The sequence below is a fragment of the Lonchura striata genome, chromosome 11, assembly GCF_046129695.1.
Source record: "Lonchura striata isolate bLonStr1 chromosome 11, bLonStr1.mat, whole genome shotgun sequence".
Lineage (NCBI taxonomy): Eukaryota > Metazoa > Chordata > Aves > Passeriformes > Estrildidae > Lonchura > Lonchura striata.
Genome location: NC_134613.1, coordinates 4,429,062 through 4,550,957, shown reverse-complemented (window position 1 = coordinate 4,550,957; position 121,896 = coordinate 4,429,062). Strand labels below are relative to the sequence as shown.

General features: G+C 40.8%; 6 protein-coding genes across 15 annotated transcripts; 2 read left to right on the top strand and 4 right to left on the bottom strand.

The window, feature by feature from the left end:
* The first annotated feature begins 521 nt into the window (after positions 1-521).
* CHRNB4 (cholinergic receptor nicotinic beta 4 subunit) lies at positions 522-13,184 on the top strand. Its single transcript, XM_021546798.3, has 6 exons — positions 522-824; positions 5,380-5,525; positions 7,292-7,336; positions 7,442-7,551; positions 10,038-11,010; positions 13,044-13,184. Exons 1-6 carry the CDS (start codon positions 701-703, stop codon positions 13,182-13,184), a joined length of 1,539 nt encoding a protein of 512 aa, XP_021402473.1. The 5' UTR covers positions 522-700.
* Positions 13,185-18,245: 5,061 nt separating this feature from the next.
* On the top strand, positions 18,246-26,794 carry CHRNA3 (cholinergic receptor nicotinic alpha 3 subunit). Of its 2 annotated transcripts, XM_021546794.3 has the most exons (6): positions 18,246-18,583; positions 20,485-20,624; positions 20,692-20,736; positions 22,014-22,123; positions 23,213-24,224; positions 25,638-26,794. In XM_021546794.3, exons 1-6 carry the CDS (start codon positions 18,529-18,531, stop codon positions 25,764-25,766), a joined length of 1,491 nt encoding a protein of 496 aa, XP_021402469.1. In that variant the 5' UTR covers positions 18,246-18,528; the 3' UTR covers positions 25,767-26,794. The 2 variants fall into 2 exon arrangements, with proteins under 2 accessions (XP_021402469.1, XP_021402468.1); XM_021546793.3 differs by lacking the exon at positions 18,246-18,583 and having other exon boundaries at positions 20,189-20,624.
* A 458-nt stretch (positions 26,795-27,252) lies between these two features.
* On the bottom strand, positions 27,253-43,461 carry CHRNA5 (cholinergic receptor nicotinic alpha 5 subunit). The gene is made up of 6 exons (XM_021546795.3): positions 43,301-43,461; positions 35,209-35,360; positions 34,876-34,920; positions 33,009-33,118; positions 31,231-32,062; positions 27,253-29,270 (listed from the first exon to the last, which is right to left on the bottom strand). The coding sequence occupies exons 1-6, from the start codon at positions 43,404-43,406 to the stop codon at positions 29,109-29,111; spliced, it is 1,407 nt and encodes a 468-aa protein (XP_021402470.1). The 5' UTR covers positions 43,407-43,461; the 3' UTR covers positions 27,253-29,108.
* Positions 43,462-46,201: 2,740 nt separating this feature from the next.
* Positions 46,202-60,104, bottom strand: PSMA4 (proteasome 20S subunit alpha 4). Of its 9 annotated transcripts, none has more exons than XM_021546787.3 (9): positions 55,473-55,498; positions 54,279-54,318; positions 54,078-54,120; positions 53,155-53,317; positions 51,756-51,833; positions 51,444-51,532; positions 50,453-50,583; positions 50,107-50,230; positions 46,202-49,676 (listed from the first exon to the last, which is right to left on the bottom strand). In XM_021546787.3, the coding sequence occupies exons 1-9, from the start codon at positions 55,481-55,483 to the stop codon at positions 49,522-49,524; spliced, it is 834 nt and encodes a 277-aa protein (XP_021402462.2). In that variant the 5' UTR covers positions 55,484-55,498; the 3' UTR covers positions 46,202-49,521. The 9 variants fall into 9 exon arrangements, with proteins under 9 accessions (XP_021402462.2, XP_077641956.1, XP_021402467.1 ...); XM_077785830.1 differs by lacking the exon at positions 55,473-55,498 and adding an exon at positions 54,933-54,990; XM_021546792.2 differs by lacking the exon at positions 55,473-55,498 and adding an exon at positions 54,700-54,737.
* A 1,703-nt stretch (positions 60,105-61,807) lies between these two features.
* On the bottom strand, positions 61,808-85,346 carry IREB2 (iron responsive element binding protein 2). Its single transcript, XM_021546785.2, has 22 exons — positions 85,119-85,346; positions 84,431-84,520; positions 81,308-81,473; positions 80,020-80,157; positions 77,790-78,011; positions 76,143-76,212; positions 74,944-75,127; positions 74,247-74,386; positions 73,700-73,871; positions 72,557-72,657; positions 72,004-72,120; positions 70,749-70,908; positions 69,783-69,918; positions 69,096-69,180; positions 68,330-68,486; positions 67,924-68,048; positions 67,529-67,633; positions 67,115-67,257; positions 66,527-66,674; positions 66,315-66,437; positions 65,613-65,798; positions 61,808-64,970 (listed from the first exon to the last, which is right to left on the bottom strand). The coding sequence occupies exons 1-22, from the start codon at positions 85,135-85,137 to the stop codon at positions 64,857-64,859; spliced, it is 2,901 nt and encodes a 966-aa protein (XP_021402460.1). The 5' UTR covers positions 85,138-85,346; the 3' UTR covers positions 61,808-64,856.
* A 19,608-nt stretch (positions 85,347-104,954) lies between these two features.
* CRABP1 (cellular retinoic acid binding protein 1) lies at positions 104,955-118,189 on the bottom strand. Its single transcript, XM_021546799.3, has 4 exons — positions 118,023-118,189; positions 117,423-117,601; positions 114,658-114,771; positions 104,955-105,283 (listed from the first exon to the last, which is right to left on the bottom strand). Exons 1-4 carry the CDS (start codon positions 118,090-118,092, stop codon positions 105,233-105,235), a joined length of 414 nt encoding a protein of 137 aa, XP_021402474.2. The 5' UTR covers positions 118,093-118,189; the 3' UTR covers positions 104,955-105,232.
* Positions 118,190-121,896: the final 3,707 nt, after the last annotated feature.

The following is a 121,896-nucleotide window of genomic DNA, read 5'->3' as shown; positions in this document are numbered from 1 at the left end:
AGTCCCAAAACACATGACACTCTATAGTCTGCTAAACCCTTTAGCTCTAAAAGATGCACTCCACAGAATTTCTTTCATGGTCCTCTGGAGTGTCTTTACCCCTACTGCTAGTTCACCACAGATTGCTCTGGCTTTCTTTTAAAAATCCTGTCAGATGCTAATGACAACAAATTTTCTGTTCCTCTCTTGGTCCTCCCAAAAAGTTTTTGGAGCTGTAGTTTAAAGAGATCACATGTGTGGGCCTTGGAGTGGAAAAGGGTTGGCAGTAGGTAATAAACTTTCTCTCTTGACACAGAAAACAACCCTCTGCTGGGGCTATAATTTATCGACACTAGGAGGTTTTATGGCACAAAGTTTAACCAGTTATTCTCACACAGCTATTCTTACCCACTGCACTCATTAATCAGAAAGCCTTTTAAATGTCATCTAGTAGCAAGAATTAAGCTATTGTGTTTTGCACATCATCTCCCTTAGCTCGCTCTTTCATTTCCTCTTTTTCAACATTATCACATTATGTTCACTCTTCTTATTTGCTTTTCCTCTTCACAAAGCTCTTTAAACAGCTGCAAAGGGGGAGGGACCACTATGCTCACGAAAATTGCACTTTGCAGACCGCTTCTGTCAGGTCCTACTGTCTGTTTCTTTCCAGGCATTTCATACCTCCAAGATTCAGGTTTGCTTTTACATCTCTTCCCTGTGCATGCCTGCCAACAGAGCCTATTGCCAGCTGTCTAAGCTGAAGAACAGTAATCCACATCTTCTTACTGCCATGAGGAAAATGTACACCCTCGTTCTCTTTGTGGTGGGCTCCTTCTGTCTGAACGGTAAGTGACCTTTTCTTTCTCCTACAGCTTCAGAACAGTGGGAGCTTTTGGGGGTAAGAGGTAGGACAGTGACATGAGCTCACAGACAATTTGTAACCATCACCTTGGGAGATTGCTGACTTTAAGAGGATGTATAAAATTATTTTAGTGCTGTTTTGGGCTTGTTTGGTATCAGCACATGCACTACGACGAATATGGACAGACAGGGTATGGATATAAAATTACATAACTGTATGACATGACAATGATAATGACTAAATAACATCCCTTTAGATGCTCCCAGGATCATCTGTGATAGGAAAAGCACATTGTGCTGAAGGAGAAAAAAATGAACCATGATATGATCCATAAATATGACAGATCTCATCCTTCTACCATTATTTTCTCAAGTTCCTATATTTTGCAAAGTTCATACTTTCTAGTTTTTAAAATTAGAATGGAAGCAGTTTAAATTAAGTTATCATATGTAAATATAGGCTACAAAACCCATATATGCCTTTTACACAAGAATGTTTCCCTCAGTCTGTCAGGATTTCTTGAATATGTTTTAGCCAGCACAACAGCCTGCTAGCAGCATGAAATAGGGCATTTAGCATGGGAGCATCTTCCCATGGAGAGGCTCCTCGGAAGTGCTCTGGGAGAAACTGCCTGAAATGAAACCAAGATCATCAGATCACACACTTCCCATTTTTGTATATTCATTCCACACTTGTTTTATTTCTTCCATCTCTGAAAGGCAACTTCAGAAAACATCTACTTTGTAACAAAAGGAGAGTGAGGGCCCACTTTAGATTTTTAAGTTATACACTTCTAAACAACTGAGTATTTCCTTTTTCTTTGGAATTAACTGCAGTGTAAAAATTAAAAATCTTTCAAATGCAGTAAATTCACTGCTACTTCCATTGGAACAAAAACATTCCAAATCAGCATGTGTTCTTCTAAGAAGTTATGAAAATCTTTTTGCTTGAGAGTATGTTGGGAAGTAACAACATCATGAAGTAATTTGAGAGAAGATAATGGGACTGCTTCATTGCTGCTTCTTACTTGCTCTCTACTAATTACAGAGGGGAATTTGGTATGTCACTTATTGTGAGAGAGTAAAGGATTAAAATGGTAACACATGCTACAGTGCTACTTCTAAACAAATATCATTTCAATATTTATTATGAGAGCTGAGTTCAGAGAAACACTAGAAATACATCTTATGTTACATTTTGAAATGTAGACAGTAACAACAGTGAATGTGCCTGTATCTCTCAGCATTGGTCCTTATTCTTTTCTGTGGAAATCACTCCAACGAATTTGTTATTACACTGAAATCAAACAGCATAGCACAGGATGTCTAGTTATTTCATTTTATGTATTTAAATTAGACTATGCATAAAGGAAACTCTCCACAGCAGAGTGAATGAAGTCTGTAGTTTAGTTTCTTCTGCTGTGAAATTGGAAGCTGCTTGGTGCAATTTTTTTTAATGCTCATAGTCCCACAGAGAAAACAAACTTGCTGAGGAATGTGGTGATTGCTCTCCTTGTCACAGAGCAGATGTGTAGCATGTTCAGTGAAGCTAAAATAATTTCCCCAGCTCAGGATCCACCCCAGTGGGCTTTATTTATTACTGCTTTCAGTACACAAAGATATTCCACTCTCAAATTAGGACTGCTTGATCATTGTTGTTAAAATAATTTGTCTAAAAGCATCAATCTACCATCTGCAACATCTCTAGTGATTACTGCTATTTGGAAAAAAAAAAAAACAGTTTGTGGGGGAAACCGCACTTCCATTTCTTCCAACCCTGAGAGCAAAAAGAGACATTTCAAAGGCCTGGCTATTGTCACACAATGCACATAAAGATGAAACTCGATGCCTGGTAATTTTGTTCTCATTAATTGCCATCTGGTTTATATATAGATTGTTAATGGAAAGTAGACTGTAAAAATTAAACAAGAAACACTCATTTTTCACCAGTATTTACAGAGATTGGTTTTAACAAGCTTTAAGGCAGTGCTGGGCTGACATCTAGTGGTGTATGATACAGGTCAGAGCAGCCCCTTTATTTCTGATTACAAAGTTACGAAGGCTGGAATTTTATAAAGGATTATCCCTAGTGAAGGAATGCCTTCACTAAGAACAGGTAATAATTTCTCAAAGGGATTAATTGTTGAATAAATATTTTTTATTATTGAAGTCATGGTTTGTCATTAATCCACAAAGTTTATTAACACTCAGTATTTGGAAATCTGAGCTGTTCTCATCAGACATGCAGACCCCACACCATGTTTGGATTTGCAGACCAGGTGACTGTGATTGCTAAAAGCAGGTTTCAGAGTAAAAACTAATTACATATCCAGAATTAGCTTTCTGCAAATATTCTACAGTTCCTGCTCCTTACTCCCTGTTCAGCAAATACTCTCTGTGCAGGAATATTCACAGACAAAGGCAGCATTGCAGTCAAAACAGAGTTAACAATTCAACCAAGAACTCACATCTTTGCTAACAGAATTCAGTGACCACTGAATGAAACAAATCAACTGAGGATTTATTTATATTTTAATTATAGCCATATGTTTACATCACTTACATATGCAACAGTGGGAATGTCTACCAAAAAAAATCTACTATAAACAAACCCAACATAAAACTCCACCAAAGAACACAATAAAAAAAACCTTCTCTTTTAAACTACCACAGGACTTCTATCCTTATAACCACAAGAATATTAACTCCTAGAACACGGCCCTCTTTTCTTCACAGTATCAAATTTAGCTTTTCCTTGATTGCTATACACAAGAAAACCACACCAGAATCTGAAGCTTAGCAAAACTCATCATAGCTCTAACTCTTGATAAGCTTTTGATTTGGCACCTTGCATTGAGAACAAATGTCATATTAAAAGATCACGTGGTATAGGGCTTTTATAATGACTTGCAGGGAGGTACAAAGCAAGTGCAAATCAAAAAACAAACTGACCCAAACACAGATACATTCATCCAAATTTGTTTTCCCAAATGCCCTGGAAAGTATTTAAAAACCTATTCTGAAGAACCATGTTTTAGTTAAGTATAGGTGAAAAATTTGGGCTACCAGGCCACAGCCCATGCTGGTCTTAAAAGAATTAAATCAAGCCTGGTGCTTACCTCAACCTTTCCACAGAGCTTGAGTAAAAGTTGTTCTTAGATGTGAAATCTCTGATAATCTTTCTTTTTACCTCACTCCACTTTCTTGCTGGATCAGAAACAAGAAGGCGTCTTAGGGTATTTTTTTAACCTCAGTTGGATTCAGAAGAATTTCAAGTTTAAAGAAAGACTTGTTCAGCCTATCAACTTGCAGCCCAGTTCACAAGGAAATGTGGTGCCTTCTAGACATGCAGACAAACTTTGGCTGCTTATTTGATACTGGTTTTTGATGTCTGCTTTTCCCCAGATTTCATGGATATGCTACAACATAAAAAAACCCCATAGCAAATTAATGTTCCACAGATTTAAAATACTGCATGGTCAGTGTTTTTACTGTGTGAAATTGCTCTGGGAAATAGCAAAGCATGTATGCTGTAAGGATACTACCCTAATTTTTGCAATGTCTAGAGGTGAATTAGGTGAGCTGAATTAGGTGACCTTTTCTATGGAATAGGTATTCTACCCATTGTATTGGAACTTGCCTTCACTAACACAGTCATTTCATCAGCATCACAACACAGACCTGCCCAACATGGAGCACAATGTCTCTGGCTCAGTTTTGTTGGCAGGATGTTACCAGGACTTAGCTCATCAGTATGGTCAGGTGGTCAACAGTGGTTTGAAAATGCACTGGCGTGACTTTAAAAAGCACACAAAGAACATGAGAACAGAATAAACGACCCTGGGGTTGTGCCAGAAGCTGCTCTGCTCCACAGGGAATGTTCAGGCTTGTTTGATAGTAATCTGTAGATACTGTATTTTGTAGTCACAGGACTCCAGCTTCAGCAAAGGTTTACCATATTTGTGCTAGTCCACAAATCAGGTTTTACTTCCACATAAAGTAAGTCTAACATATTGCCTTGGGTTTTCAAATTTTGAAACAGAAACATCACTAACTACCAGAGAGTCCCCAGTCATGAAAAAACCCTTTATGGCTCCTAAAGCTTATCCCCTGGTTTTCTTTACATAAAGCAGTCTTTACATTTGTATGTGTACCTGCAATTCTGTTTGTTACTGCACTAAAGAGAGAAGTCACAGATGGACCCCTCCCTTTGCATCATAGAATAATTCTTCCTCTGCTATTAAGAGGATGGTTTGCTCCCAGTTTCTATTTCTGAGTGTAATCCCAAAAGTATCTGCCAATTTGAGTTTCACATTTTATTGCAAAAAAACCTGAAAGATCTCCTTTGATCTGTGCTCTGTGAAAGACAGTAAACTTCAGCAGAACAGATACCAGTGCAAGCACCGTATCCTCCTGTCTTTAGAAAATCAAAAGGTGTCATTATTTCCTAAAGATGATCTGATGCACAGATATTCTGTGAGCCCTACATCATGTCACTTTAGTCTCCCTTCCATAATCCTGTTTTGTGATGCTTTACAGGAAGCATGGCAGCGGATGCTGAAGAAAAACTAATGAACCACCTTCTGAGTCCTGACAGATACAATAAGTTAATTCGGCCAGCTGTCAACTCCTCCCAGTTGGTATCCATAGAACTGCAGGTTTCCCTGGCACAGCTCATCAGTGTGGTAAGTTCAAATTAGGCTATGCCTTTGCATTCAATACTACCTGCACAGCACTAATTAATAGTTATGCTGGTATTGCTACATCTCTGCTCTCTTCTAATTTGTGTAACACTATTAATAGGCAGAGCCCATGCACACAATTTACTGGTTTTATACCTCACAATGGAGCTACAATGGAGAAATCAGTCTATGCCTAGGCACTGAAGGATGAGGCCCAGATCTTCATTCAATACAATTCCATCTATCTAAAATTCAAAATCATTCCACTGATTTCAGTACAGCTACTGTAAGTTACCCCAGGTCAGGACCTATCCTGGACAGTGCACAGCAGCAATGTGCACACCATCCACTATCAGTGGAACGGTAATCCATCTTCTACTGAAGTGCTTCAATGGCCTGAAAAAAAGCTACAAAGCCACATCCAAATCACAAGACATATCAGGCATATTAATAAAGAACACTGGAATGTTGTAAAGAAAAACACACATTAGTTCTGGCTGGAATAGCTTAACATGGGTAAAACAATCCTCATGAAAGCAACTTCGGTGGGTCTAAAAGACACTCTCACCCACAAGGTTAGTATGTGGTTGACAGTTATTCCAAGGTATAAACACATCTTTACTAAGAGAGGTTAACAGTAACTGCAGTGGGAATGAGAACCAGTATATAAGTGGGAATAATTTCCTGAACTGGGGCTTTCAATTCTGCTGCTCTCCCTGGATGACAGAGAAGATATAGATGACTGCCTCCCTGTCAGAATTTGTGTAAGGGCTAGTGCCTGTACTGCTGTAAACTTTTAGAGACATAAAAAATTTATATTCTGAAATTCAAGATGAAATGAGAAAGACTGTTGGAACATAAGGGAAACGACAAACATCTGAGACTTCATACACCCATGCAACTGGATATAATATATCTAGATACACAGAGATGTATATACATATACACACAGGATTCAATGACATGTATACCAGATAATTCTAGTTAAGTGCTCTCTCTCCTGGGGAACTCCATCAGGACACAGACATGCATCCTTACATCCTGCACTACCACCACGAGCACAGTGTCCCCTCAGACTGCAGATACTGAGCATAAAACGGGAGGTGTCTTTCTCCAGAGGTTGTGATGATCAACAGCCTAAGCAAGGTGGATGAATAGGCAAAGACCAAGACCAGCACAGCTCAGTCCCTATCCCTCTATAGCCTTACACTTCGAGCAGAACAAAATTAGGCATCTTGTAGGCTCCAACAATCTTCAGGATCAGAGAATTAACTCATTCTCCTGCAGAAATCCTCCTGACAGATGTTCTACAGAGAGGTTTCTCTTCTGGACTGCTGTCCAGAGACAGCAGTTCATAAAACAGAGCCTGCCAGCTGAGAGATTACATGGCAAACCTTACACCAACCTCACACAACCTCATGTAGGCCTCCCTGATGGTCAGCTGTTCCTCCTGTTTCAAATCAAAGGTGGAGAAGTGGGGTGGGGTCGGGGAGGAAACCAGCTTAGTGAGGTGGTGGTCATTCTTTCCAAATAACTACACTCACTCCTGCCATAACCGTTCTTGTTAAAGGGCATTTGGAATTCTACATTTATAGGGTTATTATTTATCATCAGTATGTGTACAAGACTGGCTATCATACCTCAGAGAAATATCTGTCTTGAAATACACTAGACAAAACTATGCTCAAAAACCAACTGAATAAATCTTATTACTGCAATAAAGTGAAACATTTTAGAGGCCAGTTTTTGTCTCTGTTTTTTCTCTGCAGAATGAACGGGAGCAGATCATGACTACAAACGTCTGGCTAAACCAGGTAACAAACCTACAGAGAAATGAAACTGCTTTCACTCCATCACACAATTGTTCTGTTAGTGCTGGTCTGGACACTCCCATCACTACTGTACAATTCTTCTCTTAGGAGTGGATTGATTATCGGCTGGCTTGGAAGCCCTCTGACTATGAAGGAATAAATAAGCTGAGAATACCTGCAAAACACATCTGGTTGCCAGACATTGTGCTTTACAATAAGTAAGTAAAACTCGTGTAGTTTACACAGACAATGAACAAAATTTTAACCAAGGAACAAACATCAGAAACAATGAAGTAGGTCTGGTAAAATTTTAAAACTGAATTTTGTCACTTTTAGAGAGTAGCAAGTGTATCTGACTGGCCTGCTGGGCTCAAAGATAATTTTAGGAACATCAGTTCTCTGGTTAAAGAAATTCCAGCAGAGCTGGAAGATGTCTGTAGCATGAGCAATTACAACAGAGGATCCATGACAAGGCTCACAACTGAGACAGATTTATATGCAAATAGACTGTATGGAAAGAATAAATTGTAGGTATAATTGGAGTTGCAAGAAAACATCTGGAGTCCTATCAGACATCTTAGGGGCTGAGATACAGTTTTGTCTCCTTCTTCCCCCACTCCTTCTTCTAGCACAGATCCCAGGACACAAATCTATTACAATGTTCACACATTCCATAACTCCAGTTAATTCATGTAGAAAGCCAAATTATATTCAATTTTCATAAAGCATTAAAAAAATTTCTATTAATACATAGTAAATCTGTCAACATTTGACCCTGTTGCTTTATAGTACTGAGTAAAATATACTTCAGTTCCTCTTTCAAACAAACGCCTAATAGACAATTTTGTTTTGCTTTGGTTTAAGTCTCAAGCAAAACCTTGAAGTGGATGATAAACTTTTTTTTATAATAATCAAAATTATACTTTTATGATACTTTGAAAACCAATGAATTCATGAACACATGATTTATGAACATATACAGATGGAAACCCCAGGAAGTTTATATTTAACTGAGTTAAGTCTTTGGAATCCTACTACTGGAAACCAGATTTGATGAACACTTAAATCTAATGTATTAGTCACAAAATAATTCAGCCAGTGGATTAGGATGTACTTTGCCTGCTCAAAGCTTGTTCTGGTAAATTGTGCCTCTGCCCTCTGCTTCTTTTTGCTACTGGCCAAGCAATACCATTTAATAGTTTGCAAAAATAGAAAGGAATCATTGCAAAAGGTTTCTTAAATGCACAGGAACAAGCCTCACTCTATTGGATTTCTACATTAGTACAAAGCTTTAATTAAATTTTAGCTGAAGGACAGCTCCATGTAACCTCCTGCTGCTGGAGCAGAGTTTCACAGGCATCAGTCAGTTTGAGGTGCTCAGGAAAACACAAAGCATGTCCCCATGCCCACAGCTCTGTCTGTGGCCTGTGCAGAGGGCTCTGAGAGTGCAGCCCAGCCTCTTCTCACCACTGAGACAGCACAGTCAGCACCAGAACTCACATACTCCTGCCCCAGGATTCTGCCCAGCATATGGCATGGCACGATGGCAAAGCTAACTCGGGGAGTACAGATATGTCAGAACTAATATACTATTCATTTTTCAAAAGAGAGCTGTTTTATTGGCAATGAACTAGCAACCCCTATTAGTGGCTGTAGCCACTCACTCCCACATCTGGTTGTTTCACTGTCTGCATGAATTAGCTGCAAACGTCTCAGCTCAGTGCCAGGCACTCATTGCCTCCCCCAGGTCAAATATAACTGATTCAGATACATGTGCCAAGCCTTAGATACTTGTAGCGCTTCCCTGCTTAGGAAAAAAAAAAAAAAAATATCACCCTTAGCACTGAAGTAACTATTTTCCATGATGCCTTGTCAACAAACACTACTTTGGGATACTTAATGGCTTAAACAGCCCTACCTTGTTGGCCCAGACTATTGAGCCAGAGAAGACACTACGGACTGATAATCATCGTTTCCCTAAGGTAAAGGGACCATCAGAACATACAGAACATAGAAGAGTCCCCTGGTGGAAGTTCAGCAGTTGGAAGAGATACAAAGCCAAGATTGTTTGTGGGCACTAAGAACACCGTGGCTTGTCTGCTCTGGTTTTGTAATAAGTAAACATTAACTGGAGTGATGCAATAAATTATAAGCCATATAATTATATTTCCTCTGCCCACACTTTCCCTGCATTTCTAACTAATGCCGCTTATCCTTATTTCCCTGTCCAAGTTATTTAGGAGTGTGTTACTCTGTAGGAGTATTTTACTCTGTGTTCTTAGCAGTGGCTATGTTCCAGATCAAAGGTACCTCAGTTTTCACATAGGATGGTCTCATTTTTGCTTAGCCTTCAGAGATATAGGAAGCTTTAATTACTTGAGCAAACATTTACAAAATACATTTATTTCTTTGAATGAAACAGAGGTGTGTATTTGGTATTGAATAATAATTTTAAAACTTTTTTTCCTGTAAGTATTGGACCAAAAATCAGCTCTTTGACTGGGAGAAATGCATACATTGATCTCCCTATCAAATTTTTTTATAGCTCCCTACAGCACAGATTTCAGAATAATAGTAGTACTAAACTTTCAGTCTCAGAACAACTTGGGCCCACAAGATCAAGAATGTCAGACCTTTTCTGTTTTGATCTTTATTTTTCCTTCTAATATTTTATCATTTCCTCCCCTTTCTCTTCTCTCATTAGTGCGGACGGCACGTATGAGGTCTCGCTGTACACAAATGCTATTGTAAAGAACAATGGAAGCATCCTCTGGTTGCCACCAGCCATTTACAAAAGTGCCTGCAAGATTGAGGTGAAGCATTTCCCATTTGACCAGCAAAACTGCACCCTCAAGTTCCGGTCCTGGACATACGACCACACAGAAATTGATATGGTGCTTAAGACTTCCATGGCGAGCATGGATGACTTCACACCAAGTGGAGAGTGGGACATTGTAGCACTCCCAGGAAGAAGGACTGTAAACCCTCTGGACCCCAATTATGTTGATGTGACTTATGACTTCATTATTAAAAGGAAACCACTTTTTTACACCATCAATCTTATAATTCCCTGTGTGCTAATTACATCCTTAGCCATCCTAGTATTCTACTTGCCTTCAGACTGTGGTGAAAAAATGACTTTATGCATATCTGTGTTGCTTGCCTTGACTGTGTTCTTGCTGCTGATCTCCAAAATTGTCCCTCCAACATCTCTAGATGTTCCACTGATTGGGAAGTATCTCATGTTTACAATGGTTCTGGTGACCTTCTCAATAGTTACCAGTGTCTGTGTGCTCAATGTCCACCACAGATCTCCAAGTACTCACACTATGCCCCCCTGGGTAAAGCTGGTTTTCCTTGAAAGACTCCCAGCCTATCTGTTCATGAAGCGCCCAGAAAATAATTCTCCACGGCAAAAGCCATGCAAATGCAAAAAGACAAAAGCAGAGAATCCTTGTATGGAGCCATCTGACTTCTACAAGAACTCTACTTATTTTTTGAATACAGCTTCTGCCAAAAGATATGATATGAAAGTCTCTGAGACACCTGACAATGTCAGCAGTCATCGAGATTTTAGGTTAAGAACAGGTGCGAAATTTTCTCCTGAAGTGCAAGAAGCAATTGATGGAGTCAGTTTTATAGCAGAGCACATGAAAAGCGATGACAACGACCAGAGTGTAAGTAAAAATGAGACATCCCTGTCCTTCCAAACTTCATCTTCTGTCCTCCTTGGTAACATGCTATTCCTCAGAAAGCATATTTGAACTCTAGCTATTGTCAAGATTTGAGAGAGATTCTAGATATAGCACGTAAAAGGAAATAATTTATGCCATTAATGAACAGCAATTTGATAACTGCAAATACTCTCCTGATAAATAACATGGCTACTTCTACAAAAGGAGTTTGCTGATTGCCCAGTAAGTTATGAAACACACTTAAAAAACTTTGTTGTCACATTCAAATGGTGATTGGCAGGGGAAGAAAACAATATTCAGTTCTAGGTTAGAAATAGAATATTTTTCAGCACAATGAATCAGTAAGACTGTGATTCAATCCATGGCCAGGCCAAGTTCATCAGAAACAACGTACCTGCAGCTCATGCTCATTTACCTGACCAAGCACAGCAGGAGGATTTAGCAAAATTGGTAGAAGCCCTTTGCAAACACCCTCTCTAGACTAAGACAGCTGTCTGTATATTGCAACCATCGTGGGTAGGATTAAAAACCTCAGCAGAGGTGACACTTCTTTCATTATTTATATATATACCAGACTCATCACTGCTTAGGAGAAATACTTTATTTAAGCTGTGCTGCTGCTCTATTCCCATAGCCCTACTCACAGGCCACCAACTAGCACAACAGAGCTGATAGAAGCACTGTGAATAATTCTCGGGAAATTCAGGTGGGTCACAGGGTTTTTTTTTAGACAAGTTTTTTAGACCTACCATTGTCTTCTCTCTAATCCAGACCACAGTGAGACTCCAGGTTCTCTATTCCTGTTGTGCTTCTCCTCCCTCAGCCAAGCAGATTAAATAAAGTCTGGTTTCTGATCTTGCAGCAGTCCCTAGAGAAGCATGCTGCTGAGTAGTTCATGTTTTCTATTAACTGAAATTACTGTCAATGTAAATAAAGAAGTTCAGCTATTAACATTAGACATGAGCTTGTAAACATTGAAACTGACTTAACAGAAGCTGACTTCATAGTGCAGGAAAAGGTTTTCTAATTGCTCAGAAATTCTTGCAAGGATGTGTTGCACACTAAAGGATCTACAAAGCTTTCACTTGATAGTAAGAACAATTTTCAAGAGCATTTTATATATTGAAAATCCACTTACTGCTTTTCACATAGTGGAAATATCACTCTGATATTACATGTAATTTTTCTAGATTCATAACTTTATTCCTTGCTTCCTTTCCTCATCACAACGGTCTGATAACAACTGTTCATGTACATTTACATGGTCTGACTGCAGAAGCATTCAATTCCCATTAGCAACAGTGGGAGTTGAAAGTGTGCACCGAAGGAAAAATATGCAATGGTCTAACATCAGACATGATTCAACTGACAAGGATGATAAAGTCACTGATGTGAAGACATCCCCTGTGTAACGAGAATCAATGAGAGAGGAAAAATTATTCCTCAGATGCAAATGAAGATTGATATATTTCCCCTTTAAAATAATAGCCCAGTTGGTCATTTCAAGCTGAGACAGAATCTAAGGCCATGACATTCACAGAAAACACATGCAGGGCAAAAAGGGGTTTTAATAAAAGCAACAATATTAACATGCATTAAACCCCATGAATAAGATGACTGCTAATAAGAAAAGAATTCTGAAGCTAACCTTGTTTAACAACAATAAATACCATCTATTTTTGCCCACTGAGATTAATAGAATTTACAAACTAAAATTGAAGAAAAAAATTCCTTAATTGGATTATAGTGTGGGTCCTTCAGGGCTGCACCACACCAGGCAGCCACACTTAGTATCTGATGTATCTAAGAAAGCTAAGAAATATTTACTGTATTTTTCTTCACTGCTCAGACAGGTTGTAGGAGAAAAATCCCTTACCAAGTCTAAAGCCAGTTTATTCCTTGAACTTTGAGATCAGTTCCCTTTTATTTTGATTAGAAAAACCTCAGCATTAGCAAGAGGAAGACCAAAATAATATGACAAATTACTAATATCTTTAATTGGCTTTTTCTTCCAGGTCATTGAAGATTGGAAGTATGTTGCCATGGTAGTGGACAGGCTGTTTCTCTGGATATTTGTCCTTGTTTGTGTCCTAGGGACTGTTGGATTATTTCTGCAACCACTTTTTCAAAACCACACTGCTGCCATAAACCCTTAGTTATTATTTAAAATTGTCAATACTTACGCAGACATTTGGTCTCATTCTGCTCTCAGTTCCCCTTTGTTAACTCCACGGAGGTGCCAAGTGAGTTGCACTTACATCCCTTAGAGTAGAGAAAAGGAAAGTAGAACTTGACTTACTGGGATAGGAAAAAAAGCAAAACAAAGAGAAAACTGGTTTGTTTGGGTTTTTTTTAGTGAGTCCAGTACTTCTGGTGATATCTTGCTGAACATTACAGTGAAAGATTTTTACTGTACAAGATGTCATCCTGGCATCATCATCATAATCGTATTCTTATTCATTTTAAATATATTGTCTTAGGAAGGATATTTTCTTTCCTTAGAATACTGCAATATCCCTATTACAAAGAAGCAAAGAAGGTACTGCTGTGAAATTTACTTCCTTCAAATGCATCTAAATTATTTGTGTCTGATTTATAAAGAGCTTTGCAAGTAGGTTTGATATATCTGAATTGAAAACCAGAAACACTTTCGAGGTAACCACTGAAAGGTTTCTCACCTTGCCTTCTCTGGTAGCCAGTGGATCAGCAAAGGCCAAATTAATGTATGATAAACATGTATATAATACTCTGTTTGATGATGAAATATAAATAAAACATAAAATTTTCCTTTATATAAATTTAATCCTCAAATTTCCTACAAGTTTAACAGCTCATGTATCTGGGGCACAAACACACTTTAATGAGTCTAAGGCCACAAGCACAGGAAAGCAATGGTGAAAAGCAGCAAGAATGAGAGGACATGTGAGCACACATAGGCCTGCATGTTTTCTAGAGAGATTTTAATCTGGATTTAAGTATAACTAAACCAGCTAGGGAAGCACATAGAGTCTTAAAGTTTTTGGCAAAGGACTAGACCTAGACCCCCATCACAGGACAATCCCACCACAGTTTGTTCCAGGTAACCTGCAAAAAGAGAAGTGGGCTCCTGTCACTTTTCAAGTTAAACCAATCTCAGGGTTTTTTTTGGGGTGCTGTGAGGACACACAACAATTGTATCACCATTGGTAAGTACAGCTAATGCCTGGTGAACAAACATGAAATCCACTATTACTTGTGAAGGGGATTTGAGGCTCACCTGTCCCAAGGGGATTAGTTGACACCTAAACCTGTGTTCTTCAACAAGCCACAGCTGAAGACAGTTCTAGCCCTACTTGCCTTCATTAAGACCAAGCTACATTTTTGCCTAGATTGCCATTCCCAGGCAGCCTCAGATAAGGACATAGATTTAGCTGTGCCAAACAATTGCTCTGAGCAGCTGCAGGGCTGCATTCACTCCCTCCCAACCCCCCTGCACCAGGGGCAGCCCCCACCCCTGAGGCCTGGGAGGGCTCCCAGGGCTGAGCACTTCAGCAGGGCTGGGTGCCCGGCAGCCTGAGAAGATGGGGAAAAATATCACAAGTGGGGTGGGTGAGGCTGTCTTCAACGCCACCTTAGAAGAAGGAAGGGTTCACACTGTCACCCTCCCTTCCGTTCCCCTTCCTCTAAGCACTGTGGACCTGACACAGACAGGGCAGGGAGGTGAGGGATAACTGTAGGGCTGCCTGCCCTAGTGATGCAGGTATGCCCTGAGGTCACCATATCCTCCCCTCACAGAGGGGGCAGACCCCTGGCCATCTCTCATGGTGACCTGTGGGTGGTGTAAAGTTTAAATGGGTCAAACAGGCTCAAAATTCCCCACCTCAAATGTTTCCTTCTCCTTTTCAGACCTAGAGAATAGAGATTCTTCTCTGCAGGCACCTGTAACAATAACAACAGCTGTGAGGTGAGATGGGGCATGAACAGCCTGAGAGAAGAGGGCTGCCTTCCCCAAGCAAGGAGATGCTGCTGTATGCTAGATTACATCCCAACCACAGGTGCACACACTGCCCCAGCTGCTGAACAGCGTTTTCTGCTTACAGAGAAGGCACAGAGAAGCCAGGGAAGCTGCCAGCACTGTGCAGGCAGTGTAAAGGTGAAGGCCCTTAAAATATCAAAATAATGCTGAACAGGGAATCTGAAAGAAGCCGTGCAGACTTAAATGCTAAAGAGCTGCTGCACACTCCTTCAGGGCAGGAGGGAGAGAGACTCACCCAGCCAAGCAGCTATGGATGCAGCAAAGCAGCTGCAGCCCCATGTACAGAGCACAGACCCCTTTCTATTGTTTTCACCCAGCATCAACAGCACTTTGGGCTCTGTCCCACTCTTAGCCTCATTACTTTCCTACTCGTCTCCCTCTTATCCTCCCCCTCACTGCCTCACTGCATCTGAAATGAGGCCCCAGGTGCTCCCATCTCAGAACTGGCCTAATCTCTATGAGCAGTGAAGACTGATAATGCTTGGCTCTGTAACTGCAGCCTTCCAGCTGCATTATCCTCATCATGGACAAAAGTTTTAGAAAGGATTTGGCAGCTCAGTTAGCAGCTATTGCAGAGTCCAGGCAGATGAAGTCCTCAGACTTGACAAACCCAGAAAAAGCTTTCAAGAGGCACACTGCTGGCCCCAGGGAGATCCCTGCAGAACCAGAGCTCCTCATCCAGGAAATGTTGGGCACTGGTGCTTTTCATACACTGTGGCCACTTTACTCCTTTTTAATCATGAGTGAAAAATATACTCTTTTCTTGGGAACCACCTCTGTATCTTTAGCATTTCCAGACATAATTTAATCCACATCAAACTTCAGAATGAAAAATTTTACCCAAAGTCCTAAAATTCTAAAAAATCTGACCTCCTAAAACTGCATTTTCCAATTGGCAAATCCCATTTTTGCCTAACCCTCGGCAGCATCACCTATGTAATACAAAGAACTGCTCCCAGTTTAACTTGCCAAAGAATTACAGGGTTTTCTGCTTTTATTTTTTGGTAAGATTTTAAAACTAAGATACTGGAGAAAAGGAAATATTAAAAATGTCTTCTTGCAGGCAAATATGAATATGATAATGTCCCAGTTCACTGAACAAAATAAACTTCAACATTTCTACTTTTCAGGGATTTTACCATAATGCTTTCCATTAAAAAAAAAAAAAAAAAAAAAAAAAAAAAGTGGACACTCAAAATGTATTTTACACTAAAATTGTTTTTTCAATGATAGTGTGCTTCCCTACCAGAGGAAAAACCTCTGTTTGGTTTCTCTCCATTCCCTACCATTACAAAACTCTTTAATCCTATACCAATCATGCCTTCCATCAGAACATGCAGAAATTCCAACACCACCACTCACCACCTGCACTCAATGAGTTTACTGGGGACTCTTTCTGCAGCCCTGTAGACACAGCAAACTGGGAACAACTGGGAGCATCAATACCCCAGACCAAAGGTGGGAAAATGGTCTTTTCTTCATCACCTGAGTTAAGATTTGATCTTAACAAATCTTAACAAAGCAAAACCCTTCTAATAGCAGCATGTTTATTAAAGAACAAAGGCTGAATAGTTTCTTACTGCAGATCTTCCTGGGTAGAGCAGTTTCCCCCTACCCATACAAATTCTTCTTCTGTGTAGTTCTGCAATGCAGTCATGGTGACGTGTTCTCATCACATCACCCTCCCCAGCCATAAAAATAATTCTACCACAATTCTGAGCTGATTTCACCAGGAGATACAGCACAGGATGTTAGAAACAAGGTATCTGTGCCATACAAACACCACTGACAATTTCAGTAACTGGGCAAATTAAGCTAAAATATCTATATCTCTTGATGCCTCTGTGAAGAGGAATCAGATCAGATCAGTGACCAGTGATCAGTGTTTCCAAATCAGATCAGTGTTTCCAAATTATTGAGGTTAAACATTGACTTTTGAGGAACACCAATTATGGTTTGATCTTTGAAGCTTTAGCTCACTTCTAGTTGGGATTTAAAAGAACAAACAAAATTCTCAGTTATAATGCTGCTTATAGCAAGGAGACAGAAAGGGAAAACATTTAGTCTTAATGTCCTGGAAATGCAAAACCAAAAGTATACACAAAGGGTTAAGCTAAAAGACCAAGCAGCTGCTGAGTTCTCTGGAAAAAAAAAAATCAAATGGACAGTAAAACCTATTTCCTCCACGCTAATAGAATTACAGAAATTATCATCAGACCATGTGTCTGGGGACAAAGTGAATGATGCTCTGAGAGATAGGACTAACAAGATAAACAAGCTCAGTGCCAAGAACTGAACCCAGTCTGGTGCTCTTTGTCCCACTGCTAGCTCTTAACACAGCACCAAACAGGGTCATTGCTTGTCCTTCCCTAAGGGCAGACAGTGAAGCACCTATTGGTGCAGCCCCTGTCCCACAGGTCTCATTGGTTCTAAAAATGGGGGTAGAATCCCATATTGTTCTCTCCCCCCTTCCTCCTTTTAACAGATGTGTGCAACAACCACTGCACAAGCCTTGCATTACCCAGTCATTCCAGATGGGGAGGGCAGTACAAAAGGTGACATGTAAGTTAACAAGGAAGCTGATGGGCACCTGGGAAATCATGATTTTATGACTGAACTTCAAACAGCTCCTTTCTAGTGTCCTTTCCCATGAACAATAAGGTTTTGTGGGTTCAAGTTGGGATCCTGTGCTTGTATTCCCATTCTCAATTTTCACCTTTCTCATCTACAAAAAAAATGGTCCAAAACCAGTTATTCTCAAGGGTTTGTTCAAGTCTGATTTCCATTCAAAGCCCTCAGATTCTTCCTAGATCCCAGCTGCTATGTTTACCGCTCTAGGCTCAGATCCCACCAGTTGTACATACCTTTAATTACACCTTGGGAATAGCACATCCTTTTACATGGTCAAGCACCCAGCAGATGCTCTTGCAAGATAGACACAAGCAGGAAAAAACCCTCAACAGCATAATTGGAAATGAGGTCCTGTGATCTCAGTTCACTGCTAAATCAGGCATCCCTAATGTCGATATTAATTTCAGAACAACTCAATTACAAGATTTGTATTAATTAAACTTCCCCTAGCAGATTGGCATGAGCCTCTGATAGATAAGGATCCTGTATAGCAGCTGACTGGAAAAATCTTCAGTGTTGTCAGATTACCAAGCTCATTTATGCACCATTTTAAGGACTCCTGCCCACTATCTGTGCCAGAAGACTGCTTTTTGCCTACAATAACATCTAGTTTTCCTGCACTTTATTTGCCGTTCCCAAAGCTCTGACAGCCTGGGTAGCTTGAAAGGGGGCAGCACAGCAAAGCTAATGGGAGCTCAGTGCGCAGAGCTGCACTCAGGGTCCTGCCGGCTGCTGCTCGCAGGCATCTCACGCATCGGGGGAGCCGAGCCCTCCCTGCTCCCTGTGCTCCTACAGTCCTGGCAGTGAGGCTCATCCTCAACGGCCTCTGTCCACAGGCAGTCATTCATAACACCATGGAGAGCCCGAACACTCTCCTTCTAACTGCTGCTGTTTGCTTTCTCTGTCAAGGTGAGTGATCCTTAATTTGTTATTCTTTGATGGCGAAGGGAGGGTTGAAAAGGGGAGCAGGCGATGGTTTTGATGCAAATTATTTTTAAGAAGTGCAGACGCGCTCTCCAACCTAAGGGGCAAATGTGCAGAATTGTGGTAAGCTCTTTCTGTTACATAGCTTGTTGTTCAGTGGAGGAGGAGGGGTGTGTGTGGGGGGGTGTATGTTAAGTTTATCCTTACAATGTAGTTAAGTATCCAGATTAAAGACGCCAAACAGGACACATAAAGCCATTTTAACATGAAGGAAAAGCACCTCACACATTAGGGTGTGGTTTCACACATTGCAGAGAAGACAAGAAAGTGACAACATTAAAGAGCTTTAAGTATATGCTGCAAACAGCACATCTCTCTGCAGATATGGAAAGCGCAAAATAGTTAAACAAAAAAGCCCCACATTAATGCACTTCTCTAGAAACAGTGGATGCTAGATTTAGAGTGCTGGTACCGTGTAAAAAAGCTGGCAGTTTGGAATTGACTATAATAGTTGTTAAGATCTAGATTTAAAATTATTTACCTAAAAGATTGGGGGGTATTTATTCCAGGAAATCTCAATCTAATAGATAGAAGATATCAAGAAATAATATGGGCAAGACTGGCACTTGAAAAGTATTCATTTCTTAGTTAACAAGTTGGCTTGAATGATTTCACTAATCTGAAAACAAAATTGCACTCCAAGTGAACAAGGGAAAGCGCAAGGGGTTAAAATCAAGCAAACAAAAGCAAAGGCAAACAAAAGACCTTTTACTGAATAGTTTCACATGAAGGGAACCCTTGTCTTAGGGAGAGGTGAGGTCTCCCTAAGACAAGGGTTCAAAAGTAACATCTTCTTTGTGTAGTCTGTCACCTGCAGATAATTCTACCTCCCCTCCTTCTCTACTAAAAAACAAGTGGCAGAAAATAAACATGTCCTTGCAAATATGAATATTTCATATATATCCATATTTCTGTTTCAAAGTAACTGTAGAATATGTTCAACAGACTTCAGTTTGTGCCTTTGCCAAATTTGCATAGTGCTATACATTAATGACAAAACACTTTTTCTGGTGTTTCAGTTGGAATTCATGAGCATGTGTTGTCCAGAAGAGAGTTTAAGAGCTAGCCCTCTAAAAATAAAAGGTCACTGGCTTCTAATAGTGTCAGGATGGTTATTGCCTAGAGAGTTTGATAGTAAAATGGCAGAGTAAAATATAAGCTCTCACACTTCATCCTGGAACAGGTCAAGTACCTTGTTGTTTAAGAATTTCAGTTTGAGGCTTTTTTGTTGGCTACAGGGTACAATGAACTGCATTTATGAGTGGCAAAAGAACAATAGGACGCTATGATAAATAAAAACTATTTAGAATAATAAAGGCGTAATTAGCATATTTGAGTGTGCTCTGTCTTTGAATGTAACAGTTAATAAAATTTTAATCGTTATTTTAAAATATATTTTAAGAAGTAGGCTGTTATCTTCACTGTAATCACGCAGTCATGACTCAGGCTAGAAAGCAAACTTCTCGTTTCCTGGGACTCCTCCTACTGAGAGGCTTTCTTACCCCTTACCAGAGGCCTGGTCTGTTGGCTACACTTTCCCTTTCCTCTGCTCCTTTGCCAGGTCTGGAGGATTGGGACGGTGAAGGGAAAGGGCTTTTGCACCCCTAGTTCCTCAGTAATTCCCCGAAACTATTTCTTTAACTCATTTGCAGACGTTTGTTAGAAAACCTGGGTCGTAGCGTTACCTTTCACCGCTGTGCTTCTCGCAGCCCAAGCGAATGGCCGCACGGCACACTCCTGCCCAGGGATGCTGAGCAGCCCGGGCGGTACCGGGACAGCCCTGCCCCGCACGGGGCTGGCCCGGAGCTCACCCCTGCCCTCCACAGGCTGCGGCGGCTCCGAGGCCGAGCACCGGCTCTACGCGGCCCTCTTCAAGAGCTACAACCAGTTCGTACGGCCCGTCAAGAACGTCTCGGACCCCGTCATCATCCAGTTCGAGGTGTCCATGTCGCAGCTGGTGAAGGTGGTGAGTACCGGCCCGCCGGGCAATGTGGCAGGGCCGACGCTTCTCCCGACACGCCTCTCTTTTCCAGGACGAAGTCAACCAGATCATGGAAACCAACTTGTGGCTGAAGCACGTAAGTAGCGCTCAGTGACAGCCCAGAGGGCACCGGCTCACTGCCACCCCGGCCCGGGATTGTTCCCCGCTCCGCCGGGGCGACCCGGGGCCACAAGAGTCGCACCGCCCAGCGAGGCGTCTGCGGGCTGCGGGAGCACCGCGCTTGCGGCGGCGGCGCCAGGCTCGGATCCCGCGGAGCACAGACGTAGCCCAGGAGAGTAGCCCTGGACAGGATGCCGGGAGAGCATCCTTAGGCAGCATCCCGGGACAGCAGCCCTGGACAGGATGCCGGGAGAGCATCCTTGGCCAGCATCCCGGGGCAGCAGCCCTGGACAGGATGCCGGGAGAGCATCCTTGGCCAGCATCCCGGGGCAGGATGCCGGGAGAGCAGACCCGGCTCCCGCTCTGCGCCGGCGGTGCCGCCTGAGCCCTTCCCCGGGGCGCTGCTGCCCCCCAGCGGCCGCCGCGCCGCCCGGCAGGCGGGGACAGAACGGGAGCGGAGCGGCGGGGACGAGGGAAGGGACGGGACGGGAGGAGAGCAAGGCTGCTGCACTTGCTGCAGTCGCTAAATACAAGATTTTTGCTCTGGAGACTTCCAAATCGTTGCCTTTGGCAGCCATCAACGCAAAGGAAGCCCCTCGGCCCGGAGGTCCCACGCAGCACAACTTGGAGCTGGTTAGCTCCCATAAAGTGACAACAAATGAAAAATGCGTACTTCGTGTTAAAAACTATTTTTAAAAATGCAGTTACTCACTGTTGCAGTCAGCTTAGTAAAAAACTTAGTTTCCACCTTCAGCTTGATATTCAAGTTCGTTAAAATGGGGTTTAACAAGCACTAGTGACAAAGGCCTGAGCCATTACATGCTGGAGCTCTCACTGACCCAAGGTGCCTCAGTTGATGCTCACAGCTTGCACCACCAGCCTCCAGGAAGTTGTTTTAATTGTCCTATAGATACCTGCTTTTTTAAAATCAAAGTTATTACAATCCTACACTCTCTGAAAAGAGAGTGTTTTATTCCTTCTTTCAGCTTGTTCCAGCTACTATGTAGGCATTCCTGGGACAGCCACATATATTTAAGTCATATATGTACATAATGTCTAGATATCTAGGCCCTCCTACAATCTGCATATGAACAAACACCACATATATGTGTTTGTTAAAAGAAACATGTAAACACGGCAGTATCCAAAATAAATCAACCCAGGAAGTGATATGACAGCACTTGGTTTAGATCTAGTCCACTGAATTTCAGTTTCTTCACAAACCTAACATAGATCTATTCCTACCATAATTAGATCTGGAATGATTACAAGCTTCGGTGGAATCCAGCAGACTATGGAGGTGCTGAATTCATCCGAGTTCCATCTGGCCAGATCTGGAAGCCAGATATTGTTTTATATAACAAGTAAGGCACTTGCATATTTAACTTCTTAATTCAGGGAGAGAGGGGTGATGTTACCAGCTCTAAAAAAATCAGCAGCAAATTCACAGAATGCACTGAAAAGCTGCTTTTCAGTGCATCTGTGTCCTGCATCCCCCATTGCTGTTCTCACCTTCATGCCAGCCATGTCAGCATCACTGGGCAGCAGCCAGCTCTAACCTGGAGCTGCAAGTGAGCAGGCCAAAGTGAACTTGGCTTTTCCCCTTCAAGAGCCCCTGTGAGTCACAACTTTAAAAGGATTGCAAATTTTAGCTTTTTAGCAGTCAAATTCAAACCTTTGACAAAAAAAAGACACAGATAAAGTTTACTTCAGATGTCAATTTCTGCAACTGTAAAGAGCCAAATCATAACTAAATGGAACTGTAAGAACTCAATTCTCATAGAAATGGACTCAGCTACGCAGATCCAAAACTCAGGTTTATGGATAAACAGTGATGACACAGCTTTTCTAACTGGGGCTTTAAAATTTCAATTACCCTTTAATTTTACTTTTTCATATATTCAGCTGGATCATATAAGTTAGAAAAGTGGGACTTAAAATAACCTCTTACCAAATACACTCCTTATGCAAAGATACAGCTAACCTTAATCCCTCCTTCCATAGTTACTACCTGTACTGTCCATGGAAGAGGTGGAAATACCAGCAATATTCTTATCATCCCATGAGTTCTGATGTGCTTGATCAATCTAGAATAGAATAGAAAGAAATAATTCAGTTGGAAGGGCCCTACAAGACTCATCTAGTCAGACTGCCATTTGCAATCTGTTATTTGCCATTCTGAATACTGATTGCATCAAGCCATGCTATTTAATCAGGAAGAATATTTGCTTTCAACTCCTCCCTGGTGAGTTTATAGAGCTGTTTGTTTCAGTTTAACCGTGCAAATTTATAATGGTCACCAAGTCAGTCTTGCATGAGCAATTCAACTCCAAGTAAACAAGTAATGGCTGACTTCCCCAAAACAGATTAAAGAGTTCATGTATATGATCTGAATGTATTAAACTACCTGGAGTAGATAATTCTAATTTTTGCTATTTTTACTTGCTTTACAGTGCAGTTGGGGATTTCCAGGTTGATGACAAGACGAAGGCCCTTTTAAAATACACGGGTGATGTGACCTGGATACCTCCAGCTATATTTAAAAGTTCATGTAAAATAGATGTAACCTACTTCCCATTTGATTATCAGAACTGCACCATGAAGTTTGGTTCCTGGTCTTACGACAAAGCCAAAATTGACTTAGTTCTAATTGGCTCTACAATGAACCTGAAAGATTACTGGGAGAGTGGAGAATGGGCTATAATTAAAGCTCCTGGGTATAAACATGACATCAAATACAACTGTTGTGAAGAGATATATCCAGACATCACATATTCTCTTTACATCAGGCGTTTACCTTTATTTTACACTATCAATATGATTATTCCCTGTCTGCTGATTTCTTTTCTGACTGTATTAGTTTTCTACTTGCCCTCAGATTGTGGTGAGAAGGTGACACTCTGCATATCAGTGCTTCTCTCTTTGACAGTGTTCCTTCTTGTTATCACAGAAACCATACCTTCTACTTCCCTGGTAATTCCCCTTATTGGGGAATACCTCCTTTTCACCATGATATTTGTAACTCTATCCATTGTCATTACAGTATTTGTTCTAAATGTGCACTACAGAACACCCAAGACACACACAATGCCCGTGTGGGTGAGAACCATTTTCTTGAACTTACTTCCCCGGATCATGTTCATGACAAGGCCTGCCAGTGATGAAGAGAATAATCAGAAGCCAAAACCATTATTCACTTCTGAGTTTTCAAACTTAAATTGCACCAATGGTTCTGAAACCAAATGCTGCAAAGATGGCTTTGCTTGTCAAGACATGGCATGCAGCTGCTGTCAGTATCAGCGCACGAAGTTCTCAGATTTCAGTGGCAATCTCACTAGAAGTTCAAGCTCTGAGTCTGTAGATCCTATGCTTTCATTTTCAGTTCTGTCACCAGAAATGAGAGATGCTATTGAAAGTGTGAAATACATTGCAGAAAATATGAAAATGCAGAATGAAGCAAAAGAGGTAAGAACATATTTTACTGTTACTCAAACTGCAGATATCTTTTGCCATTAGTGTTCGGTAAGAAAAAGATCTCAAACAAACAGAAAAAAAGATAAAAGAGGCCATTATTTTATACCAGTAAATTACACAAGCTGTATTACAAATATATGCAATTTCGAACTTACATAATTGAGAAGCAGCTTTGCTGCCCAATGATCTCTTTATTGACAATATATATATTGAGTGAGGTACTTTAAGGGGAACATACTAAAGCACCTATCCTGTGAGCATTGAAGTTAAGGATCTTCCAAGTTACAGTCTTAATAGTGGAATTTGTTAACCCTATGGCCTTTAGAAAGTTACATTCTCCCTCCCACAGCTTAACAACAACAACAGAAATGCTAGAGTGAATGTCCCTCACAGTGATGATGGTGCTCATTCTGTTGCTGCTGCAGAGTAAAGTGCTGTAGCTAAATGACGCAACTTCTATAAGACAGAGACCAGAATCCTTCATAAAGCTGTATCTTAATACAATAAGAAAAAAGAAGGAAAAAAAATGAAATTTTTTTTCTACTATATTCCTCAAACATACTATGAGCAGTAGCTCACAGTTTTTAAATTGCCAAACTACAGCACTTCATTCTAACTTCATGTTGTTTATATTTAAATCAGAACTCGATTTAGATTTAGTTGATACAGAAGATACAGGGTTGCTTTGAGTTTTTAAGTTTCCCTTAATAAACAAGTTCTAAGCTAAAAAGAACTAATTTCAAAACCAACAAGTTCCTTTCTTATAATTCTGGAAGAAAACCTAAAAAATTTAATTGTAATCTCAAAAGTAACTAAAAATGATCACTGAGTTACTATTAATTTATAACAAAGAAGACTTCATTGTCATTCTTGCTATAAAATTAACTGTAAAAAAAAGAAAATTAGAAAAACCAGGTGATTTTTGAAACTTGGTTCCCTCTTTACATAAAATTCATCTCTTTACAAAGATGAATTTTACTTCATGCATGAAAACAGTCAAATTTCAATGCTACATAATCAAGTACCAAATCATTATATACCAGTTAATCTTTGCTTTTTCCATACTACCTAAAGGCCAGTAGGAGCAGTCTGTTTCAGTAACATTTTCCCGACAAACCTGTTCATCTAAGAATGTAAAGTTTTACACTTTCATTTTTGGAATAGAGAAGTTGTGTCGCCTCAAGTCCAGTTTCTTGGTGAACAACCTTTTGGATTTGAAGCATACTCAAATAAAGCTTCTTCAAGATGAATTCATTTGTCAGTGAAAACAGATGTCTAAGTTGTGTATTTATAAGGATGTCTACATAGAGAAAAAACTGTGCTTCTTGTATGAAATAGTATTATTGCTAATGCAACTTACCTAATAAACATGACAACTTGGTATTCTTTTTTTTTCCTTTTCAGATTCAGGATGATTGGAAATATGTTGCCATGGTAATTGATCGTATTTTTCTATGGGTTTTCATCCTGGTATGTATTCTAGGAACAGCAGGATTGTTTTTACAACCTCTGATGGCTGGAGATGAAATGTAAAAATGAAATAAAATGTTGTGAAATCAAATAAAACTGCCAATCAACTCTGCATCCCTCTTCCAGCATCTCATGTCTCTTCCATGTAGTAGAACAAGGATCTCTCTTGGCTTCAACTTCAATTGACCAAGGCAGCTTTCTTCAAAATGCAGAAAAAGGAATTATTTGGAACCTTTATGACAACTAATCTCAAAGTAATACAAGCTATGCTTTACAGCTACTTCCTGCAATAACTGAAGAAGACAGAGACAGTATGTTAAACTTCATAGGAATGATTTAGGAAAAGTCAGGATAAGTTGAATGCTTTGGGCTACTAGGTTTGTTTTGTAGTCCAGTCCCAAGGTTCTTCAGGGCATGCCAGGATCTTCTGGAAGGAGAGTTCATAGTGAGTTCCATTAACACCATCACAAGGACAGAAGGTGGGAAGTACAAGTACCAAACGGCTGGAGTGCAGACATTGCCACCTGCTGTACAAACTAACCCACACAATGGCAAGAAAGGACTGAGGAGGGGTTTATTAAAAAAGGAAAACAAATAGGTAAATAATAGATTATGCTAATAAAGCAGCCATTAAGTAAGTTCTGTGTATCCCTAGACTGTAATGTATATGAAGGCTGTCGGGAAAAAAAAACTACTCAAACCTAATGATGTTTAGAATTGTGTACAAGTAAAACACACAATAAGACAGACTGCAAGTGATGCAAAGGATCAAAATACTCGGACAGGATAATTTGGATACAGAGGCATCCTGCTGTAGTGAAGTGTTTTATGCCAAAGTAAGGCAGGTAGACAAAAATAGTCTTGTAAAGAGTGCTAAAATTGTTGCTTAGGCATATATATCTTCTCTTTTTTCTTTTTAATCTGTATCAGTAGATTATTTAAGAGCATGAATAAAGAATGCAACAAAACAATGTAATCAGATAATATTTTTAAAAATACAAACTGTTCTCTCTGTACCAAACCAAAAACTTTGTGGAAAAACAGTGTATCAAGTGATATAACATTTATGAAAATAAAGGAATCAAACTGAACTGTGCCTTTTTTTTTTTTTCATTTATTTTGAGTGAGTAATAGAGATCTATATGAGGTAGTATTACCTACAGCTCAATACATTCAGCAGTAAGTTACAGAAGTAAAAGTCCATGCTTCTGAGTATATTAACATAGTTTTGTTTCAGACACACTTGATAAGCAGAAGACCCCAAGGATTACAGTGTCAGCTGTGTTATCTGAATCTTTCATGATCAGACTAGAAGTCACTAAAAGAAATTAATGCATTTGCAAAAACTGAGTTACTATAATACAGAGGGTGACTCCACTGGACAATGTGCTGCCCATCATGATGTAACTGGGCAGCCTGGAGACATAATTTAACAAGGGAAAAGAGATGAAATGGAGAGTTAAAAAAATAAGATATATATCTACAGTTGTGCTCACTTTGCTTTCTCTATAAAAGTAAGAGTAAATTTCAGCAATTCAAACCTATGGAATACTTTAAAAATAAATGTTTTATTTGAAGAAGAAACAAGCTATCTGAAGTTTTTCTACAACTTGCACACAGAAAAAGTCATTGATGCATTGTTTAACCTCAGTAATACTGGGAAGTTAAAGCTCTTATATTAATTAATTAAAACAAATAATCTTTACAAATTCACCTTGGAAATGATGATGGGAATAGAGGAAACATGGATATCCAAATGTCAGATGTAGTTGTGTAACTGAAGAAGAGTAATTCCTTAATTATTATTATTAAAAAAAAAAGGTCTGCCTGATATACTTTCCCTACCTGTGAGCTTTATAAGTTACACAAAACCAAGAATATCCTGCAGATTAAAACATTTTTAAATAAATATTTAATTATATATAAATTATGACATAAGTAATCACTATTATAATCAGTTCAGGGCATTTCTAAAGGAGATCTGGGAGGGAGTGTGGGAGAAATATTTCTCTTTTGTTCAAATTTATAATCACTATAAAAACTTAAAATTATTGAAGATACCACAGTTTACAGTAAAACTTCTCACCTAAACATATTATTATTCATGTAGTAATTTAAGCAAATAAACTTCCTAAGATTTGCTCTAGCCTGCTCTACTCCCATATTAGGACTACAGGATGCAATTATATTATGACCAACACTGAAAAAACTTTAGTATAGGAAAACACACATTTTAGAGTCTTTACCAGAAATAAAGCTATTGAGAAAGGAAGAAAGGTGGCATTGGAATCAGTGTAAAGAATGCATTTTAATGGAATAATTTAAAAATTGCAAGTTCGTTTTCAATGATCTTAGGAAAAAGGAAATACGGAAAACTCCAAGTCCTTGCTGCTTAGAGTTACATATGGATTTAAAGTGAAAGAACTAATCCAAGGCAGCTCTCTTAAGTTCAATTAAACAAATGTGAAAATCATTAATCATCTCCATTTGGTTCCACAGCAGATTAATTTATAAACCATTTCCTTCAGAAAGACACTCCACAAATTCCTTATGCCTGTGCTTAAAATCTTAATTCTAACAAACACCCAGATACAGGAAATAATGAACATGTCTGCAAACTAACACACTGTATCAAATTCTTCATCAAGAGTAAAGAATTTTCCAGCCCCTTAGAATACTTAGGCACCTTGGGAATTCAGTTAACTGCCTTTGACTTCCTTTCCAAAGCTGATGGAGACATCAATACACACACATCCTTTAGGCATTTTAAGGTTTATTAAATGCTCATGTTGGTATCACAGAATTAACAAGTTTTAAAATTTAGCAGCAAATTCCACTGAAAATTTATAAAGGCCAAACATGGCCAAATTGCTGTTCTTAGTTGTATATTATATATACAGGAAGTTTAACTTATACTTTTATTATTTTAAATTATTCTGGCAAAATTTCAGACTTCTACAACACACTGAAGAGAACTGATGAAAATTCACCTTTGTATACTAAATTGAAATAAGCAGCTCTACTGTGTAACTGCAAATATTTAATATTCAGTATAATGACTTATATAGTCATTTAATAATTGGACTACAGTGATCATCATTAAAAAAAATTAAATCCTTCTGTATTACAGTAGGTGTCAGTTTCTGCTTTTTTGATAAATCACACATGCCATAGCTTGGAAAGGTTCTTTTAATTCTGACCTGTCTTGGCAGTAACTCAGTACACTGGCAATAAGCAAACTGACTTCTGTGTGTCCTGGGAATGTCATGCTTTAACATAAATCTAATTTTCTAGTTCTGGATTTTTTTTCACTCTACCAGAAACATGCCTACATAGAACATGCATGGAAATAGGGCTACTGCAAAACTTAGAGCCAGATCAGTAGGACATAGCTCCAAAAATACTCTATGCATTTGTACTGCCTATATGGGTAGGGACTATTATACTTGCCCATTTATGAATAACAGGAATAAATAACACAAGTGATCCAATTATTGAAACCAGAAGAAAAGCCCATAAGAACATTCGATCAAGCACCTGAGCAATGTATTTCCAGTCTTCAACAACCTAAAACACAAAGAGCACATGAGCTGGTCAGCGTGTGCAAGAACAAGTGGAAATACAGTATCAAATCCTGCAATTCTTAGTTATTTCAAGGTAGGTACACCTTTTCCAACCCTGTCCCTGTGATAACCCTCGGGAACAATATTTTATAATTATACTGTGAGTTAAAAACAAAGCAAGCTTCCCTTTGTGAAGATTGAAAAACTATGTAGATTTTGATGCAGAAATTTACCCTGAGAAGCACCAAACATCCTCATCTATAGAGATGAGACTGGCCTGCCATTTTCTAACATACTGCAGGATACATGGCCATGACATTGTAACGTGGAATTCCCAAGCAGGAGTTGGAAGCAAAAGTTGTAATAAAACTCCAAACAACCAAAAACACCAAGCCACAACAAAAAACTAACCAGAAAACCAAAACCAAACCTCCCAAGCAATAAAAAAAAAAAAAAAATTAAAATTGTTAGTACAGAGCAGCTGTTGTGTTACAAACAATTGCTGAAAGCTGCAAAGAATTATAGACTGGGGAGAATACTCACAGTAGTTTCAAGACTACTTTCCTTTTTGATAAAATTATTCATATCTATACATAGTTGTGCAAGTATTGAAGATAGAATTGTGTAAGCAAATTAAAACCCTGCCAAACAATTGTCTTGGATTTGAACTAGAGCTATCCATGTTTCCCAAGCTTAATGCTTCCTAATATGTAAGGCTACAATAGCACTAGCTGTCTAGTGTTTATTAACAACTTTTGCAATTAAAGCTTGCATTCTCTGGAGCCCAGTAGTAATAAAACAACTGAATCCCCAGTCAGCTGTAAATTAACTTCCAAGGTTTATAGTATTTGGAAAACAAAATACTTACTACTTGTCCCTAAAAATCAACCCTGAAATTACATATTTAATAGCAAACTATTCTATTTCTGTTGTTCATACAATGCAGATGCTGCTTTAACAGTACAGCAGATAAATTTATTAAAAATCTAGGCCACATCCCTTGTGACAATGTCAGAATCAAGTCTTGAGAAGGCACATCAGAGAAGGCACATTACTCCTAGTCTCTTATGGGAGAACACACTCTTAGCAAACAGAGCCTTCCGAAGACAGCAATTCCTATATAGACTGAAAGAACCTCAGGTTCTGCCATCAGGAACAGATAGTACATCACAAACTTCTCTATTTCTACAAACTTCTACATTAGACTGCAAATAGCATTTAAGTCTCTGATGTACCAATGGTGCTAGCTTAGAGAGCATGTAAAGAAAACAGATTTCTAATGCTCTTACACAAATGTTGTAAACACTCATTAAGGATAATTCAGAGTGCAAATGCATTCTGACACTGAAAAAAAGCCTCTGACATTTTTTAATAAAACTTAGGGACAAATAATAGTAAGGTGGAAGAGAACACTTAGGAAGTTCTTGAGTCCATGTTTCACCTGAGCACAAAATGGCCAACATATGGCTATAGCCTGCATTTAAACTAATATAAGTTAGAGCACCTCAAACTGTTTTTATTCAGAATTGAAAGCTGCAAGGTAAGTCTTGGCAGTATTTATTCAGAAAATATAAGGTAAACACATTTTTCAAGATAGCCTTCAGGTACAATATTAAAGTGAAAAAGAGCTCCTTCTCCTGTCATCTCAGAAGTGCTGTAGGGAGCAGTTACAGTACATGCTCTTGTCACAGACAAGTGTCTCACAATGTGTAACTAATGACAAGAACTTCTAGAAAACAGCAAAAGACTTTTGAAGACTGCAAATACTGTACTGTATCAGCCAAATATTCTCAGTATTGTTCCATATTTGCACTTTTTTCCAGTGGAAACAACTACACAACTTTCAGCGAAGTACAACAGCTGGGAATCTGCAGCACATCTTTAATATGCAACTGCACAGTAAAGCCCTTGATTTTCTAATTTGCACTTGTACAACATCAGAACAGCAGGACTAACACACCCACCTCACGAACTTCATTCTCCTTCATCACGTGTCTCGTAATATAGCGGATGGAATCCAGAGCTGCTTCCAAGGTGTTCCTGGATGATTCTGATCCATTCATATTTGCTGTTTCCTCCTTCTGAGCAAAGTACCTATCAACGTGACTTCTCATACAGAGCAGCTTGGGCAGCTTGTGCAGAAATATCTTGCGAACCCAGGGTGCCATGGCATTGTGTGTGGATGAGGAGCGGTGGTGGATGTTGATAGCAAAGACAGTGATCACAATGGACAAGGTCACAAATATCATAGTAAACACCAAGTACTCTCCTATGAGCGGGATAACTTTAGAAGATGATGGAATAATTTCTTCAATAACAAGAAGAAAAACAGTCAAAGATACCAGTACTGAAGTGCAGAGTGAAATTTTTTCACCCTCATTTGAAGGAAGATAGAAGACAAGGACAGTTAGAAATGAAAGCCCAATACAAGGAATAATGAGAAACAAAGTGTAAAAAAGCGGCAAACGTCTAATTATAAATGAGTATGTAACAAAAGGATACCAGCAGCATCCATCAGTCCTGTTTCCTTTGCTCCCTTTTGCAGTCACTATTTCCCATTCTCCATTATCAAAAAAATCTCTTTTGTCAACATCATAATCTTCAAGAATTAGATCAACCTGTGAGCCATCATAAGTCCAGGAACCAAATTTCATTGAGCAATTTTGAAGGTCAAAAGGGAAGAATGTTACATCAATAGTACAAGAACTTTTGTAGTTTGCTGGTGGAGTCCAAGCAATGGTGCCATCATATTTTACCACAGTTTTTGTAGATGTTCCCTCAAAACGTCCATCTGCACTGAAAGAAGAGAGATAAATGCAGGCAATTACAATGGGGTGTGGGGATGTATTTAAAGAAGAAATTATACTTTGTTATTGTCATTTCAGCTGTCTATCCCTTGATAGCCAAAATTTTGTATTGTCTTCATAGTCAACTTTTTCCCCTCAAATCTGAAGCTAACATAGGTAAACAGCTTTGGAAGATTGAAGAATATTTTCAAGTCCTGAAAAGATCCATGCAATTTTCTATGGTCTCAGTGATTTATGAAAGGATTGTAAAATCCTGATCTTTAACAGCATGACCCAGCTCTGGTGTTTCTGTTAGTAAGACAGAATAAGTACTTTTAAATTCAGCTACATCATAATTATTGAAGAAAAAGAGTCATGAAACAGGTAAAATAATACTTGTGACCAAACTTGAATTTATTATCACTGCAACAGCCTTTCATCCTGACTTGACAAGTCAGGAAATCTAAAAGCACTGTATGTGCACCTGAGTTGTGCAGAAAGGTTAATTCAAAAGTTCTTGTTTCTGAGATCTGTTAATTTTCAAAAGAAAAACATCAAAACCACCCCAACCCCCCCTTAAAGTTAAAGGTAGCTGACTTTAATTCCTTGCTGAATATGACCTACAACAGCATAAATTATTTGTTTCCCTCCCATCACACTACACTATTTATACCCAGCACTGTGCAAGACATTTTTCTCCAATAAAGAAAAAAGTTCACACAACAAAATGAAAATAACTTTTTCAAAGGGACTAGAAATTCCATTCAGAAGTAAAGCAAAACATTTGAGCATTTAACATGGCAACGAAGTCTATTTGCATTCAGAGGCAAGTTCTTCCACAGGTTCTTAGCCCACTAAATGTACACATTATGTCTATCCAATGAGCATTATAGAAGCAGTTTGGTCAGCAAAGTTATAAAGTAAATGCATTTTGTATGAAAAGATTCAAACCTTACTTGTCATACAGCACAATATCTGGAATCCAAATAGAATCTGATGGGACACGGATAGATGTTATTCCAGCATAGTCTTCAGGATTCCACCTTAATTTTACATCTATCCATTCCTGTGGATATGTGAGATGTAGAAATCATTATTATTGGGAAGTGGATTTCAGCAAGGTGATACCAGATGAAAATAGATAACAGGGCAATTAAACACAATCAAACTGAACTAAAATTTGCATAAAACAATTAAGTTGCTGAACAGACATGCAGTTATGTAATTTAGTATTTGCTTTCTTTTATAAGAGCTACTTGACAATGTTTCTGTACAGAACTTATGATGTTCCTTTTTCAGAGCATGTATTTATAACTAAGAGCTATTATAATGTAATTTAACTGTATAAATTAAATTTGAAAAAAAGCTTGTTCTGGATGAATGCCAATGACTAGAAGATAATCAGAAGCAATTTAAATATTTTCATTATCAAAAAAAATCCATCATGCTCCAACCCTTAAAACTGGTCCAACTTCAAGAAAATCTGCAGAAACTATTAAAGAGGGCACAAAGAATCATCAGTCCACATGGCCATCTCATATTTGCTGACTAATCTCAAAGTTTTCCTAAAAATAAAAGCTTGGCCTAAAATTACAGTTACTGAAAAGAAAGAAATGGGAAGCAAAAGGAAAAAAATCAAATAAACAAACAGAAAGTAATTAGCCCAAACAAAAATAATTCCATAAGCTAGTAAGTATAGCCAGCATCTACAAAGATTCTTCTCAGTTAAATCAAGAATGATTTGTGAGCAGCATTACCTAAGTAAATAGTGGCAATTAAGTTTAGCACTGGACTTTTTCCTGCGCAAACCCAAATATTCTCAAGAGGAAAAAGTATTTCCTTCTAACAAGCATATTTAACTTTGAAACTGGAATTCTACAATAATGTATATCCAATAATATCAAATATCCCACAGGAAAAAGACCTCAAAAAATATTATACAGAAGAATACGCTAAGCATACTTTTGCTTAATAAAGCTTTTGTGTGAAAACTTTTGTACTGAAGCAGCAATTTATGGCTGGATGTAGCAGCCACAGAGCCTGCAAGGCCTCCCTGGCAGTCAGCTGTCCAAGATAAGAAATGCCAAGTCATGATGACTGGGCCAAGAGACCCCTGTTCCGCATTCGGACCCTGGTGATCTCTCTGGAGGAACATAGGTCACATTCGCCTCGACCCTAACTATTGGGCCATTTCCCAACACCCCTACACCCTATATAAACCCCCATTTCTGCCCAGCTTGGCAGAAGAGCGGTCACTGAAACCCTTCACAGGAGCTGCCAGTAAAGACACCTCTGTGGAACCTCACACAGCCTCCTCTCTCTCCCTGTGTGTCTGCCTGTGGTACTTAGCAAGCAAAGAGCTGAAATCACGGAAGGGCTGAATTCACCAAAGAGCTGATCTCACTTAAGAGCTGAGCTGCTTGCTAAGGCTGCTGTGGCTGGGAGCTTGCCTGGGACACCTGGACAAGCTGTGCTTAGCAGGACATCACAATCTGGGACGCCTAGGGCAGCCGGGGTCAGAACCCAGACCATAATGGCTGGATACCTACACCTCGGTATATTAAATGGCCATGCAATGCCATACCATATTACCTTTAATTTGGTGAATTGTTATTTACCTTGTTGTTATGTTTTTTTAAGAGGTTTGTCACAATTAATTCTTTAAAGCATTTCCAGGGACATTCTATAAAAATTACTATGAAAAATAAAATTTCATGCAGGAACTTTTTTTTTTTTAATATGCAATTAAATAGAAGAGTTTCTCCTAAATTTTGATTTGCAGTTATGAAGTTTCAGAAATTTTCATCAATATTTGACACATACCTGTTTCAACCATACATTTGTTGTCATCAATTGATTTTTCTCATCCTGTAAAATAAAGCATATATCACAAAAAATAATCTATCAATAGGAAATAGCTGCTTTAGTTCACAGAGGTCTGTAACTTAAAATACAGAACACACTGCTGAAAGCATTCTAATCACTAAGTACGTTTATATGAGAACATTATATATTCATCTATAGGGCATTTTTATTACACAGATAATAATTCAAGATACTTAATCTATTGTGTTTAACAGGTACAATTATTTCACATGAAATTATACTCCTCTTAAAACTAGTGGAAAAAAAATACAACTTATTTACTATACATACCACATCTACTAGCTGAGAGATGGCAAGGCCAAACTTGATTTTTATTGTGTCATTCAAGTGTTCCACTGGACGAACCCATCTTTGATAGTCTTCAAATAAATGCTTAAACAAACGATCTTCACTTTTAGCAATAAAAGAAGGTTCGGATACAGCTATATGAAAACAAAAAGAAATTATTAACATTGATTCAAATGAGCAGCGTACATCTGCATTCTTGTGTCCAAACAGAAGAAAAACAGTTCAATATGCAGAGTTCAATTTCTCATCTCACTCTCTAGAAGCATGCCCAAGGTCATGGAAGTAGAATTTTATGAAGTTACCTGGTTTTACTAGCATCCTCATGCCATTATCACGCTTCTAAAATTGATGACTCAAGAACATTAAGATAATCTCAACAGACAAAAAGCTCTTATATAATTTACCCAATGTCATTTAACTATTGAATTCCTCTAAAAACAAAAGCTGATCTGTGAGGGACTGAAGTTCTGTCAACCTACATCCACATTACACACCTGTAGTATATTGTATAACTTGCAATTCAGTTTGAAACTTCAGTCTCTTCATGTTTAATGTATTTCTTCTAATGTTTGGGCACATTTACCATGCATAAATCTTGCTGCACTTGCAGAGCACTTTCCCTCACACTGTTTTGTATCTTAGATGCATATGCCAAACTATTTACCAGCCGACTTGCTACCCATTCTAATGTTACACTGACTGGAGTGCACCTTTCTAGCTCTTTTTCACAGCTCTCAAGGGGTCATTTTGGGACAGATGGAGAGAGAGGGGAGGAAAAAAGAGGAGACCAGAGTCTAGGTAAATAACTTGAGTAAGAACAGCTTTCAAAGGTGTTGTGAAAGACCTGAAGATGACTGCTGCCTCAAGAAGCACAAACTACACACATCACCTTGCATGGATGGGTCTCCAATCTCCAGACATAAGTTAGAATGACCACCAGAAAACACTGACATGTTCTAATTAAATATTTTTACTACTTACTAATGAAATTAAAAAGGGAACTACTACCAAAAAAAGACCAAGCAACTATTATCATCAGTTTAAGGGACAGCATAAACAAAAGAAAGGAGCTGACCACCATCTCTTTTACATGCAGATTTAAAATATTATGCTATTACATAAATCTATGGCACAACCTCTCTAGAAATCATGTGTTCACTAACAGCATCCATCTAAAAAAAGATATATCGGAAGCAGAAAATCACCAGAGAATGTCATAAACAGATTAAAACCAGAGACAGTCATCCATACAAGGAGAGATTTAAAATATTAACATTACTTTGTTTGGAGAGGAGGTAAATTTAGTCAACACAACAGTAGATCAACTAGGAACGACACAAGCAGAAAAAACATTGGTAGCATCTAATCTTTCTCATAAAAGAAGCTACAGGAAACAAAGTATCAATTTAAGACAGCATAAATAATGTCTACTTAAAGTTCATTACCCTCAACATTCAGTAAATCAGTGATTAATAGATACTGAAGAGGATTAGGATTATAGAATTGCCTGGGATGACTACACTGTATGTCAGGTAGTGTCACAGCTGCACAGGGTATCAGTTCTCATTCCCACAAACCTCAGAGTTTGACCAACACTTCCATGACTTGGCATTTGTGGCAGAGGCTGGGCTAACACCACTTAAGGCATTAATTTGAACTGACCTAACCCAGTCTCACATGACTGCAGCCACTGCAGTCTAGACAAACTAAGATGGGCAGCCTAAGTTTTAAGTTCCCTTGCATTCATCAAAGTGTGACAGCAGTGGATTCCTGCTGTGCTGCAAAAGGCTCCATGTACAAGTACTTTGGTGGAAACACCCAAAGCACTGCAGAGCTCAGCAAAGCAGTTCCCTGCCTTTGGCACTGCAGGTATGCAGCAGTCCAGTGGAAACATTATTTTACACACTAACCAGATTCCTCTGAAGTGTCATAGTAGCAGCAAAAGCAGAATGTAGCTTAATGTAGGATCAGCGCAGTGGGAGCAGCAGGACCCCTTTTTCCTACAAGTCTTACCCTACACTAATGTGCTGCTGAATAGTTCTCGCTTGTGGGCCAAATCAACATTTGGGTTTTAAGACAGATCACCCTTCTGTTTCAAAATATAAATCTTTCTGACTTGTGGGATGTGCAAAGAACTGATGGGCAACTTACACCATACTGCTGAGATAGCTCAGGTGGATACAGAAAAACTCACAGGACATAAGAACTGCTGCCAAAAAGGATCCAGCAACAGAATGTTGCACATGTACAAACTATCTTGTAAATGTACAAGTGCCAAAAATGTATTTAACTGGTTCAGTATATTCTCTTTAGCCAAAGATTTCTTCTTATTTGTAACTATAGACAGATTTGCCATGCCCTGCGTTTTACAGACATCCAAAATGAGAGAAACCTAATTTCTCTATTTCTATATCCCTATTTCCTGAATTATGAATGGTTTTGTGTACAAAAATACTTGATTTTTATATTAGCATTAATTACATTTCCCTCCTCCAGCTACAACTCTCAACTGAATTTAAGACTGACTATGCAGCTGGATATTATCTCTCAATTAATTGACCTTGAAGCAATGCAGAGCCAAAGTTGCACTTTCACCATTTCTGTGTTCCTGTAAGATGACCTCCTGTGCATCAATACAGCATCTTCAGGGTACGTGTTGTTTCCAGATGAAGCTTCTCTTAAAACACAGCGTCTCCTCTGCTATGCTAAAAGGGGGCATGTTCTTTTACTGCTTTTATATACTTAGATTATTTTTCAAACATTTTATACTCAGACCTATAGTATACTCAGTGATTTATTACAATGACCATTATTTACTAAAAATATAGTTCAATTATTTCTTTCTTTTTTTCTGATCACAGATATATCCACACTTTTCAATATTTCTAGTTTATTCTCTTTATTAATATGTGGGGGCAAACTGGTCTAGAAAAGACATCTTGAACAAAGGAAAGCTCTATGAGAAGGCTGGGGATGGTAAGAGTATATTAAGACTTGGCAATAACAAAATAAGGAATCACCCCTACCTTGTACATTTTATTTAATATGGCATTCAAATAATTTGTTACACAGACTGCATATGTTTTGTATCTTTTCCATGTATCTATGATTTTAAGATTACAACAAGGGGCAGTGCTTCTTAGTCCTTGTATTAACATCAATTAAAAAAATTGTGAAGAGCTGATGACAAGTAGAAAAAATGTAAAGAGAGGAAGACAGGTAAAACAGTTTTAGTGGCATAAGACAGCAGAGTAGCTATGCTGGTTGGAGAAAAACAGAAAGAGGTTAAAACCTATGACTAGCAAGATTAGCAAACAAACAACTCAGAGTACAATCTCATACTAAATCAGATGGCAAGAGATTATGGCAACACTCAACCCAACCACCAGCTCAGAGTACTAAAAAATACTTAAAAGACCTGTAGCCTTTGAAGGCCAGTTCTAAGCTTGCCTGTATTTGTGTGTCTTCATTTTTATTGAGGCCAGGGAACCTCTGCAGTTTAAAGCAAAGGTAGCTCTCTGCACTGTTCAGTGGTCCCAATGACATTTTCTCTATTATTTGCACCTTAAACTCTTCTTACTGCCCCACAGTGTAAGTCCATATTTAACCCAAAAAAAGACACACCTAAATCACATATGAGGTTGGATGGCCTGAATTTTAATTCTGCACAAAGGAGACAAATGTTTATGCACAAAGCAGACTAGTGATTCAATTTTTAAAAACTCTGAAGTAGCTGGAGAACACTTTTGACAAAGGCTAAGTAAAAATTCTAATGAATCGCTTGACCTTGAAAACATAGTATTTAAAAATTTGGTTCTACCATTTCCCCCATAGATATTTAACAAACTTTCTTATTACTTTGCAAGAACTATTTATAAATTGGGATGAAACATTACATGGGCCTCAGGTGCATGAATAGCATGATGAAACATGTACATGTCTATTTATCTTGTTAGCATTCTCAAGTCAAAATTTCAAATGGGCTGCTAATGGCCGACTTTTTAAATGTTGTAGCTAAGAAACAAAAAGACAGGTTTTACAAAAGAATAACACTCTTTAAATTTACTGTATCATTATGGGATAAATTTCCTAGCATCTTAATATGATTTAGCAACATTATTCCTTTTATAAGAATTACCAGTTAAATACTTAGTGTTACAGGATTGATCCCAGACATATTTTCATAAATCTTTGTTTTTAAATAGGGGAATACCACAGTCCATGTTTCTCCAAATAATAAGCTTTTTTTGGACTCTGTATTCTCTGCACGTCCTTAGATAAAGAGTCTAACAGCCAGATTGGCATTGCCAATCCTTGGTCCTTCTACATTAAACAATGCAGTTCAAAGCATTTTCTAATTTAAACAGTGTAACTTAAAGCATTTTCTGATTGACAGAATTGAGTGTTAACGATCTCAGGTTTTCTTTGCATCGCTAGTAGGTGCAGTTTCAAAGGAGGCCCATGGGAAAATGGAAAGGGTCACTTTTTAGAAGTGTAATGTTAACATGCATATCCAGAAGTAATATATATTACTAACGTATGTTTATAATCATATACCATTACAACAAAAAAAGCCACTACTAAGGACAATAAACATTGCAAAATATCCATACTTTGAAGTTAACATTACATTCTTTAACTCTGGGGTATTATAACACAAACTATTATCCACAAATCTAACTGCTACATACTACAACTAATAATTTGCTTAGAAATCTGGAAGACGAAGTAATATATACAGTACACCTGCCTTCAATACTCTAGTATATTTATTAGGATGATCTCCTATCATTTCATTAGGTAGAAAATACAGGTAATGTATTAAATTGAAGTTTTATTTTTATACTGATTCCTCTGACCCTTTGAAAAGGATCATGAATCATATTTTCTGCATGGTCTTTAATTTTTTGGGCCACTTTTCCTTTTATGCATTAGCAATTGCCCAGAATACAATCACAGTCAAGCGTTAATTAACAGCAAGCATTTGGAAAGATCACAATCACCTTAACTAGGATGTCTGTAAATCAAAGCAGCAATACTAACTCTATTCTATTTACTGAATAGAAGTCAGAAAAGCCAACTATTACATTCTGAATTTCCCAGAACTATCTTTTCCTCTCCTATTTAAAAAAATAAATGCAAACGCTATCACCACACCTACAAGCATGGAAATGTGGCTTTCAAGTTATTGGGAAGATTTGTGCCTTCTCTCTTACCTAGCACATCAACTTCGGCCAACCAGTAGCACAATAAAATGACATATACTGGACACGAAACTGTGAGGAATTTTGAACTGCAATACTGCTTAGTACTTACCAATATGCACAGAGGTACAAGAGCTGCTCCCAGAAAGCAGGAAGGTTTTTCACATTCAACTCATATTTAAAATGTTAAAGTTACAACTTGATAGTTGTAAAGGAGAATGAAACTACCCCTAACAACTTAGCAACAAGGTATAATTATGGCACCTATTTCTGAATACATGTACAAGTTTGGTTAGTAGACATAAAAGACTGCCATGTAGTTTGTAAACTAACCAAGAAATAGATGTGAACTGATAGTCTTTAGATTAAGAGCTAACTGGACTGCAAAGAATTGTATCATCTCTCTTTGTACCACTTTTAATCATTCCATGATTTTCACTGATTGCTGACCTGTCAGTAAAGATTGAAGGTGGACTGTGAAGTCAACACCAAGGAATGCTGAAAGCAAGCAGCACAAAGGGTGTATGGAAGTGCAGACAGCACAAGGAGCACAAGGAAGAACAAGTATGTAGAACCATTTATAAATTTAGAGGCTATGTGTCATGGAATTAAACACAAATCCAAAATGTATGTTAAAAAGACCTTATGGAAATAAGAAACAGGCCCAGGCTTCTCAGAAGCTGCCAGTGCAGCGCTGGGTTCTGCAGATATTGGGCACCAGCCTTACCTTCTGCCTCAGGAGTGTTTTGCCCATTCAGCTCCATTCCAGTATTGGATACACTGGACCACACAATCCTACAGCTCAGAGAAATCAGCTCTTGAATCAGAAACATTGCTCAAAAACAGATAAGGAGATTTCAAAACCTATAATACCACACAAACCCCAGGTTTTACCATTCTAAAAAGTGGGAAACTATGCAAGTACTTCCTTCCACAGTTCCTTCTACAAATCAACACAGGTATTTCTCCACTAATCAATGCTCACAATTATCCCCCTAAGAATATCTAAAGAAAGAACAAAATATTTTAAAAGAAAAATCACAAGAAACCCGTAAAAACAGGAAGTTTGCAGCTTCCTGTTGGGTAGGGAGAAGGATTTGATCTGTTAAACTGAGTGGAAAATGCGTGGGTGTGCCAGGGAAACACCATCACAGGTCTGCAGCACAGCACAGTAGGGCTAGGCTAGAGGTTGTTGTTAACCTCAGATCCATTTGGGCATTCAAGTCTTATCTGTTTGCTGAAAATTCAGAGAGTGAGAACAAAATATACTTTAACTGTATTTTAAATCAACAAGTATTTTCTCCTGACATTTGGAGTTAGCCAAGATAAAATACTGGTTCACTATTAACCAAAGGAAATATCAAATTAATTTACAAGCGCTCTTATTGCAAGTTTCATTTTATTTTAGTAAAAACAAGATATGAAAAGAAACTTTAGCCTCACTGTATACAATCAGTTCTCAGTGAAGTCAAAACTGCTGGCTTGTGCCAAAAGGCAAAACCTGGCTTACCCTGACCGAAGATAATTTCATGCAGTCATATAAATCATATAATGAAACACAATGATTTTGCATCTTCTGTCATGAAGAATCTGAAAAGCACTACTTTTCCAAATGTTGGGACAAAGAATAGTCATTTAAACCACATTGAACAATAACAGACTGAGTATTTGTAGGCTGAATTAAAACCTGGATGTTGATACAATCAACTTTCCATAAACCATATTTATAACCACTTTTTCAATTTTCAGTTAATATAAAAAAAAAACCACTCAAATTTATCTTTAATTAATTTTCTATCTGCCTTTAATTGTTGTAGTAATGGTTTCAAGACATTCTGCAAAACTCTTGGGAATGTACTTATAAATTATGTAAGCGCAACATTTTGAAACAACTGTTTCTAAATAAATCTGTGGAAGAGCAGTGATTTTTGCTCCTTTAATCTTTGTGTAATTCTATAAACACTCCAGCTTCACATGCGATTTTACATCCTTCAACTCAGAAAGTTAAATCCTGATTGAATTATGAGACTGCCTCTTTTGAAGTCAAAGAAATGATGCACGACCAAACTAAAGAGAGTTGTGTTATATATTCTCAAGAGCATTGTTTTCATGTGCAGTCACGTCCATATGCAAAAGTACAGTTATTAATATATATTCTGCAAGTTTACCTCTGTACCAGAGCAGAGCATGCATCACAAACCTACAACTGCATCTCCTCTCAAAAAGTGAGATTAAAAACTGAAAGCTATGGCAGCTGAGATCTTTAAAGTGATCTTTTAATATATACACATTTAGGAAAGTGTATGTAATGTAATCAAATGTGAGGCATTCAAGACTGATAATGCTCCTGAAAAGTTGTAGCTTAGCAAAGCCATTTTCCCCCTCTTCTGCGAGGGGCAGCCCTGTGAGGCCGTCTGACAGCGCTCTCCGCAAGTCCCGCACGTTTCCTAAACCAGCGCAGCCCTGCGATCCTCCCTCGACAGCCAGCACCGCACCCGGCACCGCCTTACCTTAACCTCCTCCGGGAAAAAGCTGATGGCGCGGAAAACGAAGCTGGCGCGCAGAGACCCCATCTCCGATAGCTTTCTGCCGCCGCAGAATCCCGCCTCATTTCCCTCACGAGCCGGTCGCGCTGCCCGCGCTCCCAGCCGGGCACGGCCGGGCGGCGGCGCCGGGGCCCCGGGCCGCGGTACCGCCCGCTCCATCCCCGGCGGCTCCGCACAGCACCGGCTGGGCTCGGAGCTCCCGGCCGGCCGAGCCCTCCCCTCCGACACCCTCCTGGCTCCTCACCGGAGCGCCTTCCATCCTTCCCTTTTCTTCCCAGTGGCCCCGCCGACCCTCGCCCCCCGGGGCCGCCCCGAGCCGCTTACCCTCGTGTGAGGCTCCGGGCTGGCCGAGCAGGGGCGCGCAGAGCCAGGTGAGGAGGAGCAGGGGCGGAGGGACGCCGCAGCTCGGCGGCGCTCCGCGCTCGGCCATAGCTGGGGCACGGCCCCGCTCCTCGCAGCCCGCGGCGGGCGCCGGGAGCCGCCGGGGCCGGGCGCTGCCGGGGCCGGGCGCTGCGGGCCCCGCCCCGCGGGGCCGTGAGGAGGCGCGAGGGGCGGGCGGCTCGGGCAGCGCGGGCCCGCCGCCGGGAGCCGCTCTGGGCCCCGGCGGGTCCCGCGGGGAGGGGCGGCAGCGCTGCGCCCGTGGGCTCGGTCCCCGTGCCGGTCCCGCCGCCCGGAGCGGCCCCTGCCGAGGCCGGGCAGGTGCGCGCCCAGCGGGGCCGGGGCCGCTGTCCCGGCGGCGGCTGCTGCGGCTGCAGCGCCCGAGAGCCCCGGCACAGCCACCGGGCAGCGCCTGCTGCATCCACACCCTGCTTTTGGGAGGTGCAAGTGTAAGTGCCTTCTGGCGAAAAAAACCCTTTTAATTTCTGTTGCATTTTAAATCCTCCGTAGGGGTTTTTTGGTAAATTTCTAAATCAATTTTTTAAAGTTTCTAACTTAGAATGTTTTGGAACTTCTAATATAAAATATATAAACTAATGCAAGCTAAAAAGAGGATATTTCCACATCGTTAGGTATATTATAGATATACAACAAATATAATAAATACTCTGTACAAAACACCACTTTTTTGTGTATTAGATAAATAAAATCTCTTACAAAAGACAACTTGCAGCATACACGCTGTACAATTTAATCAGTGTTTTTTCTAAATCATCCTAATGGAAATGTATAATGTATACATTGCAAAAAAAAAAATAGAAGCAGCTGCCATTAATGCATTTTCTACATCTAAGACAGTGTTTAATATTTCATAGAGAGAAGAGACTTGGAAAGAAGGGCTAAATGACTTTGCCGTGTTAATCAGCTTCTATATGAAAAGTGCTAGATACTGCATTCCTCAGGGAAATAGTCCTTACTTAAATAATTTCTAAAATGAGCACTACCCAAACAGCAATTTCATTTAGCATGTTGTTAATTGTCAGAATTCTTTTATACCAGTTGTTTATTTTACAGAAAAACTGAATCTCTGTGTAAACAGTGACTCTTTTCAATTACCAAAACACAATACCGGAGCGTTTCAATCCCTTACTTAATTTTTAAACTCATGTTTCTCTGTATTATCTTTTCCTGCAAGCCATATTTCGGTTGTGCATGTCTGTGCAAGACATAATGCAATCTGTACAAGCACACAAAAAAGGCTGCTTACACAGGAGTTTCTTCCAGCACACTTCTAGTGACAGGCTGTATTGATTTGAATGCTCTGCAGTAAATATGGTCATTTTATATATTGAGAATCCATTTGTATATGACATATCTTCTACAATCAAAATATTTGTGTAAAGGTTGCAGCATGCTCTTATTTTGAGATGCTCAATGTATCTGCAGTTGTCAACTCAAGATTTTATAGTAAATGAAAAATATAAATAGGGCACAAACCTCCACTTTTTTTTCTTTGTGACACTCTAGTTCTGATATTTTCTGAGAGCTTCAAGAATTACTGGGCATATTTGTACTAAAATTGCAACTCTGTAGTTTTTGATGGAAGCTGGTTCACCATTGCACCTGGTGTTCCTAACATGAGGTTATCAGTTAAAAATCTGTATTTCTGTGCACTGCAGCAGATGCATTTTAGAGCCATAATGTGTCGCTACCAATGTTGAACATAGCTGCCACTCGAACGTGCAGAACATAGGAAACTGGTTTTATTACATAACTGTGGATTTGTGTGCAGCTGGATCCTAACTAGGCAAAACAGATGCTGTAGGATATAAAAGGATTAAACAGTCTGGGTTACATGCCTAACATTTTGCTAAATATTTTATGTAGCATCATATGGCACATGTTAATTATGTTGTATTATTAATGTTTTAGAAAACAGTTATGAATAAGTAGGTGTTTTTTTCCTGCTGCTTTGAACTTGGAGCAGAATGTTAATAGTATCAGCAGCATGTTTAGTCTAATATTTACCACTGAGTGAAAGCCTAAACAATTACAGGAGTAATGCTGTCTTTCAAAAGACCCTTGTCAGCAGGAGGTGACATCTAAAGGTCCCTGCTAAAGTACACTCTGAGAATCTGCAATTAATTGGCTGATGGCAGCTTTTACTGTGCACTGAAGAGTAGTTTAACTGGAAAGCCAAATGCCAAATTAAACCCAGATAAAAATAGCCAGCTGCTCAGTTCTATTTGTAAAATGCGTAATGTTCTAAAAACTTTGTGAAGCTGAATTTTCTCCAGATTAAAGCCAGTGAAGCGTACTCTTAGATCCAGTAACTTCAGTGGGTTTTCATATTGTAGTAGAAATAACTGCAATTAAAACTTGAAAATTAGGCTAATTTTTAAAGCAGAAAAATGTAGCAGAAAACATTCTTTAAAGAAAATGAAAGACTTTTGAATAAGTCTTAGAATCTCCACCAGTCTGAAACAACACAATTTCTCTCATGTATGAAATATCTGAGTGCACCAGCTTCTTGGACTTGTATGTGTTGTATATTGAGCTGTGTTATCTATGTATCACAGTCCTGAGGCCTCTGAAACCATTGAACACCTTTCAGTCATTATATTCATTTTCACAACACAGTGGAGAAGTATTTCTTCCTAATTTTAATGTTATGAAGAGAAGGACTAAATAATTGTCTTGGAAATACATAAGAAACCAGAAGCAGCTGTCAAATTTAACCTCAGAAGTTTTTTGTTGTCTCTTAATTTGGGTACTTTTGTAACTGACAAGTAAAATATTTGGATGAAGAGGGAAGCATACCTAAAGAAGGTCATATAAAGAGCAATCTTGGAAGTTAATTTGACTTTATTTGAACAGAATACAGTCACCTAGAAAACAAGCTATTTTTAAACACTGACAGATGCAAGAGACAGCACAGTAATTATTGGAGAAGCAGTAGTTTCGTTATCTCTTAAACTACTTAGAATAACAAACCACATTACAATTTCTTAGAACAATCTATTTGTGAATATTTGCATATTTGCCCTAACAAGTTCTATCATGCACTCAAGTAAGATATAAGCTATCCAGTTTTTTAAGTTTACAAACATCGTATTATGCAAACAATTTTCAATAAATACTTTTACCTAATTTGAAAAATCTGTCACCTTCCACAGCACCACATGAAGTTCTTGTTTTAAAATAACATTAAATCCACAGCAATAGCTAAATATTTTAAATACTTACGGTATTACACTGTAAACTCTATGTAAACACTACATACACCAAAAAAAAAAAAACATACAAAGAACAGGAAGATCATTTTGATTAGCAAAGATACCTCAAATGTATCGCCAGAATAATTTTTCTGTTCTTACGACTTATCCCCAAACCACTCCCAGAAAAGGCACAGTTGGTGGTGATTTTTTTTTTTTAACACACAAAGCCAGAGTCAATACAATAGGCCAATGCAGTCAAACGCTGCTCTTATTTCTAGGAAGAACAGGAAAGAAACTTGCATTAGTGTCCAGATGGCTCAGGAAGATTCTAATAATGAAAGATCTCCAGCATCTGCTTACTGCCCTATGCTCAAATGCAGGAATGAACCACAAATAAAATTTTGGTTAGGAGAACTTGGCTGTACATCTTGGACATGACTGCCAGCTATAGTTACTCGCCTATTCCAAGGCAGTACTGAGGCTCAGCTCACAATCAGATATCCATGGCACTCAGGAGAGATGATGTTTTTTTAAATTAAATTGGTAATTAATGTTCAAACATTATACTCATGAAGTATTAGGCAATACTTCTTCCACTTTGTGCAAACAAAACCTTTAAATAAATAGATCTTTTAAAACTTACTACAACTCTTCAATATATTTATCTAAGTCATTCCAAGTTTATATTATTACAATATCTAAAAAGTTCTCCTTTACCAGCAACTGATGCCATGTTTGGCAAAAAAATGGTATTGGTAATTTTTTAAACCAAAATATGCATATATGAGTTATCCCCATTTTTTTTAGAAAAAGATGCTTCTAAGAAAAATATTTTACTAAGTCTATATTCTAAGCTATCTGATAATACTTACACTATTACACTAAACAAACTGCCTTTTATGAACTATATACATTGATGAACACAAGCTCAGATGCACTATCAGTTTCCCAGAAGATAGAAAGCATTGCTGGAATCTATCACATATTGTTACAAGTAATCTTTGAGAAGTGAGAAAAAACTCCATTTTGGCATTGCTGCTTTTAGAGCATATTCCAAGTACTTATATAACCATATCAGCGATCCAGAAATCTGCAAAAGATGCTGATACATTGCATTCATGGTATCAAAAAATAAAGATTGAGCACTGAATTTTTACATAAAATGGAGCTTGAGGTATTTATACAATCCTTTATAATAGAGATTAAATATTACCCATTGCATGTTGTCTGCAACTATTCAGGACTTGTTACATGGAACACCATTCCTATGTTGTTATTTGGAAGACCTACTGTTGCACAAGGTGTAAATACATCAGTTGAATTTTCATTAGCTATAAAATTTGGTTATTAACAAAGTGCTATCTAAGTTCAGTGCTAAAGACTAAAGCAATCGGGCTGCACCAAGGCGTAGAGAATGGCCAAGCAGGTCCTGCAGAGAACCCACAGCCTCCCCCTTCTCTGCACAGAGGCTGCCAGAGTCAGTGCAGGACAACTACACAAGCTGCAGCACAGACATCTTCAGTTAGATTCCTTCCGTCTGTTCTCCACGGTGACTCTTACAGCAGTGAGCTCAAAAATGGGTTTAGTTGGGAGGGTCATTTCTAGCCATGTTGACAAAGTACATTTTAGTCAAAAATGTCCGAGAGGCATCAAACCAACAAAACACTGTGTGGATTCACTCAGTTTCTTTAAATGGTCATATTAAATCCTGTATACATCAAATATCCTTTGGGGTAAGAAAACCAAACCAACCTCCAAGATCAATACAATCCGGGGCGAGGGGCACAAATGGGCTGGATCATTGCTGTCATGGTTTGAAATTCAGCAAGGCCTCACTTTTTAAGCCCTCAAGCTTTTCAGTTTGCGCTTGATACATTAATGAGTGCACAGTAATTTTCAGTATCTTTTCATCTCTTTTGTTCAGATTTTTTTTTCAGAAGTAGAAGAAATTTTTGCTAATCTGACAATCATACTTTGTGCATTCAGTATGAATGTGTATTCAGTACAGGGGCAAGCTGGACAAAAATGACTATGATTCCTAATTAATACACAAATATGATTTCTTGGTGGTTAACTGGTTAGTTTTCTTGACTGGTGTGTCAGAGAAAGGAATCAAATTCACCGGGGAACTATCAGCAACACTAAACTAAACATGTAAACATCTTAATTTCCTTTCAGGATAAAATGTGAAGTAGTCAACATGGCCTAAAAATCATGCACTATTTTACTTACCTATTTGTACTTCGACAAGATAAAGCATTTTCACATGGCCTTTGTAAAATGTCCTTCTAGTTTGTGTGAATATAACTAGTGTTGTCTGATTAATTCTTTATAAAACACATGCACTTGTGAAAGCTATGATAAACTGAGCACATTTGCTACAGGGTATTTTTAAAACACTACTGCTTGCAAGACCATCAGTTTGACAGAGCCTGCTACAGAACAAAATAGGCCAAAACTAAAACTTGGCATGCCAGCACACTTTAATTCTGTATTTGTGAAATGACTTTTCAAACTTAGGAGCTCTTTTCACTACCTTTTAAAGAAAACCCACACATACACACAAAATTCTAACAATTCTAACACCATATTTGTTCTTTACCAACTAGCATATACCTTGTTTTAATGGTTTAAAGCAATTAAATGCCTCAAGATTGTGCATATCCAGGCATTACTGAGGAAATAAAGACACCCATCACTATTCTTCTTAGATTTTATTCCATAATAAAAAATAGAAGATGAAAGAAAGAGTGTTAAAGAATTAAAGCAATTATTGGTCGATGTAAAGAGCAGTAAACTAATTATCTAAATGATGACTAAGGACCTGGTTCATCAAAAGTCCTTCTGAGTCCTCCATGACGTAGCTGTAGGCTTCTACAGTGCAGAAATCCAGATTTTCTTTTGCTGAAGCAGGTCCTTTATTATCTAGAGAACGCTTGATTTCATATTCTATTTATCCTTCTCTTTTTGTTCTTTCTCCTTCTTTTCACGTTCAGCTTTTGCTTCCTCCTCCTCATGTTGTTTTATCAATTGTTCCACCTCCTTTTGCTTCAGAACCCTTATTACTGTCTTTCCGTTCTCTCTTGTCAGTGTTGCAATTTCAACTGAAACACATGGAACAGACAGCAGCGTTTAGGCAGAGCAATATCAGCAGGGCAAGGTTTGAGATTACAAGGGACAGTGGGGCAGAAGGCTCCAATACTCCCTGTGCCACACAGCCTGGCTGCAGGCAGCCACCGTCAGCTCCCTCCTGCAGCAGAGCACAGCAGGGGAGCTCCTCTCAGGGTTCTGCTCCCAGACACGCAGGCATTCCAACCCCAGGCTGCAGTCTCACCTCTGGAGCTGGCCAACAGGGCCCATCAGCCTGGACTAAGCTATCTGAATGCCTCTTAGGCTAAAGCTGCGAACTGCTGCATCTTCTGAAAACATTTTTTTGGTGACAACTAACACTCCAGTGAGCCACATCTGGAATATGTGCACTCGCTGCTCCCTTTGTTTAAGCAGAGGGTGCTGTCCCATGTTGAGAACCCTCACCTTTCTCAGCAGAGAGCTTACTGACATCCATGGTCTTATTTAGAACTTTAATGGCCAATGCCAGGGCAGTCTTTAAGGTCATTTCCCCTTCTTTGTAGTCTTGCTTCAGCATTGACACAGCTGCCTGTAAAATTCACAGAAATTAAAATGGTGTCTTTGGGCAATCAACCACACAGCTGGGGTGTGGGGTTTTGCCAGATAATGCCAACACATGAGTTAACAGCAGCATTCCTCCAATTACCTGTAAATCTCTCCCGCACTAATAATCAACAACTCAGCTTAATTAATACAGTACAGTTTACACTTTTAAAGTTATCTTTTTGAGAAGAAAAAACCCAGAACTCACAGCACTATTATTCCCAATGCATGTGGCTTTCCACCCTCCATAATTTCCACTAGGATCACTTTGGTACAGCTGAAATCCATAATGCTTATCCCAGCCAATATAGAGCAATGAAACACCAAAAGGACGTTTTCCTGTTGAAAAGAAGGCTATTAGCAACCTAAATTTAGTAACAAGATTGGTCACAAGTTACAATTATTTTCTTTGATTTAGTTTTTCAATCTATTCCTGTGAACTAGGATTTAACAGACAGTTCTGCACTTCTGTTGCTTGAGATAAGCACATCAGCATTTCCTTCTAAGTCATGGCATGGGAGGCAGCAGAGATTTATTCCATTTAACCTTAAGAGCAGTTCATTTGTGTCTTCAGAAATTGTAATTTACTATCTCAGGACTTTAAATCAAAATTTAGTATTTCAGGTATGTAGCTTAGCTGTTAAAGCATTTAACTTAGCAATGTCAAAAGCCAGGTAGTTTAAAAGGTAATTCTCTCCCACTACATCTATGTAAAACAACAGAATCATCAGTTCACATACTAAGGAACACTACTTACAATATAGTTTTCTAACATGTTGCTTGAGCCACATAAACATGACTTTTTTTCAAGTGTTAGCATATTGATATCCTACATACAGCCTTGTTTTTTGATACATTGTGCCATTATGGTGGATGGGCCCGAAATGTTGAAAGGTTGCCTAAATAATTCTCTCCTGGTTTCTGAAGGTATTCTTTAAATGCAAGAGCACTCAAAGCATTCTATGCAATGAGCCAGCATCTCAGCTATCAATTTCCCAAGCCATAAAAAGTAGAAGCCTCAGCAGCAAAAAACAGTAACCATGACTACCCATTCCCCTCTTAAATTAGGCTATTTTTTCCTAAGTATAACTTTTAAAGAGAATTCAGTAGAACTGTCCACTGACTTAGATCCTACACATTATGTAAGAGAATTGTTCTTGAGACATTTAGTAACACAATGATTCATCACACTTCATTACCTCCAAATTGTGTATAAGCCTGCTTGATATCACACAGTGCTGTTACTAGTTGTTCACAAGGAATGGGCTCTTGATACTGTAACAAATACCTAATATCAAAGAGGAAAAAAAACAGTTTTGATTTGCTGACCATATCCTGCACAACATTTAAGAGGAAACAAGTTCCCAAGTTAGAGTATCTGTGATCTAGCTGTTCTATTTCAACCTACTTCTGATCTACTAAAATGCATGTTCATTCTGATCTAATGCATAAAGAGAGCTGATTATGACAGCACAGGTGAGTAAAACCATGTTAGCTGTCAGCAGACCTACCTCTGTGCAATCAGTCTCAGCTCATTTGTTAGAACATTGGCATCTGAAGTTATTCCTGCAACGCTGCATGCCATATCCCTGCAAGAAAGGCATACAAGTTAACTGAATTCCTGTCAATCTCCAACCAACATCTTCATCCAAGGACTCAAGCAGAGCACCTGCTACCGGGCTTTTCTCATCAAAGCTACACAGCTGCCATACAAAATGGGTTCATCAGCTCCTGCCTTTAGGGTGCACCGAAAATATCAGTAACAATTTGCTACGAGCAGGTGGACAGCCAAAGTCAGCAAGTCAGTATGTTAATTACACATACAGTTCTGAGAAGAGGGTCGTGCCAAGGATGATTAAGTTCTGAGTAGTTTTACGAGAGCCATTAGGTACATACATAGAGGTGCCTCTCAGGAGGCACATCTCAACACTGAAGGAGCCACACAGATGTGGCAGGCCTTCAGTGGGAGCTGCTGGCTGACACATGGCATCTGTGTAACTGAAACTTCATGGTCTTGATAGGCCCCTAAGAAAAATAAGCACTTCAATCCTTGATTATTTTGTTGGATCTTAATTTAGTATCTCTTTAGCTCAATCTGATATGCTACAAACCTTTTGCTACACAAAAAAATTGTGAAATTGGGAATTTTCCAAAAGATGGAAGGGCTATTCTAGGTGATTACTCCAGTGTGCTGTTCCACTGCCTCCTTGAAAATCCAGTACGTCCTTTCAAGATCAACTTCCATGTTGATCTTAAAAGCACTTCCAGGTGCTTTCTAGATCAACATGGAATGGGAGGCAGACAGGATGGAAAACTGTGTTCGTTTGCAGCTTTTGTCAAGGATGAAGCTCTACCTCCCTTAAAACAAAAAGGCATAATCCATAAAACTCTTTGCTCTGACATCCCAAATTTAACTTCCAGGAGTTAGAATGAAAATGGTAATAGACAGATGTTTCATCTCTGCTACAACTGTGGCAAAGAAGCCTAAGGCACATTTTACCCAGTTACCTCAGACTTTTTGAGCCAGCAAAGAAAAACAGAGATGCGGAAAGGGAACTGAAATAGCATGGTAATTTTTTTGTGCACTCTTTATTCTGCCCCCCAAAGGTATTTCATAAAACTGAGACTTCCCAGTTTTCTTAATTGCTACAATACCATTACCTTGTATAGCATAGTACCAACAAACAGGTTATTCCACCTAGAAAATTCTCCTGACGATAAAAAAACCAAACCAGCAATACTTCTACTTTAGAAGGGGAACTACTAAAGTGAACAATGACAGAACAGTCGTGCTTGTCTAAAACACCAAACAAAAAGATTATTAACACTTCAAATAAAATAACCAGGTTATGTGCTAATCAGTACTTTGCTGTTAATATCACAGGACACTTAATCACAATTTTAACTTACTCATTAAGTTTGTATATTTTCTCTGAGAAAAACACTTCATCGAGAAGCTTGTGAATGTTGCGCCGCTCTGCTGCCAGCAGCACTCCATCGTTTGCTAAAATTCCCAGGCAAGTGCCTGCGTGCCCAATGGCCTCCATCGCATACTCAACTTGGTACAGGCGACCTGGGAAAGGATTGGAATGCCTGTCATCAAAAAATGACACGGAGCAAGACCAACTGCACAAGGTGACTGAAAGTTACAAGATCTGACAGCTACTCATTGGCCCATCTAATTCTTCAGTCTCTTACCAGTCAATTGTACATTAATTGGCTGAAAAGCAGGAAGGAGTCAGAGAAGGAAAAAAATACTGGACATGGCTACTGCGGGAAAAAACCTCTTTCTATTAAAAAAAAACAACAAAACTTTTCTATTTAAAAAAAGAAAAAATTTAAAAGAACTCCCTGCTGCAGCAGAATAACCCAAGACAAATTTTCATTAACAAGGAAAATATCTTCTTTCTTGGGTTCCTCCCATCTAAGAAGTAAGAAAACGTGGTTTGTATGCACTTGTTTCAACATGTGCAAGAACAACAAGACAAGGAGAGGCGTGATTGCACCAGGAGGATATTATCCATTCTCAGGGGATAGTGACAAAACCTAACCATGCTCAAACAAGAGATAAATGGTTATTTCAAAAACATGGCAGGTGATATTATTCACTAATGGGACTCAGTCTCATTATTGCTTGAATTAGAATGAATTTCAAAGTGTCTACTTTGGACCCTTGCAGTCCCTACAGAATTAAGTATGGGAAATAAGATATCTGTAATTCATATTCAGACAGAAACATGCTACTAACAACCACCCTTTTTGCAAGTGTTTTTGACAGTTTTGAGAAGACAGAACGGTCAGAGTTGACTTGAAAATGTCGGGTTAAAAAATACCTTCCGGAGAAAAGATGGTAGTTCTGGAGTCATATCTTCGAGACTGTAAAAAGAATAGCTCAGTAAGTATCACCAGTCTCATGTCACCCACGCCCTAAAGCCCCTATATAACAGACCCAGCCATTCGGTGACCTCGGGCTGGTCACCGGTGACCGCCGCCCCCGCGGCTCAGCAAAGCTCCGGGGAAGGCGGGTCACTCACCATGGTGCCGGGGACGCGCCGCGGGCAGAGGGCACCGGGCCTGCAAGAGAGAACAGGGCACGTGAACCGGGAACCGGCACCGGGCCTGCAAGAGAGCACAGGGCACGGGAACCCCGGGAACCGGCACCGGGCCTGCAAGAGAGCCCAGGGCACGGGAACCGGGAACCCCGGGAACCGGCACCGAACGCACCCCGGCACGGCCCCAGGGGGCGCTGCCGCCCGCTCCCGCACTGCACAGTCATCCTCAGCGCGGCAGACCGCGAGGGCCGCGCCGCGCAGAGACGCGTCCCGCGCCCCACCGCCCACTCGCCGCCCGTCCTCACTCACGGCGGGCCGGACGCAGCCGCTAGGCCGGGCGGGGGGCGGCGAGGCCCAGGCGGCGGGCAAGAACCGGGCGCTGCGGCCGCGCCTGAACCCTCACCGCCGCGTCGGAAATGGCCGCCGCGCCTGCGCGGTGCCGCCTGCCGGCCTGGGGCGGGGCCTGCGCCCTTTCCTGTCCGCGGGGGCGGGGTTGGCGCGTGCTCGGGCTCCGCCGAAGGGGGCGGGAAACGGCCCCGCCCGCCGTGCGAGGCAGGTCGCGGTCACAGCGCGGCCCTGCCGTGAGGGCGGGGAGGAGCCCGGCTGCTGCCGTGAGGGTGCATCGTGGTCACACACCGGCTCCGCGCTGTGAGGGCGGCAATGGCCACGCGCGGGTGCCTGCTGTGGGGGCGGTAATGGTTTCCTCTTCCGGGGAGATGCGCTGGGTCCCGCCCTGCCCGCGGACGCGCCCATCCAGCTCAGACAGGGCCGCCTTTTTTGATTGCTTTATTCAGTCCGATGTCACCGCCGGTACCTCAGCAGCCGCGGACCTATGGGGCAGGTGCGTGGTGTGTGTACGCTTGGGCAGTCTCAAACCACTTCTTCTCCACGGCTTCCTGGCCCACCTCGAACATTGTCATTAAGTGTTTCCAGCCAGTTTTCGCCGTGATTGTGAGATACTCCTTGTTCTCTGGGTACAGAAGAGCCGTGTGGGCAGCGATGACTAGAGACTGTGCAAACCTCCCACTCACCAGGAGAAAGAGGGCACCTCTCTCCTCAGCGGTGAGCGGCAGGATGCTCTCAAACCCTGCGAGAAGATGGCCCCCAACACTCAGAGGGTCTGGGCTCTCAATCATCATGTACATAATGGCTATCGCAACCTCAAACACATAATACCCGTAACTCATGTCGCTGAAGTCCAGGATGCCAGACACTCTGTACTGGGGATTCTCCAGGGAAGCAGAACTGGAGTCTACTAGAATGTTGTGGTCATTAAGGTCTCCATGATTGATACCTAAACACAGAAGAAATAGAAACAGTATTTAATAACTATTAAACAGCTGAAACAGCTTTGGGAAGATGCACATCAAACTAACACTCCACTACAAAACTGCACTAGTCCCCTGCAGCATCAAGTGCTACCTTTCACACCTTTACTGTTTCCTGGGAAGCTCCACTGCACTGCCAGATGACCAACAGCAGAGGAGAAGAGGGAGAGTTACGGGATCACGCTCCAGGCTGCTGTGACCTGCGATACACTGCGTGTTTGCAAACACACAACAGTAGTTTCTAACTATAGAATTGGCACATCATCATCAATATCAATGTCATTTGTATTCCAAAATTTTGATTAAGTACTTATTTGGGCTTTTATGAAAGGTAGAACTTTACTCCATATATATTTAGTAAGCTGATATAACAGCATGAAAATCATAAATTTAACTGGGAGGAAACTCATCAGAAAAATAAAGATCTGACCCTGACTGGACAGAACATTCCTCTTGGCTTACTCAGTGCTGTGTCCATGTCTAGGCTAGGGAAAAGAGATTTACTTTTTTTGCCATTTTTGTTTTCCTCCTCTACAGAGCCAAACTCCTGTATGAAATTTCTGTGTCTCAGTTCAACATAATTACAATGAGAATAAAATACTCACAGGCTCGGAAACTGCTTAGCTTGGGTATTACTTTGTCTTTAAACTGCTCAATAACTTGCTCCACCACTGCACAGTATTTGTTCTGGCCCAAGGCATAAATGTACTGATCTAGAAGAGGAACATTTGCCAGATTCCAGATGAACTGACCTCGATGCAGACTTTTTACTGATGGATGCTGGAATTTCTTTGGAAAAAAACACACAATAATACAGGCATAAGAAAAATTGCATACTTTATAATTAAAGGGCCTGAGTCAAAAACTCTATTAATTTTAACAGGTTTCTAATAAGACTCACTGAAAAGCACCATGAATTGGACTGTTGTTTTAATCAGTAAAAGAATAACCTGAAAAATGAGTAAAGCAAGCATCTTAGTATCTACATACAGCCTGAATGGTTTTACCCCATGTTTTAGGTACAGAGATTACCTTAAGTCATTTGTCACTTCAATAGCGTAAAATTGCTGTTGACTGTCTATAGGATGATGTTAGAGTAGTGACTTTGAGCCTCTGCCAAGGCCAGAGTCCTGCTCTGGAAGAGCTCGGTTTGCACAGCTAGTGCTGCAGAAAGCTGCAGGAACACCAGAGACACAAAACCTGCCAGCATGCTGGGAGCAGGCACAATCTGTGCTTTTAAAGGTGAGACCTTTGGGGGACAAACCTTAGGAACAGATGATGTGTGAAAATCCTGAGCACAGTAGTTTATGGAGATACTGACCATGGCTTTTTGCTTACGAAAATTTGTGTTTGTACATCCAGGCCTCACCGCTTTAAACATACAAGGTCCTTAACCCCTCTCTCACTAGGAAATGGAAGAGATGGTTTGGAGAGTGGCATTCAAACAGGAAAAGCATCTCTCCCATTACACACCCCATGCTTATCTTGGAACTCCTCAAATGCTTATTAAGATGACATCTGGGCCAGATTGGATCAGTGTGTAGGGCAAATTAAAAAACAAAACAACAAAAAACCAACTTCCCACAAGAGTAGCTGGCTTCCTTTTAAGAAAAGAACTACAAAAACTATGCTTGTAATTAAGGCTCTTAAAGATCACTAAATGACAGTCAAAAGTTGACAGTGTTTGAACAAGTAAAGAACAAGATCGAGCCTAAACCACCTTGGTGGATGATACTCCATGTGTTAAGGGAATAAAGAGCCTTTTCCATCAGAATTACTTCTCATTAACTACTTCCTCCTTAGCAGGATCAGTCACAGGCATATTTTGAGACTAGCTTATTTTAAGCACATTATAAGAGTGTGACCAGTGTGTCAGAAAGCAACAGTATCTTTCACAATTGAAAATGTTCTTGTAATTAAGAATGTGCTTGGTTAAACATTTCATAATTGTCTGAAGCTGGTAGTCAGAACATGAGAAGGAAAGGTTAATGAAAGGTTAATAAATAATGTGAGGTCTTTCATGCATCAAACTTAGTACTTGTTGGTTGATCAGCTTTATTATCCTGTGTAAATACAGAGAAAAGAACTTAGTTTACATTAAGACTGAGTGGAAGTGGTGCAAATGAGAAGTGTCACAGATCTCTGTTGGTGCAGTTGGCACTGTAGGGAGGGTACCAATGTGCAATGGTCACAGTGCTAATGAAGAGAAGAAAGTCAGCAAGTCAGAGGGAATTCAAAATAATAGATCAGCCAGCTGAGCACTACACAAAAAACCTTTAAAACAAGCCTGGTGTTCTGTTCTTCTAATTCAAGCATCCTAGGGTTCATTCTCCTTTATTTGCCAGGTTTGAAACACTAACAGGTGAGCTTTGCATAAATAAAAAGAACTCTGTATCACCCTATTCGTGGTACAAAAGTGCATTGCAGAAGTATCACCCAGTACCATGTCACTTGTCATGTACTTTGGAAAAGGCTTTAGCCAGCTTGGAGGCTGGCACCTGAGCCATGAGTCATTGACATCTGCAGTCACCAACTTGCATTTTGCAGGTCTGAAAAGCAGGCAGCAAGCACGTGAGCAAATGCTGAAGAAACACCAATTAAGAGAGAAGTGTGAGGCTAAAGCATGAAAACTCACCTCTAAGAGCACTTTATCCAGGCTGGCAGCGAGCCTCCCAATCTCATACAGAATCTGAGCATTGGTGGTGATTTTTGCTACTGGTGTACCTGGCAGGTAAGTCAGCAGTCTGACCATGTACTTCTTGCTCCCAAGTCTAGTACCTGACAAGGAGAAATGCAGTCACTCTGCTCTGTGCTGAGCATCAGTTAATGCGAGAGGCAAAAAAGGTGTATCCCAGTGTAGAAGTTGTCAGATGTAGCTCATAAAAATGCAAAAATTTGATTTACCAGAATGTTGTGTAACAATGTACAAACCTTAACACACTTAGAAAATCTATGCTGAGGAAAACTCGTCACCAAGCAGGGTTCCTCTAGTGCCCACACACACCCACATAAAGTTTTGCAGTGGAACAGGTCTCAAGAATCCTGAATGTTGTAGGAAAGTTACATGCCAACACAATTTTTCTTCCAAGCACTATTAAAGCCATTTATTCTGGCTTGAGATGGGCTAGAACTGTGTGTTACATTATTCTGAAGGCAAATAATTTAAAGCATCACATAGTCAATGAGGCATTTTTAACTTTTCCTGTGCATGAACACATGTCAGATAAATGTCTTCTCCAATTCCTTAAGCTGAAGTGTTTTCCTAGTTAGTTATTAATGCTCTCTGAGTTGCTTTGCTTCTGGTATTTTAACTTTGGACTATTGTGGCTGGAATACAGGTCACCTGATGCATATTCTTACTATTCAAACACAAGCCTAGAGTTTCCCTTTAGCATACATGCACATGGTATGCCATATAGCAAGCTACTGCTGAGCTAAGGGTGAGAGTGGGGCAGTAAAGGCGCCCACATAGGCTCACCTGCTGACTCCAGAGACATTATGTTACCATCTTTTGTCAAATAAGGCGTAGCTGAAGGGAAGCCTTCAGCACTGAGAAACATCATGGCCTGGGTCTGCGCTTCAATGAGGTCAGGCTCCTGGCTGTCTTCTGAGTTGGTGATTTTGAGGACATACTCATCGGCACTTTCAGCTGAGACACACACATGGAAGTTCTGATCATCATAGCTGGGGAGTGACCTGATCCAAGACACCTTCAATCCAAACACCCTGTCAACCAATTCAGCTGCCTCTCTCTCACCAAATGTGGGCTTGGTCAAGGTCTGGGGTTGACAGTCATTTCCAGAAGACATTGTGCGTCTAGGAAAACAGAAAAATTGGATGATCTTATCTGTATTCTGACACCAAAAGCAGTAATTACTGCAACAAAATGCATTCAGCTACTGGAGAAGAGTTTCCTACATTTATTAAACAAGCAAAGAAAAGCAACCCCTTGTGCCAGCTCAGGTTTCTTACATCATAGCTTATCAAATACTTAAGCTGCAGCCCCTCCAAAGACTGCTAGAGAGATACAATCAATCTGTTCAGAACAGCAGACATGAAGATCTTATTAACCAAGCTTCTATTAGCTCATTTCTAGCAGCAGCCTAACCATGTATTGTTGATAGTAGGAATGACTCCCTCAGGACCAGAGCTGCTGAATCCCTGAACAGGAAATCATCAGTTCGTGCCTGCAAAAGGCAAGAATTATTTTAGTAAATCATAACGTTGAAGGAGATTAAATCTTTCTGCTTGGTCGCGGCCTTCCAAATTCCTGTGCTAAGAAAGAGCACAGACCTGCAGACGTTCGCTCGTCTGTCGCCTGCCCAGCTGCAGGAATCTCGACCCTCCCCAGACGAGCGCAACCCTTGGACTCGCTGAGAGCCGCGCCAACCTTTGCCCAGCGCGGGGAGGCCGAGGAGCCGCACAAGCTCCGGCCAGCCCGGCCCCGCCTGCCCGGCTGGCGGCCGGAGCGCTCGGCGGACCGCGGGGCTGCGCCCGCTCCGAGCGCGGCCGGGCGGGCCCGGGGCCCCTGCGCCGCACCCGGCCCGGCCGCGGGCAGCGGGGCCGCGCCTCCCCGCCGCGGGCAGCGGGGCCGCGCCTCCCCGCCGCGGGCAGCGGGGCCGCGCCTCCCCGCCGCGCAGGAGCGCTGCTCTGGGCCGCGGGCTTTGTTTTACAGCGGCGAGAGGGGGCAGGAAAGCTACGACTTCCTGTCACAAAGCAGACCACTTAAAAAACTCTGCGCCCGCAGCGGTCAGGAGGGAAGACATCCGTTTTTAAACCCTTTTATCAGCACACCATATCAAAATCTCTGCCAAATGTTTGGACTGAAGACCACATATAAATACATATAACAAACCTGAGGCATCTTGCTCAGGATGTCCTTTAGACTGTCCCAGAGAAAGTTTTTACTGGGACAATAGGTCCAGTCCTAGAAAATTTGACCCTTAATGAAAACAATGACAAACCTTAAGATTAATATAGAAACACCTTCTGAAACTCCTAATGAAAAAGAGGTAATCTGCTGTAGTTGATGCCCTGCTATGACAGAATTAGGAACCTGAAGAAAAAGGAATTTAGGAAAGATATGCTGAAGAACACCCAACAACCCCACCCTCCCCCCCAAACCCAAACAACACCACCTGAAGCATCTTAAGTAAATCAGTTAAAAATCCTCTACCACAAAACTTCAGTATTGTTTGTAATATTAGGGACACAAAATTGAAAACATTATCTTCATCAAATGCTTATTTTAATCAAATAGGGAATTTAGAAAAGGGAAACAATTTCCCCAAGAAACAATTTTTTTCTCTCCAATTTCAGAACAGATGTTAATAAAAGTCATTGACCAACTCTTCTCACTAGAAATCACAAAATTAAGGGTTTTTTTCACAAAGAATAGAGCTCTAAAATATTTAGGACTCCCTCTCCTCTGAGGCCCTAAAGCTTTAGCTCATTAGAGTAAAATCGATACAGTGGGAAAGTATTCTTGCTGTGGTTTAACATAGCTGATTACAGAAATGCACTCCTGAACTCTGCAAACAAGATTACAATGCACTTTGCAGATCTGTACTCCTTACTCTTGCTTCAGTTGCCAGACTGAACTGCCGAAAGCAAAGACTTACAAACTTCTGTACCTCTCCTGCCTGCCCGGTACTCTGGGGGAAGCTCACTGTGGTTGTGAAGCAAGGCAGAGTTTGAAGGTTATACTTTGTTCTCTCTTATTATCTAAAGAAATATAGATTTGAATAATTTAGCATCCATGAGTTGAACTCCAGTCTACTGCCTGTGCTGAAAGTGAGGGTTGAAGTAGGTTAGTGCTGGACATCCCCAAATCACTTCTAAGGATCTTGTCAGAGTTGTAACCTTGACAAACAGCTTGCTTTAATACAGGATTTCATCCAGATTTAAAATGAGACATTTTTCAGAAGGGAAAGAAAAAATTATTAAAACAGCATTTGATACAACATTCAGAGTCTGGAGCACAGCTAATCCAGAGAACATCCTTCTACACCAGCTAATCATGCTTTGTGAGCCCAGACTCACTCCTAACAAGTAAATGGAACATGCATCATTATATAATAGACAATATTATCCCCTTTCTTTATTCACGCTGTCTTCACACAGAGTACCATTTTATGTGTATTCCTTACTATCTATTCAAAATAGACAGTAACATACAAGAACTGTGATACAATTTTCTTTATTAAAAATAATTTACAACATTGGTAACATTGTATGCACAATTTTCATCAATTGAACTTAAGATATATCTATGCAATACTTACTGAACTTAAAACTTAGACTGTTCTGTTGGCTTTAAACAGCAGACAATAATTTGCATTTGCTTAAATTAGGATTAATATACATAGCTTCTTGTCCTTATACTTAGGTGTAAAATGTATAAACATCAACACTATCCCAAAACTTTGTAGTTTGGGATGGGAAGAGGGAAGCAAGAAGAGAAAACATTTACAAAAATTTTAACAAGATTCTCCCCACAAATCCAAATGGAGAGAGGTCTAGGTTAAATACATCTAACACAGAGTCACTTCTCAAACAGGTACATGTCCTCCTATGCTTTAGTATACCAAAGAGAGCTCTAACTGAATGTTTGGTGTGTGAGCACAGCAATCCTGACTGTCCCATGCCCTGCTGCTGCCAGAGGGCTCCTGCCACTCCTGCCCACCTATGGCTCTCAGGGTCCCAGCAGTGTGCCCAGTTAAATGCCTTCATTGACTGCTGGGCTCCCAAGCTGCACCCTGCACAGGGGAGAGGGAACAGGGCTGTTCTCATGGGTCATGAGCCAGGTGTTCCCCTGCACTGAGCCGATGGTACATGGACACCCCCACCCCACAGGGTACAGGTTCAAGGGTAGGAGTCAGCCTGCACACCTCAGAAATGCCAGACTTGAGCTTGCTGAGAGCTCAACCTGCTGCAGCAACAATAGGAGCCTCCAGCTGAGCAGCCCCTATGCCCAAGCATAGCTCAGAACTTCTCTCTCATGGACTACAAGACACATCAGTGTAGCAGAATTAAAGCAGCTGCTAAGGTCATGAAGCCCCCTGTGTCTAAAAAGAACTGACTTGCTTTACTCTGACAACTTACAGGCAAGTCACATGCCTTGAAATTGCACTTCACCTCATCAGCCTGCCTTGACATGGCCTGGATCCCTGTCTCCTGAAGCATGGAGAAAGGGCAGGGGGCTGTGTTTCCTTCAAGCATTAGTAATAGGCATGGACTTGTATATAGGCATGGAGTTGCAGTTGCACCATCTGCATGAGGCACCATTATGTACCAGCACTAAATTCCCATTTGCTCCCCAGTAGCATTTCCTTGAACTAAATCAAGAATATACATTTGAGCCGGGACAAAATAGTATTACACACAGTTGTACAAGAAGTAGGATCTGCCCAGTCACTCTGGATAGAATGAATGGAAGTGTACCACAGAACAGGAACCCGTTCAGCATTCAATACAATATAATATTCAAAACCACATTGATTTACCCCCTTAGAAATGGCAGGAGTCACCGCAATGGTTTTCATCTCACCTAAAAGAAAATCGCATCAAACTAGAGAAATATAAAAACAGATTATACAGAACTTCAAACTTCAGTGAACTTTGTCTACCAAAACAGAAAAATAAGTATCAAATTTATGTCAATCAAATTAGCTTGGCTTTTGAACTGTCAAAAAATTAACACACTGTATTGATATAATTATGCAAGAGGTTTGGGGTATTTTGGGTTCAGGGCTTTTTTTAAAGGAATGTCAAACATACTATTTAAAGATTTGAATAGTTCATCTGTTAGTTCACAAGTCAACTATTTCAGTGTCTGGTTATAAAAGTACATGTAAATAAAGCTAATATAGTCCTCTTGAATGTTTTGATATTTAAGACAACATTTATCAACAACAAAAATCCTTAAAGCAAAATCTTGACAATTTATAGGCAAATATTGCAGTTTTGTTCTCCAGAAGAAATTAAATTCTACACAAACTGTAAATTGAGTTATGAAGCTTTTCAAGACAGGAGCACAGGAAGAGCCTGCTGGAGCTGCAGACTCACTTGCACAGCTCAGACACCACCTAAGCTCTGTGAAGTGGGAACACAAGCCATGCTGCAGCAACTCTGCATCTCCTGCCAGTATGAGCTATGGAACAGGGGCTTTACCCTCAGTGTGCTGACAATTCCAGCCAGCTGGAATTGTGCCATGAAAGACAGGTTTGTTCAGTGCTCCAGGCTCCTCCTCAGAAGGGGATGCTCTGTAAGAGCCGGGAGCTGTCAGCATGTAAGAAAGCACTCAAAGGCAGTGTGGCCACCTAGCTCTTGAACATCTGACACGTGTAATGTATTAGATAGGTTGTATTTAAAGCAGAGGAATTCAAACAGCCCTAGCAAACGTTTTAAAAGGCGTACATTGATGATACTGCAGAGAGCACAATAAAAACAGACATCACAAATGGCAAAGTGCATCCCTCGAAGCAGATGTGACATACTTTAATGAAAGGGGAAGAAGAAACATGGCTTAACCTGCATGAATGAAACAACTGGGAGACTTGTTTTTAAATGCAGAAATATTTCCCATATTTCTAAGCACCCAGAATTTCACATATTTCATAGCTTGAGCAGTTTAAATCTGGATCCAGAGGAAATATAATCCCATAAAGGTGAGGAAGTCAACATCTGTGATGCAAGATACCATGGGCCTCATGTGGACTGTGTTTTGTTCAGCCCATAACCTAAAGAAATGGAAAACTCCATACCTTTTTTAAGCTCTGGTTGAGGAAAAAAAATCTGTTTGGCCTTTAAGATTCCATGCCATCTGCCACTCTTAAACCAACAAACAGCAGTATACAGACTTACAGGTGCAAAAAATGAGTGGAAACAACTGCAGAAAATCTTCTTACATAATAATCTTCAGCACAATCAGTTTTGATTTCGCATAGTTTATTTACAAAATGGTCTCATAAAACATCCCCTCCATACTTACAGCTGTCTTGTCACAATACACATGTTGATTTTAGCAATGTTTAATAGCACCATTAGAATATTATTTAAAATCAGAAAGGATCTTGTTGCAGTTACAATGATTCACAATCTTTACATCCATGGACGAAGTAACTTTGAGCACACTAGGACTGTTTGCAGTTCCACAGTACAGATTCCTGGGTACACACAAGGCATTTTTTGAGTTACCAGTTATGCAGGGTACCCAGAGAGTCAGTAGCTACTATAATAAGAATCTTCGAGCCACAAAGTTTAGACTTCCACCATTCTTGTATAAAGTTATCTCCACATTGTTTTCAAACAAGGCAACCACGCTGAATACTTTTCCAGTGCTTGTCTTCAAAAGAAAAGGGGAAAAAAAAAAAAAAAAAAAAAAGGCAAAAAGAAAGAAACCAATTAAGCTTTGCTTCTTTGCTTTCACTTCCCCTTGCTTATTTCTCAGTCAACATTCTAACCCCAAGTTTTGTTGAACACAAGCAAATCCAGCCCTCTCATGTGCCTGTACAGCCCCAAGCCTGCTGGTGCCAGACGGAAGGAAAGCTTGCTGTGGTGCAATTTGGATGCAGCTGGGAGCATGCCAGGGGCCTGTTGGTAACCAAAGAACACCAGGTCCCTAAGATGGCACCAATTGTGTTTTGGGCTTGTTTACAGAGCATGGAGAGCTAAAGCCTCTCTCAAATCATCACACTTACGAGAGACAAACTCAATCCCACCTTAAGACCAAGCCCATGAGGGGCAAAATACCACTCAGAATGATCAAGAATATCAGGCTGCACACAAAGTTATGTACAAAGAACATGTGTATATGTACTTTGGGAAACTCCAACAGCCATGACAAACTTCAGTCACGACTATAAGCTCATCTTCCAAGAGACTGAAGTTCTATCTTTTCTTGCTTTGCTTCCTACCATCAGAATTAAGGATTTTTTCCTCTGCATCAGAATATTCAACAGAGAAATTAAAAATATTACAAAGATACCTTAATATCCAATGTCATTCTGGGCGACAAGTCTGGAGGGAACAATATAGAAAATTGCTCTTTGCCAGTGAGTCCCAAAGTACTTGGATTTTCCCCAGGACAAAACTGAAGTGGAGCGATGCCAATTCCAATCAGCTGACTCCTATGAACCTTCTCATAGCTCTCAGCTAGGACAGCTTTAACACCCTGGAAAAATACAAGCAGAGTGAAACACTGTGTAACCTTCAAACACAGATTATGTCCAACATCTTGCAATTCAAACTCAACTGAGAGAGTGCTTTGCACAGAGTCCTTTAAGTACCCTGGTAACATCATTCAGTCCCAGCTAGATGGAGGCCAACAAGTCAGAGCAGGTCCATGCAGTGTAAAATGGAGTTTGTTAAAGACAGTGAACATGCTGGGGTTAACAGGACATGAATCAAAGTCTGACTCAGAATATATTCTCAATATCAGTAGAAACTAGCCTCCAACAAAGATTCTGAACACCTCATGGAGGCCAAACAGAGGTTACCATAGACAAATGCCTGATTTGTCTCAAAGTCTGGCATCCAAGACAGTAAATTACATAATGAGGATATTCAGATCTATCCTGACTAGTGGTTCTCTCCCATGAAGATTCTTAACAAAGAAATTACACAATGCATTTTTAGGTATTTCCAGAAAAAACAAAACCACCCCTAAACCCAAACAAACCAGCAGTACCAGTAAAAAAGGCCCTTTTGCAGCCCAGTCTCTTGAGCTACCCAGTCCATACTTCTTTCCTGCTAGAATAATTACAGGAATGCCTTCCTTCTGGTACAGCTCTGCTGCTTCAAACACATCTAGCTGTGGAATGACAAAATGACACACTTTGAGTGAGTTCTAAACCTGCACTCCCCATTCCAGAGTAGCTGTGCAAACAAATATATTCCTACCGTTTGTCCAGATGGGAAGTGAATTGTTTTAGGAGCTGGTTTTCCTATGAACTTATTCAGAAGCTTGATATTTGCAAAGGTACCTCTTGTCATCACAGCATCATTACCTCTTCGAGCCCCGTAAGAGTTGAATTCACGAGGTGTGAGTCTGAAATAAAAAGTAAATTGAAAGAAATTGGTTAAAGATTATCTGATTTAAAAGACTATTATGATTTTTTTCTTATAATTATTGCAGCATATCTACGCCTTCAGTGGAAGATGTAAAGAACTGGACCTCCAACAAATGTAATTATCATAAATCATGAACAATGTGCAAATCACTGCTAGGTTATTCATGAGGAAAGCCACAATTTTAAACTAATTTTTTACAACTTTTTTATTAAGTGCTGCAAGCAGTGTGGTACTTACAGAAGCATTATGGGGAGACTGTTGTAGGAAACAACCTACCTTACTAATCCTCTTACCATTACCAGCATATTTATTAACACTGATTAAGTATTTTGCTTTTCCAAATGTAGTCTCCCCTTTCTGCAGACAGACATTTCTAGAGAAGGTGGCAATGCTGATCCATTATTCAGCAGTGCTCACCCTTTGCTGGTCAGGTACTTGGCAGCAGCACTGCTCCTTGCAATGCTCCCGGCAGGGGAAATGTGATCCGTGGTGACAGAGTCCCCCAGGAACAGCAACACGTGGGCGTTCTCAACTGCCTGTGGTGGAACTGCTTCTTTGGCCTGACAGGGCGGGGGGAAACAACAACAGAGGGAACAAAAGGAACAGTAAACATTTTCTTCCAGGAACTAGAGACATAAAACATATCTGCAGTATAGGAAGGCCTCTAGACGGACAGACCCCACTCATTCCAGAGACACAAATATTTAAAAGACTGAGAAATATGAGTGATAATTAAATTTTTTTAGTTCAACATTGAAGCTTTGCTGTAATAGCTAATCCTTTACTTAAATGCAATGCATATGATCTGGTGAGTAGATCCACTCTACTTACAAGTTTATCAAAAAAAGAAGGACATCTAATATAAGTAGATTTTAAATCCCAGGGAAATAAAGTTGATTCTGGTGCTTCCAGTAAATTCCATCGTTTGTTTCCTTTCTAGAAGAAAGAAAATTTATCAAATAGAAGTTAGTTTGTTTTATTTTTACACTCAAAAACAAATGACATACTGGTGATTTTATTAATTACTATTATTTAGTAAATAATTTTCTATTACACATATTACAAATTACATCACTGGGTATTACTTAGGAATATGAGTACCCATCTCAGTTATGCCCTCCATTACTATAACAAATAAATGGCAAACCAATCACATTCAACTGCAAGATACCACAAAGCTACAATGAAATGCAACCTTTAAATTATGTAGAACAGACCACTCTTACCTCCATCTTTTCTTTCAACTCCTTAAACATGGATGATATCACACGCTCCTCCTCCACTGTGTGAAGTTCTTGTCGGGTGGGCCAAATATCTCGTAAGTAAATACTTTTGCCATTAAAGCCAGTGCCTGAGTAAGATTTTAAACACAACAGTAGTTTGGAAGAATAAACTATTAGACTTGAGATTTGTATTAGAATACAGACATGTATATTTTCAGGCCTGCAGAGATGGTACCAGAAAGACAAAGAATTTGATCAGTTAAGTGAAAGCTTTGCTTTAGCCATGAGCAAACCAAATATGGCTGTGTTTTCTCTCCAAATGTATTGACTCTGGGTGCTGAAACCACGTGCAGCAATCTGTGCCCATGTGCACCAGCTGTGGAAACAGAAGCTGTAGGAAAACACTCACCCAAGGGCTCCGTGTCAAAGTCTATCTGCACGGTGCCCGCGATGGCGTAGGCCACGACCAGCGGAGGGGATGCCAGGTAGTTGGCACGGACACAGTCACACAGGCGGCCCTCAAAGTTCTTCGTGCCAGACAATACCCCACAGGCAATGATATCACCCTGAAAGGTAGACCCAGACATACTGGTCCAGCAGTTTGGAGTAGTTCAACAGCTTATGCTATTTCTATTGACTAAGTCTGATGTCCTTTTAGCATTGCACGTCAAATATTTATTCTAACACAACAACAGACACAAAAAAAGGCATTTTGCTCCCTCTCGCTACACTTCTCATTTTTTTTTTTGACCCTCTGATGTGCTCTCCTCTTACTTCATTCAACTCCTCTCCTGCCATTTATTTTTCTTCTGCTTTAGAAGAGAAAAAAGCTGTAGCTGTTTAGACAGTGCTGGTTAAAATTATTCAAGCACATAGCTCTTCAAAACCCTCCTCTTCACTTATGATACAAAATCTACACATTGCATCCTCTGCAAGATTAGATCATATGAATTTATCTTGTAATTTATAACTGTGTTCTACAAATACCACTTATTACATTTATTTTACACAGCAATCAATTGGCATGGTCTCCCTCCAACAAGCAAATAGCCAACAATATCATGTTAAATCCAAACCAAAAATGAAGTGTATTTTGCATGGATGACTGTATTTCTGAATTAGTTAACTGAGTGAGAAATACATTTCTGTGTTCAACAAGCCAGCCAGAACTTTACCTGTTTTATTGCATTCCTGATGGCTTCTGGCAAAGGGGCCATGTTTCCAACACAGGTGGAACACCCATAACCAACAACCTCAAACCTGAATGGGAAACACCAATCAAGTCACACATGGTCATTTATTAACATTAACTGCTTTTTATGTTATTAACAATCCCTACGATTTTTTTTGTCTCTTGATAGTTAAGACTTTTTAGAAAATGAAGAACAGACACTACATGCCACTTATGTAAACCACACTGGTTCAATATTCTGTAACAGTGCCCAGATGTAAACAGCTGGGCACTGTTATAGAATATTGAACATGTTCTGTTACTGCTACAGAGCAATGAAACTAAACAACCCTTGACAGCAGCAATGATAAGACAAATACAGACTTGTCCTGACAAATTTGCATCCAGCTTCCACTTTAGGAACACATCATCAATACATCCTGTCCTGCAAGTCACCTAAAATGAAGTAATTTGTGACTGGAAAACCAGCTCTGATGTATTAGAACTACATATCAGAAATTTTTAAGTGGAAATACAATGAAGCAGAATAATTTTAAGTCAGCAAATAAGCGAAACAACAATCTATTAAGTTAGGAATTAGCCAACCCCAAATGAACAGTAATCCTATTTATCAGCCTGTACAACCTCCGCATGCATCACTTGCCCAGACTCACCCCGAGCCAGGCCTTACCCAAGCTTGCTGAGGTATGGCAATACTCCACTGGAACTGAGGTAATGTGTAACCATGCCACTGCCAGGTGATAAACTTGTTCTGATGTAGGGCTTCACCACGAGGCCAGCCTCAACAGCTTTTTTGGCCAGCAGTCCTACCAAACAAAAAGGAAAAAAGGACACAGATTTTGATTTGTATATCCCTTCATAGGACATCTGTATGCTTCTACCTTAGTTAAATCAAGCATAAATACCCTCAGAGGATTAGACAACTTTCAGTTTATTAAACTATTCAAGAAATCACAGGCCTGTAGGAAGTTTCTTAATGCATAACAATACCATGCAGAATTTTATTCCCATTCCTGGTAGGTAGACACCCATTTTACTTTGTCTAAGACAAATTTCTTTACCATGTTCTAGCTCATAGTGCCAATCCATTCAGCCTCCAGAGACAGGCCAAACAGCTCTAAGGGGAAGCTCACCTTGGCCACAGAGGATCTTAAAAAGAGGAGAGCAAGGTCTGACAGATGAGCTGTTCCAGCAAAATCATCTGCAGCTTGCGAAGGTGTGGCAGATACCCCTGAAGCAATAACAGAACAACTGCTCAGCAATACAGAGTTTCTGTGCTGGCTGTGACATGACAGCTCATGAAGGATGAGGACAAGCTGGAAGCTAAAGCCCATCTCCTGCATCAGCTATGCCACTGTGCACTGACAGGAGCCCTAGGAGCCCTAGAACTGCTTACTTGCTGTTATACTACCAAGTGTATAGATTTTATAATTGCTCTCCTTAATACTGCTTTATAGGACAAACTTAGATTGTATTATGGAAAAGCAACTCTCCCTATATATCCCAGCCAGAACCTACAAGCTAAGGCTACAAGTCTGCCGTTTCAAACCTGTAAAGAGAACCTACAAAAGTGAAGGTGAGGGCTGTGAAGCATGGAAGCACCATTAAAATGCTGAGCTATCTGGTCCCAACATACCTGCAGCAAGCATGACAGATGGATTGCAATTGTTTGTACAGCTGATGACTGCAGCAATGACAACGCAGCCGTGGGACAGCTTGTATTCATTTCCTTCATACTGAACAGGCACAATGTCATTCTGCTTCTCAGCTGCAATCTGAAACCCTTTAACACCAGACTGAGTGACAAAAATACATGTTAGCAATTGTTACAGTACCGAAAGGATGACAATACAGCAAGACCAAGTGAACACTGGTTTTGAAATAAAACTCAGCTGTGCCACTGGGAACCCTTACATAATTTTAAAAGCAGCCCTCTGTCTGTACACAGGTCTCAGCCTTCTTCCTTCACAAGTTTTAGCTTCGCAACAGTTGTGAACAAATGCCAGTCTTTGTGTGGCTGTTCCACAACTCACTTCCTTGTATACATGGAAGAACATCCCCTCAAGAATACCTGTCTAATCTACATGATACACGTTCCTGAATTAGAAGCATGTCCACGATTTTAATTGCAAGAGGGTGGTAACTAAACCAGAGTAGGTCCATTAGCATTTTCCACACTCACTTGAGTGCTCTTCAGCACTCAAACATCCTCCAGAGGTCTCTTTCAACCTCGCCCTTTGTTTTCCACCATCAGCTATGATCTCCAGCACAACTGAACCACAGTACCACAGGCCTCATTATAAGCTGTTTCTAATACTGCTGTAAGTCTTGAGTATTAATGATAAATGAAATGAAAATGAAAGTACATTCCTATATTAGTTGCACTCTTCAGATTCCCATGGATACCCCTAACCAAAACCAGTACCTTCATAGTAAAAACTTCACTCTGTGAAGACAAATTAAACTGTAAAGAAAAATAATTTGCTAATGCAAGAACTCTGAACATTCAGCTACAAATCTTGGCTGTCTTTCTGCATCTTCTTTAAGGTGTGATGAGAATTTAGGGTAAATTCTATTACAGAAATTAAGTAGTATAAAAGTGATTAAAAAAGGATGAAAATGTGAAAATGTTTGCTAAGCTCACACTATGGACTACCTAAAGTTCCTTCTCCCAGGCAATCTAAACTGTGAAGTTAAGGACTTTGGGAAACTCATGTTCCTGTTAAACACACCTATGATTTACTCTTGGGATGCCTGTCAAGCAAGAACAGAACACCCTGAACAAGCAGTTGTGTAGCAATAAGGAGGGCTCAGTAGGTATGCAAGGAATAGTTAACACATTTATTCATGTGAATGATAGGAAATACCTTTTGAAGCATCATAATACAAACCTTTTCATTTAAGCAGGCTTGGAAGTCACTTTTCATGTTATTAACAGCCACTCTGTCTTGGGATCTCTTGGGGCCACTGACATATGGAATTATAGAACTGAGACTAACTTGCACTACCTAAGAAACCAAGAAACAGAAAGTGCAAGCATTACCAACCCCAGCCCAGCAGTGTATGGAATATATTCCCGAGACACCTAGGAACTCTTGTTCCAAATGTAAGTGTTCTCAGATGTTTAGAACTCTGGGATTCCATTTTCAACACCTCTCACTCGAGAGGCTATTCCTCTTATTCCAAATGTTTTAACATTATCTGTAACTTTTCGACCATTCACAGTCCTTGGGATGACTGGAATTTGGTATCTGTATTGACATGTTACCATGCTTCCCTTCTTATCCCCACCCCCTCTACATTTTACAAACTCTGCTTTCTCAAAACTCCAAGTTAATAAAAACAACTTTGCTGAAAGCAATGAAAGTTACAGTATGAGACAAGACTGTGAAATCATCTGTAATTATTTATGGGAACCAAATAAACAACTACTTTCAAGCATACCTGGGAATACTGAGGCTCTCTGGAAGAACCCTCATCATTTCGAAATAACTTCACAGCTTTAAGATATGCTTCTGTGACTTCAAGCTTGGCCTTATCAAAACCTAAGGAAGTCATGTCAAACATGAGAAAGCCACATTAAAGACATAAATAAAATAAATCACACAACTTACAGACACTCAGATTGTTTTAAGTGTAATATTGAAAGTACTTTTTTTCACCACTTCCATATCCCAACTTCTATCCAGGAATGACACACAAAACATTTATAAATTATGACAGTTTTTAACTTTTCTTCTTATGTCAAGGAACAAAATAAGCTATTCCAGCTCTAGCATAAGTCTTACTAAATTGACAGTTGTGTCCCTGAAGTCCATAAGGCTTTTCTGTGTTAGAGCTTCCTTGTCTAATACAGACCCTTTGCTTAACTGACAATAGGCAGTATAGCTGGCTACTCTTCCAAACCCATTTATTTGCCTTGCACTGATCAGACAAAAATGTTTGCTATTGAAAGCATTTAACTCTTATTTAAAAGTGACAGGTCTCAGTCTCACTCATGAATGAGCTTTTTTTGGCATCTGTCACTCTGTGGTTTTCTGTTTGCAGTAACTTGATAAGGAGCTGACATCCTCCTTGCTTAGCTTGAGATGCCAGTAAAATCATGCACTTCAAAGGGAAACATAAACCACTGGGAAAAATCAGAGAGATGTTCAGATTTGTTCTGCAGTTTCACTTACTAATAATAATAATTTTAAATTTTGATTTTGCAGGTGGTTATTGGATTAATTTCAAATCAAGAAGAATTACATTCCATACGTATTTCAAAATAAGTGAAAACTTCCTTGATATTTTTATAGGCTTATATATGCTTCCAAAAACTAGGACTCTGGATGTGAAAAGCAGTACCATGTTGGTAAATCAGGCATTAGACAAATGGACCAGACTGGGTACAAACCTCAAGCACAAGTCTAATTACATGTTAAATCCACATCAGAATTCTGCAGAAAAGCACCACATAACAATTAAGGAGTTTTAAGCAAAAACTCTATAGTTCTTATACTGGGTTTTTCTGCAGAGCAAAAAACATATATTACCACAACTGAAAAGCACAATGACAATGAATCCTTGCTTTAGTTTAATATTTACCTGCATGCTTTAAGTGCTTCAATGTCACATTATCAACAGGGAAAAAACTCAGAATAGCACCATATTCAGGACACATATTTGCTATTGTGGTTCGGTCTGCTACGGACAGCTGGGAAACACCACTCCCAAAAAACTCAACAAATTTTCCAGCGACATCAGCTTGTCTAAGATGCTGTTGGAAAGAACACACAATACCTGGTATACAAAGAGGTACAGTGCGAGCTGTGTTTGTTACAATTCACAAGTCATGAGCATTTAAAACAAAAAGTTGAAACCCTAAAGCCAATGTTTGGAAAAAAAAAATAAAATTATAATGAATTATTTTTAGTTAAAGAGGGTCTGTAAGCAAACCACTATAGAAGGGAAAGAAAAAAACCCACTACTTCAAAGGACTAGCAAATAAAAATGGTTAGAGATTATTTGTACCTTTCTACACTGTCACGATTAAAGGCATACTAAAAACACTCCCCTCATATAATTAATTTCTCAAGCAACACTAGAAGTACTTGCATTAATCTCTCTGTTTGAAAAGGCATTGAACTTGTACCTTTGTAACGCTGAGAACAATGTCTATGGATGTGGCAAAGGGGCTGACTGTGCCTGTCAGCTCACAGCCCACCACTTCAGGCAGGGTGAGAGTGAGCGGCATTCCCAGCATCACCGCTTCTGTCTCAATGCCCCCAACACCTGCAGGAAGAGTAGGACATGGCTTGTCACTCCTTCACCAACCTATACTCTGTGTGTTCAGCTCCGAAAAAATAATACACCCCTTTATATTAAGCCTGAAGACTCATGACAATAAACATATTGCTGCTTTTCTCCCACAAATGAAGGGCATCGCTCCATTTCCAACAAGGACACAGCAAGAAATTTAGAAGTTCCATTAAATATCTGCACATCAAAAATAAAATCAAGCAAGACTATTGCTCAAGTTAGACATCACAGTCAACTAGAAAATATTTTATATCTAAAACTAATCTTCCACACAAATTTCTGCTGTACAAACAGCACCTATTTGAGTATCAGCTAGTTTTTGGTTGTTTTCTCTTTAAATTACAAGGGATTAATTACATTTCTCAATGGAAAGAAATGTTATTCAAGATTACTTGTAGACATAAAAGATTCAGAAGAATCATTCAAGACAGTCTGTTATGCTTGAGATACAACCAACCAGTGGGAAGAAATATTTTTTAGTGAAGCTTTGGTTGCCTTTCCAAGAACAATGAAGTTCTGAGCATACTTACCCCAGCCCAAGATACCCAAGCCATTTACCATGGTTGTGTGCGAGTCTGTGCCAACCACACTATCGGGATGCAGGAAATCTTTCACGTCAAAAACCACACGGGACAAATATTCCAAATTCACTTGATGCGCCATTCCAATCTCAGGTGGAATTATGGAAATATTCTCAAAAACTTTTGAACTCCACTGTAATTTTTCCAAAAGAATAAAAGAGTTGCATTTTTTTCAAAGCTACATTCAATTCTCAGAACATAACTAAAAGGACAAATAAACACACAAAAAGAGGAGTCCTTGCTATTTATCCAAGTGGCTTTTGTCCCTTTGTCAAACAGAGCCCTTAAATACATTCTTAATCATCAACAAAACCTTTCACTGAATTCCTCTGAAGGCTGAATCAGTCATTCATGTCCCTTTCAAAAGCAGGGCTGCAGAAATCTCTTACCTTCCAGTTCACATAACTGATTACAAGCCTGCCTAAGACTGGTAATCAGACAACCAAACCTAAGCAAGCACTTGTATCTATAGCAGAATTTATATTTATAGCATAACAGAATTTAGGTTTGACACACCGGGGTGAAACCACTTGCAAGCTCAGGATTGTACATTAAATAGACTGGACACGGATACTTGTAACAAGATTCAGCTTAGCCATTTCCTTCCTTAGTAATGTAAATCTAATTTGCAACTTTCAGAAAGAAACCTCTAGTCTACATCCATGAAAGGATTATTGCAGTGAATTCCTAAACCACATCAAAACAGAGGATAAGGATCAAATAGGAATGTTGCAGAGCCCTGCCCGGCAGCAGAGAAGCTGATGTTCACCACAGGACTTCCACTGCTCTGTTAAAGAGCAGCCATATCTGAACACTGGTCTCCACTCAACACTTCCAACTTCATGAACTTTTGTTAACACAGTTGTGGATAAATGACCCTTTCAGCCAGAAACTCACTGTGACCTAAGGCACTGAGCTCATGAAAGGCATTAAAAACACCAGTGCTTCATAAATCCCCACTACAAGAACCAAATCAGAGTAAACTTTTTCAAGTTAGAAAGTAAATTTTCTTCTCTTGTTTAAATTCAGATTTGAAAACTTGACAGTTCCAAATGATTCATTTAATTTATCATCTAAACCTGAATACTGGTGGACAAATGACTCTTAAAAAACCCCAAACCACAAAGGCTGCAGGTACACAGACATACCTTAAAAAATTGAAGCCTCTCTCTATTTCTGCCAAATTCCATCTCTTGATTTTTCAATACTGTCTCAGGCCTCGGAAGAAAACAAATTCACAAGCACTGTCATAATTTATTTCAAATTACACAAAAACAATTTTTAGTTTGTTTGATGAAAGACTTATTTAAGTCTGCAGGAGTCTTTGAAGAGGTTTATTAGAACAAAGATAATTGCTTCCCTGCAGCAAGCTTTCTGTAAACAATGAGAAATAGCTGATTGCATATGTGCTGTGTCTGAGAACCTGTTTATTCTAGGTATGGTTTGCCTAAAGTGTGTGATCTCAAAAATACTTTGAGAGATCTATTCCAAGCATGTACTACAATACACAGAAGCTTTTGTTCCCTCTCAGTTAACTCACAGGCCTGCATATCTCAGAACTCCATACATTAAACCAAGATGTTCATTAGTTCAATTGTAGCTATCCTCCATTTTAATATTTCCCTCCAAGCCACAAGTTTTTCTTCACAAGTACTCATCACTACAGTCTCTTAAAATGAACTATTTTTTCTTTGTATGTGTTATTTATTAAGATACTGATAGTTGTTCTAACAGAGTACTCCGTAACTTAAAAGGAATAACCTCTGCTTTGAGCAGCTGAACAAGGAAGGGAACACACTTGCTATATACCAGGAAGGAAGTCCTCAATTCTTAGAAATGTATTTCATTTTGAAGTCATGACCCTTCCCTTTCTTTTCTGCAGCTGGTCAGCAGCTCTCCTGATTCACCAAGCCCCAAGGGACAGTAAGCGTTCACCCTGCAGCTTCATAAATACCACTGCTGGTGTGTTGTCAGAACACTCGTGGTGCTGAAAATGTCACTCCTGCATTCCTACACCTGCACTGAGCAGGAACATTTCCACATCCATAATGCTACCACAGCATTCCACACAATATCACTGCAGGATCTGATCAGCTCTTTAATTGTACACCTGTTCAGCGCACGCAGATAGGGATCTCAACAATCCATCAGACAAAGAGGCAGCAGCTGAAGGAGGACAATTACACATAATTGGCATGGGTGGAACAGTGTGCAACGGCCTGTTACCGACACAGCAATCTGGGAGAGGCACAGACATGAGGCTCCTCTGGGCTACTACACAGGCAGGATATTTACTGAATTTCAATTCAGTGATAGATCGACTGTGAGATCCTGTACAGGCTGGAGGATGATATATAACCTAGTTCTTAGCTCTTTAAGAGCAAGAGACTTCTGAAGAGTTATTACAAAAATCTATGAGTTACTTTTAGAAAGAAATAAATGCTTCATTGAGTTCTCAATCAGGCTTGCTTTGTAACAGACTGCGAATTACTCCTGTGCTTAGTTGTTGTAAAGAAATGACAGCAGTAGCAATATTTCAAAGTCACACCCATGAGCCAATAGGTGGCCATCTGCATAATGTTCAATGAATCTCCTCTTGTAAAAAGCAAAATTCGCAGACTAATTCTTGTCTGTTACATCCGACCTATTTCTAGATACTGAAACAACTTTTCTGTGGCATGGGTGTAAACTACAGAAGGATGTTTAGAAAAAAAAAAAATCCGATTTCTCCGAGCTGTCACAGGCAGCTCCACAACACAAAGGCAAAAGGCAATTTAGCAAAGGAGCTTTCTTACTCAGGCACAGGCTGCAGGTGGAAGGGGCAGAGGATGGGGGTGTTCTCAATCTGCGCAGAGAAGGGTCCCGAGCTGCGGCCGGCCTCGCCTGCACTGCACGAGCCCTGGCAGCTGCTGTGGCCCCGGCATGGGGGCGGCTTCCGCAGCGGCGGCTTCAGCGGGGACAGCCGGGCCAGTGGCTTCTGCTCGCCCCCACCAGGGTTGGGAGCGTTCTGGATTGCACTGCAACATCAAACACAGCATTCATTGAGGCACTGGCAATATGCTTCTTCACGCACACACCACGCACCCTCCCACCTCCGTTTGTATTTTCTGAAATCCCTTCAACAGCTTATGAAATAGTATCTGAAAAAAGAGTTATTTTATTACAATCCTGTTGCAAAGTAAACTGTCGCAGGATAAACTTAGTTAAGTCATGTCGTGCGATAAGAAGTGAATGGAACTGGATTGTCTGAAAGATTAAAACCAAACAACTCCTTCCATTTCTTCACAACAGACCAGAAATCTTTCTAAACAACATTGCAAAGGCTGAAATCAGAGTTTTAAACTTGGAAGATGTGGGTAGAGTCTCATACAAATGGTAGACTGAACTTAGTGCTGCACATGTTCTATTAAAACCACAGAGGAATGATTGCAAGCAAAGCTTTCTCAAGGAAACAAACATAACCTGATCATAATTAGGCTTTTTATACAAATTCTTGAAGGCACAGAGAAATTGTATACACTATTCAAGCCAGTCAGAACTAATAGAGAAAACCCGGGATTTTTAAAAAAAATAAAGTCCATATAGCAACCACCTTCTATTGGTGCAACATTCGGTCTCTGCAGGAGAGCAAAGAAAGCTTATTGTGAAAAACTAATTACTTTCACCTCTCTCCATAATTATTAAATCACAAAACTGCAATTAAAGCCACTGCTTTCTCCTGCCTCAGTAACACAGACAGATCCTTACTTATGCCAAGTGCAGGGCATTGCCTGGCCTCAGCAGATACCTTGTCTAAATCCCACCACAGCCCACCAGGATGTAACCCACAGATGGGAGCCCTCTATAAAAGCAGCACAAACCACCCCGCAGCAAAGGGTTTCTTATCACAGACCAGCAGCTGCTGAGCCCCACAGCTTTCCAAAGGAACGCTCCAGAGGCTGGATTTATCGTTACAAAGCAGCATGCGAAGGCCTCTTGCCTGATAATTTTAGGCTGTCCTAATTGCAAAGGAATCAGCTGTCCCTCTGGACCCAGGCATGGACAGAGCACGGAACTGACAACACATATGCAGGACAACAGATCATCTGCAGTTTTTGCTCTTCTGATACTCAGCAAACTGAAATCCTGTGAGTATTTGGAAGGTTGACAGAAATGTCTCACACATCCATATATCCTTTGACCACAGGCTTTTTCCCCATGAACTTTTAACATTTCCAAAGAGCCTGAGCAGTTTATGCAATTCTGCATGCGTTTTGGAAGGCTCCACAATCGAGAGGCAGGGAAGAAAGTGAAGGGAAGCTGCATTATATCAGTATTTACTTCAGCAAACACTAAACAAAAGCTCCAAGTTTTTCCTCCTGTGCAGTACTTATGTTTCTAGCTAAGGCAGCCCCAGGCAGTATTCATCACATCACTGTCTGTCAAACAAAGAAAACCATGCTGGTAGCTCTCCAGTTCCCTTACTTTTCCAGACTTCTCCAAGTATACTTCTCTCTCTGAAAATATCCACAGCTTCATTTATGTGGTGTTAAATCAAAGCCCATAAAAACCCAGACTAGTCACAAGCCATGGGCTGCAATGACAGTCTTTCAAAATGCCCAGCAGAACTGCAGGCCCCTTCTCTGGAGCTGTGACAAGGCAGCCATGTTTGGAAACAAAGTTCTGTTTAACTTGAACAATACATTCAGAGCAAAGCAAAACAGCAAACGCCCCCTGCATCATTCTCTTGATACACATTATTTTCTGGAAACCATGCCAGATCCTGTTATTTCAGCAAAATCTTGTCCAGAATTTGGATTATCAGTCAGCTTCACCCGTAAGGCCTCACAAACATTCTTTCTCTCCCTCAAGAGTGCTTATCCATTTTTATCCAGCACTTTTTTATATACCACCACATCTTGTTTTAAGGATCCACATATGGCAAATGATTTGATGGGATAGTAACAAGACCTAAATGAACCCACGCTTCAGTGCCACACAAAAATGTATTGCTTGTAAAAATAAAATTATAAAAAATTACGTTACCATTTGCTGAAATCAATCTGGAGAGAATGGTCAACAGTGAGATCAGTTGGGCAGGCAGGATTGACTTTCACTGGATCTCCTCCAGCATTTCTCACAGCTTCCCTCATGGCAGCAAAATCCACCATTGCTGGAATTCCACTGACAAGACAGAAAAACAAAACAGTAAAACATCATGAGACATTAACTCACTGAAATGCATAAACATTTTTCATTTTATTCAAGTCTGGAAGCAGCTATATCCTATTTCAAAAAATACACCTCTTATTCTCTAAATTGTAAAGGACTTGAGCCATTTTTAAAGTCACTGGAGTTGGTACACCCTCTCAATGAGCAACAGCGTGTCTGAAAGCAACATACCAAACAAGAACATGGGACCTTCTCAAAGATAACCACACTTCTCTTGTGTCTTGCTTTGCTTCTCAAGTGTGATGGCACTTCAGTACAGAAGGCATCGTTAGATACTCCTTACCTTTACAACAGGACCTTGCTATGCAAGTAGAGCTCGTGCTATACATTTAACACCTCAGCATGTATCATTTGTCTAACAGCTATTTCTGAAGCTTGTAGCATTTCACAATATGTTATTGCTGTACAAAACAGACAGAGGCAATGTTTACAGAACACAGCAGTACATAAATCTTATTGACTTTGCTTGCTAAGCAAATATTACCTCATTTTTATTATCAGCATAATTCCTTTTTTAAATTATATCACTTCTTAATAAATAGTCAGCAAGATAGCTTAAATGGAATATTTGCAAACTGCTGAAGGACTGCCCTTTTAGCTATGCCATAGTCAAATCACTAAGAAAGTTCAACATCCTAAGAAGCTGCTTTTTACATATATGTGTTATGTATATATATATGTATTTCTATATTATGCATGGATTCAACTAGATTACTCATTGTGGAATAAGCACTATCTAATCTTCAATTATCTTAAGGAAGAACTCTCAGTGACAGTGTGAACTATCAACCATCTGGCTACAGCCAAAACATCACCACTTCCCTTTGTATTTTGGCTCTTATCCTGTAAAGTGCTCCTTGCAGGCCAGCAGTTTCAGCCTCACCAACCTGCCTCAAAGCCAGTGTACCCTACAAACAACTCCTACCCTTGCACCATATGGAATAATCATGAGAAATCTACTGCACAGCAGAGGCAGGGCACAGGTTTCTACCTGGGTATCAAGAGGGGAAGTGTGATTTATTCTCACACCAAAGAATTCAACACAAATTCACTGAGCTTGCACAGGTTCTTTTGGGGGTTTTGCACACACCCACACACTTACGTGAAGTCTTGAAGAACAACTCTGGCAGGACAGAAGGGCACTTCAACATGGTTCTGTTTTATTTTCCAGTCCAAGATGTTCATAGCATCCGTTTCTTTCACTAAGAAGCCATCACAATTACGGACACTGGACTCAAACAACACTCGTATGGAGTAAGGCAGAGTATCTGGGGTGAGGCAAGGGACAGACCCCATGAGCGCAGCACATGCAGCTTACACAGTTTTTTAAAATTACAAAAAAATTACAATCTCATATTTCTGAGGAATGCAGGGTTTTTTTCTAGGGTTTGGATAGATGAGAGCTTCAGGAGCCTGCTTTTCCAGTTGCCTTTGGGTTTGATCTTCCCTACACAACATGGAACAAAGTTGCAAAAGGTACACGTGGATGCATGATCCTATGGGACTTTAATGGGAGATCCTAATGGCTTGTGCACACTGTCAGACAGTGATAGTTCATAAGGTATACTAGGCTGGCAGGGGAGAGATGGAAGGAATACGGACCTGGGATTATTGATCAGAGCAGGACGAAAGCAACAAGTACTGGAATACTGAAAACCATTTTAACTGCAAATTTTGCCATTCCGTAACACAAGATACCAAGTCAAAGCAACCAATGCCAGAATATTATTTTCAATAAACAGTGATACAAAGACCAGAAATTATTCTGCCATGCACCTCTATTAAAATTAACACACTCCCTAAAATATAAAGAACATTTCATTAAATACAGTTTAAGTTAGTTTGCTACTGATATGAATCAAGGTAAAGACAAGCAGCAGTTTCCTTCACAGAAAAACAGGGGAAATGGAAATGAAAATTAAGTAAGAGGGAAGAGAAAAAAACCCCCAATGTCACTATTCACTACAAACAAAACAAAATAACCACTAAAGAAAAAAAATTAAGATTGATTGACATTTTTCCCTCAAATCCCACTATTTTCAGCATAATTCAAGCAGGCAGTTAGCTTCGTAAGAACAGTGAGAAATCCTAAGGAAAGTTAGGGAAGGAATGAGAAATAATTAAGTTCTGGCTTTAATAAAAAAAAAATAAATTTAGTGGTCTCAGCCTAATTTAATTGATTGTTCACAAACTACTATAGAACTTGCTGACTCTGTTTTCACTGTGTCTTTGTGAGATAATATCCACTATTGTCTAATTAGACAAGTCGCTATTTTGAGTTTAAGATTTGATTAAATTTGAGTATAAAGATGTCATCCAAAAGGTCTCATGAACCTTCATGCCCCCACTCTCTTGATTTAAAAGCCAGATTCCCAGAGAAGAACTTGTTTGCTTTCTTGTGGGTTAAAAAATCGCACTGCACCAGCAGGTCCTATGTGCAACACAGAGCAGTCTGGGGCTTCCAGGGTACAGGACAGCTCCAGCCATGAGATGACACCCGGCACAGGGCCCTTGGGAGCCGCCGGGACTGCCGGACACAGGAGCTGCAGGCAGCGCTGGCTGGCGAGCCCCCGGGGACGGCAGATCTGACCGGGCCTCCCGGGCCCGCAGCCAGGGGGAGGCGGGACTTCGCAGCAGCGCAGGAAGGGACACGGGCACTGGGCACGAGGGAAAAGCAGCACGGACAGGCACAGTACCATGGAGGCAGTGGAATCTCTGTCCTCCCAGACTGGCACAGCTTAATCATGGAAGATTCCCCACATGAGCTCCAGCCCCAGCAAGAGCCTGGTCTAAATCTCCACATGTCCTCTCTGCCCTAAATCCTTTTGAGCTCTTCTCATTTTCTCCGTAAGTCTTAAAACACTAGAAAACTGGTAACTAAACCAATTAACATTTACATTAGTAATCTGATTAATATAAACCGGCAATTAATGTCAAATTACAGCCAGACAGGTAAAACTCAAACTGTTCTAGCAACAAATGCAGTGAGCAATTCCAGATGCTCGATTTGTTACCAGTGCTGTCCCATGTCTAGATGTTATTTAGTATTTTGCTACCTTGAAGCTAACATGAGGCTTCCAGCTTCTGCACAGAAGTTTCTATTGGAAGACAAGGACCCTGTTAGCACAGTCTGTTTAGATTCCTGACAGTATGTTCAGGAATACCCATTGCTACTGCAAGCAGCAGAAAGTTGTATATTGTTTTAGTTCCACTCCTGTCATGAGGCTTTCCACAAAACTGCTGTAGAACTGCCTGGTTTTGTTACTAGCACAGCACTGCTTCTTCCTGGACCAAGCACTGTTTCCTCCATGTGTGCTTATTTGAAAGACTGACTTTTTTACTACAAGCAGGGAAAAATTGCAAGAGCACACAGCTGTACCCCCCCCCATTCTCTTTAAACAACATGGAATTAATAATTGTGTTCAAATATGGGTTTAAAGTGAAATATCCAATGATTTTTTTTTTTTTAATTCAAGAAGCATAGCACAAATTCTGTGAATATAGAAGATTCAGACCTTGCAAAACTGGAAAAAAAAAATAGCCCAAGTGCCTTTACGAAGTAGCCCATATAAGTAGTTCAGTTTAACATGAAGACAAAGGGAGAGAATAATGCCAGCATGCTTTGATTACCTGCAAGACTAAAGCCGTTCCAGCTGGCAGCGAGCAAAGCTCCCTCCCGGTGTGGACTCCCCTCCCACCACACGTGCAACACTGTGAAAAGCACTTGGACACAGAGACCCGATGAAGGTCTCACTGGCACAGACAGCCATTGCATACTAATGACAAGCTGAGATTAAGCAACAGCGTGAGCACCACTAAACCTCACCCTGCAGCAGGAGCCATGTTCTGGCAGTCACCCACTATGTGAGGCTGCTGGGGAGGAGAAACTAGAACACCATGAAGCTATACAGAACTACAGAAAAAGCTGCATTTATTTTGGAAGCATTAGAGTTCTTTGTCACTTAATTTTTTTTTTTCCAAAGTGAGTAATTCTTCTGATTTGGAATACTGTTGAAAACTGCAGAAAGACCTGCACTTTCTCCCTTAGTAAATAAGATCTACAAGTATTACCCCTGCAAACTCCTTAAAACACTAAGAAATCGGGATATCATCAGCTTCCAAACACACCCATTAGAAATTCCCGACTGCATCTCCTGCCACCGCAGGGCACCAGTGGTGCAGCTTGCGGCTGGTACCACCCCGATTACCCCGGAGAGCATCGTACCGTACTTGGCGCCTCCGAGCTTCGACACATTGTAAAACTTTTTCTCTGGGTGGCTTTGCAAAGCTTCAATGGCGGGCTGGTAAGGGCTTCCTGCGGGACGAAACAACCAGAGTTACAGCCACAAAACAACGGGTGGTTTCAGCGCTGACTGAGGATTCACAAAAAGAGATTTTACTTCTCATTCTGCCAGAAATAACGTTTCTCTAGACTGTAATTAGAAGCAACACGGAAAGGTTTCTAAACGGATTGAGATACCTCGTGAGGTAGATGTGTGACTAAGGTGAATTTTAAAAGCAGCACTGATAGTAGGTACATGCAGGTCAGTGCAGGTCGCCAGCACAGCCTGAACACACCTGACCTTTGTTGTCTCAGTTTGCCATCTACACACAGGATCAGACACCTCACCAGCGCAGATAAGAGACACGGGTTTTAATACAGCAGGAAGCACAAAGCATTGACTGCCAAGCCAACGTCAAGGGAACAAGACACGAAAATAAAGCTCGTAGCAGCCATTAGGTGCTCGGAGTAAATAACCCCCGGGAGAGAGCAGACAGCGGGGCGGGGACGGGCCCGCTGTCCCCCGCAGGGACTCCCGTGGCCCGGTACGGCGCCGTTCGGCGGCGAGGCGATGTCCCGGGCCGCGGTGTCGCGGCGGGCGGGGGCGTGGGCCGTCCCCGCGGTGACCGACCTGCTCTGGGAGGGTCCATCGCCGGCGACCATGTCAGCGCGAGGGAGCGGGCCGGGGGGCGCCGGCGGGCCGGCAGCTCTCGCGAGACTGCGCCCGGCGCCCCACCCCGCGGCCGCAGCACGCCGCGCTCTCGCGAGACTGTGCGCCCTGCTCAGGAGGAAAGGGCACGAGATCGCGCGAGGCTTGGCGGAGAGGGCGGAAGTAGCCGGGAGCGGGCAGCCGCTGCTCTCGCGATAACAGTGACGAGCGCGCGGGCGGAGCTGCCGGCCGGGACGCGCCGGGGGCGGGACAGTGAGGGGGCGTGGCCGCGCGGGGCCGGGGCGGGCGGGGCTCGGGGGCTCCCGGGCCCGGCCGGACCCAGCCCCGGGCGCGGCCCCGCGGCGCTGCGGCCGCCGCTCGGCGCGAGGCCGAGGGGCGCGGTTGCGCCCGAAGGATCATACGCTCCCATTTTAAGCTCCATCCGACCTGACGTTGAACGCTTCCAGGGACGATGCATACACAGTGTCCCTGGAAAGCGTGTTCCAGCGCCTCTCCACCCTCACAGTAAAGAATGTCTTCCTAACATCTCATCTAAATTTCCCCTTTTGAATTTGTACCCATTCCCCCTTGTCCTATCACCATAGTTCCTGCCCACCTTCCCTGTAGGACCCTTTCAGGTAGCGGAACGCGTTGCGAGCTCCCGCAGCGCCTCCTCCCTGCCAGCCTGGCCCCGCAGCTCGCAGCTCGCACTCGGGGCGGGGCAGCGCCCAGCGGAGCCCTGCGGAGCCTGCGGGCCCAGCAGCAACGCCCGGAACACAGAATCACAGAATAACGAGGTTGGAAGAGACTTCTGAGATCATCAAGTCCAGGGATGTGCCGAACCATCACTCACCAGTTGTTCTCCTTTGCCAAAGACACCCCAGCTCGCCGGGCTCAGTCCTCAGGATGCCAGTGAATAAACGGCTGCTGGTTATCTCCCTTTGCTGGCTGAAGGCTGACTTCTGTGTGTCAGGCACATCCAGAGGAAGGAATCTTAGGCAGCATGGAGTATTTCTTGCTCACATGTGAAATCCTTTAACCCTAAATATTTAGAGGTTTGTGTCCTTCCTACATACCAGACAGATTCTTGGAAAGCAAATTGCATATGTATTTGGTTTTAACACAATGTTTGGCTTTCATTTTATACTGAAAACTTTCTTTTTGCTTATAACCACCTGAGCTACTGCACTGTTCTGCTTACTATTTTTTGTGTGATTCTTCTAGAATTAAGTCCCTTAAGGAAATGTGTAACTGTCTAGGAACGAAGGTTTTGAAGTTTCCAGAATGTATTTTCCATTTCCCAACTGGCATCTGACATCCTGAAATAAGTCAAATTCAAGGGAGAACTTATCCAGAAGAAAGCGAGGATGGTTTATCGCTGGTTTGTAATTAGAGCTGACAGAAGCAGGCTAAGCAGAGTCTTAGTGAAGAAGAGAATGTGAGTAAGAGGGAATTATGTTATGCTACTTGTGTGAAAGGCAGTCACTCCATTAGAAAGAATTTCAATATTGCTGTTCACCATATTTCAGCTGTTAAACAGAGAAAGCAGTTTTGCTGTGGAAAAAGCTGAGCTAAATATTGCTCTCAGGTCTGTGTTCCACAGCACTGTCACACAAAAGAGACCACAGCAAGCTGGAGGGAACCCAGTGTAGTGCAAGACACAGCTTTTGTAGTTGTGCCCTTCTTTTGTTTTCCTCTGTTTTCCCTATGAAGACAGAAGAAAGGCAATAGCAGTGACAACCAAACAACATCCACAGCATCCATTCCTCTGCAGGAGAAGCAGGTTGATGCAGGAGTTTGAAGTACAGCCCTTTGAATCAAACTGCTTCTAATCCTGGCTTCCATATGACTGCTGTACTTGAAGCTTAGATGCACTAAATCTTACACTGCTCTTGTGAGGCAGTGAGACATCTTTAGAGGAAAGGAGTAAAACTGTACATAACTACCTATAGATGGAAAAAATAACACAGCAACCTCATTTTCTTCCAATTGAATGAATACATGAGATTTAGAAAGAAAATTTGAGAAACCTCTTTAGAATATTTATTTAAGAAATTTAGGTCAGTCCATCGAGTCTAAAATCCACAGGTGAAGGTACAGAGTGGGTAAGACACAATATCTAAGCATAGTCAAAGTTGGGGCAGCTGATTAAAAAGATCACAAAGATATTTTGACATTGTCACATTTCAGTAACAAACTGAAACAAAGGTTTGTAAAATTCAGATTGCACAATTTGTAAGAAAATCAAGTGGTCGCATTCTCCTGTGTCTTGTGCCACAGCAGCAAAGCCACAGGAATTAGGTGAGATGTAAACTAAGAACATGGCAGATTGGATACTTCAGTAAGAACATGACTGAATATTTAGTTTTGACACCACATGGTCTAAGATACAATCTTTGCTTCTGTAAATTAATTTTTTAAAATACAGTATCCTCAGTGCTACCATGTCATCTTCAAGAATATGAATGTAAGCTTTGCTTTTTTGTCCCTTATGTCAAAGTAAGTAGATTGATAACTGCCAAAGGAAAAAGCATTTCTTGACACAAGGGTATGGCAACAAGTGTGTGCTGTGTGAGCCCCTGTCATGAAAGACACTAAAAGTCAAGTTCCTTACTCATGCTAAGGCTCCACTAAATTTCTCATACCCTGAATATTTGTTATCTCAGACTGGTGTTTATTAATTGATTCACTGCTGGCAATTGAAGTTGCTGTCATAATTTTTCATCTAAAGTGCTGGCACTCAGAAAATAAAAAAATCAGTTTCAATCTCTTCTTACAAGAGCTGCCATTCAAACAGAAGTACACAACTCTAACACCCTTCTACAAGTCCCTCCCAGCATTCAGCAAACTCTTAGTAAATCAGATGATAATGCTGTCTCATGAATATCTAGAGATAGCACATGAGCTGTTCTAAAGTTGGGTATATGAAGAGGCTCAAATTTTCAAAACTTATTTCTGAGCTCAGTACATTTTCTTCTCCAAGTGGAGGAAAGGTGTTCAAGATGATTTTTACATGTGAGAGAAGTGCTTGTGTACAGTATCCTGCAGAAACTGTGTTTGGGAGAACAGACTTGCTGTGAGGAGTTCATTAGTACCAAGAGCGAAATTCAGTAAACATGCTTACTTCCAATCATCTAACAGAGGAATAGGATGCTGAACTTTGGCTAATCTGAAGCCAGGCACCTATTTTCAGGTTGCAGCACTGTTGAGCCTCCTGTATCATTAGGGAGCTTGAAAAAAAGCCTTTTCTAGTTAGTTAACAGAGTCTAAATGAGTGCAAAGTCTTTTCCCAGAGATGTCAGGAAGAAGAAGGACTCTTTTGTGCTGATGGCATATTAATTGAACTCTGAGTTGTGAGCCTGAGGTCTTCATTTCAGGAAGTGCAACAAGCAACTGGGGAATCTCAAGCTACACTACCCAGTTCTTAGAGCAGTCTGTGCAGTATCAGGCTTAACAGCCCTAGAGATCACATCTGGTTTGGTTCAGGCTGTGGTTGTTACTGACACGCTTGTTTTAAATGGATGGCGTCTGTTGCCTTCTTTCCTCAACGCTGCTGGAAAGGGAGATGGGAGGCACAGTTCAGCTTTCTTACCTCAGGATTTTTTGCAAGCTCAGGCACTGCTGGCCTCTGGGAACAAATGTTTTCCTTCTCAGGAAGGCAGTGGTCACCTGCCATGTGCTTGGGTTCTGGAGAGCCAAATGGCTTTCTTTCCTCACTCACTGCAGGAGAAAACTTCATTTGGCAAGTACCAGTAGGGGCATTTCTCACACCTGCAGGAAAGAAGGTGTGGGGGGGTGCAGTTTGTAGTGGGGGTGGAATGCTGGGCATCACTGCTGGGTGCATCCCAGCTGCAGAGGGCCAAGAGCTTCATTCCTTCAGAGAGGGATGGCAGCAGGGAACACACTGCATACATCCACAAGAAAGCAATTTAGGGGATTTACTGACAGTTGGTAAGAACAATCATTAAGAAACACCCTTCAGCACTATGCAATGCACTTCCCGAGTGCATAAGTATGGATGGTGGTGAAACTCCTTTTAACTGCTGGTTGCTATTAACTGTATCTAATATGATGACAGCTCATCCACATCTGACAATCCTCAGTCATCCACAGAAACATCCACAGCAGGACAAGCCTCTTTGTTTTCTGGAGATGTGGGATGTGGCTTGCAGCAAGTTGTGCTTTGAGCTCAGTCATTGTGACCCAAAGGACAGAGAGGTGTTGGAGGTGTACTCAGGACTTCTTAATATAGTGAACTGTTTGAGACTTTTAGCAAGATAATCCCCAACTCTTGAAGCTGATGACCACTCAAAACCATACCCCTCCTTCCTACAAATTGTCAACACTGTGAGCTAGGAACATGGTATCCTCTGTCTGAGAAAATGGTCCTCAAGTCAGCACTGGGTAAGAGTTCCATAGACCTATGAGGCATACTAGGAGAAAAATCTGTGGGAGCAGAAAACATTCTGCCTAAATAATGTCAAACACACTTTTACTGGAGGTGGGAAGCCCAGGTCCACAAGGAGAGACTGTAGGGAGCGCTGTGCTCCAGGACGGTTTAGATGAATGGAGACAAGAGATCTCTGAAGGCTGCTCTTAGGATATCAGGTTTATTAGGGATGCAGAAAGGTCTTGCTTGGGGCTGCCAGACGCAGCACGTGTCAAGGCTTGAGGGGATGGGGGAGAGACAAGAGGATGCTCTAGGAGAGGGTGGAGGTCCTAAGAGGAGGGGAAGTTCCAAGAGAGCGTCTGGCCCCCCGGAGACCCCTTATCAGGGGGCTTCAAGTTTGGCTGGAAAAGACTTGGGCCAATGGGTTTACAGGCACTTGATGTTTTAGGGGAGGGTTACAGGTGCGAGGTCAACCATACATTTTGGGGGGTGAGATGGAACAGTCCACTTGATTTTTGGACTTACCTGTAGGTAAGGGCATTGTCCAGCCAGCAGGGAGGACTGTTCTCATCCTGGCTGTATTATTTATGAATAATTATATTTATCCATCCTTCTCAACAAGAGACCTTCAACTTATACCCTAAAATAGGAGGGGTGCCTGAGCAAACTAATTTCCCTCACCCCTGGACCCTGGCTGAGAGAGGTGGTTTTCATGCCACACACCATGGCAGCTCTCTCCACAAAAAGGGGCTGTGCTTCCTTCCTGGGGTGCAGGCAGGGAGGCAGATGGAGTCTGTCTTCTGTCACCTCTTTGACTACTAGAATTAGATCTTCCCTTCAAAGCTATTGCAGCTTGCAGGCGGCTGGATCTAGTGGCTCCTGCAGATGGCATCTGCATCCTAGGGATGGAGTGAAATCTAGGCTAGAGCATGGCAGTGCATAGTGAGATATCAAAGGAGCTTAGACAACTCTGAACCCTACTTCTGTCACTCTATTGTTCAGCATCCCACTGGGATCACCCATCTGCAGTTCTTTAATAGAAGAGGAGCTGCTTCAGTTCTGCTGTCCTGGCTTCTTCTGCACAGACACTCTGCACAGACACTCTGAAGTATTTTCTTTAAAATTTACACTCTCTGTTACTCACTTCCAAGTGCAGTTAGTCTTCCAGCCCCTCTTCATCCGTGCATTGCTACCAGAGATTTCTGCACCCCTTTATCCACAGCAGAGGCAGAAACATCTGTTACTGCTGGTTTTAAAGTCCTCACTATCTGAAAGTTTCACCTCCACATGGCATGGCAAGGAAATAGCTGTCCTGCCTCTGCAGAGCAGCTGCCTGGCACACAGGGGATTGGCTGGCTCCAGCAGAGTTCACTTATCCATCAATGCAGGAAGAGCCAGGGAGAGCATCCAGTCCTGGTGCCCAAGCCCAGTGCAGGTGGGAGAGCAGAGCAGGAGTAACTTGGCATCTCCCATACTCACAGCCCCACTTGTTCTTGTGGGCAATTCCATTTCCTTATTAGTGACCCCCACCATCCCACTCAATGTTGTGCTGACAGTTGTTGCTGGGAAGTGCAGGGGATATAGGGATGGAGACTGTTAGGTCTAAAGCAAACACACAGGGGAGGAGGAGGAAGAGGAAGATGAAGAGGAGGGGGAGGATGGAGCAGAAGAGCAAGCATTTGAGCTAAGCTAAGCAGGATGATGCAGCTTCCAGAAGGAGGGACAGCAACAGCAGGAAGTGGCATTTACTGGAAGCATTTTTAAAGTCAGTGGGGGAACAGCTGTGCTGATTTTAATCCAACTGGACTGAAGTGGCTCCAGAAGAGCCAAAAAGCCCTTTGATACCTACTGCCCAGGCAATAAAATGTTAATCACCTTGAAAGGCTTTGTTCTCTTAGTAGCAGTATTTTTCTGTTTAGCAGAAATGCACTGCTGCTTCCAGTCCCAGACTCCACTGTAATATGGACTGTGCACATGGAACAGAGGCTGCTCCTGCTGCAATGGCCTCAGCATCTGAGAACTGGCAGAGAGCTCAGAGTACCAGTGGCCATCAGGAGCAGTGGCATGGCCCTTCTGCTCCCACAGCACTGCCCTGTGTGCCAGAGACTGCTTGGAACAGGCAGATTTTCTAAAGATGGGTGATACTGTGGCTCTAGGGGATTTTGCAAATGTGTGAAAGTCTAAGAGAGCTAACAGGGCAAATTTTAAAAAGTGCAGGCTGAGGTTTCAAGCCCAGATGTGAAATAGATTCTCAAAAGTATTTGAAATTATTAATCAGTAGAGGAGAGGACTTGAAGGGCCTAATTTCTTACCCATCCTAGTGAAGTTAAGCAGTGAGTCTCCCTCTGGGAGGTCACAGACTCCTGTGATACATGTACGTTCTCCTCGGATAACAGATTAAACCTTATTAATTTAAGCTGCCAGCTGTTCTTTCAGCACTGATCTCTAAGTACAGCTATTCCAATGGTGCGTGTCCCTTACACCTACAGCCTTGTTCTTCCCAGACCTTACTGACACCTTTGTATGTTTTGTACATAGAACAGGCCTACCCTGCTGCTCAGGGTTCATGAGGGCTCAGGCAGTGCCTGCGTTATCATCCAGGAATGCTGTGAGCAGTTTGACAGAAATGAACCAGGCTTCCTACTTCCCCAGATGGCTCACCTCATCCTTGAATTTTCTCAGTTCCCACTTTGGCTGAAAATATGCTTTTTTCTATTCAGTATAATTTAAATTATGTCCCAAATTTTCTTTAAAATCTGAGGAAGTAACACAAAAAGACATTCCAGCCTTGCTGTGTTATCAGATAGCAGTAAGTGTGAACTGATAAGGTGACCAGTATTCTTTTTTAGACATGCATATAGTTTAGATTTCTTTCTCTCAGATCTTTTCATCACTTTCAGGGATTAGGAGAATCTCCAGGCTGCCAAAAAGCTCTTACCAAAAGTAGGCATCTTCTATATCATCTGACTGAAGCTCATAGCATCATCTAAACAGGAAGGGGAACGTGGAACAAACTTTCCTGTGTCTCTTGTAATACTGTTGAGTGCCAAAATGACCGAGATGTTTTCTGTAATTGGCTGCTTTTTCAGTAGGAAAACTACCCTAAACTTACTGAGTTTTCATAGTTAATCTTCCATTGCTGATAGGAGAAGTTTGGGGCCTGACTGATATTTCTTGACAAAAAGAAGTGTATTTCTGAAACCATTCTGACTGTTTTCCACTTAATGCTGTTTGCTGAAATGTCTCATTTTGCAGAGGGCACTAGAGGTGCTACTCCTTCTATTTGCAAATAAAGGTAAGTCATAAAGTATTTCTGATATTCATCATGACTGTTCATGCTTTCATGATCTCAGTGATGATTTCCTGTCTCAGACACTTCTGTATACATCTCTTTGAGATTTTAAGTAACCTTCCATCCTTGCAATTTTCATCTATTTCTGCATCTTACTGTATTAATAGGCTCCTTTATACTATTACCTTCATTGCCATCAGAATCTAAAGATGAGGTGAATTCTAGGCATAGCCTGTTTCCATTATTATCTTTATTTTGAAGGAATCATTTGTCTTCATTATCTGCAGCTGCATCCTGATGGATTTTAAAAAGGTACATATGATATTTTCCACTTATGGGAGCTTGGGCTTTATGCAGGGCTTTCCCTGCTCCTTCTGCTTGTTAAAAAAAGAAGTTTCCACTCCACTGCTGGAATGATAGTATAGAAAGTGTCTCACAGACAGACTGTCTCTCAAAGGAGCAAGAATCCTAAAACCCAGCAGATTCATGTCTAAACCTTATTCTTTCCCTGCTGCATTATGAATCAATGTACCCTGCTGCAGTTTTCTTTCCCTCTGCAGTTTTCAGCATACTCCACCTTTTTAATTTCTTCTCTAGCTCTGCATACAGCTGGCAAACTAATCAGTTTGCCTGAGCAGTGCACCTCAATATATTTGTTTATGTGGAATGAGTCTAGCTGCATTTTCTTATTCCCATCATCTGCTGGTCATCTTAATCTCTTTCAATGTTTGGTTCATGTAATGAGCTCAAAGAAAAATTCTTTTATTCAGGACAAGGAAGTGAGGCGCTAGAAAAAACATAACATGAGCTAGCTGTGAAAATGAGTGTTTGACACACTTTTAGCATGAAGAGAAGCGGAGACTTTTAGCAGTAGCACAAGTAAGAGAGTTACGAGGTCACTGTGTGGATTTAGAGAAATGTACAATTAAATTTTTTCCTGCTATAGGGTCTACATTGCTACAAACCTCTGTTGCCACAGAGTATTTAGTGTTGCAAGCATCTGGCTTAGACTTAGACAGCTGTTGAACATAGGCAATTTCAGCTTCACTCCTTTTGCCTCAGTCAATCCCTCCCACAGCCTTTGTTGCTGTGACCTACATTTTGAGCAGATGCTTTCTGATGGCATTTCAAAAGAAACTAATCTTGCACTCAAACTGAATCATGGCTGGATTGATCTGTGCTCCATATTCTATGCATGTGTAAGTTTATTTCTGCCTCCATCTCAGAGCAGCAAATCCTTAATGATCTGTCCTTACACACAGGCTCACCTGCAAGGCACAACTGCCTGGAAGGAAGACTTCAGGGCTTTTCTTTCTCCAAAAGCTAGCTGCTGCTGGCTGCGAAGACTAAAGATTTATTAATGCTATCCAATATTTTTCAAAATTCTAATGTGCAAAGGAAGATAAAAGCTTTAATTAATAACTTTAAAAACATCCCATAAGACTAAGAACGATGCTCCAGTAATTACCACATACCCTGATTATACTGTGCTAACTAAATTCCTATCCAATTGTACTGTCAATAATACACCATGTGGAGAGCAGAATACCAGTGTCAGGGTTTTCCTTGAAGTGAAGTATCCTTACAGCCTCCAGAGCTCTGGAATCAACAAGGAGACAGAGTGCAAGAAAAGTACAGGAAAGGCAGCTACTCAGAGAGTCCTTTCATTATGTGTAATAGATATAATTCGCACCATTTCTAGTATGATATATGTGATACTGAATATTTATTAGAGTATACACGTTTGTATCAGGAGTCCCCCCCACCCTCGCAGGCGAAACCTGGTGTATGTTGAAACCCAATTTACAAGTAAAAGGATGTGGCTTCTCCAGAGCTGGGCGTATCTGAAGTGATACAGGGACGCTCAGCCCTGATCATCGCATGAACGACCCGGGATGGATCTCATGGAAATACTCCAGACAGGTACACGTGAATGCAGCGTTCCGTAAATTTCATCAAGGGATTCACCAACTCCAGACATTGAATTGTTCTACCTCGTCGCCAAGAAAAAAAAAAATCTCATCAAACTATGGGACTCTGAATAGATGAAAGGACTGATTGCCGAAACCCTGGCCTCGGTGGAACTTCTCCTATAAAAACCGCTTGTGCCAGGATGGAGGTGTGTGGGCACAGAGGAAAACCTCTGCTGGGGCTGACTTCTTGTTGCACACCCAGGTCCAATCCCAGGCTCGGCTCTGTTCTTTCCTTGTGGCTGGCTAGATAGAATTTGATTGCAAATAAATATTTTATTTTTTCATTTTAAATTTGGTTGGACAAGTTTTCATTTATAACAGTCTCCTAAATGTGTCATATACCTACACCCTATAAGGCAATTTTTATTTTGTTTATTTATTTCTCCAAAGTACACTGCCAATTCCCTTCCTGTTAAAGGTGCTGAAGCATCTACTGCTGCAGACCATAAACTTGTCCTTACTGTTTTTACAGAGACAGTGCAATTGTCCTGTTCAGACCTTATTAAAGCCTTGCTATTACAAGAGGACAATCTGATTTAGACCTTGTTGGCACTGTCACACTTACACAAGCACTCACTCCATAAGAGGGACTGCTGCAGAGAAGGTGCTACATTTATGGACTTGAATCATGCTCTACCACACTCTCAGGTGTGGAAGTGTTTGAGTTTGCATCCCTCTGAAGCATCCTCTCATAGACTAAGAGCAACATAATGGAGTAATACCAGCCTCTTTCCAGTCCTTTTTCAGGACATCACTGGGATTATCCCTGTACCCACAGGCTCCTTTACCCAAGTGAAATGCTTCACACTGCCACTGATGCTGCAACATGGATGCAAAGGGAAATGAAATCAGCTGCAGTAATTTCTGGCACTGAGGCCCAGGGCTGATGGGCTTCCTTCCAGGGACAGCTGGTCATTAACCCTCACAGAATAGGGGCTTTTAGGTCCTTTCAGTCAGGACAATGGGCTATATGCTAGGAAACACTAACTGCTGTGCAGCAGAGATTTAATCACACCTTTTGGGACCTTAAAAGCTGGTAGCAATTGATTGAGGCAAGGGTGATGAAGCGAGGTCACAGCTGCCTTCATCTTTCATATGGGGTCCGTGGAGACCACACGTAGTAGTGTGCAGAGTTCCCTATTGATTCAAGTGGCTTGGCAATTAAAAAACCCTGTTTTCATCCTTTAAGTCATTTACCTTTCACCAGATGAAGCCAAGAGGCTCAGCCAACCTCAGCCAGTGGCATCTCCGCTAAGGTGGATGCACTCAGCTGTAACTGCAGATAAAGCTGAGCACAGCTTCATTTCATGCAAGTGAGAGTTGCCTGAGACACACACACCCCAAACAGATGGGGCAATGTTTGCCAGACACAGACTGAGGCCAAAAACCTGGTGAAGTGAAAATGGCGTGGCTCTGCAGAAAGGCCTTGCTGTGTGGAGAGCTGAGAGGGGAGGCACTGAAGCAGGGCTGTGTGAATGGTTTATTTTCTGTGCTGCTTAAATTCCCCTCCTTTCTCTCCAGCTCACCACTGAAATTTAAGAGATGACAACCTCTGTGTGGATCATTTGAACCCCATGGGGAAGAGGAGTGTGTCTTTCTGCCCTCAGCGCTATTGTCCCAGAGCGTTTACAAAGGCTGAAGCTTGGGAGGGCCTCAAACCATCTTTGTTCAGCATATAGCACAGTAGAGTTGGGGGCAATAGAGGGGCTCTGTCCTCCTGTGCACTCCAGTAATACCAATGGTAACAACTATAGCAAAGGCATGGTCTCAGCCCAGTCTGCCTGGGGGCTTAAAGCACGCACGGACTTCCCATCAGGGAAGTGGACATGTCTTTTCATAAATCACTTTGCTGCCTAAATAAAATAAAAGGCCATTTCATTTTCTTAGCCACAGTTTCATAAAACAAGAGTCAAGAATGCCTGGTTTATCATGCACATGGATGACAAAACATCAGAATAATGCATTCAAGCTACAAAGATTCCCAAAACAATAGAGGACTTTGCCATGTGGAGAAAACATCTCTGGTGAAGGCTTGTGCAGGCTGAATGCCTTCTGGCTATTCTTGCAACACTATGCATGAGAAGACAGTAATCATACCAATATAAGAAAAATGATGCCCTGAAGGTCACATATAAGAAAAGCACTGTTGCTATTTTTAGAGTTAGAAATGCAGTTGATACTCTCCAAACAAACTTTGAAAGAAATCCTTTGTGCCTACACCCATGGTTTCCCTGAGCAGCCTTGCACCAAGATCTCCTAGTGCTGAAGTGTGTGTGTGCTTAGACAGCACATTCTAAGCAGCTTTGAGCAAGGAACTGTCTTCCTGTCAGTTGAGTAGCACTGAACACAACTTGCAGGACTGAAACCTCAGCTAGGTGGAGTGAAAAAGCTGTGTAAGACATCCTTAAATGTAAGGACACCCTTGCATCTATTTTGAAGGGACAAAAGTGTATTCCAGACAAACACCTTCTGTTCATGACTGCAGTTCCTGACCATTCCTGTCATTTCCTCCATTCCTGAGCCTTATTCCTCAACTCAGCCAGAAAGGCATATCTTGACTCTGTTCAGGCAAAGGCAGAGGAGGAGCAAGAGCTGCTTCCTTGACCAAAAGCAAGTTTTGGGCCGCTGAATGGCACTAGCTCTGTGCACTGCATCCCTGTGGCTCCATTAGCTCTTCTTACATTTTGTTGTCATTGATAACCCTCCAAAGCCAGCTAGCTCCTTCCATCTTCTGTTAAACTCTGGACAGTGCAGAAACTCAGTGGACTCCACTAGGAGCATTTGTCCAAACTACAGAGAGAAAACTTCATTTTAAAAAGTACCTTTACATATATGTGGGTAACTATGGTAATAAAATTCTTGCAAAGCAACAATGCAACTTCATAGGAATAAGTTTAAAATTGCTGCGAGAGTGCAGTATAACAGAGTGATTATGTGCCTCCAGGGCTGGTTAAGTGAGAGGGAGATTCACACTATTGCCAGCTGCTGAGCACCATAATGTTTGTAGGTTCTCATCTTCTCCTTGAGACTAATCTCATGTTTACGACCAGCTATGTGAACTGTTCTCTTCACCAGCTGGGTGCTACGGCGCTGCCATTAGAGGCTTGTGCTGTGCCCAGGACAAAGAGTGGTGGCCCCCTGCCATCCCCACGGGCTGCCTCTGCCTCCAGCCACCCAGCTGTGATGGCTGCTCCTGCCAGAGGAATGCTGGCACTGTGGCTCTCTTGAATCAGCGCCAGAAACTTAACAGTTAATTCCTGTCTTGTTATAGAGAAATGTATTTTAAATTGTTATCCCAATATCTTCTTATTCAAGATACCAACTTTTTCTCCTCAATTTCTCTCTGTATTTTCTTTGTGTTATTAGATGATGAAATCTCGCTAATGGGCACCCTAATTATTGCAGCATCCAAATGACAGGCTTCAGGCAAAATGATAATTACTTATTACTAAGTATTCATAAAATTAACATATCCTGAATAAATTCAGGCTTCATTTAACAGGCCACTGCACTTATTACAAGCATTTAGCACATGCAATTGTTTAAACTTAGTAGAAAGCAACTTGCTCTTTCAAAAAATATCCGGGTCAGAAGTAGATGCAACCATAATTTGCCCTAACAAGAGCAAATGTCCAACAGTTTAGGGAGTTATACAGCAATTTGTTCAAATGCTTGTAAGTTAAAAAGCCTACAAAGAAGCTCTTTCCAGGCTTTTAATTATGGCAAAGTATCCAAACCCTTCTTTAAATTTTGTTTCTCAGCCAAAATCAAGAAGGAAAAAAGTTATAGAAGAAGTTATAAATTTCCTTTCTCTTCTCCTTCTCCCTACCTTGGAACAGACTCAGGGCTTTATGCTGAGATCCTTCTATGGTTCCCAAGTATTATATTTGAGATGTATTAGACTTTGATATACAGTGCGGAGTGTTCCCCACTGACATACTAAGACACTAAGTACTAGCTGTGGTGAGAGGGGAAAGAGCTATTTGTGTTCACATGAAAAATCTTGTGTGCCACAGCATCAACCCCCATGGGAAAATCAAAAATCTTTGGGAAAATAGTGGAATGGTTCATTTCATAGCACCATTCACCCTACCTGCAGGAGTGTCCAGTGTTCCTTCTGTCTCTAAACTCTGTCACCCGTGCATGTCTCATTGTATTTCAGCCTGGTTTCCCAAGACTGGGGGGAGGTTTTTCAGTCATGCCATCTCTCTATCTTTCAGTCACAGAGAAGTGAATAATTGCTGAACAAAATGGGTCACTTTCCAATAAACTGAAAGAAAAGCAAGCAAGCACTGTGTTCATCATTAGCTAGGGCTGCTAGAGCTGTGTGAAAATCAGGTCCTGTGGCATGATGGCTATTTCACACACAGACAAACACATGCTACACCTCTCTTGCCTCCTCCTTCCCTTTCTTGAAAACACAGTTTTGTGCCCATACCACTTGGCACCCTGTGAGGTCAGGAGAAATGTTGCAAGGTGTCCCCCATCCCAAGTCCTGGAGTATATTCTTAGGTGTTTTTCCAGCAGGATGAAACACTGGCAATAAATCAGTGGATGAACTAATTCTCCTGTTACTTAAACAATAGCAAGGAAGAAAGCTCTATCCCTGAAAATGATCCTTTTACAGCATTGTGACCATTCCCATAGCTGCACTGTGACCTGTATTGAAGATTTCTTTTGTTGCTGCAACAAATTCAACAACAGCAAGATTTCTTTATAAACTGGACTGGAAATGTATAATCTGTAATGGAAAGTGTTACAGATCTTTACTGTTTATTCTTCCTGTTCATCAGATAGTATTGATATCCAGTTCATTAAAGGAATTATGGAGTAAATCACACTTGAAAGAACAGGATACCAGTCAGGTCCAGATGCTTCCAATTTACTTCACTAAAATACTTCTGATTAAAACACATTACTAGTGACGTGTCTTAAAAAGAACTTGGACTTCAAGCTCTGTAATAACTGCAATATGTTCACAGTCTCTAGCCTTGCCACATGCCTAAGCTCAGTGTTAAAAACTCCTGCAAAAAGAGTTATTAGGTGCTTACTTCAGAGACAGGCTTTCTCACTGCAGTCATTGCTGATGTCCTGGCACACTCTACGGAGGATCATGCAAATTAATATCATTATTTAGATGTTCCAGACTCACTAGGCATCATTATGGCATAGTGTCAGTTCTACACACATTTCCACATATGGAACATTTTAAAAATCTCCCAGCTACAGTAAGAGAAATGGAAAGCAATAGCTTCAGCAATCATCAGCATCTTAAAAGCAGCAGAATCTCAGGACTGGCATGTACTATATATTAGTGCTCAAAAGATCTTTCTGAGTAACTTTGATATGCAGGCTCCCAGAAGTCTCGGAGAAGAGTCTTAGGCACCAAAATCTGGAGAAGAGACCTTGACACTGACCCACCATAGCTATTCCTATCTGCAATTCTGTAAGAATACTACAACTCGAATTGCACCTTTATCTCCCAGCACCAGTAGCTACTTAGACAGGAAAGCTTCAGCACTTTGAAAACTTTCTGTGAACTCATCAGACTTATGATGAAATCTGTCCCCTAGCTTCACATGAACATCCTGTGAGGATTAACATTGAGATACATATCTGCAGGGCTTTTAAGACAGACAATAGTTCAAACAGTCACCTAGGCTGTCACATCCCTTCTGATTGAGCAACTGAACTGCCTCTCCTCATGAGCCACTGGTTTTTGCAGGAGAGAGCAATATCTGGCAGAAGACTGTGGTATTGTCTGCTGCAGAAACCATTTCAAGCCTTGCCACCTTCTTTTTTGGTTGCAATGTGTGACCATACAGCAAATTCTAATGGCAAATCTTACTCAAGCTTGTAAAAAAGTTTAGTCCCTTTGCTCCTCTTTGTTCAGAGAACATGGCCAAAGAACTGTGTGCCTGCCACAAATCATGTCAGCAGAGCATCAGGTTGTCCCACTTTTGACATGGCAGTGCTCAGAGAGCATGTATTTTAAAAATATTCAAAGACTCTGGATTCTGCAGCCATGTGGGATTTGGTGCTTCCTGTGGGCAGAAATGTTCTCTTTGCACTCAGCGTGCAAGAAGTGATCACTTGAGCTAAAGCAGCACGTGGTGGGACAGCTCTGATCCACACAAAAAGACCTGGTGAGACAGATATCTGTGAACTGCACTATTCAATGCAGTGTCACATTTCTGCTGAGAATTTTTTTCATATTTTGAGTTCTCACTGTGGATTATTTTGATTCCAACTTCACTGTCTGATCTGTTTACTGATTAGGATGTTTATTTTTCTTGAAGAAAAACAATAAATGTTTTATGAAAGCAGCTTAAGAATAAAGTATAGAAAATCAAAGGAAAATCCTAAAATGAGCTCTTCTTGCCTTAGGGCAGAGAATGTGGCCACTGGATCCTAGTGTTCCACTCATGTGGCAAGTCTTGCTGTTGTGAAATGCTACCCATGTGCCGTGTTGCTGCAGATACCCTTTCTTTGTCTCCCTGTAGCATTGCTTATCATCATGGCATGTGCAGTGCTCTGTCCCAGGCCTGCAGGCACAGAGGCTGGCAGTCACTTGCCCAGTCACAGCCAACCCAGTTGTGATGCCCTCAGGCTTTGTCCCTTGTCTGCTGCTCTCCTTCAAAAAAAAAGGTGCAGCTCCCCTGAAGATCCTGCTTGGTGCAGATGTCTTGGATGCAGAGAATATCTCAAACAGCTGTAGAAAGTTATGTTTAGGCATAATACTGAATACTCACTTGTATCCATTCAAGGACTGTTCAGACAATGGCAAGACAAAGCCTTTAAACTTCAAGGTGAAAGACTTCTCACCTTCTTAGATGGCTGTATTCTTCTTCCTTTGTGTGGAGAAATGCTCTCAAACATAAACAGGAGTGTGTAATACACTCACAAGGAAAGTTCCCTCATGCATTCATTTCTACTCTCAGAAAGTCCTTTGGTCATCAGCATCATCCTGCAGAGCTCGGGAGTTTGGCTTGTAGGGCACAGGGATGCCCCACAGCAGATGTGGGGTGGTGCTTATGCATCCAGTGGTCAATCAGCAGCCATCCAGACTGAGGTGGGCCATGCTCGTCACCAGTCAGTGCTTAGAACCACAGAGGGTTTCCAGCCCAGGTGGCAAAAGTCTTGCTTAGAACACAGAAGCATGAGGGGAAGTTTCTGCTTGCCCATGTAACTGTGAGCCAGGCTCTGTCCCTGGCTGGCTACCTAGAGCCGCAGTGTCTCTTCGACTTGAATCTGGAAGACAGTATCTGTGAAATCCCTGGGGCCCTTTTCAGACATCCACATGCTATCAAATAATCAACAAACCACTTATGCAGCCCTTAGGTGCTCCATTGTCCTTTGGTTTTATAGGCACCTGTGCCTCCTGGGTGCAGAGAGCAGCTGCCTGAAGCTTACAGGACTCTATTCTGCTAAGCAACCATTTAACACTCAGACATCATGAGACTTAATTTTTGTGAATGCAACACAGTACAGTAACTCTACTCTGCTTCCATCACCTCATCTAGGGGCATGTGTGTGCATGTGAATTCATTACTTTTTATACAAAAATTGGATAAAACTGTCTCTTTTGGCTGCCATGGCATTATTCAACATCTATGTTCTCAAAGGAGCTTAATCTCAGCAATGAAAAAAAAAAAAGCAAAAGACAACTGCAAGGGTTTTAGCCAGTAAATTCACTCCGAATCCTTGACTGCCTAGATTTCAAGGCTTTAAAATCCAAGAGGACTGACAAAATGCAATTTGGCCTTTGTGCTTTCAACAATAAGCCATAAAACTAAGACCCTGGACCAGTTCTAGTCTCTGTTCATAGGAACTTACCCATGCACCAGTAAGTTTATTATAACTTCACAGAATTCAATCAAGTGGTAAAGCTTCCACACTGAAATTATTAACGAAAGGAACTTCTATCATGCCAGACTGCAAATGAAGCTTAGGAGAACAGCTTCAAGCCTGTAAGAAGAAAGTTCCCAGTTATTCAGGGTTGCTCACATCTCCAAAACCTGTTTTTAATCAAAACTCCTACAAGCTTGTTACATAGCTCATGCTTTACTACTTGGATAGTAGTTGCCAACTGGATGGAAACCTGACTTGGTATTTTCCAGTTGATGGGAAATTTTTCTGAAGGACATTTCCTTGAGCAGCATAACAGCTTAGCTTGAGCCTTCCTAGAAATGAAGCAGAGAAATTGCTGCTTTTATTAAATGCACTCACTGGCTTTAGACAGTTTGAGGCCCATGCCAATACCTTGCTGAAACCTCAGAAATGTGCATCAGGGCTGTTTTAGACACAGGTAGAAAAGGCAATTGCTAAGAGTGGCATGTTTTCTTGTAATGGCAAAAGCCCTTCTACTCACTGGCTTTGTCTCTACTACTTGCCTCTTCAGCTTGTACCAGCACCTACATCCACCACACAACTTCTTGGAGGTGGAGGCAAAACCTTTGTGGTGTTGGTGGGTTCCTGGTGCTCTGGGATATGACTTGTGCCAACATGTCCTGCAATACAGTGTTACTGACTGCTCAGCCTTGATGTGGCAAGACAGTTTTGTCTGCATCCCTGAGCAGCTTTGACCGAGCTCAAAGCCTGGCACTTTTTTGTGGTGTTCCTTTGGCACAGCTGATTGCAGACGCAGATCCAGATTCTCCTGAAGTGGAATTTGTTTATAACAAAACACCCAAATATTTTATTTTGAATCTTAAAAGAAGATAGAATATAAAGATAGATTCCTGACATCCTCCCTCTTGGTTTTATTCCTGCAGGGGGGTAGCTTCAGCTGCATCCAAACCTCAGTGAACTAATTTCAGCCCCTGCCTCAGTGTTGGCCAGTGTACACTGTATTTCACTGATACCAATAGAACTAAGGTCTCAGAAACAGTATCTGGCTTAAGGTTAGAGTGTGGAAGAAAAGAACCCCCGACTTGGATTGCTCCTTTCAGCTGCAGTATGGTATCTTGAGTGCTGATGGCAAAGAAAGCAAGCATGACCTGTCAGAGCAGACGAGACAGAAAATGTTTCTTTCCTCTTGTGGTTCTGTAGGCCACACTGCAATGAACAGAACAGCTGGCTGATTTCTCCACGGCTGTTCAGCAATCCTATCAAAGGGTATTTCTCTGCTTAGCTATGTGAGGGATGAAGAGACAGAGTAATTTTTCATGAATGTCCCAAGATGAGTAAGTTTTGGTCCCATTTTCCTATTGTGAGTGGTAAGCAGAATCCAGTGAACAGGACATATATTCTGCTAATGTTGAGCCTCTTAAAAATCTTATATTACTGTGTGACATGGAGCAGAAAAATTACTCTTGCAAAGATAAAAGTTAGTCAGATAAGATTGGATATTGCAATGAAATAAGTAGTGCTCCTAGTCTCAATCTTGAGACACTTCCAAGTCTGAAGAACTGAAGATTATCTAGGTCATATCTATTCTGGCTGCTCAGCTTGAATCCAATACTTGATAGTGCTACGGCCAGAACTCTGAGCCAGAACAAATACATTAAATGTGGTGGTTTTTTAATTATTGAGCTATGGCTCTGGTTTGTGAAACACCTCGTTGCTCAAAGAATTAAAGCTTGAATCACCAGAAGTGAGAGTTGTAACATGGCATCATAACAACATAAAGGAGGGGGAGTGAAGCCTTTGGAAATTCTCTTTGTCACAGGTGAGAAAGCAGCATTCCTCAGCTTTATTTTTTTTTTATTGCCCAAAAAAGTAAAATCTGTCAGATTCTTCTGGCTCTCTGATCAGGCCTGAGGTGCTTGGGTGTGATGATGATAAGTATTAGTGATGATCACGACGTTATTTGTCCTGTAGCAGGAAAGGCGAAAGATCTCACCTTGTCTTGTCTGGCTCAGCTTTAGCACAGTCCCAGCAATCACAGCATACACAAATTATTCCTCAACAGGGAGGAAGAGAGGACAAGAGATAGAGAGGAGGAAGAAGGAGAGAGGACAGAAAGAAGGAAAGAAGCAGAGCTCTGGGAGTTCTGTAAAACCTTGCCATCCACTTGCTCTCCATCCCTTCGTGTTGCCCTTGTAGGTGTTCCCTGCCAACAGCAGGGAAACTCCACACTGACTTCAGCAGAGGGTAAAAAGTGTTTCAGTCCTAACCAAAGCACTGCTGGGTTCTCAATTAAAAACACCCCCAAACAGCTGTGAGTTATGCCCAGTAAGTTTAATAACTGAGGAAACCAAAGGAAGTGACAACTACAAAATACAAAGCAGACATGAAAATTGATGGCATAAAAGTGGGAAGGAATAGTGTCTGAAATGAAAACTGAAAGCAAAATACACTTAACAAAGGATCTGGGTTCAGATATAACACACACGGTCACATACAACACTGCATTAGTAACAGCACACATAGATGCTCATTATACTGGGGGTTTTCACAGTTCTCCACTTCATCCCAGATGACAAGTAAATTGATGGTTTTATTCTCTTACATAAATTCTTGTGCACACAACATCATCAGCACCAAAGGTCTGGAAAAGAAATTAAAAAATCAATCAAAAAGAGATAGAACCAGCAAACATTTAACACCATTTCCAAGTGTATTTTTTTTTACTAAAGTAACTAGTTCCACAGCACAAATACTTTTTCTTATGTCTTTTGACAGATGAGAGTAAAGAAAGAAATCATTTTGAAAGAGGAATGCAATGTAAATGACCTATTTTGCAAGGCAGGATGGATTTTGTCAGAATGATAAATAATGCATAAATACTCTTTTTCTGTAGCTTCTTGACATGAATTGATAAATAAACATGAGAAAATAAAGTAAATTTGGAATGTACTGTTGTTATATTTAGAAACAGTTGCAGCACTTTGAACTAGAAATGCTGAGGGTGGAATTCAGATGGCATGTTCCAAAGGTATTCTTTGATATTTGCAGATATAAATCCAAGCAGGCAAATGAAGTCAGTGGAGGAAAGATGAAGACCAAGAGAATGTACATAATGTGAACATGATGCTGCTGCAAGTGGCTGGCAGCCCCTCCTGGGATACCAAAGCTTCTCTTCCAGGCTGGAGTGTGGCAGCGTCAGTGGCAGCCCTTCCTGCAGGCGACTGCGCCCGTCCCAGTGAGTTTGTTAACCAGAGAAGGGTCTGGAGTGCCCTACAGTTATCAGAACAGGTAGGCAGGACAGTGCCTGGGGGGCTGTCTGAGAAAGCCACCTGAATCCCAAAGGGTTTGTATGTAATTTCAGGTCTGTCAGGCTAAAATTTGAGCAATTAAGCGTGAAGGAAACAACAGGGGCAAGAGTGAGGAAATAGAGACTGAAAAAATCTTTACATTCAGCTATGTCAACAGAAGGTTTTAAGCTCAGCAACAGCAAGGCCTGAGGTGGAATGTCTGGCTGTGGTCACTACCAAGGTCTCACTGAAAAGCATGCATTAAGAACTAGCCCAGTGCATTATGAAAATTCAGCTTGGCTATTTGTTTTAGTGCTTTCTACACCTGTTTTGACCAATGTTTTGAAAAGACTTGGCTTTAAAACTGACTCTGGCTTCTATTTCGTTCACTTTGTTGGAGACATAAGTCAGTTAGTATTTTGGAGATACAGGCTTTGTTTTTATGCATGTCAATATCATATCAGTGCTTAATATATATTTTTAGATTATACATTAATACATCTGAAAATTAAAGGATGTAGATAGTTCTCTAGTGTCCACAGCACCAGCTGCAAATATCCTTAGTGGGGCTTCCTTCAACATTTCCAAATTTCAAAGGCAAAATTACTTCAGCAGGAGTTTTGCCAGAGAGAGGAATTAAAAGTCAAGACCATCCAGGGCTCAAGGTTTTCCACGGAGACTGTAAGATCCCCGCAACAGTGATTGTCTTTCACATCCAGGCACTGCTAAGCACAGGGAGGTTTGGGTGCCCTGCTGCTACTTCAACACAAGCCACAAACAGTAGTAAAACAATGTCTGTGTAGTGTCCCCCCGAGCTGGCACAGCCCCGGCCCCGCAGCCGGAGCTGCGCATCGAGAGCTGGAGCGCAGCTCGAATGAGAAGGGCTGCAGCAGCTCCTTGCCAAAACCCATGGAACCTCCCTGGAAAAATTTAGGTCTGTTCTTTCAGGCAAGTTAAGAGAGAAACCCCCTTCCCCTAAAGCTAAGCAACAGCAGTTATTCTTAGAACAGATCAGCAGGAACACTGCAGGGAAGAGTAGATGGAAATAGATGTGATGCACACTGCAAGGGAGCCACTGTAGATCTGAGCCTCTGAAATTGCAGTGCCCGGTGTGCTCCTGGGCAGAGCTTGCTTCTGAAACATCAGTGTAGTCTGACTGGCAGCTTCCTTGGAAGATTCACAGGAGGGAGTGTGGAAATAAAGACTAAAATTTGTGGAGGAAGAAAAAAGACACAAGGCTTTCTAGGAAAGCTCAATAGTATGGGTGAGTAGCAGCAGCACAGACTGCTGTGCACTCAGAGAGGCACAGCTCAGCATGTTTGTGACACAGGATCCTCAATTTGTATTTCCAGCATCCAGCTAGACTTGCAAAAATTTCAGGCAAAGGATTACATTGACATTACTCTGGACAAAAATCAAGAAAATATGGACATATTCAGGGAACCCAAATTTTAAAAAAATCAGTTGCTATACATATGGACTCCACAACACATCATTCTCACAGTCTGGAAAACCACTATAATTTAACACGATAATGTCTTTAAATTTGGATTGCAAAGAGATAGAAATCATGCAAAGCACAATTACAATTATTCTGGAGTACCATGTAACCACTGTGCACTTCTCAAACAAGTAAGACATCCTTTCCTTGAAGACCCGGCTTAGGCTATGTGGCCTCTGACGTGTTTCAGGAATAAACTGCATTTTTAGCACTTAGATTTCATACCTTATACACATTCAGATGATTAACAATGTAATTGAAGCACATAAAGGGCTTTATTAACACAGTAATAAGATAGGAAAACACCTTTTTTGTTTAAGTCCACATTGAAACCTTGTTTCAATGTGGACTTAAACAAAAAAGGTGTTTTCCTATCTTATTGTGATTTACTATCATTTGTTCATAAAAGTCCACTCAGTGTTATTAAAGAAAGCAAGGAGGGATATGTTCAAGCTTGCTGCATTCTTTTTCTTGTGGTAACTCTCAGAAATGTCTAATGTACAGCTGGGCCAAGGTCAGGGGATGATCCAAACCCAAAGGGTGTTATTCCTCTATTCTTCACATTTAAATCCTTGTATTCGGTGGTAGGATGAAGCAGGTTAGTGTCTATGGTTTCAATTCTAGACTCAAAAGAAGTGATAATTCCTGTTCTAAGAAGCAGACTTTAAAGATTTCCATTATTCAAAGCAGTAGAAATTCCAAATGAAAAAAGAATGAGCAGTCCTGGCTATTTGGTGGTGAAGTTTCATCAGAGCAATGGAAAAAAAGTGCAATGCTACCAAATTGTAATTCACATGTAACAAGAAGATGCAGGATTTTCAAACACCACCTTCTCATTGGCTTGGAAATGTCCCACTTATATAATAAAATGCTACAAGGCAAGGCTTCTATCTAAATCTAAAACAGGATTTTAGATTTGCCATGACTGCAAATTACAGAATTGTTTTCTTCACTTAGCTTGTCATAATCTGTAGCTAAGAGTCCAAAAGTACACTGCAAACAAAGCCCTGTGCAGGGGGATAATCCAATAAATTGACCTCTCTCAGTTCACTCAAAATCTGATGACCACTGACATCATAAGAGATTAAAAGAGAATTACAGGGCAATAATATATTTCTGTAGGAGCAAATCTGCTTTTTGAAGGCATTCTTTATAAATATTTGCTGAGGAGGCTTTGTGGTAGGTGGAGCACACAGTATAATGAGGAAGAGTGTGATTGAAACAATCACCTGGGAAAGATTACTTCTGCCAGTGTATGCAAAAATCCCTTTATCTGCTCATGACTAATCAAAATGCAGACAACTTACAAAAGAAAGACAGTATCCATCAGCAAACTGATGGAGAAAAGAAGGTACTACTTAAATGAATCCTCAGAAAAGGCTTTGTCGACCTGCACAATTCCATGCTATTTAGAATAAAGATATAAATTTTCACAACAAAGTCACGTTGCCTATTTCCATTCTCCTCCCAACTCCCATAAATTTTAAGAAAGAAGTTGATCCTTTAAGGCCATAGTCACTGAATGTGCAGCCCCTACTTTCAAACTTGGCTATTAATAGCAAATCACCCAATTCACAATCTCATGTTCCTCAGGATATCAATTGACAGCACCATGCCAAATTAGGTGATTTCTCGAGGGGCCTAAATGTCAGTATTTGCGTTTGAGCACTGCTATATTATGCAGTTTCCTCAAAGTTATGCAGAAGATGAATGACAGAGATCTGAGACAGTGGTATCTGCCAGTTTTAATTGAAAGCCAGTGCACAGAGGACATCAAAGCTACAAGTGGTATTACAAGAAGCTGCATTCAGGATCGGGTGCAGCCAAAATGCAAATGGCTTTGGCTTCTTTTATTGTTTGGGATGTGTTCCTGGCAAGGCTGTAGGAGTGAGCAGGGGCTGTAGATCCCTAAGCCCCCTTGTAAATCTGCTCATCCCGAAGAGTAAATTAAAGCATTAGGCCCCTGCAACACACACACATGCATTATTACAGGCTTCTGAACTTCTGTCAAGGCTGCTCTAAAGGGAACAGCAGCAATCCCCTCATTATGAGCATGATATGACTAGACCTTTCTTTTGATAACTGATTTTATGTAAGATCACTCTCCAGAAGTTATAGAAAAGTTAAACACTTAGGTAGTTTGCCATTGTTTGATGTAAGGCTAAGGCACATCACACATTTCAGCATTCCACTGCAAAATCTCTTTCCAAATCTGCATTGATCCTTCTCACATACTATGTTGAATTTCAGAAGTCAGCAAAATAATTGAAAAAATGTTCACTCGCCCATCTAGGCTCCACAGTTCACTAGCTTTGATCAACTATGGCATGATTTTTCTGAGGAGGGAATATAAAATAGAAACCATGCTTGAACCCACACCAATGTTCTGATCTTTGACCCTTGCTACAATTGATTCTGAGAACCCCTGTGTGATAGGTGAACTGTGTAAAATGTGGTCAGAGGCTGTTTACAAAGCCCTTCCTCAGTAATCATCCACTTTAAAACATTTCTGTGTTACAGATTAAACTTAAATCAATAGAGGCATGAGCAGTCATGAAAGCAGCAATGCACCTAAGGTTTGAATATAAATGTGTCTCATTTGAATAGCCAATATTTGTAAGCAGTATCCTTTAACTTTGCAAAGAGCAGATCTTTTGTTCTCCTGACTTACATAAGTGATTGATAGCTCATTAATGTCCCTGACAAAAATACACAGCAACAACAACAACATTGTGAGTATAATGAAAAGAAGAAAAGGCACTTAATTCCAGGTCATAATTTTCAAACAAATAAAAGAAATATATATTTTTTGTGTTATATTCCAATCTTGATTGCTCAAATGCTAATCCAAGTATACTTTATGAATGTAGAGTTGTAAATACAGATATCCTGACTCTGTGTATAATCCTAAAGTACAATACAATATAAAGATACAGTCAAGACAAATAAATGTCGACTTCAGTGGGGAACTACCCTTTCCACCCTCCCTTGCTTGCACATTCTATGTAATTTTTATCTACGCTGTTCAGTAATTCTGAAAATGCAGTGCTGAAATCCCAAGTGCATCAGATGAGATTAGAATAAACAGCTTTGATAAAAGATACTGCAATGTTCTAGTTTTAGATCAATGTTCTAGTTTTCAGACCATCTTTTTACAAAGTAAAACTTGATCCTCCTTCCCTCCCTTGGCTGAAAGAATTCTTTTTCTAAGAGGACTTCAGGCCTACATCTGTCATTGTATGTGCCAAATATTATTTATATACTAATAAGAGCAATTTTTTTTCTCCATGCTGCAAGGAGCTAAGGAGAACTGAAGGTAACTGAAGGTAAATATAACCTTTGCTAACTAAATAGTGTGTTCTCAACATCTGTATACCAGAGGACATGATGTTACTTGCAAGACCATCATTTTACTCCAAGGAAATATCTTTGAAGAACATATAGAGTTCTTCTGCCAGGATGCAAGAAAGATTGATAATTATAGAGTAATATGGTTTCTATTTTAGCTCTGTGGAAGTCATGGCAATTAAACACTGGGGTTTTTTTTTATTATATGGGCTAAGAAGTGCATTTTATTTAATATGCTGTGTTGAAGAAAAAATATATCCTTACACTGGGAAAATACCATAATCAAATTAATACCCTAAGCAATGTAGGATTTTAGATCAAAATTATATGGCAAAGCTCCAACATTTATGGAGCCAATACTAACAGAGTAAAACTAATTTCTTACCCCCTGCCTATTACCCCAAGCCTTTCTTCAATTCATGCCTCAATCTAACACAGTTTACATTCTTTCTTGAAATTTCTTTCATACTGGGTATGACTTTTCTTGATTTCTTCTGCAACCGCATCTAATAGTGAATAAGGAGTCTCAAGACCTCTTGAAATAATTTTTTATGATAGAGAAACAGAAACAGAGCCTTACTGAAGCGCATCAGAGAGAGCAAAGGAACAGAAAACATTTCTTAGGTAAGAAGGGAGATTTAAGAAGCGTGAAGATGGAAATTGTTAAATATTTGAAGCAATATGGACAGCAAAACTGAATGAGAATGAATTTCAGGTCCTAAAGATCCCTAAGAAAGCTCTGAGGGTGGAAGAAGAAAGAAATCAATTTAAGTTGAATCTGTTACATACAAGCATTTTAAAGTGGTTGGTTACTGAAGAGGGGCTTTAAGAGGAGGAGGAGGAGAAGAAGAAGAAGAAGAAGAAGAAGAAGAAGAAGAAGAAGAAGAAGAAGAAGAAGAAGAAGACAGAGATCTGTTCTTCTCATTGTGATCTTGGTTTTGAAGTAAGATATAAGTGGAGGTTTGCAGACTCAGATCCAAGGAAATTTGCCAAACATAAAATAAAATAATCTAATATGTTGAATCTTTGCTTACTGGAGTGATGAAAAACCCAAATACAGTGGAGAGGTAAGAGATCAATAGAGTCTTCTCACTAAGGGCCCTGATTCCTACCTTGTTCCCTTTTACAGGTGCTGAAAACACCTCAGCCACTCCCTTCAAATAGTTCAGCTTCTAAAGCCCAGTTCTCTGAAGGAATGTTCTGGGGCTTTAAAATTAGGGACCACAAATAAGAAAATGTCGCTTATTCTCTTCTGTCTCTCTCCAAACAGTAGAACCTTTTGTTGTCTCCCAAAAGGGTTAATTTTTAGCTTTTATTTTTTTTTCCAGAAGGATCATTTCAGCTTCTGCAAAGGACCAGAGGTCTCACACCACCATTACTCCCAGAAATACCTCATTGCTGAGCTTTCGGCTGTCAGATCTTGAACATCAACCCATGTCTTTAGAAGATCTGAACATTCAGTCCCATCAAATGTCATGAGGGCTTGAAAATGCTTGTCCTGAGGATGAATTATTGTCATAATACTTAATAAAGCAAAAGAGGTCACTATGCTCAAAGAGGTAGGAGAATGAAACTGTATTTCATATTGAAAAGTAAAAATACAGAAAGAATGATCTGGATCACTTGGAAACAAATACCAAATTTTCATAATGGCCACGGTAAAATCATGCATTGCAATCAATGAACGTAATTCCAGCTTGCCTGAGACAGGAAGGGGATGGGTCTGGGGAAATGGAAACCATGAAAGTGTTACCAAAGCTTTGCGTATAAATCAGGATCATTTCAAATAAGAGTAGGGAGAGGAAATCACCATAACATCAGGTGCTAGATTGCTAGCAAAACAAACAGTACATATCATTCTGGCTTTCTTAGTTTAAGAAGGAAATTGATAAATTGGACAGGGTTAAAAAAGCACTCAAATAATGATTCAATGAAAGCTTTCTTTACATTGAAAGACTCAAGGTCTTCCAGTAGTTTAGCTTCACAACCAGAAAGTTCTTCTAAGAGGTGGCTTGATCTGGTGTTAAGAGAAGTATTTGCAATAACAAATTCTAGGCATATTATCAAGGTTCTTTTATACACAATGATGGAATGACTGGAAGTTGAACCTACACATACACCAATTAAAAGAAATATGTATATTCTAATGCCAAGGAAATTAACCAGAAAATCAACTTATCAAAAATTCTGAGTTCCTATAAAAGAAAATATGTTAATAAGAAGCAACTTGTTCGAATTTATATCCTAATTGTAAAAATAATTAATTCACAAATTTCAACAGACTGCATTAAACAAGAAAAAAAGGTTAGATGGCTTTAAATCTTTGAATCCCTCTGGTTTCTGATCAAAGTTCATTATTCCTCCCCAGCAGGGTAAGTTCACATTGCTGCTAGCAGGAGGCAATTGTATTATGAGCGGCTTTCTTGCTTTGCTCGGAGCAGTGCACTTTATTTAACAGCTGCCTCATCAGCTTGTTGCTTAAGTAATACACTACAGAAATGTATTGTTAGAAAGCTGGAAAAGTTATAGTTGAGAATATTTTGTCCACTGCATTTCATCTAAAGATGCAAAGCAGAGATCAAAGTACTTTGCCTGCTAAAGTTTTGTGATAATATATAGAATTCCAGTGGTTGAATCAAAAGAAGTTATGCAGCATTGGAGTATTCATTCATTAGAAACCAGTGTGATTTCACTAACAGCACATGTCCTCATATGGGTAAACAGTTCCAAGATGTCTGCAATAATATTAACACCTTAGAAGATTTTTGTTTATGCTTGGTTAGGCTTGAGTCCTGTTTTTGTTTCAGATATGATCTTAAAAACAGAACTCTATCTGCTTTAGAGAAACACTGGGGAGGCTGTTTGTTTTTTAAAGTGCAGAGGGTTAGTTAGTGTGATAGTTAGAAATAAAACCTCCCTGCTTTGATGTTTTCTTACCTACCACTCCAGGAGCCTGTCTTCCATGTCCAAACTGATGAGGCATAACAGCCTAATCAACTATTTATCCAGAATTCACTAGTTAGAACATGTGCAATAAAATGATCTTGAACTCGAGCTGAACTGTGCTACTGTGTCTTTACTCAGATGCAGATACTGCATTATCCAGATTAATATGGAGTGACTACTGAGGAAGGATGCAGCAAAGAGAACTCTGGCAGAAGTAAGCACAATGTGAATAAACAGACCCTGTGTGACTGGGGGGGCACGGCCAGGCAGTTGCAGAGGTGCTGCTCACAATGCCCACAGTCACACTCTGCCAGATGGAAGCTCACTGGGGGAATATAGCCTGACAGCAAATGTGCAAATCTCTGTATTTCTATGAAACTCAGGAAGGCAATTCTCAATCTGACTTGAAGGTAATCAGGGAATTGGGCAAGGTGGCAGAGATATGGGAGGAAATGACATATTTTCAGAAACAGGAGGGATTAGAGCATACTCACAACATGCATATATTTCCTGTTATGTGCCATATGACCATGGATAAGAAGCAGTATTATGCACATGCCTAAAAAGAAGATTCTCCAGAAATGAGGTCAAATGCCTTGATCTCACCAGAGAAAATTTGCAATAAATCAAGCAAATTCTTTGATGATGTTGTGAATTTACAGAGCAGAAGTGGCCAACTGGTGATTATTCTACCAGTATTAGTATGGTGAAAGTTTTAACAATTGAATGTGAGTCAGAACATGCATATAGATCCATTTGTTTAAGGGAAAAAAAAAAAGAAAGGGAAAAAAAGCAATGTATTAATTGTAAGGTAGAGGATTATAAAAATGGCAGTCTTCCAGATGGATTTAAGTAAAGAAAAATAATAGCTCATATTACTAAAAAAAAACCTGTTAATATGTTACACATATTGAGGGAGTTCAAATTTCTTACCAAAATCAGCTCATCATTAGCTAATTCTCGAGTCCAGTATGTTTTGGGACCATCTCCCTCAATAAGAGTTTGTTTGCAGTAGATCTTGTTTTCATTCTCCCAAGTGGCCAAACTCTGCAGGCAAGAAAACCATTAGGAAATATATTAATTATATTCTCCAGCAGCATAATACAGAGACAACAATGAGAAGTAGTGAGAATAATTGCTCCACTAAAGGAGCAACACATAGATAGTCAAAGGCAAAGGAAAAAAATAATCAGTGGAAAGTGGTGAAATAAAAATTAAGGTGTGATGGGGCATTTTGGAACGAGGAATAATATATTAGTAACAAAGTAATTGCAAATGTGTTTTTTCAGTGTAAAGACACTCAGTTTCCATCAAATGCTTGATGTTGGGTAGTGTAATTTAGGAACATGCTAATGTAGTTCCTGCATTCCCAAGCATCTTTGTACACATATGATTTGATCTGACATGTTATTTATCAATACAAAGTCCCCTAAGAGTAAAAGCATAAACAACTGTATATATCATGTTGTAGTCATACATAATACGGTATTTTTCACTTACAATCTTTCCTGCTCTACGGCACTGTGCCAAGTTAACTGTGTATTAAATATATTGAGCTATCAAACTAGAATAAATCACAGCTAAATTTAAAAAAACATTGTAAGAATTCAATTGTTTGTCGCTTTACTTTTTTAAGGTTGTGAATCTGGAGATTGAAATACCCTTGGACATTTTTCAAAGCATTTGAATAATGACTATGAAACCACTGAAAAATAAAAGAACCTGAAATGACAGGATTTTGTTAAACTTTCACAAACAGGCAAGCCCTGACTCTGTTGCTTTTCATTCAAGCACTGAACTATTACTCCACAGTGCAATGGAACAGCTGTGCAGAAGGATGCCCTGTAATGAATGTTCAAGCAATCACTTTATAGCTACACAGGGGAGACATTTACTAGTCTGTGATTATATACATCTACATATACACGTGTGTGTGTGCATACGTATGCCTAAATTCAAGTTAACAGTTCCCAGACTTTCCTAGGGAAAAATCCCTTTACTTTGATCTAAAATTAGCTGTTTAGTTTTTGAATATTTTTCAAAACAATAGATTTTATAAACCAACAAGCCATCTCAAATGGCAGTTCTAGAAGCTGTGCCTTGAAGTACAACCATATATGACGCCCTTTTTGTCTGCACAGACAATGGATCAAGTTAGTTGGCAGTACAAAACCCTCCACCCCATAAAGTATATCAAAATCTATCACCAGTCAGCAGTTTTGCCAGATACTGCAAACTACATTCTGGAGTATTATTTTATTATCTGTCAGTTTCTGCTCAGTGGCCACATCTTGGTTATATACACACAGCAGCAGAACTTACTCCTGAGAGTGGACTATAAATAATGTCACAACACATGGAAAAAATTTACTTCTTCACAAATCCATTTCTTTACAGCTTTCATAGCTTACAGCCATAATTATTGTTTTTCCATCTGCAGCAATAAATCCTTCTCTAGGCAGCGGGTCACATTTATTGTATATGCATTATGTATGAAGACACTTTTGTTGAACAAGATAAATTAACAAAGCCTGCAATATTTCCTGGACAAACTGTTAAATATATGATAACTCATCCTAGAGAGTAAGTGGATGTTCTAAATATTCACTGACTCCCAGAATCTGCTTCCTTTTTCATAAATTTATGTTGATAGCAATTGCACTGAAGACTGTATGTTCTAAATTTTTAGTGATAAAAATGGTCTCAAAAACTCATCCAAGACTTAGGAGAGATCATATTTTGAAAAGTAGATTATTTCACCAACACTGGATATATCCTTATTTGAGACTACCTTCTGAGAATCTTTATTTGTACTTCTTTTATAAGAGTTTTATATATACTTATATATACTTCTTTATAATTATAAGAGTAAACTGTCTGAAGAAAGCATAACTAACCCATGCCTTCAATAATGGTTTTCAAAAGGCAGCTATGACCACAGCCCAGTTCCCCAAATCTCAGATCCGACATCTCTACACCAGCAAGAACCTGGTATCAGATGCTGCTGATGCAAATTCCCCTCCACGGCCTCAGAAGTGGTTACAAAGGGTCTCATACACAGAATCAAGCCCAAAACACTGCAGTGAATGCCCTCTAATGCACTTCTGCTCAAGGAGATGGTGTAATTCTGGCTGGTATAATACCTGCTGAAAGCCTGTCATACACTGTAAAAGAGCTATCTATCAGTAAACTGGGCATATGCACTTGGCAAGGGTGTGAAAGAGGATTTCAGCCCCAACCAACAGTCTGTGGTCCTGCTTGAGAACTCATCTGATTCAATCTAGGACAAAAGCTATGTCAGATTTGTGCACTAAATCCTGACTCTTGAGGTCTCTCTTGCTCCACCAATTCCCATGTTTGTGTCAGGGACAGAAGCTGGGGAGAGCTTTCACTGGAGCTGAGGGGAGAGGGAAGCAAAACGAGAAGAAGTAAACCCTGCCAAGCTGGAAACCAGACATCCGAACTCTGCTTTCAGGATCCATAATGTCCCGTTGCCTTGAGATTTCAGTTTTGTCCTGAAAGAGGGACAAGAGAAGCGGTGACCATCAAGAACCCTCAAGAGCGTTTCAAGAAGAGGGTGGAGGACAGCAATGCCACTGCCTGCGTACACGAGCAGCAATGTGTTTGTCCCATCTAAAAAGAACTTGGTAACACATACACCCCCCACACATATGCACACGCCCCAGCTCTCCTCCTACCCTGCACTTTCGTCCATCCACCGTCTCCTCCTCAAAGCTTTCCCCGATTTTGAAGTTGATCTCAGTGGTGCGGACAGTGGTGGAAGTTTTGATGTAGAACTGGTCCCCGTCCTGGCGGATCTCCACATGGGGTTTGGAGGCGGCTGCCACCGCCACTTTCCTGAGCATGGCATTGACACCTGGGTGAAGCAGAGAGGAAGCGCAGCTTGAAGTCGCCGGCCGTGCCCTGGGCCGAGCTCGCCAAGCATCACACAGATCGCGGAGCGGGGCGAGAGGCCGGGGCACGGCGCGTAGCCGCCGGGCGCAGCTGGGGCGCCCGGGAGCGCTCGGCGGCTGCCGCGGCCGCCCCGCGGGCTCGCAGCTCCCTGCGGCAGAACGCCGGGCCAGCGGCAGCCCAGCTCCCCGGGCAGGACCGTGCCCCGGCCGCCCCGCCCCGGGCAGGGCTCTGAGCCGTGCCCCGCAGCGGCGGGAGCCTCTCCCGGCCGCGGCCGGCGCACGGAGCTCTCCCGGGAGCCTCGGACACCGGAGCGCCGCTGCAGCTGCCGCCCCGCGTCCCCTCCCGCGGGACACAGCCCGCTGCCCGGCTCCCCCGCCACTCACCCAGCGCCTTGAGCAGCTCGTCGAAATTCTCGCTGCTCCTCATCTTCCAAGTGCCTGCGAAGTTGGGCATTGCGGGGCGGGCGCTGCGGAGGGCGGAGGGGACGCGGCGCTGCTGCTCGCTCTCCGGCTCAGGCACCTTGTGAGTTGGGCGGACCGCGGCGGCAGCGGCAGGGAGAGCCGGGCACACCCACCCGGCTCCCCACCCCTTCCCTCGGGCCAGCATCACACCGCCAGACAGCCATCCCCCTCCCAGTCATGGCCATCCATCCATCCATCCATCCATCCATCCATCCATCCATCCATCCATCCATCCATCCTTCCTTCCTTCCCGGCCTCTCCATCCACCACCGTTTGTCGCCTGCCTTGCAGGCTCTGCAGCTGCCTCTGCTGGGCTGCCCAAGAATGAGAGCCTGATTGTCACTTGTCCCACAAATGAGGTGGACAATGAGGCTCCAGAGGCAGGCAAGGAAGGCAGAGGGCTATCCAACCAGGTGCCAATCTCTCCAGGCTCACGTTGGGCTGACCCCAGCACGGCAGGGCCGAGGCACAGCAGCCCATCACACCTCACCCTGAGCCCCCGCATGCACGGGCCACCCAGCTGCCAACCTGCCCCCAGCACTGCTCACTGGGACAGCCAGCAGCTCCAAAGGGTGGCAGGGAGCAGAACTCTTTCCAGGATAGGGAACTGTTGTAAGGAAGCTGTCACTGCCCTGAGCCAAGTCTCCCCTTTGAGAAGGGTGAAGGACAAAGAGATACACAGCACCTAAAGCAGTCCCCACCATAACCAAGCATTCCCAGTGCTCTCTGGCACTGTTGGAAGCAGGAAGATGTAGGTGCAGAACTGGCATCAGGAAGAACAGTGCCCGTGGCAGTCACAAGCTTTTGTGGAGAAACACAGCAAGCTATTTCACACTTACTTAAATTAGCACCAGTGTGCTGAAGATTAGACTGCTGTTCTGAGCCCCTCATACTTTCCATGACCTTTTCCATTGTCTTTGCTTTGAATCCCTCAGTTTCAGGTCAAAAATGCTAGATTAAAGTTCTTTATTGCAGCTGATTAATCCACATGATAAGGTGGAACAGAATTTGACAGGTTAAGGCATATGGAGTTTTTCTGCTGCTGTTGTACATAAGGGAACAGTAAAAACATTCGGAGGCCTGTGATTTCCCACTCAGAACAGAGTCAGATGTATTTTAATTATAGGAAAAACTTTACTGAACCAACTTCATGGTACATTTGCAATCATTCTTCACTTGTTAGATTCTATAAAATGAACATGTAGGTTACTTGAGTTATGTATAAAATGTGTTTACTCCTGGAAAATGAATAGTTCTGGGAGTTACTTTAGTATGTTAGACAGGATTCTATATATGCTGAAATTTGCTCTCATTTTTTTATTCCAGGAAGAACTTCACCTGAATAAGAACCACAGAGCAGAACCAAGTACTTGTCTGTTGATTGTCACTCTTTTTCTACTGATTTTTGTTTCTGCCTTTCCAGAAGAACACCCTGGAGACCTGGCATAGCTCTTTAATGGAAATATTTTGATTAAAAATCTGGTTTTCTTCCAGGAAATGAATATTTCCTGGAGAGGAATATATGTTTTCAATAACAGGGTTTCTCTAAAAAGAGAAACAGAGCAATACAAACCCAAAACAAGATCCAGAGCATGAAGTATCCTTCAGTTATTTTAGTAAATAACAATAAACTAATTTCCATCTGAAATACTTCATTTAAAATTTCAAATCGCCTCAAAGAAAAGCACTTTAAAAAAAAAGACACACAATTTCCTATTGCAAGTAGGTTTAAGATTTTCAAATGTAAGGCTGCAGGCACAACAAACACATACCAAGCCTGTATATTGTATGAAACCCTGAAGAAAAACCCTGCTCAGACCCTCAGTTTCAACTTCCCAAATGCACAACTGAAAACATGCTACCTGCTTTGCTTCCAGAATCCTGCAGAATGCATACACCTAGAGCCCAGTGGAAGTGTTATGGCTCACTCTTTGCAGGACAAAGTCCTTAGCTATGACAATGAGTATGAGCAGCATAAACCAGATGGGAGCTCCTATCTCTACATGAGAAAATAAATCAGCTCAGAAGATTTTAAGGGAGGACAGTTTCTTCTTTAAAGGACCATTGCTGACCTGCTGATACAAACAAGAATTATTCCAGCAGATGTGACCTGAGAGAATGTCTGTAGGATGTAGGATGCATGTTCTAGGTGTTGCACTGTGGCCATTGACCTATTCCATGAAGACCAAGAGGAAGCCTTCAAAATACCCTTCAACTAGAAAGTGCTGGAAGGAAGAAGTGCCTTCAGTCAATTAAGGCTCTATGCTGCAATAGCAGCACATTGAGCTATTTATCCTAAATATAGAGGTCTTAGATTACATTTTATTTACGTTTTAATCTTAAATACCATGAGACAGTGTTCTACCTACACAATATAGCTTCTAAAACAAAAACCCAGTTACACTCTAGAGTATCTAGCTGCCTCTCTGTGGCAATGTGTACAGATTCAGACCTTATTCATACAGAGAGGCAGTTTCTTTTCAGCACTGTGTAATGCAGACTTAGCGACTATTCTGAATTATTTTGAATTAGACTTCAAAGTTCAACTCCGGAAGGAGTTGCTCCCCTCTGAGAGTGAGGGTCTGCTCTTGCCAGCATGGGCAGGAGACAAGCATGTGCATTTCCAGAGCCAATGACTTTCCTCTCCCCCAGAGTTCTTCATGTACACACAGTAGTTGAACTAATCACTAACAGTCATTTCCCCCTTAATCTTTGAGTTACACTTCTTTTTGTATCCTTTCAGCATGCTGCTTCTCTTTTCTTTTAAATAATTTATGGTTTTGCTCTGTTCTCAAAAATAAGCCTTCATGTTTCTCTGGCTTTACTAATTAATTTAGAAGTTAAACTCCAAAGTCAAAAGGAACATAACTTTGCTCCAACAAAAGTTTAAAAGCAAAACATCTCTAGTATTTATGTCCTTTAAGACAGCCAAAGCTCAGTGAGAAAAATGATCTTTCTGTTTTTCCATTTAGTGTTTCATGAAAACATTGTGGATTGTAATCCCATTGCATGGTGCAACACAAATCCCCACTTAGACTGATAAGGCAACAGAGTGAGGAGTAACTTAAATGGTAACAAATTTCACATGGTTTATGCACTAGTTACACCAATTAATTATGTATAAACTAATAAATTATATAAAAGTCAGTAAGAGCTGAGCTTCTATTTTACAAGCTGTGATCATATCAGTTAGCTCAATGCTATGAGACTCATTTGCATGCTGAACTATTTGAAGGAGAGGGAAAGAAAGATAAAAAAGAAAATATGGAAAGAAGCTTAAAGGAAAGGAAAACAGAGGTGTGATGTAAGACCCATAAAGTATATAGCACCACCATAATAAAAAAAATTAAGACAGAATGTGAATTAGGATCAGTTCACTGCGTATTGGATCACTCAAATGAAGGACAGAAATAACATCACTCTGGCAGACATGACTCAAGTGTCTACTGTTATAAAGTGAAGATCAGCAAGTTATACTGATTTGTATTTAGCTGAGAATGTTGCCCTTGGACTTTTACTTTAGTCCAATTCATAGATCCTTTTTCCTACCACAGCAATAGGAAACGTTTATCAGGTCATGCTGAAATAACTTAGACTAAATGACAGTTTTACTTTTCTTTCAATCTCCTTCTGTATGTAGTTCCCCATTAATGTTATGAAAAACAGTTTGATTTTCAAAACATGTCCCTCAGCACTTTTTCCCCTTGGCATTTATTTTATTTACTTGAATCCCTTGAGGCTGATCCTTTCCTACAGATGTACCTAATTAATCTTTCTAACAGTGCCTCTAAGACAA

Bases quoted from the DNA above. Each gene is read 5' to 3' on its own strand.
- CHRNB4 (XM_021546798.3), top strand. From the start codon at position 701: ATGCCTGCCAACAGAGCCTATTGCCAGCTGTCTAAGCTGAAGAACAGT. The intron at 825-5,379 runs GTAAGTGACCTT...GATGCTTTACAG, and splicing joins GGGCTCCTTCTGTCTGAACG to GAAGCATGGCAGCGGATGCT. The intron at 7,552-10,037 runs GTAAGTAAAACT...TTCTCTCATTAG, and splicing joins GACATTGTGCTTTACAATAA to TGCGGACGGCACGTATGAGG.
- CHRNA3 (XM_021546793.3), top strand. From the start codon at position 20,406: ATGCTGAGCAGCCCGGGCGGTACCGGGACAGCCCTGCCCCGCACGGGG. The intron at 20,625-20,691 runs GTGAGTACCGGC...TCTCTTTTCCAG, and splicing joins TGTCGCAGCTGGTGAAGGTG to GACGAAGTCAACCAGATCAT. The intron at 20,737-22,013 runs GTAAGTAGCGCT...TACCATAATTAG, and splicing joins CCAACTTGTGGCTGAAGCAC to ATCTGGAATGATTACAAGCT.
- CHRNA5 (XM_021546795.3), bottom strand. From the start codon at position 43,406: ATGGCCGAGCGCGGAGCGCCGCCGAGCTGCGGCGTCCCTCCGCCCCTG. The intron at 34,921-35,208 runs GTATGTATAGTA...TTTATTTTACAG, and splicing joins TCTCTCAGCTAGTAGATGTG to GATGAGAAAAATCAATTGAT. The intron at 29,271-31,230 runs GTGGGTGTGTTA...TTTGTGTTTTAG, and splicing joins AGGAGAATGAAGTTCGTGAG to GTTGTTGAAGACTGGAAATA.
- PSMA4 (XM_077785825.1), bottom strand. From the start codon at position 59,433: ATGTCTTCTGGAAATGACTGTCAACCCCAGACCTTGACCAAGCCCACA. The intron at 58,403-59,102 runs GTGAGCCTATGT...TCTCCTTGTCAG, and splicing joins AATGTCTCTGGAGTCAGCAG to GTACTAGACTTGGGAGCAAG. The intron at 56,414-58,259 runs GTGAGTTTTCAT...TTTTTTCCAAAG, and splicing joins TGGATAAAGTGCTCTTAGAG to AAATTCCAGCATCCATCAGT.
- IREB2 (XM_021546785.2), bottom strand. The intron at 80,158-81,307 runs GTAAGTGTGTGG...CTGTCTTGTCAG, and splicing joins GTTGTTCTTCAAGACTTCAC to TGGAATTCCAGCAATGGTGG. The intron at 66,675-67,114 runs GTGAGCACTGCT...TTTTTATTTCAG, and splicing joins AAGTACCTGACCAGCAAAGG to ACTCACACCTCGTGAATTCA.
- CRABP1 (XM_021546799.3), bottom strand. From the start codon at position 118,092: ATGCCCAACTTCGCAGGCACTTGGAAGATGAGGAGCAGCGAGAATTTC. The intron at 114,772-117,422 runs GTAGGAGGAGAG...TCTTGCCTGCAG, and splicing joins TGGATGGACGAAAGTGCAGG to AGTTTGGCCACTTGGGAGAA. The intron at 105,284-114,657 runs GTAAGAAATTTG...TTTCTTTTCCAG, and splicing joins CTAATGATGAGCTGATTTTG to ACCTTTGGTGCTGATGATGT.